Here is a 144,179-nt window from a genome sequence, read left to right on the forward strand (position 1 = left end):
AGGCAGATTGGTGAAGACTAATAACGCTAAGACTGTTTTGATGTATGGAAGTGATGTTACATGGAAAACGTCTGGATATGGCTACTGGATAAAAAATAAATAATATCCACGCAGGATTACAAACTGTCTAACCAGCTTGTGGAGACTATCAGAGGTCACAAAGAGAAAGGAAAAATATATGAAAATAACAACAAGAGATGTGGAAAAACAAGAAGAAAGGACTGGATAGTACTGTGAACATCATAAGGTTAGATTTGTGGACATTAAAACAGCAGTAAGAAGTAAGAGGTTGATTGGATCCCCTTCAGAACTTGAAATATGGGTACCCCCAACAAAAATTTAAAATTCGGCTGTGAAATTTGGAATTTATGTAATTTGGTTTGATTTGATGTGATTGGTCGGTTAATAAAAAATTATTCTTATAAGAAGCTGTGCCTTGGTTTTCAAACATTTCGGAAGTCAAACAAACAGACTTCCGGAATGGATTACGTTTGGATTTTTTGTTTCTGCTATTTATTTTGCATTTTTGTTTTTGAGGCTTTTTCGGTTAATTTGTTTTTGTGACTGTGTAGAACCCAGTTCAGCTACTGATTGATTGTGTGACTGCAGTACATTGTTTATTGCTATCATTTTATGGACCAATGGTCTCGTTAGATAGTGAAATTCATGTTAAATTGCTGTTTTAGGGGTTGTTTTTAAAAGTCTGGAACAGATTAATCCATTTTGCATTACTTTCTATGGGAAGGCGTGCCTTGGTTTTTGAACGCTTTGGTTTTGGAACGGACTTCCGGAACGGATTAAGTTTGAGAACCAAGGCCCCACTGTACGTGCATCTCAAGCAGCTAAAAATGGCACTGAATAGAATATACCTGTGGTTGGAAGTAGCTCATGCTTTGAATGTCATGTTTAGAATTGCCAACTGTGGTGCAATGAGAACAACTCCTCCTTTTTTCCAGCTCCGCTCAGATACCCCATGAAGCAAACGGCATCTGAGTCACCACTTTCAGCTGTACAGATGACGGTGCTTGGAAGCATTGAATCCATATCCCAACTGTTACCCAGTGATGGTTTCTATAGTGATTAAAGACCAGGGAAGAATGCTGGTTTGCTTAAATGTAGTTTTCCAGTGGGATGCAGAGTGGGCAATTGTTCTTTATTACTAAGATGACAGGTCTCACATGAAACAGGAAATTTTTATACAAATCCATGCTCATGTGCGCACTTTGAGGATGTATTTGTCCAAACAAAGCTGTAAGTGTACATGACAGTTTAAAGGCCTTTCCACAGAAGGCCATTGGACTGATCCATATAAAAGATTTCAAAACCACGTACCTAGCGGTGAATTAGGTAATAAATACCCAAAAGCTGCAGTTAACAAGCTCTTTCTGTACAACTAATCATGCAGAAATATGTGGGAAGGTTTTTTTCCCTTTTTTTTAGGCTGCATTAATATTATACTCATTTCCTTAAACCCTTAGCTTACCTTTTGCGTATAATAATTAACTCCAGAGATAATCTGGCTTTTTATTTCTTCTATAGTAACTTTGTGGTACAAGTAGAGAACATTTTAGAGAAAGGAGGGCGGTTGCAAGTATTTTTCTAGAAAGAGCCTTTAGAAGAGGTTAGTGAAAGCTAATTGGGTTGCTGGGAAGAATGCTGAATGGGAAAAGCTATATAATTAAGACTGAGCCTCCAATGGAGATCGCTACCAATAGCTACATGGTGTGGCTGGGTGTGGCTGCTCGAATTGTAAGGTTAGTTTGAAGCTTTCATATTGCAGTGTTGTTATACTGGGGAACATGCTGGGGTTATGATACTTAAATCTATGACAGAGTACTTCTGAACTGGCTCATTAGTAGGACTGTTCTTCACTTGCCATGTCTGCTTTCTGTGGAAACTAAATAACTTGCTTGACTTCCTGAGCTCTTGATGTCAATTATACATTTCCTGCAAAAGTATCAGTAAGTTGATCTAACGGTAACGAGGCTGCTAAGTGTCCCTTAGATTTCTTCTCTTCCCATTAAACTGTACAGCTTGGTTAAAACATTTCTCCTTAAAACGCACCATTTTAAAATAAAAAACATGTAGCCCCGTATTGGAATCCTTGTCATGACAAAGGCCAACGGTAGTTCATCCACTGGAATCCTTAGGAGAGCCAGTGTGGTATAGTGGTTAAGAGTGGTAGTCTTGCAATCTGGGGAACCGGGTTCGCGTCTCCGCTCCTCCACATGCAGCTGCTGGGTGACCTTGGGCTAGTCACACTTCTCTGAAGTCTCTCAGCCTCACTCACCTCACAGAGTGTTTGTTGTGGGAAGGGAAAGGAGAATGTTAGCCGCTTTGAGACTCCTTCGGGTATTGATAAAGCAGGATATCAAATCCAAACTCTTCTTCTCTTCTTAGGAATATGGCTTTCACCTAATTTTGGTGAAACATTAAGTGACCTCTGTTTACCACAAGGCACTCACAATTTCACATTCTTCTAGGCTTGCTGTAACTGAACACAGAGCAGTGCTTATTTTCTGTGGGTTCTCAAGGGTACACAGTACCAGCGCCCTTTATTTCTAGAGGAAAAGCACTGAGACAGAGGTTTTGTGCCATTAAATGGCTGTATGATAGTCAAAGTTCAATTTCATATAGCTTTTCAGACAGCAGGTGCTGCAACAGTCCAACAGTTTGACTTCACCCCCAAAGGCACATTCCACCATTGTCTCCCAAAACAGACAGATGCCAAATAGTGCTGAGCAAGTGTATATTTTTAATACAATTCATTCATTCATTCATTTATACATACATACATACATACATACATACCCTACCCATCTGGCTCTTGAAGATCCGAATCCATGTTAGAAAAAAGGCAAAGCTATTTGCAACAATGAACCTGGCCAAACAATTCAGAAGGAAATCAAAATGTGCGTTCTTAATATTTTCTTGTGGCCAGCATGATTGTCTTCTGAGTAAGCTTAAGATGATAACAGTTGTTGCAGCCGACTTCTGACTTACTTGATCTGGAACAAAACGAAAGTCTCTTTTTGCAATCTCGCTTTGAATCTGCAAATCCATATAACATGGTATGCTTAAAATGACTTGGTGCATGCCAATTAACATATTGCATGTTTTATGAGCTGATCTCCATGTAATTAGGTGATAAGCATGACTCATTATTGCTATCTTTAGTGCCTTGTTTGGAAAATCTCACAAACTCTTTCAAGTCTTTGGGATTACATAACCTATTACATTCTGGCATAATATATATGGTAGCATTTTGCTCTTTAGCCGCCTTTATTATATAAACAAAAGGCCAGACTTATTGCTGCAAAACTTAAAGCTTTCTGTATTATGCCATGGTTGCACTGGAAAAAGAGGGTAGGAAGGGGTTAAGTACGTCTCCTCCCTGTGTACCTTATTCTCTCCTCCTAAAACTGTGAGTCCTTAGAAAAAGTGGCCCTTAGGATCTTGTTACATGTGTTACCCTGCTGGGCCTCATCCCTCAGAGGCAATGGATGCAATTAACTTCAACTTAGTAATTGAGGAGACAACTGCAATTCCAGTGAAAAAACTGGGAAGGATCCTGTGAATTTAACCCTTCCCTCCCAAGCCCCTGGGAAAGAGGAGGGCCACAAGTGGGCAGAGGAGGGTAGACCTCAGACAGGCCGCCGATGAAATTTGAAAGACCAAAGTCTGCCCCTGACAGCAGCCATCAAGAATCATTCTAGATGAAGCCTTCTCTGTTACTTCTCTCCATGATAGGAAACAGTTTCGCTTCCTTAATATCTGTTTATTAAGCTGCTACTACAGGTATAGAAGCAGGGGCAGTTTAAAACAGATGGCAACTGCTCACGTTGTAGCTTTAGAACTACAGAGGAAGCAGAACGTAAGCTTCTCCTTCTCTAGTGTGTACATCTGGTCTCCTTTCCCTTCTTGCTGGTCAAACTAATTGGGAGTCCTGCTGGTTATGGCAAGTTGGAGAGAACCAGGGAACGAATGTATGGGAAAAGGTGTAGTAGCCTCATCATGATGATCTAGCAGCCTTTCTCAACCTGTTGATCCCCAGGTGTTGTTGAACTACAACTCCCATCACCCCTAGCTAGCAAGGCCAGAGCTGAAGGGTGATGGGAATTGTAGTCCAACAACATCTGGGGACCCACAGGTTGAGAACTGCAGTGAGCAGACCAAGGTTGTTGATGGCACCAAAGCATTCTGTATGGTTCAGACAAAAAGGGCTTGTGAGGATCTCACCAAACTTGGTGAGCAGGAATTAAAATGGCATATGCAATTCAACTTAAAGCAGTTGATGTGCATTGGGGGGGAAATAATTATAATAAAACAAAATCCTAACCCCATATGAACTGGCAATGGCTGACCAGGAAAGAGATACTGTACTGGGGTCATGGCAGATAGCTTGCTGTGGATGTTGACCCAGTGTGCAGCAGCTGTGGAAAAGGGCAAATTCCATGTTAGGAATAATTGGTTAAGGGGTTGAAAATAAAACTTGCAAATATCATAATGTCATTATATATGTGTGACTGTTTTTGGAAAACAGTGTTCAGTTCTGGTTTCCGCACTCTGGAAAGCTTGAAAAATGGTGTAATGGAAATTATTAATGGGCTAGAGCAACTCCCCTATTGGGCCTTTTTAGTTTAGGGAGGAAGGAGTAAGAGAGGACATAACAGAGGTGTATAGAATTATGGGGAGCGGGTGGCGCTGTGGTCTAAACCACTGAGCCTCTTGGGCTTGCTGATTGGAAGATTGGTGGTTCAAATCCCCATGACGGGGTGAGCTCCCGTTGTTTTGTCCCAGCTCTTGCCAACCTAGCAGTTCGAAAGCATGCCAGTGCAAGTAGATAAATAGGTACCACTGTGGTGGGAAGGTAAACGGCATTTCCATGCGCTATGGCTTCTTCATGGTGTTCTGTTGCACCAAAAGCAGTTTATTCATGCTGGCCACATGACCCAGAAGGCCATCTGAGAGGCCTATGGTTGGCCACTGTGAGGACAGGATGCTGGACTGATCCAGTGGGGTGGTTCTTATATTCTTAAATAGGAAGCTATTGCTATTGGACAAAAAGAGAAAAGGGGGAAAAACTATTGGCAAGATTCCAGGTTGATCATGTTCATGCATGGCTTCAGATGCACGTTATAAGATGCTAATGGCAAACAAGTTGAAATGCCTCTGGAGATCAGCTGCTGGGAAGCATCAGCAGCGGAGGGCTGTTGCTTTCATGTCCTGCTCATGGGTCTCCTGTAGGCATCTAGCTGTCGTCTTTGGGAAGAAAGCAGGATGCTCGTTTAGATGGACCACACTGGTCTCATTCTGCATGCATTGGACTCAACATTTTGCTTAACAATAAAAGGTCAGTTCCTTTTTCTGAAAGGCTACTTGAAGTCAAGTAGCTTTGTGTTTCTGTATTGTGTAGCTATTTGGGGAAAATTAATAAGGTATGAACAGAGCTGTGATTTACATGGACAAATGAACTGAGTCAGCATCAGAAGAATGGCTTCAACTTTTATCCGAGACAATCCCTCCCTCCCCCACTTCTGATAAACTAATTGTATGAGACAAATGGATCAAGGGCACTCTTTTCCCCATATCAAATCAGTTTCCACTCAAAGGGGTGCAGCATTCTAAAAATACACAAGACCAGTCACATTGGATAAATATCAGAGGCTCAGCAGAAGACTCGCTTAGGCTTTGTTAATAGTCTTGAAACAAGTTGAAATGTTGTGCAATTGTACCAATTAATACTTGCCACACTCCCACCACACCCATGTCAGGTACAGTAAGTCATACTAACAGCATTGCAAGAAATGTAGAATCTATTCACTGAAGGCAACAACACCCCAGTGTGTTCTCTCTCTCTCTCTCTCTCTCTCTCTCTCTCTCCTCAACCTTCCTTTGTCCATGACCAAACTGTGAAAAGAAACTTGAGGAACAGATAGGACTGCTTACATGTCATTAAAGGAGGGCACAGATTTGCATATGTCAATAGATACAAAATTCAAAATAGCAGCAATCTGGCCATCTTGAGGAAGGCTTTGACCAGGGTGTGGCTGTTGAGTGTGCTGTCCTGATGCTCACAGCTTATGGTCAATTTAAAGGTCCACACCCATTTGTTTTTGTTGTTGTTTAGTCGTGTCCAATTCTTCGTGACCCCATGGACCAGAGCACGCCAGGCACTCCTGTCTTCCACTGCCTCCCGCAGTTTGGTCAGACCCTTTTGTCTTACGGTTTGTATATTTCAACTGGACCAAACTGCCGTTCAAATAGAGGGTGGGATTCCTACCCACCCTAGGAAGAGGTTATCAAATGAGAACCAGGGAAAGTCTGCCCCTTTCTCTGGTAATGGGAGAAAGCTTTAATTTTCAGTGCTTCCCAGGATAGTGAACAAGTTGAAAGGGTATCTTTTGGTAGCTAACAAAATGAGCAGAGTGGGGACTGAGAATTAGGTATGTGGGGCAAAAGAGGTATGCACCTTTTGGTTGCCGAGATCATGGTTAAGAAGTATTAGCTCTTCTGAGCTTTAAACACACACAAATGTACTATTGCTTGTTGTTGTCCAAATTTTAGACTAACTAAACATTAGGTTCATAGACTCTTGTGGCTGAATGACAGATTTGCTTCATGCTGTGATGTTGATTTGTCTCCCTCCTCTTCTGACACTTGATTACTTTTTTTCTGATCTGACAAGCAAGCAAGAGGCTTTTTTTGCTTATGGAATGGAATTTCCCCCTTCCCTTCTCCTTGACCACAACAGTTCTAAAGCCAACTAAGCTTCAATATTTGGGGCTGATTTAAAATCTGGTTACCTAAGTGCATGCAATACCAAGCTGCTTTTTATGCATTCGTACAATCTTTTGAAAATGTCAAAATGTTTTCAACATATTATGAGCTCATGTGTGTGCATTTGGGGTGAGATATTTTTGGTAAAAGGCCTGCCTCCTCTGGTCTACTTTCTTCAACGAATCATGAATCCCTTCACATTAACTCTACAACTTTATTGGTGCACTGATTCATGAATGGAAGCCACCATTTTTAGCTTTGGTGTGTAGAATCTCGAGAGATATCTAATACCTTCTGTAAAAGCTAGGACTTAAAGTGTTTAAATTGGCTTGTCACGGCTTTTGGGTATACATTACAACAGAGTTCATTGCAACAGCAGAGACTTAAGGCAAAACTTTGATTCCTTGTCTTCAGATCAACAGTAACATGGCAGTATCCGAATAGGACTAGTAAGAACCGGATTCAACTCCACAGTGATGTTGGATCAGTCACGATCTTGTTGCGATGATAAAATGGGTAGAACCATGTAAGCCACCTTCAGCTTCTGAGATGAAATACGGGGTTATTTTTTTTAAGCGTGCCTTCAGTGCGATCCTATGCACGCCTTCTCAGAAATAAGGCTCACCGAGTTATAAAATGAAAAGCGATGGATGACCTAATAAATAATAATAAACGGAGAGGAGGTGGCAACGAACGTGCAATTTAGCCTCTATGTCAGAGCAAAGAAAAACAACGCGTGCGCCTCTGAAGCTGCTTACCATCTCACACACCCCCGCCCGAAAAAAAACCCTCTTTCGGACCGAGCACGTGGCTCTGGCGCGCAGCCAAGCGTGTGCCTGCTCCCTGGCAACCGTGGGAAAGAGGAAGCGCCATCCGCGCTTTCAACCTCAGAGGCCGAACCCGCCGCAGAGGCGCGAGGAAGCCCCGCCCCCTTCCCGCCAACCCTCCACCGCATCCCCAGCGTTCCAACCCTCCGCCCTCCTCCTCCAATGTCAGCAAGGAGGAGGGAGGGGGCGGGGCTAGCCGCTCGAACGGCTCCTCGCGCCGCCCCTCGAGCTACGCGCGTGACGTCAGAGAGAGAGCGAGGGTTATGTGCTTCTGTGGCTCGCGCCCGCCTCCTCCTCCTCCTTCCCCGCTTGCGCAATAACGCGGCGTCGTTGTCTTTGCCGTGAGGAGGCGGGAGGAGGGGGGGGAGAAGAGTTGGCGGCGGCGGCGGCGCTGGGAGCCCGGCTGGGATGGAGGACCAGCCGCCGCCACCACCACCACCAGAAGCAGGAGCAGCACAGGAGTCGTTGGGGCGTCGCCTCCCGCGGCTCCCACAGCCGGTAAGCGACCCTCCAGCAGCAGCAGCAGCGTCTTCCTTTTCCCGACCCTCCGCTTTTCCTCTCTTGCCGCCTCCTCTCCTCGGCCAGGGCCCAGCTGCGCTCCCCCTTCTCAGCGCCCACCCTCAGGGACGGGGTCGCGGGCGAGGAGGGTCTTAATGCACCCCCCAACCCCCACGGAGGCCGCTTTCTCCTCAGTTGGGGCCGCTTCTCGTGCTCCCCCCCTCCTCCTCCTCCTCCCTAACTGCTGCTGCCCCTTCTCGTTCCCTCAGAACTCTTTGCGGGGGGAGGGGGCTTGTTTGTTCCTCCTCCTCTTCTCTCTCTCTCTCTCTCTCTCTCTCTCTCTCTCTCCCCCCCCCCACTTCCAAAGCAGCCCTTCTCTGAGTGATCCCCGAAATTAATCGCATCCATGGGAGGAGGAAGAGACGGGCAGGGTTGGGGAAAGTCATGGGGGGGGATCAGTAGCCTCAAAGTTAGATCTCGTTCGTGGTGATGTTGGTTGCTGCTTTAAGGTTGTGGGTATACTGTATATGTGTACACGCACACATTGTGTGTGTGTGTGTGTATGCACACACACGCACCCTTGCACGCATGGGTTTTTAGGCAGGGTGCCGTTTTTAATAGTTTCTATTTTAAAGCAGACGTACGCTAAAGCGGTGCATTGTGTTTTAAACGGGCTCTTTTGATTTCCTCCCCTCTCCCACCACCTCTCCCGTGCCTTCAGATTCTGCTTTGCAGCATGCCACCATCGCAAAAGTAAACAGATTTGGGCGGCCAGGGTTGAGATTGCATCTGTGCAGGGGCCGGTTTATTTTTCAGTTGCTGGTCTGGTTTTTCGTTGCTGTTGTTGCTTTAAGTAGAATAGTGTGGGAAAGAGGGCCTCCAACACCATTTGAAGGTGCTTTTTCTCTGTAGCGTTGCCAAGGAGTGGGGTAGTGGTTAACTCAAAAAACTACGATACTGGCACAGCTGTATTCTGGTTTGCTGTGAATTATTAAAGAATTATTAGAATTATGGGACCAGGACCTGGTGTAAGTGTAGTCAGAGCTGTTGGGAGCAGTGACCATAGTGCTATTAAACTAAACATACTTGTAAATGGCCAGCTGCCAAGAAAATTCAACATGATTACTGTTGGAAACACAAGATGAGGGGGTTGGAAAAAAGGAAATTGAAAAGTCAAGGGGGTCATTTCATTCCAAAATGCTTGGAACGTGTTTAAAAATGCAATATTAGATGCTCAACTTGGGTCTGTACTGCAGATCAGGAAAGGTACTGCAAGGACCAAGAAATTGGATAGAGAAATGTTTTGTCCTGTCATAACACTAGAATTTGTGGGCATCCCATGAAGTTGAATGTTGGAAGATTCAGGACAGATAAAATAATGTACTTCATGCAGTGTGTGTAGTTAAACTATGGAACTCGCTCCTGCAGGAGGCAGTGATGTTCACCAACTAATATGACTTTCAAAGGAGTTTAGACAAATTCATGGAGAACAAGGCTATGCTCTGCCTCCGCTATCAGAGGCAGTATGCCTCTGAATACCAGTTGCTGGGAATCTGAGTCCTCCATGTGGGTTTTCGCACTGAGAAAAGGATGCCAGTCTAGCTGGGTCATTGGCCTGATCTTGCAGGTTTTTTATGTGTTCTTAGGAACAGAATTTCACATTGCATCTGAGTGGAAGGAAAGACTGTTTGTATCATGGGATGTATTATGGAACAGTTGCAGATACTGGAAAAACTCGAGTGGGAGGGATTCTTCTACAGTTGTCAGTGTCTTCTGATAGTTTGCTAACCAACAGCCTACACTGTTCCTTGCATTTGTAATCCATTAGGTGTACCATTGATGTGTAAATACGGTACTTAAAACCCTTGTTGATTCCAGTGATCATGCTAGGGGAGAGCAGAAGATCCTCCTCAAGTGCTGCTCCAGAGTAAAGTGACTTCTATTAAATTGGTTACCCTAATTCTTCCTGGTTTGTTGCTCCTTAAGCAAACCTTTCCCTTTTTAAAATAAATGTAATAATATTTCCAAGCAGAATTAGAAGTTTAATAAGTCTCTAGCATGGGAAGCTATTAAAAGAATTGGAACAGAAAATGTTACCATGGGAGACAGCTTTGAAGAAGTGATGTGGCATTCAATGATTTGGATATGGTGTACTGATTTGGTTGCTTTAGAACAGGCATGTCCAACAGGTAGATTGTGATCTACCAGTAGATCACTGGGCATCTGCGGTAGATCACTGGTTGATCATTGGCTCCCCCCAAAGAAGCTGAACAACTGTGGCTCCCCTAAAAAAAGCTCAACATTTTACCTCCTCCCTGAAAAAACTCAACAACTTTGACCTGAACCCAAAAAGGGGGTAGATCACTGCCAGTTTTTAACTGTTAGTAGATCACAGTCTCTTGGGAGTTAGCCACCCCTGCTTTAGAAGGAAATAGTTTGCACTGAGTAAAGCAACCTTGTGTTAGTCTGCATCCACACTAGGACTTTACTGTGTATATGGGTTGTTGCTCTGTGTGTGCACAAAGGTATTTATCTGTGCATGCACAGTTTTATTGTTACTTTTTAAAAATTTGCGTTTTTTATATATACTAGATCAAAGAGAAAAATGATACACCAGGGTATTTAAACAACCCAAAATGTATGGGTGTGGCCTTAACAATGATGAAATTGCTCCCCTCGTCTGTTGTTTGCCATGGGAAGCATAGGAGCCACCTCCTAAGGGGGAGGTGGGCTGGGCCTCCACAAAGTTGATGGGCATTCCCATTCAAATGGTGTGTGTGCACTGCATCATATGTTCAATTATGTGGGGCGGGGTTTAACTGGGCCCCCACAATATTTTATTCAAGTTGGCACCCTTGCTGGGGAGGAAGTTTCTCTTGGTACTAGTATTGTGGAACTTATGATATGTAATTAGTGTCAGGATAAACACAAGGCCTTAATCATTTTAGCTGTTCCTCCTATTTTGTTAATCATACAAAACTGGATGGATTTGGATTGTAAGTAATAGTGCTATATCTTCCCTGTGGCCCTAGTTGATTTTATTATCTTTTGAATGTTTTTAAATAGCTGTTTTTAACAGTCTTTTATTGTTAATCTTAAGGTTTGTTTTTGTTTTTAGTAAACCGATTAAAGGTGTGTGTTTTTTGTTTGTTTTCTACAATCAAGCAGTATATACATTTTGTGAGACTGTGTATGTGTTTCTGTGTGAGACAGCAGACTAATTAATTCAAAAGCTCAATGGTCATGTAACTGGTAATCCTCACCTTCTGCATCAGATTCTGTTTTCACTTGACTAAGCATGCATTTGTGATGTTGATCATTGCACAAGCACTTATTCATGTGCAAGGAAACACTTTAAGACTGACTGTTGTTTGCCACATCTTTATAAGAAACGGGGAATCACCCATACCCAGGTTGTTCTTATGACCTCTGAGTTTTACCTAATTGCATCCATGTGTGAGTAATTGGCCTTGCCCTTCCTCTTCCCTTTAGCCGATGGGGTGGGGGTGGGGGTGGAGCACTGGGAGAAAGGGGCAGTCCAGTTGTGTGAATGGAATGCCACTCAAGTGACATTGGATTTCACCCACTATATTTAAAAACAAAGCTTTAATTTTGGAAATCCCATTACAGCAAGGAAGCAATATTTTTTAATTCTTGTGATCAGATCTCATAGCTTACCAAATGTGCTCTTTGCGGATATCTAAAATAGTAACACTTGACAACTAGGTTAAAGTAGTGCTGTTGCTGCAACTGTTGGTTAAAGAGCCCAGAACACTTGGATAATGAGAGCGTTATATATAAATGCTTTCTTTCCTTGCCTAGGTTTTGCTTTTCTCTGGCAGAACAGAGACTAGGACAGTGAAGGGAAAAAATGGTGTGTAAATTGAATGTAATCTGACAACATTTCTTTCCTCCGAAGGAGTGCCAAAAGCCCTTAATGACACATGGTTGCATCTAAATACAAATAGCTAAAAACAAATAGCTAAAATGTAAGGAACATTGGAGATGAAATTAGTTGAATATGCACATGTGCACTGAAGCATTGCAATTCTGATATTCTGGTGCTTGCATAACTGACCTCACTTGAACTGGGCTAGACATTTCTAAAAGATTTTAAAAAGAACTCTGGCTTTCTGTACATTTAAATTCTTACAACTGCTTTTCTTGCATGGCAGGTGGTGGTGTATTGCCTTTTTAGAGCTTGAGAAGCACAGTAGATAAGTATTTTCTGCAGACAAAAGCATGTTAGGGGTGACTGAGTAATGCCTGATCCTATCACTACTATGGAATTATCAGCAAAAAGTTCATTCACTATGAGAATGAAGTTACAGGGAACAAGGCAGAGGACCTTCTCAGTAGTGGCACCCACCCTGTGGAATGCCCTCCCATCAGATGTCGAGATAAATAACTTTCAGAAGACATCTGAAGACAGACCTGTACAGTATAGGAACATTTTTAATGTTTGATGTTTTATTATGCTTTTATATTTGTTGGGAGCTGCCCAGTGTGGTTGTGCCAACCCAGTCAGATGGACTGGGTACAAATTATAAAAATTATCATCATCATCAATTACTCAGGAGCAGCTGCCACAAAACCCAGTTATTCCCCAACTGTGAACCGAGGTTACTGCAGAGCTATGGTGATTCTTCATGAATAGGGAAGTATTCATTGGAGTCCACAAGTCACCACCAGCCATTTAACCCTGTGATTCCCATATGCCCTCTGACAGTTATAAGATAGATTGTCAAATGTTCTATGTGCAGGGCTCACTTGAGATAGCTGAAAATCACTGAGGCCCACCAGTCACAAAATAGTGGTTCAAGGACAGAGTCAGTCACATAATTTTTCTTTTACATTTTTTACTCCCTACCCCAACAGGCCTTTCAAAAGTATTTTTACCTGTCAATTGTTTTTCTTACTATTCTTTCACACTCAACTTGTTACCTTATCCTTGATTCCTGCTTCTTTTATATTAACTCGCCCCTCCTATAACATCTTTCTTCTTCTCTCCCATTATGTTTACTCCCTGATGATCATGATGAATCAAAATAGCACTGGGTAGGCTGTGGCACTGATGCCAGAAGTACCACTTTTGTATCCATCTTCTGGTCTAAAGATCCAGCAGATAAATTTCCATTTTCTAGAGAGAATCTATAATCTCAGCAGGTAAAATGCCTTTTGGAAAACATATATGTTTGTAAGATGGTAGATTTTGTTCTGAGTTTCCTTTACTGTGCCTTCAGGCCTTAAAATATTGACACTACCTGTTGAGTTTTCTCAGAATAATAGACACTTCAGACCTTCATTTCTTTTACTTTGGTTCTTTTGATGCCTGTTTGTACAACTGCTTCATTGTGGCTGAATGTAGGTGAAATCATCTTTAAATATATGTTTTTTTAATCTATCTGCAATGGCTCTGCAGCTGTAATGGTGATGTCTGCTTATATTTGTGAAGCAACTTATTTTTAACCGTGTCTTCAAATGAAAGATTTATTGCAGCAAGTGTAATATGGTAGGGAAATGAATGTTCTCGCATAAGCTGCATTACTGGATCACCTAACTACAACCCTTAATGAATACTTATTTCAGGTTCTGTATCATTTGGCTGAATGATAGTAGGATCTGTATCTTAAGGCTGAGGGTATCATTTGAAGTTCCTTTGGTAGGTATTTTCTGTCCTACCTTTATTTTAACAGTTAGATGTACTTAGGTTTGAGGGTATGAGATACGTTTAACACCAGAGGTGGGCCTAGTACACTGTGTGTGGATTGGCCCCACCATGCAACAGGCAAAGGAGAATGCGAATAGGCAAATGCACATTTGCATCCTCTTCTGCAGGTGAGTCCAAGGGTCCAAAAATAAACCTGGAGCTACACACAAGTGGTGATAAGATGTGTTATTACTGCTACTACTTACAAAGTAGTAATCATAGAATCATAGAATCATAGAGTTGGAAGAGACCACAAGGGCCATCGAGTCCAACCCCCTGCCAAGCAGGAAACACCATCAGAGCACTCCTGACATATGGTTGTCAAGCCTCTGCTTAAAGACCTGCAAAGTAGGAGACTCCACCACACTCCTTGGCAGCAAATTCCACTGTCGAACAGCTCTTACTGTCAGGAAGTTCTTCCTAATGTTTAGGTGGAATCTTCTTTCTTGTAGTTTGGATCCATTGCTCCGTGTCCGCTTCTCCGGAGCAGCAGAAAACAACCTTTCTCCCTCCTCTATGTGACATCCTTTTATATATTTGACCATGGCTATCATATCACCCCTTAACCTTAATAAGTGTCAGCAGGCGAAGCTTTCCTCATACAGTGGTGCCTCACAAGACAAAATTAATTCGTTCCGCAAGTCTCTTCATCTTGCGGTTTTTTCGTCTTGCGATGCACGGTTTCCCATAGGAATGCATTGAAAATCAATTAATGCGTTCCTAGGGAAACCGCCTTCAGACCAGGTCTGGGGACAGTCTGTCCCCGGACCTCTTCTGAAGGCTGGGGGGGGGACAAGGGCTTTTCTTCCCACCCCCAGCATTTTAAAAAACCCTGGGACAGCGGAGGACTTCTCCGCTGTCCGGGGCGATCTTAAAATGCTGGCGGGCGGCATTTTAAAATCGCCCCGGACAGCGGAGGACTTCTCCACTGTCCGGGGCGATTTAAAAGCCCCTGGGAAGGCAGGCAGGGGGGACAAAGACTTTCGCCCCCTGCCCGCCTTCAGAAGGTGTCCCCGCCCCCCCGCCCCACTTCGGAACAGCTTTCCGAAGTGGGGCGGCTGGGGCAGGCGTCCACGCCCCCCCGCCCCACTTCGGAACAGCTTTCCGAAGTGGGGCGGCTGGGGCAGGCGTCCACGCCCCCCCGCCCCACTTCGGAACAGCTTTCCGAAGTGGGGCTGCTGGGGCAGGCGTCCCCGCCCCCCCGCCCCACTTCGGAACAGCTTTCCGAAGTGGGGCGGCTGGGGCAGGCGTCCCCGCCCCCCCCGCCCCACTTCGGAACAGCTTTCCGAAGTGGGGCGGCTGGGGCAGGCGTCCCCGCCCCCCCCGCCCCACTTCGGAACAGCTTTCCGAAGTGGGGCGGCTGGGGCAGGCGTCCCCGCCCCCCCGCCCCACTTCGGAACAGCTTTCCGAAGTGGGGCGGCTGGGGCAGGCGTCCCCGCCCCCCCGCCCCACTTCGGAACAGCTTTCCGAAGTGGGGCGGCTGGGGCAGGCGTCCTCGCCCCCCCCCGCCCCACTTCGGAACAGCTTTCCGAAGTGGGGCGGCTGGGGCAGGTGTCCCCGCCCCCCCCTCGGAACAGCGTTTTAAAATGCTGGGGGTCGGGAGCGAAGCGCTGCCGACCCCCAGCATTTTAAAACCTCCCCGGGACACGGGGAGATTTTAAAATGCTGGGGGTCGGCAGCTAACGCTTCGCTCCCGACCCCCAGCATTTTAAAACCTCCCCGGGACAGGGGGAGATTTTAAAATGCTGGGGGTCGGCAGCTAACGCTTCGCTCCTGACCCCCAGCATTTAAAAATCTCCCCGGGACAGAGACTTCTCTGCTGTCCCTTGGAGATTTTAAAATGCTGGGGGTCGGCAGCGAACGCTTCGCTCCCGCCCGCCAGCATTTTAAGATCGCCCGGGGCAGGCGGGGGGGAAGGCAGGCGGGGGGAGCAAAGACTTTTGCCCCCCGCCGGCCTTCAGAAGAGGTCCTCTTCTGAAGGCTGGCTGTGGGCGAAAGTCTTTGCTCCCGACCGCCAGCATTTCCCTATGGGCTTTCGTCTTGCGATGCAAGCCCATAGGGAAATTCGTCTTGCGAAGCGCCTCCAAAACAGAAAACCCTTTCGTCTTGCGGGCTTTCCGTCTTGCGAGGCATTCGTCTTGCGGGGTACCACTGTAATTTGATTTCCATAGAAAAAGCTTAACGTAATGAATTTCTGCACTGCTTTAGCACCCTAAACCATGGAAAGAACTCAAGTTTCCGGTTATGTTACTCTAGATCAGGGATGGGGAATCTTTGGCCTTCTAGATACCGCTGAACTACAGCTCCCATCAGCCCCTGCAAGAGAGGCCAGTGGTTAGGGACGACGAGAATTGTAATTTAACAACATCTGGAGGATTGGGCCACATGTGTTCACACCTGCTGAACTTTTGTCAGTTAAACTTAGGCTAGCAATACTGCACTGAGGGCAAGAGCAGACATTGTATTGCTGATCAGTCTCAGCTCTGTCCCCTAAAGGTAGTACAGCAGCAGTGGGCTATTTTTCAGGGCTGATGTAACCCACACTTTCTCAATCATAATGCGTCCCCACTCGCCCTTAGGATATGGATGTGTTAATGATGGGTTTTATTTGTATTTGTATTACCGGGTTAAAATCTCTTTTGCATAAAATCAACCCTGTGTCACAAAAATCATGACGTGCTTTTGGGTGGGCATCCTACTGCCCAGTCACAGCTACACTATAATCCTGGATCTCTCCTGTTAATTTTGGGGGGCAACAATTTCTTTTCTGCCAGTGAAGACAAAAAAAGCAGCTTTCGAGTGAATTGGGCAGTCCCTTAAAATGCACCAGGTCTTCCCTTTTCCATTGTCTTAATCTTAGAGAGAGAGAAAATTCTAGAGTGACACATGCACCAAGGAAGACAAAAAATGCTTCAAAATGAAGCCCTTCCCTGTTGAATGGAGTCATTTTGAAACCATTTTTTAGTTTTTGACGGATTATAATTATCTAAATTTCTCACTAGTATTTGCCAGTTACCTCTCTGTGTTTAGTCATTGACTAAGAACGCTGAAAGTCGGGAGCAGGCTGAACCTTAGAACACAGTTGTTTGGAATGCTTTCTGCCCATTTTGCTTTGTAACTTTTTGTTCTGAAGGTGGCTAGATCTACTTTTAGAAAAACCCAAAACCTCAGAATTTGAACCTCCACACATCACCAGTCTACAACACTGTCCCCAACTAAAATAAGCTACTGGTTGCAGTGAAGAAGAAAGCTTTTATAATGACATTATTTCTAACCCTCTGCCAAATCTGAAAGCACAATGGTGCTGCACAATGTACTTTTGTTTAAGTAAAAAGATTTTAAAAAATGAAGCTATCCATTGTAATGATGAGAGGTGTAAAATCAAGAATCAGAATCTTTATTTGTACAGAGCATTTTCTATGCCATGATATATGGCTGTTTGTTAGGAGAAGTGACGGCCTTGAAATTCTTGTCTGTAGTCTTTTGTATATCTTGCCCATGATGCTTAGTCGTATGAATTAAATACCCAGAAATGTTATTCTCTGCCTTGGTATATTTAGAGATTCTGTAAGTGTGAGATCTGTATTCAGATACATGCAAAGCCAGATAGATGCCTAATAATAATAATAATAATAAGAAGAAGAAGAAGAAGAAGAAGAAGAAGTTATACCCCACCCATCGGGCTGGGTTTCCCCAGCCACTTTGGGCAGCTTACAGCACATAAAAAATTGTAAAACATTAGACATTAAAAGTTTCGTGATAAAGGGTTATGGAATCAATCTGTCAGTCAATCAATCAGAACATACACCAAAGATGTATGAGAGCAGATGCTTAAGAGCAAGCAGTTAACATTAATGTGAAATTACACCATATTTTAAGATGGACATGCAATGTATGCATGTAGAAAACATGGAAAGGGGTCCAAGTCACAGCACTACAGCATCTGCACTGCAGTTTGAATCATGCATGTGGTACCAGTCTACAATTACTATTGAGCATGTAGTGCACAGAAAAGATAATTCTTGGAGCACTACGTGAACTACTTTTGAAAGTTCAGTACAGTGGTACCTCAGGTTACATATGCTTCAGGTTACATACGCTTCAGGTTACAGACTCTGCTAACCCAGAAATAGTACCTCGGGTTAAGAACTTTGCTTCAGGATGAGAACAGAAATTGGGCTCTGGCGGCGCGGCGGCAGCAGCAGGCCCCATTAGCTAAAGTGGTGCTTCAGGTTAAGAACAGTTTCAGGTTAAGTACAGACCTCTGGAACGAATTAAGTACTTAACCCGAGCTCCCACTGTACAGAGCTAACTTGTCCATAGCTAGATAGCAGCACAGATTTGCAAGGTTCAGGCTAAGATTCTTTGGAAGAATGCCACGCCCAGAGTGATTTCTATGAGTTGTTTTACCTTGTTCTACCATATCTTGAAGTATGCTAAGAATGCTGAAATTAATATGTGTGTGCCCCCTGTGACATTTGACAATCCTTACACTATAAATCTCTTGCTTTGACAGATCTCAGTTGGTCTGTTTTCTTATCTGTGCAGGGCTGACTTCTCACTATATAAAAGTAACTTTAGTTGCTGAGCATTGTGTTATAAATAGTTGACTGCAAACTAAAAACATAAAGAGCGGGATTTAGACGATCTTGCTTCTCTTCTCATCCTGCCATGGCAAGAGCTAGTTAGGCCCCGGTGACCAAGATTATTGGGCACATGATACTGGAGAAGGATGATCCCTGATCATTCTGCTGCTCTAAACATGAGTGAAAGCTTGCTTTCAACCACCTGGCAGGCAAAGAGGCAGCAGAAGATGGCACACAGTCTCTTGCTAGCTGTGAGCTGAAGAAGATTGTGTTATCTCCAACCTCAGTTGGGGAGAAGACCCTACGTTTTGGAGAACTGGCAGGTCCTGGTGACAGCAAACCTTTTTACTTGGCACTCATTGTCACCCCAAATTTGTTGACCTGTGGAAACGAGAAGTGCAGGAGGATGTTGAAAGCAATTTATCCCACAGAATCTTAAATACCCTTTTAGAACTTAAACCTCTTAATCTGTCAAGATTTTAAATATGCAAGGTAACTTTTAAAAAGTTGCAACATCTTCCTGAAGAGCAACCACAACAACACGACCTACAGTGGTACCTTGGTTTATGAACTTACTGTATTTTTCCGTCTATAAGATGCTCCCATGTATAAGATGCCCCCTATTTTGGGGGATCTCAGATTTAAGAAAATGGGGGGAGATGGCCCAGAGTATAAAGCACCCCCTAATTTTTGACATTTAGGAAAAAACCCTAATCTTACACATGGAAAAATATGTTAATGCGTTCCTGAAATCCATTCTTAAACCAAGGTGTGCTTTCTCTAAGCAGACCTCCCACCGCTGGTGCCCTGCTTCCGTTTGTAGACCAAGGTAAAGTTCGCAAACCGGAACACTACTTACGGTTTTGTGGAGTTAGTAAACCAAATAGTTTGTAAATAGGACTGTTTGTAAACCGAGGTACCACTGTACTTAAGCAGAGATTGAGCTTTGGTAAAATTGGTTTTGCTGCTTGGATTACGGCCCTAAATTTGAGGCAGATTTCCTTTCTGAAAGGTTAGAAAATACTGCTTTAAGGTGGGTGGTGAATTAAACCACTGCTTACAAAGTTTTTTGTAGGGCTATGCAAAGTGATATGAGATAGCAACATGATAGGAGCTTGGAGACATTTTTTGGGATGACTTGACTACCTAGAAACTGGGAAGATATTCAGCTCATGTTTTAACATGAAGTTGTCACAAACAGTAATGATTGCCATCAGGTCCACTCTAATGACATTTTGAACTTAAAATGTTCAGTAGGCATACTCTTTAGTGTCAAAACCATTTGGAAGCTGCATGGAAGATTAGTGCAGTGATACATCTACTGTTGCCCACTTGACCTTATCAAATATATTTGGAAGTACACGAAGAATATGAACTCAGGATATTTCTTGGCTAACTGACCTGGATACTTGATATTTTGCTTACTCTGCTATGCTGGTGGTTCAAGGGGGAGGTGAAGAACAGCATTTGGATTGTTTCTAAAAATGACTGACCCCCCCCCCCCAAAAAAACCCCTTGATTAATATGTACTTCTGTTACAGAGATTATGTGTTGGTAAGCTTTCCTTCCTCTGCATGGAAGGTAAGAGAATGGTGGAGGAGGGGCAGAACAATCCATCCCTCTTCCATGAGCTTGCTGGTCACCTATAACTATCAGTTCTGTTAAAGCAAGGTAGTTTTGTAAATCTCTGGGTTCTCCCAAGCACACTGAGAACCTCTTACTTTTCAATGTCCCCATCTTTGATCCAGTTCTTTTGGCACTTGCCATCTCCATTTGCTCTTGGATGGAGTAATGCACAGTAAGTTCTGCATTAGAAGGAGTGATGCATCAAATGCATTAAGAATGGAAGGAAGCAAAATTCAGCTGATAATGGTGATGCAATTTGTAAAACACCATCCTAGGTGGTTGGGAGCACCAACTGCCTGGTTGGTGCAGAGACAACCTTATACAGTGGTACCTCGGGTTAAGTACTTTATTCGTTCCAGAGGTCCGTACTTAACCTGAAACTGTTCTTAACTTGAAGCAGCACTTTAGCTAATGGGGCCTCTTCCTGCTGCTGCGCTGTTCTCATCCTGAAGCAAAGTTCTTAACCTGAAGCACTATTTCTGGGTTAGTGGAGTCTGTTACCTGAAGCATATGTAACCTGAAGCGTATGTAACCCGAGATACCACTGTATCAGTGTTTGAGGACGGGACATAGATCGCACTCCCCCTCTGAAGTTCCAATGTTAGGAAGACACTCCCTAGGATTGTCTGATTAGCCAAAGCCTACCTGACCCATTGACATGGTGAGGAGCATTTTTTAAAAAGTCTTCTTTATGCAGCTCTTAACTTCTTATTGGAGCTGTATACATGAGTTATCCTCTAATTTTACTGGTAGGGTTGCTTTAAAGCAGATCTAAACATAAGGATGTGTTATAATAATTTGAAAACTGCTGAAGAACTCTCAAGTTTGGTACAGGTATATAATTCCGGTTCCTTAGCCAACTTATTGTTAATCAGGATTGACACCTAAACCAGATCTGAAACAGTGATAAGCAACTTGCAGTGTATGTACACTTAAACAGCATGTGTGTGTCCTGTATAACTTGAATTGTTTGTCATCTTACCTTAAGAATGCACTTGGTTTAATAAAAAAGATATATTTAAACAATATTTATCATAGCCTGATATAGGGTGCTATATCAGAACTATGAAAAAGGAGTACATACTTTACTGAGAAACTTATTTTGGGGGAAGGCATTTTGTTTTTTACAGTTTCCTTAAACTTCAAAGGGGGACGCGGGTGGCGCTGTGGGTTAAAGCCTCAGCGCCTAGGGCTTGCCGATCGAAAGGTCGGCAGTTCGAATCCCCGCAGCGGGGTGCGCTCCCGCTGCTCAGTCCCAGCGCCTGCCAACCTAGCAGTTCGAAAGCACCCCCGGGTGCAAGTAGATAAATAGGTACCGCTCACCAGCGGGAAGGTAAACGGCGTTCCGTGTGCTGCGCTGGCTCGCCAGATGCAGCTTTGTCACGCTGGCCACGTGACCCGGAAGTGTCTCCGGACAGCGCTGGCCCCCGGCCAATAGATGTGAGATGGGCGCACAAACCCCAGAGTCTGTCAAGACTGGCCCGCTCGGGCAGGGGTACCTTTACCTTTACCTTTACCTAAACTTCAAAGAGTGCTTGCTCCAGTTCTTTAAGTGACATAAAATCTGCTGAGTAAACCTAGATTAATTTTTTTATGTGTGCCAACTGTAATTCTGAATGGAATAAAAGTTTTCTTCAGAAAGCCTGTTGTTAAGATTCCTATACTAGGTACTGGTTATGAAAGGCGGACATCAGATTTATTGATTCTTTCTTTAGCAGTTGCAAGTTCTTGTGACTTCCAAATGCCTTACTGTGATGAAAAAGCCAGGGTCCTGTAGTTGGCATAGTTTCTTTAGCCATCACCTGTTTTGTACTGCTGGATGCAAAAACTGTTGTCTCTCATCTATATACAGTAAAATTAATCAGACCACATTTCTGCTTTTGAGTTGTGGTTGAAATGGTTTGCTAGCTGCCTCATGGCTGCGTATGTCAATGCTATCTTTCTTCCACATCACAGGTAGGAAATTGCTCTAAAATAGAGTATTGATCAACTTTTTTTTATAAGAAGACTGGAGCCAACTGTTCTCAAGGGAACACATGAACAGAACAGCATCACTCTGAAACAAGTAGTTAGCCTGCCTATATGCTATCTTCATGATTTTTATAAACCAATACGTATCTCCTAGGCATCAACTTCATTTGTATGTATCTATATATCTTTTCAGACATAGTTGGGTGGGTGGGTGCGTACGTGCATGCACGCACAGAGGGGGAAAAGAACAAAAAAATGATAAATGAACTTGACCAAGTATTTGAACAATTACTGAAATAAGTGTAGCTTCTAGCTTTTGAATTTTACAATTCTTGCTGACGTTCTGGCTGCCTCTGGCCAGAATACCAAAGTGGCAGCACTTGAGTGACACAACCAGAGGAATCTGTTTTCCAGGAGTTGCATAAGTATGCAGGGTTCCTCTTTTCCCCCTCTCTGCAGGATTCAGTGGCATTAGCCAGTTGGAGGAATGGGGATGGGGATGCAGGTGGGAAAATCATATAGGCAGCTTGCCTGTAATTCTTCTGTGGTAACTTTATTTTGAAAAGTTATAAGGCATTATTCTGCTAATCGCAGCATTAGGATTTTCAAGATCGTTTCAAAGCCACAAGTGTCTTTGACAGTTCTCACAGCAGCCTACATTTCCACTTTGTTTTTTGGGGGAAAGCATTTTACCACCCACAAGCTGTGTTTCACCTACTGGACATCATATTTGGTTACATTTTGAAGAGGCTATGACTAGCTTGGGATAAGGATGTGCGTTGTAGGAAATAGAATACAGAACCGCTCAATATTTCACAGTATCTGTTCCATTTTCTCCTTTCCTATCTTGTCTGTTCCTCTGCACCCCCATTTCTCCTTTTATATATAAAATAAAATATAGACCCAAATCAAAAAAATAGTGATAACATTGGTGAACCATCTTCTTGGCTGGGCTGCTACCCAGGTGTAGTTCACAAACTGCACTATTCTACCTCATATGATATAAATAAATCCAAGCTGCCTATCAGTTGTTTTCTCAGATGTTGTTTAGGGCAGCTGTGTATCTACTGTATGGATGATGATTATGATTTGTATTCCGTGGGACCAACATGGCATAATATGTCAATTGCTTTGTTCATCCTTGTATCCTCCTCTTGGAATAATTTTAACTGCAACAATTAGAATGTCATATTAAGAGCTGGGATTTGGACATTTTAAAATTTAAGCAGTTTAGAAACTTGTCCAGTTGTGAGTAATTCACTACATGGCACAGATAACTAGAATAGGCCAAATTATAAATCTATACTGTATGTGCAGTTTGATGCTTTCCTTTCTACCTTGGTCTCTACTCAAACTGAGGGATAGCTCGCTCAGTAGAATATGAGACTCTTATTCTCAGGGTCGTGGGTTCGAGCCCCACATAGGGTGAAAGATTCCTGCACTGCAACAGGTTGGGCTAGAATGATCCTCATGGTCCCTTCCAACTCTACAGTTCTATGATTCTATCAAAATAAATGTTAAATGCTCACTTTGTTCTGTTGTACTCATATGCCCATTCACCACTTAAGAAGTAGCTTGCTAACTTCTGGTTACTTAACTTTTGGCCACATCTGTGTCTCTCCCCCCTCCCCAACATATCAATTGCATGTGGTGTGTGCCAGTGTTACATTAAGGATCCCACAAATCTGGAAGGAGAATGCACAGTGTACAAGATATAATGAACATTAGTTATTGGTGCAGCTAGTGACAAGACTAAGGGATGCAGGTGGTGCTGTGGGTTAAACCACAGAGCCTAGGACTTGCCAATCAGAAGGTCGGCGGTTTGAATCCCTGCAATGGGGTGAGCTCCCGTTGCTCGGTCTCTGCTCCTGCCCACCTAGCAGTTCGAAAGCACGTCAGAGTGCAAGTAGGTAAATAGATACCGCTCTGGTGGGAAGGTAAACAGTGTTTCCATGCACTGCTCTGGTTCGCCAGAAGTGGCTTAGTCATGCTGGCCACATGACCCGGAAGCTGTACGCCGGCTCCCTCAGCCAACAAAGCGAGATGAACGCCGCAACCCCAGAGGCGGCCACGACTGGACCTAATGGTCAGGGGACCCTTTACCTTTACCTTAGTGACAAGACTAAATTGAAATGCAGCAAGGACATTGGCCTCAACACACCTTTATTTTGATATTTGGTTCTAGTAGGTAAGAGTTTTCCTATGCAGATCATCTGAATGGCAACTTATTCAGTCCACAGTAGTTAATTAAATGTTTATCGTCAACACAAATATGGTAGTGAGCAAAATATGGGAATAAAGCACCAACATGGTATGTGTGCACTGGAAATCAATATCTGCCTGTAAAATCTCCCCCATCTCCCAATATTTATATACATGGAAACATCCACAAGTTTTGATGTTGGAAAGAGTTTGATTCTAAGTTGTTCATTCACGTAAAGGAAAAAGTGATTCCTGCCAATTCTTCCATCTCCAGGCCCCCTACATCATATTCTGCACCATTCCCAAGGGTCTCCTAAACAGGAGCAATCTTTCATTTTCAGGGGGTGTAGGAGCTGCGGAAGATGGGAAATCCTTGTTCCATGTATGTGGACTTCGTTTCATTCATGGGAGGAAAATTAGGATTCAAGCCAAAATGTAAGAATCTGAATTAGAGATCCCTGTGTAAGAGGTGCTTTGCCATATGCTGCTTCAATTACTACTTGCTGATTAAAATTTGTATATGGGATAGTTGTGTGCCTTCCAATTTTTGATGCTTTTATGAAACATTTTTGAAGTTTAACCCTTCAGCTTGATGGGCCTTCTCTGCGATTTGAATTCTCTTTTCCTGCTCTAGTATTTGTTAATGCTAAAAATAATGATTATAGCAGTGTTTCCCAACCTTTTTTGGGCAAAGGCACACTTGTTTCATGAAAAAAATCTCGAGGCACACCACCATTGCAGCCCCGTGATGTCAGCGCGCAGCGTCACGCCGGGAGGGACATGAATTGCTAGCAAATTACATAATCACCTCCTTGAGGGCTGGCTCATCTTCTCCGAAGGCAGAACCCCATTAATTAACAGCACAGACTCACACCATAGCCAAGACGAGGGGGGAAAACCTCAGTCATGCACAGTCATGCACATGTGGGGGCTAAATGAGGACAAAGACCGGGCAGAGAGCAGGGTTCAAATCACCCCACCTGGCCAGGACAATCCCTGGGTGCTCCCTTGGGCCACTCGCCTGACCCACCTCGCAGGGCTGTTGTTGCAAGGATAACACGGGGAGAACCACGCGCGCCCCCGGGAGCTCCTTGGAGGAGAAAGCGGGCGATGAATGCAATGCACGAAATATGAGAGGCGACCAGGTTTTGCAGGTGAGGGGCCCCCGCCAGCCTCCGCTTCCAACACCCGGCGCAACGACGCCGAAGTTTCCCCCCCGGGCTCGGCTCGGGGAGCAGCGCTGCTCCCCCCGGCTCCCCTTTGCCCTCCCGGCTCTCTCTGCCGCCCACTGGGGACCCCCCTCACCTGCCAAGTCCGGAGCGCCGGTGGAAGTTGCATGCATGCATGCAGGGCGCCGTGTTGCCATTGCATTGCACTGCACTCCATGCAACACCTGCACACATGCATTGCCTTGCACGCCCGCCAAGGGGTCTCCCCGCGGTCCGATGCGTCCCCTCCGGCGCGGATGCAGCATTGCAAAAATAAAAAAACCCCCGACGCAGCCCTACCTGGGGGGCAGCCTCCGCCTCCACCGCTCTGCCTCCGCGGGGATCCCCGGGCTCCATCCTGCCGCCCGATCTCCGCGGGGGCGCAGGCAGGCTGCGTGGGGTCTGCGCGGAAGAGCCCCTGCCCGCCCGGCCGCCGCCGCCGCGCTCATTCCATGGCCGGGAGAAGAGCGCTTCAAACAAAACGCCAGGCCACGCTGGGAAACGTAGTTTGCACACCCCGCGCGGGCGCGGAGCCCAAGGGCGAGGGGACTACGGATCCCGGCAGCCCCCGCGCCGGGGACGGAGGGGGAGAGGCCGGGTGCAGGGATGGAGGGACGGGTGGGCGAGCGAGTGAGTGAGTGGCAGCCGCCAAGCCTTGGCCGAGAGCCAGGAACGGCCTCCCCGGAGGAAGAGGAGGGAGGCGCAGAGCGGGAGGGAGGGAGGGAACCCCAGGGGTCATCTAGTGACGGCGCCCCAATCGAAAATTTGACTTTTTTATAAAAAAAAATCTTTCGAATTTTTCAATTTTTCCTGCGGCACACCAGGCAACATCTCGCGGCACACTAGTGTGCCGCGGAACAGTGGTTGGGAAACACTGGATTATAGTGTGGACTCCAATGAAGTGCTCACACAACGGGGCCTGCTTCCTCCCCAGTCTCCCCCCATGTGTCTATAAAATCTGCTCTGAGGGACCCACAGCAACTGATTTAGGTAGGAGAAGGGGAAATCCTACTGCTTTAGAAGCAGTCTTCTCATGTAACTTTGGTGCTTTTTTGTAAAAAACTGAAAATTAAAAAAAATAATTAAAGAATGAAAGGTATCTTATTTATTTTTGGCAGAAAAGCCTTTCAGTGAAGCTTAATCCACTGTTGCAAACCTATCCCTGAATAGCTTTGAGCATGTGGAAAGTTCAGCTTGCAAATATTCAAGAGTTTTCACTGACTGTGGCAAATTCCCAGCAAGTTCTTTGTCTGCAGAGACAGAATAGGGGCATGGCTGTGTAAGCTGAAGTTTAGCAGAATGTGCAGGTGCACAGAAGCCATCACATTTTTCTACTCCTTCTTTGTTGCCTATTAGTAATGCTGAGACCAACCATAACTAGGGGCATATTATTACAGTGTTGGAGTTAAAGTAACCTCAGCAAGTCACATTCCCTTGATGTGTATGTTTCTTTTCTAAGTTTTGTCTAACTTTTTCTCCCCCAAGCTGCTGTTTGACAGAGGAGCCCCACCAGCCAGTCATGTTTAAGGATAAGTGGTGGAGGTAAGTACCTTTTCCTCGCTATATTTAAGTAGTGTCTTGGCATCTGAGTTGCAATAGCTATGTTAAGTCTCACCTGAGAGGATGCTAGAATAGTTCTGTAATGTTTGCAAATACGTATGTCCACTGACTGTATATATGGTGTTTTGCAGCTTGTTTCATCTTCTGCATTAGGTAGCACTTTTGCTGTTTTTTTTCTAAAGCCGGTAGTACATGAGTTCCAGTGAAAGTTGTCCATGTAATAAACTTGGAGACTTGGCCAATGTGGTGTAGTGGTTAAGAGCGGTAGTCACGTAATCTGGGAAACCGGGTTCGTGTCTCCGCTCCTCCACATGCAGCTGCTGGGTGATCTTGGGCCAGTCACACTTCTCTGAAGTCTCTCAGCCCCACTCACCTCACAGAGTGTTTGTTGTGGGGGAGGAAGGGAAAGGAGAATGTTAGCCGCTTTGAGACTCCTGAAGGGGAGTGAAAGGCGGGATATCAAATCCAAACTCTTCTTCTTCTTCTTCTCTTCATAGTAGAATATTTCAAAGCAATTTAGTGAATATACAGAAATATTTTTTATGGAGAATTTCAAGGGTAAGGGGCAAACCAGCAAATGTTTGGGAGCATGAGAAAAGTTCTAACCACACACATAGTTGAAATAAATAGGAAAAAATTGGCTTTAGTTGCCACTTGGTTCATTAACCACAAATTCCGTGCATTTTCTGACAACATGTAGTGACTCTTGAAATATCTGCATAGTGAGACCCCCATAGGCAAAGCATTGAATGACAAGGGCTGTTGGATTAGCTGCAGAATCTATGCAGTCTTCTCTAGGAGGATGGAATTTCACAAAACTCTAATCTGTGGTACTACAGGGAGGTCTTTAGCTACAGTATAACAGTCAGTCACACCATGCATATATGATTACCACCAAGCCAATAAAATATTAATCTAGGTTATCTTTGGCCTATCTGTAGTCCATTCTCATTAGCAAATGTTTATCAGATTAAAACATTTCCCCAGAATCATGGGGGACAAAATCTGCCTGTTTTTTTAAAAAAAGAGATTTTGAGGAGTCTCTTCAGCCTGAAGTAATCTGACTCAGCAGGGTTTTGAACTTTTTTTGTTATTACTAAAAATTCCACCTCTGGCATTCTCCATAGATAATGCAGTTCCCCTGGGTAGTTTGATGGCCAATTCCACAAATTGGAGTGAGCCTGTAAAGTGTTTATGATGTTATACCAAAGGAATCAGTCTGTAATCCCATTCTTTGAATGTTTCAGATGTATGATATAGTTTAACCTTAATGCATATGTGTGATCCACTTTAATTGCAACAAATCTGAGTTTCTGTGCAGTTACTCATCCTATTGTATCCACCTTATAATGGATTGGGGGCTTGCGGGGGTACTAGGCGTGTCTAGCTTGGAGTTGTGAATTTTATAGAAAAAATTCCTTTTAAGAATTGGAGGTCATTTCTATCCAAATAAATGGGATGAAATTCTGTATCTGGAATCATTTTTCTTTCTATGTATCACATGACTGTGGTCACATTCAGATGATCAAATATTGGCTTTATAAGGCAAGATATGTATGAGCTTCAGGCACTCACAGCTGCTTTGCTCCTGCCTTTGGATAAGTAGCGAAACAAGTCAGGAAGCTGCAGCTAACCATGACATCCAGTTGTATCTGATATGAGAACTAGTTGTTCATTAGATTTATATAACAGCCCATCAGTAAATATTCCCATGGTGGCTTTCAACAATTTGGGTCCAGGATACCCCAAGGATCACCCTGAACCCTTATATTCTAGTTACAGGTAGGTAGCTGTGTTGGTCTGCCATAGTCAAAACAAAATAAAAAAATTCCTTCCAGTAGCACCTTAAAGACCACCTAAGTTTGTTATTGGTATGAGCTTTCGTGTGCATGCACTTCAGGTGTATCTGAAGAAGTGTGCATGCATACGAAAGCTGATACCAATAACAAACTTAGGTGGTCTCTAAGGTGCTACTGGAAGGAATTTTTTTATTTTGTTCCTTATATTCTAGCTCAGTCACTGAGATCATCTGCAGAAACTCATTTAGTTGTTCCCTGCGTTGGTGAGGCTTCTTTGGCAACAATGAGAAACCTTCAGTTTCATTGGCCCAGTCCTGTGGAATACCCTATCAATAGAGACATACAGTGGGCACCTTCTGTGCCAACTTTTAAACACATGCTTAAAACTTTTCTATTCCACCAGGCCTATGCAGGCAATTAAGAGTACATCCCCCACAATGGTCTGTTGATGTTGGTTTTTAACTTTTTATGACTTTATTGTGTGGTTTTATGTTTTTATAATGTTGTAAACCACTGTGATATATTTTCATGACACAGTTGTATATAAATGTTTTTATAAATATATAAAAACATCAAACACAATTTACAGTAATAGGTAATATCCAATAATAATACTGCAAACAGCTTCATTGCGCAGAGGCTCCATAGAATAATTTACTGTACAGCCTCAATTTAAAATGCACTGAAAAAAGATAAAGAAGGTGTCAGGCGTGGCTCTCTGGGAAGTCTGTTTCATAGCTGATATGCTACTACTAAAAAACCACATCTCCTTAGTTGCCCTCTGCCTCATTTCATTGGTGGAGGCACCTAGGGAAGGGTTTCTGAAGAGAATTTTAAGGTGCAGGTAGGCATACAAAGGAGGACGTGATCTTTTCAAGTAACCTGCTCTTAGGACTTTGCAGGTTAAAACAGGAACTTTCAATTGGGTCAGGAAATATACTGGAAGCAAATAATGGTTAATGCCAAACAAGCCAGGATGCAAAAACTGACTTCAAACTATGGTTTCATATCCTGACTTGTTTGGATGCCAATACCCATATTTTCCAGTTTGGACGTCCCATTAAATACTTTCTGGTCTGTTTGCTTACTCACCTGAAAGGAGGAATGGTGCTGTTGCATGTGGATTCCTGACACTTGTGCATAACTTCTTATTATGCCATAATTTGTCTTTTGTCCATGGAGACATAAGATTATTGTGATTTAAACTGTTACCACAGAAAAGCATATAAAAGCAGGCCATAAGAACTGCTGCCTTATTCCTAGCTATATACGTCACAGAAATATACTACTACGCATCAATAGGATAGTATATATTTATATAAACTAATGGTGGGAATTAATATTGGAGGCATTTGTTGTATCTTTAAGTTTTCAAATGTGTACGATGCCCCTGCTTATTTTTTGTTGGGTAAAATAGTGGTAGCCCAATTTTCAGTCTATTAACAGAACTTGCAACATGTTACATCACAATGGTAGAATTTGGGGTGGCTTTATTTCCAGTGGGTCACTATATTGTGCAGTGTCTGAGAAGGGTAGCAAAGGTGCTAGAGTTTTTGTACAGACAATATTTGCTTGCTTTTGCAGGATATCTCAATTGGTAGAGCATTAAACTCTTAATCCCAGGGTCATGGGTTCAAGTATTAGGACTGGCAAAACAGACTTCCAAACCGGATCCTAGATGTGTCCTGATCATCATAATGGCTCTTAATATGTTCTGTTGGATGTTTTCTCCAGTCTAAACATCATATATCTCTATCAACTTCTCTCAAAATTCATGCAGGATCTGCCAAGACTGAGCTTCATTTGTATGGTCCATTTTATCATCTTACACAGCTTATGCATGTGATTCGCACTTAATCACAACAAGCGTATTACAAGGCTGTTCAGTTATTGTTAACTTTATTAATGCTCCCTTTCTTAATATTCAAGTTGCTTTGAGTTCACTTGCTTACTTCCTCAGCTACCTGCCTGTAGTGTGACATAATTATAGCTGTTTGCCTTTTCCACTTACCCGAAGCAATATACCTGAAGGAGCAGGTTGTGTTATTTAATATTTTGTTGGAAGCTGCCCAGAGTGGCTGGGGAAACCCAGCCAGATGGGTGGGGTATAAATAATAAATTATTATTATTATTATTATTATTATTATTATTATTATTATTATCTGTTCCTGTGAGTCTGAACAAGACCCACTTTTAATGCTGCTGCCATTCTGCTGCTCACGTCTACAAGAACCAGTCATTTTAGACATTTGAGATTCCTAAGAGAGCCTTTGCTAATGGCCTTTGGTACCTACAAAATATTTTGGCGCTGGCAATGTGGAATCTGGTCCCTGCTTCTGGTCCTTGCCTGAAAGAAGATATTTTGCTTTTTCCCCATTTTTTTTAGTTTGTAATAACATAAAATTTATAACAAATATAGAGCAATGTGTTGAGTTACATTGCCTTTCCTTAATACCATGGTGATAAGCTGCCAAATCCAGCCTCATGTAGCACAACACATATTAAAATTGGGGTATGCTTGTTACGGCTCTGACAAAATCTTCCTTGCCTTCCAGTATACCAGCTCTGCTGGTAGGGAGGTATAGTTTCTATATTTAATATAACATTTGGTTTTGGAATATTTTTTCATAAGCTTTGTGTTCCACCTGCAGTGGAAATGCACTTAATCCCCATGGTAAAAAAAAATGCTTGAAAAGTTTAGGATTGAGAAGAGAGTAAACTAGCTGCATGTTTTTTCAATGTGAATAACCTTAATCTGTGCATGATGTGTAACCCTAGTTTTTTTGTTTTAACAGTAGATAAGCATGAGACCACCGTGGCACAGCTGCATGTGTATTCACTCTTGAAGCAATTGCACACTTTATTGGCTGACAATCTTGGCATTTTTCAGCAAAAACAAATTTTAAGGGCACATAACATCTGTGTCTGACTTGTCAAATAAACTTGCTTGGTGTCATCTGATGGAGCCTTCTGGTAGTGAACAACTCTATGATGATCCTGACCTTGGAGGAAAGTCTCAAGATCCAGAGACCAAAAGGCAGCATGAATCGGAGCAAAAGCTATCCAAAATTACCCACAATGCCTTGGAGAATATTAATGTGATTGGTCAAGGGTTGAAGCATCTTTTCCAGCATCAACGTAGGAGGTCCTCAGTGTCTCCCCATGATATTCAGCAAGCTCAGGTTGATTTGGAGCTTGAAACGGAATTGGAAAATCAAAGCACATGTGCTGAAATTGATGGTGTCTCTACCCACCCCACAGCTCTGAACAGAGTTCTACAACAAATCAGAGTGCCACCTAAAATGAAGAGAGGAACAAGCTTGCATAGCAGACGGGGCAAGGCAGAGCCTCCAAAGGGAAGCCCCCAAATCAACAGGAAGTCTCTCCAGGATATTCATTCAGGCCGGCCCAGATCCTCATCAACTACTGATGCCCCTACTAATATGTCTGTGCTGGAGATGGCCTCTCCTATATGTCTAGCTGGTGAAGAGGTTGCATCAGCAGATCGGGTGAGTTCTGTTTATAGCAAAGTGTATTTTCTTGTTGGATGCTGAAGCATTTCTTTGAAAAAATCTGAGCATTGAATATAGTAGCAAGGGCAATAAGTGTGTGTGTGTGTGTGTGTGTGTGTGTGTGTATTTCCTTGAAAGCCATGTACCTGAGTAAAGAACATAGTATAATGTTCTTTCTGCACTGGTAATAAGAGAAGATGGCTGCAAACCAGCTCTCTAATGCAACAGCTTGTTGGCAATAAAGAACAGTAGATGCTGACTTCCTTTTTTATTTTTGGAAGCTGTTTAGCTTGTGGAAGTAGCAGAATCTCCCAAGTAGACTGCTTTGCATATAATAATTGATTTTTTTCTCCAGTAAGTCCAGCATTGGATTAAATTTAAGATGTAAGGATCTTTATGGCCAAGAGGTAAATGGTAGTATGCAGTTCCAACTGTGCAAGTTGCTGCTGTGTATAGTGTTCTTTATAGTGTGCTTTTTATTGTATTTTATGTTGAAAACTTTTAATAACTTTTTATTGAAAAAAATGTATTGAAGCTTACTGTTTCATTAGATAAACTTGGTTCTGGGTATGAAATATTTTGGTCTGCAGTATAGAAGGTACACAGAAAGATCTATGTGACAGTTCCTTTTTGAGGGAGAGGGCAGGAAGTGGTGGTTCCATATCTTGCTGAAACTGAGGAATGGAACTGCTAGCCCTAAAGTCAGTGCAGTCATATCTGTGTTTCCCAATTAATTCCATTTGGTTTAGTTAATGAGCAGTGCTTCCTGTTCAGATATCTAATGAAAAGTTACAAAAGGATATGGTGGAAACTTGTAACATCGCAGTGGCTATCACAGCAGGAGACATTGCGCAAGTAAAACAGCAGACTGAGTGAGGTGATGAGGCATGGAAGCCTGTGGGATAGGGTGCATTGATATGGGGATCATCAGTACTCTTCAACATAGGTGGAGGAAGCAGAACTTGAAGAAACAGGAAATTAAGCTAATGAATTTAGGAGAGAAGAAGCAAGTGTGTTGCAGTTGGGACAAGGACAGGTTGGAGTGGAACAGACTCTTAAAGCATGGACTCATAGTTACTGATCTGTTGTGTGTATTATATGGAAGTGTACTAATTCCAAGTTAACTTGTGTGTGTGGAGGTTTTCTTTATGCATGTGTAGATGAGATGGAACACATCTCTTCAATAAAAGAAGGTCACTGTGAGACAGTAATTATGAACATCAGCCTTGCTTGGCAAGGTAAAGATACTCTGCTCTGTGTTTTGCACACCTTTTTATCAATCATGAAAGTATGGACATTAGCATTTCCTTGAGTTGCTCTTGTGGAGTGGAGAGGACTGAAACAAAGTCTTATTTTTAAGCATATCTACAACCCAACAGTAGGCACCCCTCCTCACCACTTTTTAGTAGCAAAACAAGACTTTAACTGTTAACATTTTGTAAAGGTGGTTGGTTTTGATTGTGAAGAGAATATAAATAAAAATGCCTGGCCCAGCCAATGAAGGAAACCAGACTTCCCCCACTCCATGCTTATGATGTCAGCCAAATATGCCACCAGGAAACTCTTTCCCCTCCCATTCCCCCTAACAATAAAAAGGGCCCAGTCTTGCCCATGAATAAACCAGGTTCCCTGCCCTCCTTCCCACCAGTCAAACGTGTTTTTGGGATAGTTTGCCACCACTCTCATTGAAATGTGTGTTTGGGTGTGCATGTGTGTGCCTATGATGAATGTAGAAATTAAACAATGAACTCACATAGGTACATTGCTGATTACAAAGACTGGTAGGCTGGCTGGCTAGCCATAGAAAAGAAGAAAGGCTTGTGCTTGTGGCTGCTTTAACCTTGTGCTTGCAAATGGAAGAAAAAGCACCTCAGCCTCAGAAAAGAGCATTCGTTGGGAAGGCTCTTCATAGTTCTTGCCTAATGCTATGAAACAAGAACAGACTGTATCCAAATGTGATACATTATATTGCATATGAATGATAAGGAACATAAGAGATTGGGCTACAGTGTTTTTTTGGGGGGGGGCTTGGGGTTAGGATGGGCAGTGCTCCACTTGTACTAAGTGAAGAACTTCCGTTGATCCCTAACTAAATGAAAACACTTATATAAAAAGGCAAAATAATATGTGACTCAAACATCTCTAGGAAGCTGCATTATTTTATTTTATTTGGGGGGGGGAATCCCTCTCAGCTTCTCTGCCCATGTTTAGCTAGTGGTAATGGGATCACTGTCTTCTATAGCACTGTTACAGTACAGTCATACCTTGGTTCTCGAACGCCTTGTGACTCAAATGTTTTGGTGAGTGTTCCGGTTTGCAAACGTTTTTTGGAAACCGAATGTCCTGACGCAGCTTCCGCGGCTTCCGGTTGAGTACAGGAAGCTCCTACAGCCAATCGGAAGCTGCCCTTTGGTTTTCGAACGTTTTCGAAAGTCGAATGGACTTCTGGAACAAATTCCGTTTGAGAACCAAGGTATGACTGTATATCTAAAGCAGAATATGCTCATAAGGTATCTCATCTAATCTTGTAATTCTTAGTTTTAGTTTTGTCTTCTGGGAAACGAATCAGAGTCTATAGGAAACTTTGTTCCTATGTGTCTTGTTATAATATAACAATATATGAACTGTAGTGGCATCATCAAATTCATGAAGAGCTAGGTGTAGTCTTGTATTGTCCAAGACAGAAGTTGATTCTGTCCTTCCAAAGACGTTATGGCAAACTGGGTAGTAGCAGAGTGTTGAGTGGATTTTGGCCAAGTGAGACATTCCTCACTGTATATTGTGTAAGTAAAGAAATGCTTCATATTAAATTCTGTCCCCCTCCCCAAATGCAGCTCCATAAAACTTAGTGTGCTAACATAGAAAGACTTTTTTCAAAAAATAAATAAATCAAAACCCACACATCAATATGGAACAAAGGTAATTTTGCAAACTTTAGACAGAGCCCATCTTGGTAGCCTTTATAAATAATAATAATAAAAGAATAGAAAAAGACATTTTGCATTCTTTCTTTATTGACAGTGACATAACTATGTCATGCTATCTTAATTCAGCACAGTAAAGAGTTCTAAACAACTGTGGTATAAGATAGAACTGAGCAGTATTCATAGAATCATAGAATTATAAAGTTGGAAGGGACCACAAGGAGCATCTAGTCCAGGCTTCCTCAAACTCGGACCTCCAGTTGTTTTGAGACTACAATTCCCATTATTTCTGACCACTGGTCCTGCTAGCTAGGGATCATGGGAGTTGTAGGCCAAAAACATCTGGAGGGCCGAGTTTGAGGAAACCTGCTAGTCCAACCACCTGCAATACAGGAATCTTTCGCTCAGTGTGGGGCTCAAATCCACAACCCTGAAGTAAGATTATCCTGCTGTACCAACTGAGCTTGAAGTGTTTGAAATTCATTTGAATTTCCGATAAAACTTATTCTTATCAAAAATACATATCAAATTGTAGGTGGCTGTTCTCACACTATCTTTAATGTTTTATGGAAAATATGAGATACTTTCTTTATTGTTCATTGTGTTTTCTGTTTTATGCACTAGCATAGATATGAAACCAGTGTTCATTATTGATGCTCAGTACAGTTATACAGTGGAACCTGAAGACCATGAACTGTTGACTCTGAGCAAACAACACCAGTTCCGGAAAGTTTGATCAGTTACCTTTAAACTAACCTGGATTTGAGACGGATTTCAGCAGATTAACTGCATTCTATTCTAGCAACAGCAAGAGTCCTGTGGCCCTGTAAATTTTACTGATTTGTACTAATTAAAGCTTGATAAGCACCAGAGAGTTAAACTTTTACCCTAATTGTTATAATCCACTTACTCTTGCTTACAAAGCTTTGTGCAGCGGTAAACTGATTTGCAGCACAATCCTGCACAACTACTCAAATGTAAATCCTGTTGAGTTGAATGGGACTTACAACCCAATATATAATATATTTATATTGGGTTGCAGCCATAGGGTGATGCCAAGCTGTAGACATACTTGGAGCAGACCCTTGAAATTAGTGGACTTATTGATCTCTATGTATTCGGAGTATGGTTAATGTTGGCTGTTATCTGTAGCATTTAACGTTTGAAAAGACAGTATGCTAGGTGATCATGAAAATGGCATTTTAAAGAAATAAAGCCAAAGTGACTCATACAAGAAGTGCCAAAGTGACTCATTCAAGAAGTGTAGCACATAATTGGTGCTAGCAGTCTACAGGAAGGAGCTATACTCTCTCTGCTTACCCTTCTGCTGGTTCTACTGGAATGTCATCTTTAGGAAGCTTATATCTGACAACAGCTGATCAAGGCACATTAATGAAAGAGAACTTGCTGTCTCCTTTCCATCGTGTCTGGTGTGGCTGGCTGTTAAACGGTGTAGTGGCAAAGGAAAAAAACATGTGGCAGGTTTTCTGATTGGAACAACGGAAGGGCCTTGATCTGGTGGTGGTTGTCCTACAAGCTCAAGAGTGATTCCTTTGGTAATCTAAAATGATGCATTAGTGCTTATAGCATGTCTGTTCCCTGTATGTGTGTGTAGTATAAATTAATATAAAACTCCCCTATATTCTGGTTTTTGTTTATGTAACACCTAAAATGACACCACCACTAATACTAATACTAATACTAATACTAATACTAATACTAATACTAATAATAATAATAATAATATACCACCCTATACCTGGAAGTTTAAAGGGGCACTGATCACCTCCCTGGCCCAGCCAGCTGTTCCCTTCTTGCTGGTTTTTATCAGCCAAGAAGGACAAGGGTCTAGAGCGCAAGTGGTCACCCTGACTAATCTGAGCACCTTGTCCACATCTTTGAGTCTTACCAACTGAAACTCATCCAACACAACAGGACTAGACTGTGCTCTGGACACCCTATGAGATTCATCTGCTATAACAGCAGAATCATGCAAGCGATTTTATCCTCAAAATGCTTTGCAAACAGCATTTTGCAAGCTACTCTTGGTTCTATCACCTCCTTTGGGTCATCCTGTAAAAGACCTCGTACAACCTGGAAAAGCGTTGCCAGATGCCATAATGAGGATGCAATGGAGGCAGCAAAGTATGCCTTCTTTGCTGCTTTCACAGCCACTAGGTAAGCTCGATAATGAGCCCTTACCGTTGTTCAGTTGCATTCATTCAGATCTTTCCTCCACTTGCGTTCAAGCCATCTCCCAGCTTGTTTCCTCACCCTAAGCTCTGGAGTATACTGGGGGGGGGGGTCAAACGGGCTCCACGAAGTGGGAGAGGGTGCTTACTTACTTTCCCCCCCCCCACCCTTAGTGAGCCCTTCTTAATACTTTTATTTTCTGTTACATACTTCAGTTTACTGTTTACCGGATCCTTGAATAAGCCAGAAGTGTTCTGAGACTTTGACAAGTTCTTGATTGGGAACCATAAGCCCAAACTTTTGTGCTTGATTTCATGGAGCTTGTTGACCTAGATCAGGGGTCAGCAAACTTTTTTAGCAGGGGGCCAGTCCACTGTCCCTCAGAACTTGTGTGGGGCCGAACTATATTTTTTTTTTGGGGGGGGATGAACAAATTCTTATGGCCCACAAATAATCTAGAGATGCATTTTAAATAAAAGCACACATTCTACTCATGTAAAAACACGCTGCTTCCTGGACCATCCGCGGGCCAGATTTAGAAGGCAATTGGGCTGGATCCAGCCCCAGGGCCTTAGTTTGCCTACCCATGACCTAGATGTTGTCTTGTCCAAGTATAATGGATGTATTTGTTGTACAGGTGGTTTTTAAACACACAAATTATAAAATGATGTTCCTCATAGGAGGTGGTGGTCGCTTTAAAAGAGGGACAGTTATATGGAATCCTTTTGTAGAATAAGAATTTTGCAGACCAGTTTCTGGAGATTCTTTCAGTTGTGATGGAAAAAAAGAGAGCTCTAACTTCCAAATTACTTGTATTCTGGTGAGGTTAAACTACAGAAAGCTTGATAAGCAATCTTAATTATTAAAACTTGCATGATGGATTTTCCTAGTTCTTGAAAGGACACGCTGCAGAACAGGCCTGTTTGGTCAATTGAACCCCAAAGCAATGAGGGCGTGCTATTTCTTATCCCTGCTCCTTAGAGGTTTACTAGACTTCCATATTGCCTATAGGCTAGAGAAGAAGCGAAAACTAGAGCATGAGTCTGTGAAAAGTTTAAATGGCCAATCTCTGTTGGTATAGTGATGAATTGAAACACTAATGAAACTAACAGAAAAGTCATGGAAGAAGATTGGGATAGCCAAGGATCAGAGAGTGATGTAAGTTAAGAGAATATTTAAAAATTTCTGTGTTAAAGTGCTTTCTTTCTTTCTTTCTTTCTTTCTTTCTTTCTTTCTTTCTTTCTTTCTCAAGCTTTAAAGGTGTCCATCACAAATTACCTGAGCCTATCTGGTGTTTAGCTCATATTATCTGCTCTTGAGTGGCTACCATGCCCACAAATTCCATACAGTTCTGTAAAAAACAACAACCATAGCACTATCTCTCTCTCTCTCTCTCTCTCTCTCTCTCTCTCTCTCTCTCTCTCTCTCTCTGTGTTTGTGTGTGTGTGTGTGTGTGTCTGTGTGTGTATACGTATGTGTACAATAGATATATGCAGTGCTTTTTTCCTAAAAAAAATGTTTAGGGGTACTCTCATTTTCCTACTCATATTGAAATTGAGGGGCACCTCAATGAGGCCAAACTTAGATTCACAAAATGTTTAGGGGTATGCGTACCCCTGGGTTCCCCTAGAAAAAAAAACACTCCATATATCCCTGTAATAGTGAATGTGGGAGGTACAAAGCTTCAGATTTTTCAAATCAGAAATTGGAGTAGATATTTTGGTTAATAAGAGTTCATTTTATTTAAAATGCCCAAATGAAGTGTTGTTGCCTTGTACAGAGATAGGATTGCATTGTTGTGTGTTGGAACAAGATAAGAAATGTTTAGATGGCAGTAAGTGGGCTAATTGCATATTGATAAGGCAGTCTCAGAACTGCAAGACTGCATTACAAGCTGACATAAATCTCTGTCTTTGCATTGTACAAAGAGACCTTGTCTATACTAGGCACTATTACTGGATCAGTGAATACACCTGACGTAAGAGTATGGGCTGTTAGGAACAACATGCAATAGTTGAGGTGTGTGTGGGTAGACTTTCCATATTCTTTCTTGCCAATAAACAAGAAGACCCACAGTAGGAAATATTTCAGACTCTGAGCTATTTAGCCAGTTAAGAATTCAAGTGTAGCCCCATGGTCAAAAGGTAAATGCCTGCACACATGACAAATGCACACAGATTTATAATGTTCTCTGATGTGCTGGCGAGGCCAAGGTTTTTATTAGTATGCAGTTAGAAACAAAATGTGCATTTGGGAGAAAAATTGTGCAGTTGGAAAGCTGATAATGTGCGGCTGGAAAAGGGGGGGGGGGTTAGACACATTAGGCATATGCATTTATAAAGCACTTAAATTACAAAATCAGGGACACCATGTACCCAAATTATATAAAGGTGGGTTGTGCTCAGTATCCATACTTAAACTGTCCAAACCATATTGAAACACCTCCTTCTTTTTGGCTGGTAGCTCCTTTTCTGTACATTCGTCTCTGGGAAGATTACCGGTATGCTTTGCTGTATTTGTATCCTTGTATTCTTTTTTGTGCCTGCTAAGTTGCTGAACTAAGGCAGATTGATAAACGAATCATCACTGTATTGTAGATGGTAACTACGGACTCCTGTGGAGAAACTGCCACTGATGCAGAGTGTAAGCAAGAAATAAAGCATGTTCAGCCTCTTTTTTCCTCCTCCTCCTCCTCCTCCTTTTTCAAAGTGTGGAGTGACTGATGAGGAATTTGTGCAGTTGGAAAATTGTTTAACAAACAAACAAACTAAACAAACAAAAAACCTAGGCTAGACCTCAACTTCTACCAGAACTTGGCTTCAGAACGAATTTCAGTTGTTAGCTATAGTGTTTGTGGAGGGGGCAGAGAGAGAAGTGGGAGAAGTCATGCAGCTGTGCATATATAACATTTGTTTTCAACACAAACTAAAGCACTTCTGTTTCAGCAAGTATACCCAATCATTTACAATTATTATGTATACTTTTTCTTAAAGTTTGTGACTTATATGTCTATTTTGAAAAATATTTGAAAGCTGTGGCTTTTGTTAAGACAGTATTGGATCAGAGGAACAATGGCTATAAATAGCAAAACAACGGGGAAGCGTGTTTAAAGATATTTCTCACCCCTTGAAACAGCAGTTTCTGCATGGTAAACTGAATATTTTGCTGTGCAGAATTTACTACCGCAACTTGGATGTGAAATATTATTTACTTAAAGCCATGAGGCAGTTGACCTGAATTCCATTTCCTAGCCTCAGAACATTTCTCTTAAGTGACTGCTGTTCTCACAGAAGAAAAATGAATCGGAGAGACTTCTCAAACTTTACCATTTTGCCAATAGAGGGTGCTGTGGACCTTTTGATCTCTGTATTTCAAAAGACTAATGTTATAGCTAATGTAAAATGGTAAAATAACTAAATCATGACTTCCAATAGTTGGTTTGATAACAACTCAAAAATTTTGGGGAGAAGTGATTCTTTGCCAACTCACATAAAGGCAGAATGTAAATATGCCTAAGCATTTCTCTTATGTTATTTGAAAGCTGTAGTCAGTTTTCCATTTTTTGGGAGGTAAGTCATTAAACCAAGCCTGTATATATTACATAGAACATGCCCCACAACACTTTGGGTAAGCCAGATTCAGACTGAAAATATCCACCCAAACATCATATAGATCTGTGTATTTTAAAGAGTACTCATAATATCAACTGCTGCATTGCCTAAAATATCAGTTAGAGCTCTTATATAGTTAATGCATATCCTTGTGAGTAATAATACTTAACTTTTATATAGAACATTTCATGTGTTCAGAGTGCTTCACATAATCAAGTCTTACATTGAGATTAGATAAAAGAGGCTTTTGCTGGAGTAAATGGCAGATCACTTCTTTGAAATGGAGTAACTTCAAGTCCCTGTCAGGGAAAAAGTTGGGATATAAAATAACAATAATAATAACAACTGAGGAAGATTTATTGGGCAACGGAGGCAGTATGTTGATTCTTTCTGCTCTTCTTTCCTCTCTCGGAACACAGGGTAGAAGCATAGTAAGTTAGCCTCTGAAGCTGTTCTCCTGTTCTGGCCAGCTATTGGAAATGCTGTTGAAAGGGAACCAATCCCTTTCCTTCAAAGTTCAAATTGCTCTCTGAAGACTCATTAACATGATCCCTCAGTGTGCAATCTCTGCCCAAAATTATTATTTTCAGTTTTGCTATGGAACTTAGAACCCAGCTTTCATATTCTGTCCACCTGGCAACCTAGCAGTTCGAAAGTGCACCTGTGCAAGTAGATAAGTAGGTACCGCTGTAGCGGGAAGGTAAATGGTGTTTCTGTGTGTTCTGGCTTCCATCACGGTGTTACGTTGTGCCTTTACCTTTTACCCACCTGGAATACTCTTGCAGTATCAACACTGAATGAATTTTCGTTTACAGTAACTCAGTAACTCCTTGGATTTATTAATTTGTGCAACACACATAAATACTTTAACAAGCTTGCAGTATAGCCTGTGATGTCTCACTCAAATCTCAGTCATAGTATGCTAATTTGATTTAGGCTGCAATCGTGTGTGCCCTTAATCCGCTTGCAGTGAATTAATTGGAATCATGTAATGCACCTCCCATAACACGGACTGAGTTCATTTTGCACACTTTATTTGTTGACAGTGGTTACCCTACATTCCTCTTCTTTCAAGATTCTTGTAGTTTTTGACATTTTAGAAGTAGAGCGTTTTCCACTTCTGTAACTTAATTGCTCAGCTTTCTTATTTAATACAGCATTAATTTGTAACATTCAACAAGGACTTATGTTGATTTTTATAGATGATAATAAAATGGACAATTATTATAAACCTAGACAGCATCTTAAAAAGCAGAGATATCACCTTGCCGACAAAGGTCCGTATAGTTAAAACTATGGTTTTCCCAGTAGTGATGTATGGAAGTAAGAGCTGGGCCATAAAGAAGGCTGATCGCCAAAGAATTGATGCTTTTGAATTATGGTGCTGGGGGAGACTCTTGAGAGTCCCAAGGACTGCAAGAAGATCAAACCTATCCATTCTTAAGGAAATCAGCCCCTGAGTGCTCACTGGAAGGACAGATCCTGAAGCTGAGGCTCCAATACTTTGGCCACCTCATGAGAAGAGAAGACTCCCTGGAAAAGACCCTGATGTTGGGAAAGATGGAGGGCACAAGGAGAAGGGGACAACAGAGGATGAGATGGTTGGATGGTGTTCTCAAAGCTACCAGCATGAGTTTGACCAAACTGCGGGAGGCAGTGGAAGACAGGAGTGCCTGGCGTGCTCTGGTCCATGGGGTCACGAAGAGTCAGACACAGCTAAGCGACTTAACAACAACAAAATTTGTATCCCGCCCTTCATCTGTAGATCTCAGGGTGGTTCACAGCCTAAAAATACAAGATAAAAAAAACACAAAAGGCATTATAAAAGCAAGAACAGAAACAAACCAATAACACCACCTGCCACAAACACAGTTAAAAGAGTATATAGGGTGGTCAATCACATTTTTGCCTGGCTCCTAAGGGTGTATAATGAAGGCTCTTGTCAAGCCTCCCTCTGGAGAACATTCCACAGATGGCGAGCCACTGCAGAAAAGGTGGCAGTTGTGTGTTTATCTCCACATTTCAGTTGTCTTAACTGTAGTGTGTGCATCTGTGTGCACTTTGTATTCAGGATGTAGAAAAATTAGACATTCAAGGTCTATATAATACATGTTCACTTCAGACTAGTGATTTAGTAGCATCCTGTGTCCTAAAGATGGCCAATTTGGATTGCCACCTGGACCACGAGTAAGTGTATTGGAAGCTGGCATTCTATCATTCTCTGTGAGACAGGGATTGTTTTCTCATCTGTTTGCCCACCCTCCACTACCTAGGCAGTGTTGGTCTTACCACCAACTTTTGAAGTACTTTTTAAAAAGTCAGCAAACATGTGAGTAGGGTGTTTTGAGCTATAGACTTTGTGTACTTGGACTTCCAGAAAAGCCCTTGACAAAAGCCTTTGCCAGGGTTCCTGAGTCAACTTACTAGTAGTGGGATAAGACAATGAGTCCTTTATGGATTAGTAACTGGTTAAACTATAGTATGCAGAGTCTGAGTAGAAGTCAGTGATTAGTTTTCACAACAGAACGAAGAAGTCAGATTGCCAAGGAATCTCTACTTACGGACATAATCCGTTCCGGAGGTATGTCTGCTGGTTGAAACTGGATGCTAGAAGAGGTGTCTTGTGTGAGTGCGCATTCGGTGGTAGTGTGTTTCTGCGCATGCGCAGATGGCAGAAGCTGCTTCTACACATGCGCGAATTGTGGCAAACCCGGTGTCTACTTCCGGGTTTTTCCACGAACACAACTTGGAACATCCTCAAGACGAGGCGTATGTAAGTCGAGGTTCCACTGTATTTGGGTGGTCACTTTTTAACTTACTTGTTTGCATAAGATACCAAATTTAGGATGATAAAAATAAAAAAATGGCTTATGAAGAGCTCCAAAAGGATTTCTCCAAAACGAGTGAACAGGCAAATACAGTTCAATGTAAGGAAGTGTAAGGTGATGAGCATTGGTGCAAAAAACTTAAATTCACATATATAAAGTAGTACCTCACATTACGTAAACTTCAGGATATGAATGTGGCAAACCAAGAAGTATTTTTTCAGGTTTCGCCGCATGCGCAAAAGCGCTCTACTGTGCCACGCGCATGTGCAGAACAGGCACCTCCGGTAGCAAAAACCTTGGGATCCAAGTGGCACTCCGGAACTGATCCCGTCTGCAAGCGGTGATACTACTGTACACAGATCGGATATAAACTGACAGCAGCTAACCAGGAATTAGATCTTGTCGTCCTGATGGATAGCTTAGTTAAAACATCAACTTAGTGCGTTGTGCTTTGAAAAAGGTGTACGTACAGTCAAACCTTGGTTTTTAAACGTCTTAGGCTGCCAAACGTTTTGAAAACCAAACACTTAAAACCCAGAAGTGAATGGTTCTGTTTTTGAACTCTCCTCGGAAGTCTAACAGCTTCCGAAGCGTGTTTCTCAATTTTCCCCATTGAATTACTGACAGCCCATTGATCCTCGGTTTTCGAACATTTCAGAAGTCGAACAGACGTCCAGAACGGATTATGTTCAAAAACCGAGGTTCCACTGTACTGCATGTTAGGAATCATTAAAAAAGGAACTTTTTCTTGATACAAAACCAAGAGTCATCTAAGATGTAGAGTTGGTGGGAGATTCAGGACAGAAAAAAGGAATGCATACATTGCATAGGTCATTATGGAATTACCAGTCGGTTAAATGACTTTAGAAGGGGTTTCAACAAATTCACAGATTAATGGTATATGTGATTACTTGTCACAATGGCTGTTTCCTTAAGAAACAGAGGCAGCATGACTCTGAATACCAATTGCTGGGGGAAAGCAGTAATAGAGGGTTGTTTTTTCCCTGTAGACTTCCCATAGGACACTGGGGGAAACGGGAATCACCTGAAGTAGATAGGTGTGTGCTCTAATGTAGCAGAGCTTCTCTTATGTATCTGCCACCACAAGAGTGTTGCTGCTGCAAGAGGCAAGCAGTTAGTGACACTCCTAACAGGCCTCTAGACTCAATGCAACTTTTGAGGGAAGAGCAAGGAATTGCAGATGAGGTGGGCTCAGACATCATCCGTGCCACCTCTACTTTCTGACTACTGGCAAATCCTATTGAAAGTTTAACTTTCCGGCAAGGACAGTGGCCCAGACTGTTTCCGGGACCCTTTCCTTAGAGTGTGGCATGGATGGCTCTCCAAACAGGCCCTGCAGGTTAGGGAGGAAGGGTGGCAGAAGATAGTGGGGACAGCAGAAGGCAGCAGCGGCCAACTTGAGACTGTGCAGTGTGTTGCATTGCTTCTGCTTTCCTTTGCAATAGTGTATGAGTGCAACTGTTCTAGGCTTAATTTCTACTCTGTCACCTCATTTTGGGGGTGGGGAGGATCTGAATAACCTGTTTGCAACATGAAGACTATTTGGAAGAACCTTCAGATGGGCTGTCTGTAAATATTGGTTGCATATGTCTTCCTTAGGCTGCTGGTATTATTAGAAGCCTCATTACTGTCTTTATCACTCTCCTTAGGCTTCATGAATGTTGATTGCCTGAGTCATTGAAATCTGTTGTGGGTTTGTTATTCTGCCTAAAGCATGTTTCAAAATAATGCCTTGCTGCATTTCGTTGTCAAGAACTCAAAGAAATGGAGCTAAGAAATGGTGTGCTGATGCTCTGTGAATGCTTTATTTATAAAGTGTGCTCATTTTATACCCAAGAAGACTTTCCGCATCAAAATACTTGGAATCTGTTTCAGGAATAACTGTGAGGGTGTTGTGGTATTAAACCTATGGCAGTCTAGTGAAAGTAGCCTAATGGGTTTTGTAGCATTGTACAGTCATACCTCATGTTACATCCACTTCATGTTATGTTCTTTCAGGTTACGTCCCGCGGCGACCCGGAAGTACCGGAAAGGGTTACTTCTGGGTTTCGCCGCTTGCGCATTAAGTGCAAAATGACGTCACACGCATGCACAGAAGTGGTGAATCACAACCCGCACGTGTGCAGACGCGCCACTGTGGGTTGCGCTCTTCATGTTGTGAATGGGCTTCCGGAACGGATCCCGTTTGCAACCAGAGCTACCACTGTATCAGTCTTTTGGAATCTTCACTTAATTTGAAAGCAGTGCACCCTGGGCCAGATTCAACCCAGTAGTTGTCCTAGTGGAAGCCATTGCAACGTCCTGCTAGCTCATCAGGAGTTCCATCAGCTGTCCATCCCCACACCCTCCTCAAATTTGTTTGGGAGAGTCTGGAAAACCCCCTGAGCAGCTTGCGGTGGTGAAGGGAGATAGTTCCATCTATCCAGAAGAAATGCTTGCACTGATAGAACAATCCCCTTAATGCAATATTGAACTCATCCCACTGCATTTAGGTAGGTGCTTGTCAAATAACACAATTTCCTTGGTCTAGCTCCTCTTCTTCCTTCTCAGGCTGCTGATGAGGGCTTAAATGCCCTATTAAAAAGTATCATTTCTTTATCTGAAGCTTGAACTATTAACCTTTTAAATACTCACTGTGCCTCTCTGTAAACCTGTAATGGTAATGTCTAGCTAACTAGTTTAGAAATATGTAATATAGTGGATCTTGATAATTGAAGTTTAATATGTACCCTGATTTTAGAAGAAGAAAGGCTGAGATCCCTGTTTCTGAAAAGGGTAAATCTGTATTGTAATTGAAAAAGAGCATGGTATCTTAATCTTTTGCCCTAGTCCTCTATCAGATGCATGAACTGGTCATGTGTATGCAGAGATATGTGATTAATAATAATAATAATATGAACCCAGCATTGAAGGAAAGAGCAAGATTTTGCAAGTGAATGAGCAAAAGTAGATAGGAAAACAGAGTGACCACTCTGGTTTTTTGGAAGGGACAGTTTCTGGATTTGTATCTCCATTATGTGGCCTGCTGCCATTGATGAATATCTGATTTGGATATAGGTGATACCTGTAAGCAAGAATAGGCCTACCACTCAGGACCTGGAAGAAAAAGAAATAATACTTCAGAAGGGACTATAGGTTGTTGTCCTGAAAATGTTTTGGCATAAAGTGGTAGGTGACAAATGGAGTTTGTAGTCTTTTTCTGTTAGGATTGATCCTTTAATAGTTGATGCCCATCTGGCCTTCTTGATCCATACTTTGAAGTGCCCCCCCCCCAGTTGATTTCATATTGTGATTCTTCTCCTTCACGTTCCCACTCCTTGTGAATTCATTTCTCATATATTCCCTATATATGTATAGTGTGGGCCTGTTAATTGCTGTACAGTGGTGGTATATAGTAATCCTGAATAAGTAGGATGTGTATGTAATTGGAAGACAGAAGTAAACAAACTTTAGTGTTGGAACAGAACAAAGTTCAAGCCAAGTTATGAGTAACTAGTTCATGCAAGCAGAACCATTGGTCAAGAATTATGGGAGCTGTAGTCCAAAACATCTGAAGGGTACCATGTTGGCTACCCCTGATCCAGTTTATTTACTGTGAAATGAAATAACATTGTTTTCTGTAATGGGCACTGAGGCTAGAAGATGACAGAAGCGTGGGGCTTTGCAGCTAGGTGGCTGATAAGGAACTGGGGCTAGGTTTCCAAAGGCATGTTTTCTTCTTGTTGAGCTAATGATGTTTCAAAGGCTAGCATTATTTGGGTGTTTGCTCAACTAGTGTGCTCACTACAAAATCACCATAATAGATTTTATACAGTGGTGCGTCGCAAGACGAAAATAATCCGTTCCGCGAGTCTCTTCGTCTTGCGGTTTTTTCGTCTTGCGAAGCAAGCCCATTAACTGCTTAGCGGATTAGCGCTATTAGCGGCTTAGCGGATCAGCTGATAAGCGGTTTAGCGGCTTAGCGGATCAGCTGATAAGCGGTTTAGCGGCTTAGCGGATCAGCTGATAAGCGGCTTAGCGGATCAGCTGATAAGCGGCTTAGCGGATCAGCTGATAAGCGGCTTAGCGGATCAGCTGATAAGCAGCTTAGCGGCTTGGGAAAAAGGGGGGGAGGAAAAAAAACCCCCGCAGGAACTCGCAAGACATTTTCGTCTTGCGAAGCAAGCCCATAGGAAATTCGTTTTGCGAAGCACCTCCAAAACGGAAAACCCTTTCGTCTAGCGGGTTTTCCGTCTTGCGAGGCATTCGTCTTGCGGGGCACCACTGTATTCCTAAAGAAGCAAAGTGGCTTTCGGCTTGTAAAGGGTGCCAAAAGGTATTGCTTACTTTCCAGTTTACCCCAACATTTCCATTTTATTTGCAGGGGAGGAGGGGGAACAGGAAAAGGCTTCAGTTTCTGGAAATTTTGCACATCTGGTGATGGCTGGTCTGCATCCTTTCAGTTGTACCTGGATAGCATCTCTTTCTTTGTATGGTGCTTAGTTTTGATGTGATTTTTATATTAAACAAGCAAAAGCAAAATCCTGTCAACCCAAATTAAAATCAAGTGGGTGTTTGGCATATTCCATGCTTTTCATATTTCTAAGGAGACACTTGACGATATTACAGTGATGAAATATCTTTTTACAGTGAGTAAAACTAGAAAAAGCACACATGTTTTTCTTGTCCAGAATACTTGTATGTAATCAGTGGCAACCTGGTCAGTCAGGTCACACTTTTATTACCTGTGGTCAAAGGCCATTGCAAAAATTCAAACAGGCTCAAGGCCCACAACAAATCAATGTTTGCAAATACAAACATTGCAAAGCCAGAATAAAGGATAAAGAACAAGCAATAAAACAAAGGATAAGAAAGCAATAAAATGAATAATCAAATTATAATCAAATTGCTGTATCACCATGATGATTTATAGCTACCCCTGAAAGCACCTTTCCATTCATCCTTTTTAGCAGCCAGTGCAAAAAGACACCTTATAAGTCAAAGTCAGTATCTGACAATAGATAAGACTTATTTGGGGTGATGGTTTTTGAGGGTAATCCCAATAAATCCAAATAAAATAATACCCAGACACTTAAAACATGATTTAAAGTACATAGGACAAAATATGTGGAAGATATTCCATCTCAGTGGTTCAGCAAAGACAGTTCCATTGAACCAGAGGAATCCAATCATATTTGCCATCAGTTGTAGTGGCTGGCATAGTCTGAAAAGAGCTGTAAAGATCCAATACTGACCATCCTCCATAGCTCAGTTTTTATAGGTGTCCACGTTTCAGCCACTGACGTGTATTCACCAGATAGACACATGTCTGCTGGAATGTAGTAGGCTTCCATTGGTGTTCTTTATATTTAGCAGAAAGTACAAGCTGCACTTCCAGCTGGGATCAGCTCCACTTTGGACCTCTAATTAAACAGTGCTGAATGTAAGCCTCACTGCAAAGAAGGAACAGAATGCACATACAATGTCAGGTAAGTAATAGGTGGACATGGCTGGCTTCACCTCTGCCATAAGGCCTGCCTGAGGCAAGAGTCACCAAATAGGGAACTCTGCAATGAACTACCTTCATTCCCTGGTCCTGTCCACAAAGCCTGTAGTAATTTACACCACCAGAAATGCAGACAGAATTACATCCATCCCATGGGAGTTGATGGAAGGGCAGAAAACGAAGATTTACACTGCCGCCATCCCAGTTTGGGCCACACAACCCTTTGTCGAGGAGCAGTTAGAATGCAGCTTAATTTGTACAGTAGATATATGCACTAACCTAAAGGGTGGCGCTGTGGGTAAAACCTCAGTGCCTAGGACTTGCTGATCGTATGGTCGGCAGTTCGAATCCCCGCGGCGGGGTGAGCTCCCGTTGTTCGGTCCCAGCTCCTGCCCACCTAGCAGTTCGAAAGCACTCTTAAGTGCAAGTAGATAAATAGGTACCGCTTTATAGCGGGAAGGTAAACGGCGTTTCCGTGTGCTGCACTGGTGCTGGCTCGCCAGCTGCAGCTTTGTCATGCTGGCCACATGACCCAGAAGTGTCTTCGGACGGCGCCAGCTCACGGCCTCTAGAGCGAGATGAGCACGCAACCCTAGAGTCGGACACGACTGGCCCGTACGGGCAGGGGTAAAAAGGTAAAGGTACCCTACCCGTACCCTACCCGTATGGGCAGGGGCACCTTTACCTAAAGTACATACCATACTTTTCCGTGTATAAGACACCCCCTATTTTGGGGAACTCCAAATTAAGAAAACACCCCTCAGCACTACCCGTGTATAAGACAAGCCCCAATTTTAAACTTAATTTTTTGGTAAAAAAAAACCCCTAGTCTTATACATGGAAAAATACAGTGATTTAGAACTTTAAAATAGTTTAAATGCTCATGTTTGCAACATTCTCATGATATTATAGCTGTCTTTTAAAAAAAGAAGATAAGGTACCGTATTTTTCGCTCTATAACACGCAGATTTTTTCTCCTAAAAAGGAAGGGGAAATGTCTGTGCGTGTTATGCAGCGAATATGTGGTCCCTGGAGCCGAAAAATAAGGCAAAAATCAAACCGCGCTTCAGGGAGAAGGGAGCTCCGTGAGACAGGAAGTTGCTGCTTTCCTGCATTCTGCCTCAGGGTCTTACTGCCCGCCCTCTCTGTTTCGTTGCTGTGTTTGCTCAAACGGAACAAAGAGCAGGGAAAGCCCCTCCCCTCCAGGCAAGTAGAGAGGAAAGCAGAGCGTCGCTCTATCCTGTCCCTGCTCCGGAGGGAACAATGTTTGTGAAGGGAAGAGAGATTACAGGTTCGGCTTAAAATTCTGATTTGACTTCCTGCTTTTTGTTTTTGGAGACACACAGCATTCAAATATGCTTTCTTCCATTTAAAAGGATGAAATCCTTAAACAGTGGCTGGCTTGTGTGGGTGGGTGGGGGGAAACTTTTGCCTTCCTTTCCTCACGTTATAGCCCTCTCCTGCATTCTTAGCCTTCTGTGTTTTTCCTTCCCTCCCCACTTAAAATGTGGTTACAAAGCATGGATCCACATGGATCCTCAGGATCTTTGCATTGGGTCACCCCAAATTCACCATCAGAGCACACAGCATGTCCATGGCTACAGCCTGCCCCCCCAAAATCACACACCCATTGTTGCCTGGGGCTGCAATGGTGCAAAAACGTGGTTACAAAGCATGGATCCACATGGATCCTCAGGATCTTTGCATTGGGTCAGCCAAAATTCACCATCAGAGCACACAGCATGTCCATGGCTACAGCCTGCCCCCCCAAAATCACACACCCATTGTTGCCTGGGGCTGCAATGGTGCAAAAACGTGGTTACAAAGCATGGATCCACATGGATCCTCAGGATCTTTGCATTGGGTCAGCCAAAATTCACCATCAGAGCACATAGCATGTCCATGGCTACAGCCTGTCCCCCCCAAAAAAAATCACTCACCCACTGTTGCCTGGGGCTGCAATGGTGCAAAAACGTGGTTACAAAGCATGGATCCACAGGGATTCTCAGGATTTTTGCATTGGGTCACCCCAAATTCACCATCAGATCACATGTCTGTGGCCACAGCATGAAGCACAAAAATGATACGTCCACTGTTTCATTCAGAATATTTTCCCCCTTGTTTTCCTCCTCTAAAAACGATGTGCGTGTTATGGTCAGGTGCGTGTTATAGAGCGAAAAATACGGTATGCAAGTAAGAGTTCCCAAAGGTAAATCGGGCTGTGGATTGAAGCCTGTAATCCTGTGCAGGAGTAAGCAGCACTGAACACAGTGAGATGTGCCTCCACATAAATATGCATAGACTTGGGTTTCATGGGGGTTCACATGTTAAAAAGGTTGGAAGGGAAAAGTTCTGGAATTTTTTCTTTAGTTCTGCTTTGGATCATGAAATACACAGGGGTAAGATTGCATGTATGATGCAAGCAAGTACAATGTGAAACCTAATTATCAACCATTTGAATTCAGTCCTTTCCCAAGCTATAGTTGAAAAATGTTAAGCATTGTTAAACAGGTTATACTGGACTTACTACTTCTGTGTTGCTTCAAAGGTTAATGCGGAGACAGTTGCTTGTTCCAGCAGCTGTTAACCCCATGCAGTGTTAGGCAAGAGAATCACACCCGAAATAGGTTAGTAGTAAATTGTAATTCAACTTCATATAATAAAGCATAGAATACTTGTGTTCTTGACATTGCTAAATAAATGAATTGAAGTTAAAAATAGGGGTTTGACCTTTGCTCCCCAACTCCCCATGGGATGCTGAGTCCCCCAACTCCATAATCTGTCAGAGGAAAATGGATGAAGGCAGGATTCAGTGGAAAGCAAGGCAGATATTTATTTTTCTGTTGCAACAGAGTTCCCTCCCCTCCTTCCAAGGAGGGAGAGCCCCTGACCAAACGTTTGCAGGAACCTTTAAAGACTTTTGACATTGCCCAACCCCCTTAGTCAAAGACCACCCCAAAATCATCATATATACATCATAGGAGGCAGTCTACAGCAGAAATCCTGTCTGCCAGGATACCTGATAATGGTCACTGATTGCATTACCTGGACAGCCTGGCCATTCTTTCATGATGGTGAATACTTTAGTTCCTGAATCTAGGTCACAGGCTCACCCTATTCATACACAAATACACCCTTAAGACAGGATTTGTAAGCGAAAAGACTATGGGGAAGGATTTCCCCATTTCCCTCCCTTACTGCAGAGGAATATTTGAGGTAATTGAGAGTGTCAAAATGGCTTAAGGATTGCTCTCCTCTACTATTTCAGACACATGGTTTATATATTTAGACATGTGTGTGTTTATGAATATTTATTATATATTTGAGACCTTAGAATTCTTATAACAGTATATAAAGCTGAAGTGATGGCAACTTTATGTGCTGTTTTGTTACTGACCATATAATACTCTGGTAATTTGAGAAAGTGAAGACCTCCGTGCCCAGTGCCAACCTGACCATGATATGGCATGAAGTCCCCACAACAGTGGGTCAAATGGAGAATGTCAAACTTTGTAGACAGCTCTCAATCCCCTTGCTGGTTGTGTGGTACTTGAATGAAAGGGAGGCGAAGTTGCCTCTTTTCAGATACACAAGGCAGAAAAGTACTTTGTGTGACGGACTGGGTCTGATGTTTCCCTTCATGCTAGGCATCTCAAACAAGTGAAAGAACTGATGCTTTCCCAGTCAACTTGTGCAAATTGTGTGTGCCCCTCAGTCCTTCGGTGTGCAGGAGTTTGGAGTTGGTACTTGATATTCCTACATCACACAAAGCTTCCAGAAAGTGAAGAAGCAGTGCAACTTCCTCTTGTGCTCTCTACACCAAGCTCTCCTGTTGTGGATGGAGATGAATGGATGGCAGTCCTTGATGCCTCCAATGGTGATAAAGCTTGAGCCAGACCTGTCTGTGACTCAGCTGATCAGATGCATCATGAATGCAAGAAACTGGTCAATCGACAATGGTGAAGTATAAACCAAGTTATACTTGTATGTACTTGGATTGTATCAAAATCTAACATGGAGTAAGAAGCTATCACCAGTATATCTTTGAAACAACCTTAATGATGAACTCAATTTTTATGCAAGAATGTCAGGAAGGAAAACAAAGTTAGCTTCCATGGCTAATACAGTTTGATGGAAAAGAGTGAATAGATATAGGGTTCTCTTCAGTGTTGCTGTTTTCTAATAAGGCTTGTTGATTCAGCGGGAGTATTTTCTTTCTGATTCCCCCTCTCTTCTATATCCTCCTGTACACTTCAAAATCTGACCCAGAAAGTATGTGGGACCTTTGAACAGCCTGGTAGGTGACACAGGAAGCTTTAGGAGAAAGAGGAAACTTGGGGGGGGGGGAGAAACCCCTTTACTAAAACAAAATCTTCCACAAATGGAAAGACAGCATTGGGGCGGGGGGATGGGACCATAGAAAATGCATGTAGAAATGTTTCCATGTGTTTAACATCAGGGATGTTAAATTACAGTGGTACCTTGGGTTACAGGTGCTTCAGGTTACAGACTTTGCTAACCCAGAAATATTACCTCGGGTTAAGAACTTTGCTTCAGGATAAGAACAGAAACCATGCTGTGGCGGCGCGGCAGCAGCGGGAGGCCCCGTAAGCTAAAGTGGTGCTTCAGGTTAAGAACAGTTTCAGGTTAAGAACGGACCTCCAGAGCGAAATAAGTTCTTAACCTGAGGTACCACTATACTCTGGAAGAGTTAATATTTGATCTTTGGTATACTTTGCAATCAGTATGGTTAGCATGGTCACAATGGCTACACAGTTCAGCCATATTTTAAGATTTGTCCCTGCTGTTTTCATTCTAGATTTCTAGAACATGCAATGTGTTTCAGTTAAATGATTTCAAATTCGTAGACCACATGTAATAAGCTTCCATACCCATTCAGGGGTTCTTAACATAGCTTCTGAGCTACACATATTGGAGGTGGCAGGGAATGAGTTAAGGATGTCATCCTCTCCAGCTTTGAAAACCCTTTATTTGTATTGCATCAGTGCCTAAAGCCTAGACTAGGTTGGGCCCCATTGTGTGATGGCTTATTAAGCAAACACATAGTAAATGACCCTGCTTGAACTAGTGCCACAGAACTATATGTGGGTGCTCTGTGCATGCAAAACCAAAAAGGCTGTAATAATTCTGGATGACGTGCACATGCACATGTGTAGTAGTTGGAAATGTAACTTGCACCTCATTCTGTTGTTCTGTCTGCAGTCTCTGGTCTAGCAGTTTGGCACTTGCAAGTGGTGCGAATGCCACAGTATTCTTGCTTCCTCAAGGGCAGACAGAGTTTTGGGGCACAGACATCAGTCAAAAGTTCCAGTTCTCGAATTCAGTTTTCCAAGTGAGATTTTTGTTAGGTATAATTTGAAGCAACAGAGTGAAAAGATTTAAGCTGGTGGTAAAATATTCTCCTCTTTAAATATTTTCTCTGGCGTGATGCTGTCTGGGCTCTTGTGAGTGCTGCAAGAGACCTCAGTTTCTTGTTAATCATTTGCTGCTTTTTTTAGCCTCTTGAAGCAAAGCAAACACCTCTAATTTGCTTTGGAGTTGAGCAAAGTTGATGTCATTGCTGTAGTATGTGTGGTTGTACCTGATGATCGCTCAGAGAGGTGAGACCTCAGCATGTGAATAAGAGGAAATGTGTAGCCAGTAGTACTAGGCACAGCCCTGCAGCTGCTGAGCCCAGAGTAGTCTTGCTTCCTCTGAGCCATTGTTAACCATCTATCTCCCCACCCCCACCTACCCTCTGAGGCTTGAGCAAGCTAGGCTGCATTTTGCAACAAGGGCAGAAGAGCAGATCTTGCATGTGTTTTTATAAAGCTGACACCCACAAGAGGGAGGCTGCTTAAATCTTAGTGAGGATTGTTTTGGCTGTTTACCCTCTTACCGGTACTTCAGGCACATGCCTGCTAACCGCACCCTGAATTAACTAGAGCAGCGAGTCAGTCCCGTCCAAGGCTCAGGTGGTTCCGCGGCAACATTTAGCTAATGAATCTAGAGAGGGGGGTGGTCCATCTGTCAGGACCCTTCACAGCTGACTCACAGGAAGTGTTAAAAAAGCTTGGCACAAGGGGTGATCAGCTCCAGGATTCTGCCCCTCCTCTCATTCCCCGCTGTCTTTGCCTGCATGTTTCACAAGCTCCTTTTTTTTTGGAAGAACAATGAACTGATTTGAAGTTTTAAGACTGGGAGGGTTCCCCTTGGAGTTCGCCCGTCTAGTAGTCTGCAGGATGTGTTGCTTGACACAGTTTTAGACAGCTGTCAGTCTGTCTTCTTTGCTCTTTGCTTTTCCCTTCCCGTTCCCCTGGTGGATTGCTTTGTCTGGAGAAAAAAGGTGACCATGGTCCAGCGCTTCAGCCTCAGGAGGCAGCTATCAAAGGTAGGTTACTTCTGCCATCAAGATCTGTGGGACTGTCCTCATTATCACATTTCTCTCGTAGAAGAGAAATCTCTGCTTGCACGGAGGAGGTGGGCGGGGGTCTGGTGTATTGAGAGGAAGCAGCTCTGCCTTTTGTTCTTCCCTCTAACAGACACAAAGGTTTTTTAGAGCAAATTGTCCACTGGCAGACAGGGTTTTCCCCCCTCTCTGCAAATCCAGAGCTATGGACTTTGGTGAGCCTGCTGCTCTCTCTTTTGACTTAATATCTAGCATACTTGTGTGATACAGAAGAAACAAGACTCATATTAATATACCACAATATGAGCTCAATGGAAAAAGCAAGGTGGAATGGAACACATGGACTTTCTGCATAGGATAGTATTTGACTGATAACCACCTAGCAAAGCAGAGGGAAGCTGCTGCTGCTGCCTCTTCAAAAGTATTAGTCAGGAAGAACAAAGGAATTGTTCTAAAGAAATTCTGCTGCTTAATATTTTCCATCGCTTTTGTGTGTTAAGATGGCTTTTTGAAAAATGGGTATTTTTCCTAATTTGGACATGTAGATAAGTTTATTCTGTAAACCTATCCTTTAGTTGTTTTCTTTTTTAAAAAAATAGAAAAGGTTAAAAGCTGAATAAAATGAGGGCCTTAAATACCTTTTGTATAAGACAGAATTTAGTTATGAATCAAATACTGTGGACATCATCTGAATTATAGGGTCTTGGGCCTCAAGCTTTATACCCAGTTTGGATTTATTGAAAAAAATGAAACAAACCCTTACTCTGTACCTCTTTCACTAAAATGCCTGTAAAGGCTTTCTTTTTTGTGTTAAATGCAGTGATCAGCAGCTGAATGCTCCATTTAGGTCAAAATGCACTCCCTGCAGACAGTCTATCGGGAAGCTTTAGGGTGTTGCAATGAACTGGCATTCCATATGACCCTTTTCAGAGTTCATCAGCATTTTTGAAATAGCAAAGCGATGAGCATATCAAATATCAATATAAAAATTGGGAGCTGGCAAGTGGAAACAGACCCATTTTTCTCTCTCCCCTTGCATGTGTCCACACACACACAGCCTGACTTTATTTCCCCAGGGCTAAATTATTTACTTGCAAGTAATCCCAGAAAGTATGCTGAGGATCTGAGCATATAGATCATATCAATGCCGAACCTTTCTCCCAAGTGTTGTTACAAAAGGAAATAAGCAGTATCATTGAAATAGTTAAAATTGGTTTATGCCTAGGTCCACTCACTCATCTGAAATAAGCTGTAAAATCTGATGATCATTGTTTGAGCACTATTGGGAATGTGAAGTGGGTGTGTTCAAATAGTTGTATGAAGACTCTACTGTTGTTAAATTAAAAAAAAAATGGCATGCAATGACTTCACATAGTTTCTGTAGCTATGTTCTTCCACAAAACAAACCTATTCTCACTGACTTCTGAATCTTACATTAAGTCAAGGGAGGCCAGTTTGTGGCCTTAAGGTTCTATATAATTTGAGCCCAATATTATGGTTCCCCATACTGTGCAGTCATAAGGGCTAAAAACTTGCTTTTTAAAACAATCTAAACTGCATTTCTCAATGGGTACAGAATACATGCATTTCTGTCATGTATTCTATACCCATTATCACTCTCCATGGATTCCCCCCCCCACAGATTTTGGTGCATAAACAATTTGGGCTTCTATGGGTGGGTGGGGAGTTGCATGCTGTCTGTGGGTTGCTCCTTCTGATTTGTAAGTGGTAGTGTTTGAGGATTCTTCAAATTTGGAATGCATTTCCCCAGTGAATGAATTTCACATGTACACTGAATGTACAGTCTGCAGTTATTGCAAGGTACAAGAGCCTTGTGCCCCTGTTCATATGATACAGTATGGAGTAGATCGTATTGCCTTCCTGAGTCTGTGTCAGGGCAAGACTTTGCTGCTAATAATGCCAATAATGTGGTAATGCAGCAGTTCCAACCTAATGCAAGAGTGCCTGGGAGAACATCTCAGTGCTCAAAGGTTCTCTGATCATAGGAATGTACACAATCAGTTGCACCTAATTATCCCTTATAGCATACCATCAACTATACCAGCGTCAGTAATTTGAGCATAGTTATTAACACTTTCAACAGCAACACTCCTGGTAGCCAAGAAATATTTTGCAGTAGGAAAAATACTATAATGCTACTAATAGGATATGGCTACATGTATGGCCTTTCTAGTGTAGCACTCTTTTTGCCTTACCTCCCATTAGTCTTAAGTTAACAGTTTAATCACAGTTAGTTGCATTATTAAGTTGCATTATGTGAACAGACTGGCAAAATGTGGCTGAAAAAAATATCATCACTACATGAATATAATGTGCATACTGTGTGAATACACCCCATGTGGAAAAGGCATTGGTCACACATTTATATCTGTTGGTACTCTTCAGTTGGTGTTGTAAATTCAATTGCAGTAGAACGCCTGGCAGACAATTACAGAGGTCTATCTGAAATGAAGTATTACTATCCTTTTTAAAAAAATGTAGTTTGTACTACGTTCAGACAATGAACTCAAAAGTTTAACCTCTTATAGATATGATGTCTAGTAACTACATATGAGGAGATACTATGTGTGCCTGAGACTAACATACGTTTTCTTTATACTCTGATGAAGAATACTGCATCACTTGGAAGCCTGCATGCTCTATATTAATTGAGTTATGCAGGATATTGCTTTATATCAGCGTTAATATCCAGGACACTCACAGTATCTAAACTTCAATTATAGTAAATGAGTGTTACTAGGTAGCCAAAATAGTTCTGCAGAGAAAATACATCCTTGTTCCTTTCATCAACAGTGTTAGAGCTTACTACAGTGGTACCTCGGGTTAAGCACTTAATTTGTTCTTGAGGTCCGTTCTTAACCTGAAACTGTTCTTAACCTGAGGTACCACTTTAGCTGATGGGGCCTCCTACTGCTGCCGCGCAGCCGCCGCACGATTTCTGTTCTCATCCTGAAGCAAAGTTCTTAACCTAAGGTACTATTTCTGGGTTAGCGGAATCTGTAACCTGAAGCGTCTGTAACCTGAAGTGTCTGTAACCTGAGGTACCACTGTACTTCCAGTCACAGACAAATTCAGAAAAGTGAAGATGGGAGTAATGAATTTGCAATATGAGTATAAATTAAATTTGCTTAACTTCTGATCAGTGATATCACCCCTCCCCCCCCAATTAGTTCTTACTACTTTTATATCATGAAAACAAGTTGGACTACAGAAGTAATGCTCCAAATTGCTTAACTGTGCTTAAGCTCCCAGTATGTCAGGTATATTCCTTAGTATATTAATACTATTCAGCATTTTTCTAGAAAATAATCAATGATATTTATAACAGATGTAAAAAAATAATAATGAAGTTACTCAAGGGCTACTGAAAGCTGTCCAGAAAAATAATCTCAGACTTTGGGTGAAGGTGGAATGGGTGTCAGTCTGAAGTTTAAAATGGCCTTAGAGAGCTCATGGAAATTGCTTTCATAACTAGAACAGTTCATTTAGCAGAACATCTGACCACCTGTTTTATATAGCAGTTGTAGTGTATTCAATATTAGTTGTCTTAAACATTTCATTGTATGTTGTTTCTGGCATTAGACTCCCCTGCCCTCTTTGCTATGGGAAAAAGTTATATCTCAGCTCAGTGCTTTCCCCTAGCTGGGTGGGGCACAGGAAGGGAGTGGACAAACCCAAGTCCCTCTCCTGATTTTGGCTGGACTAGAATCCTGAGAAGGCATTATCATCTGAATAGCTGAGGGTAAAAATAGTTTATTTCATAACCTGCCTGAACTATATAGGTAAGATACAGTGGTGCCTCGCAAGACGAAATTAATCCGTTCCGCGAGTCTCTTCGTCTTGCGGTTTTTTCGTCTTGCGAAGCGCGGCTTAGCGGCTATTAGTGGCTTAGCAGCTATTAACGGCTTAGTGGCTATTAACGGCTTAGCGGCTTTAAGAAAAAGGAAACAAACTCGCAAGAACTCGCAAGGCGTTTCGTCTTGCGAAGCAAACGCATAGGGAAATTCGTCTTGCGGAACGACTCAGAAAACGGAAAACTCTTTCGTCTTGCGCGTTTTTCGTCTTGCGAGGCATTCGTCTTGCGAGGTACCACTGTAATTTGGAACATCTGAGTGAATATCACAATAGGCAACTCATTTTGGGAAGCAAGGGAACATCAGTCATGCCACAACACAATGGATTTTATTTATTTTTTCTTCTTAATATATGTGTCTTCTTAACAGAAATGTCAGGGAGGTAAGACTCAACAACTCACATAGTTGACACTTCCTTTCCCCTTCCTTCCATTCTGGAAGGAAATTGTACTAAACAGTAAACACTTATGAAACTAAGTATAGGTGTGTCTCCAATTCACATGTTCTCTCTTCCTCCAGTGTAGCCGCAAGGAGGAATTTGGAAACTTTCACTTCTGTTGGATTAACAGTTTGCCATGTCATCCAAACCTGGCAAACTGTGGTTGTTAATATCTAATAGCTGATTGAAACCACTAGCTTCAAACCATGGTTTGAGAAGGTGGCTTGGTTCAGCAAAAAGTACTTGTGGTTACACAAAATTGTGGCAAACTTTGTTGCATCAAACTGTTGGTAGTCTAAAACAGAAGTTGAAGTTTCTGATCATGTCCTTGCAGGTGTGTCAGAGAAGGAAGAGGAAGCACACCAATGCTTAGTCCTTGTAATGCAAACCCTTCCACTTTGTAGGCAAGCGCGTCTTTGGTTACCTTTATGCTAATCCATTGGGAGCATGTAGGGGACCCAGACTGTGTATATGGTGTGTATATGGAATGCTTAGTTGTAGTGCTGATATAATAAACTTTAGGTAGACGCACTGATCTGAAAACAGATTTTTCTGAAAAACCCTTAAAAAACAAAATATTTGATTTGATGTTTGTTCTAAAAGTTTCCTCCCTACTATCTCCTTAAATGGAAATCATATGGGCAAATGAACTAGACATATGAATTCTACCTTGGGAGTTGAGCTAAAAAATAGGCCAGACTGCAGTGTGTGCAGTAACGCAACACCTGTCTCCTTGAAGAAAAAATTGCTGACAAGCATTTACAGTATTGTAATTGTTTTTGCCAGCTTAATGAAATATTAACAAATGAAATGGTAGATGGCTTTCCTAACTAGGGAAGTAGTCACAGCTGTTAGTCTGACAGCTGCTGCCATGTGCAGGTCAGTTGAAACCACCTGCCCATGACATCTGTTCCATGCGGTGAACTGTTTTCCTTGCAAAGTTGCTCATGGTACATGGCTTGCTGCTACAGCATTAAAAACCATGCAGGAGTGACCAAACAGCATGTAATGCCAGTTCCTACTCTGGTATACTTCATAGAGTAGCCTCCCGGTAGCTTTTGTATTTTCTAAAGTATCACTGACTTAAAGAACATAGACCTTTTCTTTGTTAGTGTCAGATGACCAGTCTTTTGGACATGTTTCTTGGCAATGAGTATGTCATGAATGCTAAGCTGATTAGGGAAGCACTTCAATATTTTTCCTGGAAAATCTCCTTCATTCTTTGTCCTTTAAGATATTCTCCTATTACTCTTTTTGTAACATTAGATCACACTTAGTAATTTAAGTTGCTTTGAGTAATGGTGTATAATGACAAATGGATCTTATAATAAGGATGGGTGAGATCATGGTTCATATACACTCCCAAAGTAATCACTTCTATGAGGTATAATAAAATAACATAAGCTAACAGCTTCTAGTTTCTGTAGACAGAATGGTGTGCCCTGGCCTACCAGTTCATCCTCATAAGCTGATTGCCAGTTGTGGGTTTTTATTTGGAGGAGGGAGGGAGTAGAGAGGACTTACTGTAGTACAACACAGAGGCATAACTTTTGGTTCATTTAATTGGAATGAAAGGTGAGTTATCTATAAAAGAGAGCTTTATGAGCTATTCTCCTGAGTGAATACTTGTCCTCAAAAATTTATACGCAGTACTAAGAATATGAATCTAGATTTGGGATGTTCTAGCCATTCTTCTGGGGACAATGAGCTTATTTAGCTCTGTGGGATGCTTTCCTGTAATTCCCCGTAGTAATTGGATTGACCTTTAGCGATACACAGGGGTGCTTCATTTCTGTACTCTTGAGACAGCTGAATTTTTTGAGGTTTATTAGGTGTTTGCTCGAGGCAGTTTCTACAAACAGGCCCAGCAACAAGTACTTTAAAATACATAGTTGTTATGTATTCTTTATTCTCTTAAAGCAGGGTGGCCCAACTTTTATACCAGCCACAAGGTGGGCCACAAGAGTACTTGGACATGGAACCCTTGGGCCGCACTCTGCCTTGTTCCATGGGAGGGGAGGAATGAGGCCAAAATTTTACGCCTCCTCACAGCCCTAGGGCAGTGGGTACCAAGCATTGCCAAGGGCTGCCAAAAGAAGGAAGAAAGTAACAATTCGGCTCTTGCATAAAAGTGGGTCAACTTAGATGCGGAAATCTCAGATACTGTTAAGTGTACTACCAAGATCCAGTGTTTCCCCAAACCAGCCTTCACTAACTGTTCTGGCTGGGAGTGATGGGAGTTGTAATACAAAACATCATTCTGGAGGCATTTGGTTGGCAGAGGTTGTCCTAAACATAGAATCGGCCTCCACAGTCACTTACAGACACACCGTTAATACCACATTCATGGAAGTCAATCTTAATCAGCTCCAAGTGATATCCAAAAGAAAAGAAACATAAACGATAATATATGGTAGATGTCCCTCTGCTGAAGGAAGGCAGAACAGGGAGGGAGGGAAATTTTTGAGAAATTTTCATCTCTTTCCAGACCTTCCAGAGCAGGCTCTCTCTCTTTTTTGCAGGGGTGGGGAAGGGAATGGGATTGCAGGAGTAGAAGAATGATCAAAAATTGTCTCCCTCACTGAAGGTCACCAATTGGATACCACCAGTTTTTCCCTTTGAGCCATCCCTGTATGTGAATTTTAAATTGTAAAAGAAAGCAGAACTAAATCCTTGGAAAGACTAGAAAGTTCACAAATCATGTCTCTTTCCATGGTAATGTATGAAATATATACACAGTGTTATTAATTTGTCTGAGTTATAGGCAGGCAGCAGATGTTAAAGTGCACTCCCTGTCTACCTGGGGTATACGATCTGTTGTTTTTCCTTTCCCACTGGAGGTATATACTATGTAGGATAATAGTAGTATTAAAGACAATGAGGAATAACTTTTACTTGGAAATTGTAGCATATTACGTTCAAACTATGATTAAAAACTATGATCAAGATGCAGGGAGGGGCCAGCTGGCTAGATCACTTCCAGTTCAGCTGTCTCCTTGGACATCTTTCTTGGTTCTGATGTATTTAAGGCCGTTTGTGGGAGAACTGGTGGTTACAGCATAATTCACCCTCATTTTCGGAAAACAGTAGGCTTCATATATCCGGCTCCCAAATTTTCAATTACAGGAATACAATTTGGCATTCTGGGACTTACTTCAGCTATTCTGGATGGTAGACATTGTGTGGCATTTCCTGCTCTGTTCCTTCAGAATAATGAACTTGAGAAATGCCTGTTGGTTGTTTTTTATGTTGTTGTTGTTGTTGTTGTTGTTGTTGTTGTTATTTATTACATTTATATACAACCTTTATCTTTATAGATAGAGCCAGTGTGGTGTAGTGGTTAGGAGCGGTAGATTTGTAATCTGGCGAACCGGGTTTGCGTCTCCGCTCCTCCACATGCAGCTGCTGGGTGACCTTGGGCTAGTCACACTTCTCTGAATTCTCTCAGCCCCACTCACCTCACAGAGTGTTTGTTGTGGGGGAGGAAGGGAAAGGAGAATGTTAGCCGCTTTGAGACTCCTTCAGGTAGTGTTAAAGCGGGATACCAAATCCAAACAACAACTCTTCTTCTTCTTCTTCTTCTTCTTCTTCTTCTTCTTCTTCTTCTTCCAAGGATTTCAAGGTTCATCCTCACAAAAACATTGTGAAGTAGATTAGGCTAAGAGATGGTGTCTGGCCTGAGGTCACTCAGTGAGCTTCATGGCTGAGTGGGGTTTTGAACCCTGCTCTCCCAGGTCCTAGTCCAACACTAACCATTATGCCACACTGGTTCTCTTTTTGTCGGACACCAGGGGCATAAAGGTTCCAGAATGTGTCTGATGCTCTTGTCCTCAACAATTTCTTTTTTAAATAGGAGTGATTTCATCAGTGGTATTCAGTACCTCTTAGTTCAGGAATCTCTTCTGATACTTCCATACAGAGTTTAAGAAAATATTTTTAGCTGGCAGCTTCAAACTTCTAGGCACTTGCGCAGCATGAAGAATCACTGCATATGGAATTTTATTCTGTTGAGATGAGACACAGCTATTTCTTGAATGTCAATTCTAGCTTGTATAGAACTGATCACATAAGACCAATGGGGACCCTGGGGGTCCACGGCCCCATCCTTTGCCTCCTCCCAACTATTTTTCATCATTTTTGCATGATAACATCACAAATTTTATTATCTGTTTTAGCGCTGTGCAAATTTTCAATATAATCGCAAAAATCAGTTTTGAAATCACACCACAATAACAATTTTTACCCAGCAACGTGCAGTGATATATTGTTCAACGTGCATGGGTGTAGACAGGATTTTTGTTAAGGGGGGAACAGGCTTTTGTTAGGAGGGGCAACTTGTCATCCGGAGGAGCCCTGGATGCCTATATAAAACACCCTAGCCTCACACTCGCTTACCTGGGAGTAAGGCCCATTGAACTCAGTGTGGCTTTCTTCTGAGCAGACACTTCATTATTTACTAGATGCAAGTCAGCAGCACCAAATGACCCTGCTCAGCTAGGATGTCACCTCGTGCCTTGCAGAGTCAGGCCCAGGCTGCCAATGGGACTATCACTGGCGGCAGCAACAAGCAGCTCTGGCTTGCCCAGCCATACCCATTGCCACCCCACCACCACATTTTAGTATATTTATCTTACATCTTATTATTTAGGTGGAAATTGCTCAATTTGGTTGTGTACTTTCTGATGTTTGTTTATTGTTTACGACTATTTTTGTTATGTTTGTAATTATGTATTTTTTATGTTGTAAACCTCCTTGAGCAAGGTTTGAACTATGGAAAGGAGGCAAACAATTTTTTTAAGCTATTTGTTTTCGGTAAACCTAGTATTCCTTACCTGGTAGAATGCCATAGGTGTATGTATAGCAAATGGACTTGGTGGTGGTTGTTGTTGTCGTAGTAGCATTTATATCTTTTCAGTTGCATATTAATATCTCTCTTAGTGTCAGATTAATCAGTGGGAGCAACTGATTTATTCTTCAATTTATATTAAATTCAAATTCTTCAATTTATTGAAATGATTGTAGTTGTATGTAAATAGCTTTCATACTTTTAAGTGCAGTAAAGGGAATTGATGGTTGCTCTGAATTGAGGTAACTGCACATTTATTTCCTTGTATTTTTGGATTTAGTGCTCTTTTAATTGTTTCACATTTGGACTGCACACTAATACCTACTTATATACTTCACACTCCCCCTCTCTCCTTGTATCCTAAGAAGTACAGGTTTTTTCCAGTGAAATTTTTCCATTGGCACTTTGTAATGATTTAGTAGGTTGATAATTAACTGAGGTTAATACTTCAGCAAATAGAACCGTTCCTCATCTGCTTTGTCTTTGTAAAATTGATTCAAGTGTAATAAGCACAGTTGCAATCTCTGTGCTTTACATATACTGTGGCATATATACAAAGCTGCCAAAACAGCATTTGTTTCATGAAAAGTAAATATTCTGTTAACTAGAATGACAGTTTTGCATATGGCTTACAAGCATCATCACCATCATCATCATCAAGGAATATTTATAAAGACATTTGAATGACTGTTCTTTAAGGTGCCATTTGAATGATAGCATAAAGAAATGTAGTTTTATCTGTGATGGTTATAGCTTTTTAGGATTGTGTTGTGAACATGAAGTTTGTCTGTTCTTCTCTAAAACTCTTTTGGTGGCAGTTGGATCAGATCTTTCTTTCCAGAAGAGGAAAGTTAGTATAATTGCATTTTGTGCTACTATAAATAGTAGTAAATGTTTACATTATGAAGCTATTATTTCTATACAAAGTGCATATTCAGTCCTTTCCTGGGCTTGTTCATTGTTCAGTATTCTCTGAATTACAAAGAGTAATTGACACAGACAAGGGAGTAGAGGCCACATTGAATTGTTTGAGATTTGATTGTTTGAAATCCAATTCTTCATTTCAGTTCACATACTGGAAAATTTTGACAGTACTTAATTCTACTGCAGGTTTTTTATCTAAATGCAATCAAGACTGGAATTCTCTTTTGTGACAGCTGGTTTTTTTCCTAGCTCATGTTTTTCCATTATCCACCTCTCACCTTATTTCCTGTCTTATGGGTTGTCCGCAAATTGATTTTCTATTTTCCTATAATTAACCCTTGAATAGAAGTTAAGCCCAAGGGTCAGCAACCTTTTTCAGCCATGGGCCGGTCCACCATCCCTCAGACCATGTGGTGGGCCGGACTATTTGGGGGGGCGGGGGGGGGATGAACGAATTCCTATGCCCCACAAATAACCCAGAGATGCATTTTAAATAAAAGGACACATTCTACTCATGTAAAAACACACTGATTCCCAGACTGTCCGCGGGCCAGATTGAGAAGGCAATTGGCAATTGGGCTGCATCTGGCCCACGGGCCTTAGGTTGCCTACCCCTGAGTTAAGCAATCTGAATCTCTTTTGCGTTTGAGCACAAAGGACTTAAACGAAGAAATACCGTGTCATAAACAGTGACAATGTAGCAACTGGGAGCGATTTTGCTTTCTAAAAACATTCCTGTCTGATTACCGTATTTTTCGCACTATAGGACGCACTTTTTCCCCTCCAAAAATGAAGGGGAAATGTGTGTGCGTCCTATGGTGCGAATGCAGGCTTTTGCTGAAGCCTGGAGAGCGAGAGGGGTCCATGCGCACCGACCCCTCTCGCTCTCCAGGCTTCAGGAAGCTATCCCAAGTCTTGCAAGCCCGGCAGGATGTCCCGCGGGCTCGCAAGGCTTGCGGGCAGCAGCCTGCACCCAAAAGCTGGGGACAGCGAGGAGGCGCAGAGCCGCCACCCCGCTATTCCCCGACCTGATCTGGAGGCTGGCGGGGGGAGAAGCAGGCTTGCTTCTCCCCCCCACCATCCCCACAACCTCCAGATCAGGTCGGGGAATAGCGGGATGGCAGCGCTCCGCCATCCCGCTATTCCCCGACCTGATCTGGAGGCTGGGGGAGGGAGAAGCAAGCCTGCTTCTCCCCCCCACCATCCCCACAACCTCCAGATCAGGTCGGGGAATAGCGGGATGGCAGCGCTCCGCCATCCCGCTATTCCCCGACCTGATCTGGAGGCTGGGGGAGGGAGAAGCAAGCCTGCTTCTCCCCCCCACCATCCCCACAACCTCCAGATCAGGTCGGGGAAAAGCGGGATGGCGGCGCTCCGCCATCCCGCTATTCTCCGACCTGATCTGGAGGCTGGGGGAGGGAGAAGCAAGCCTGCTTCTCCCCCCCACCATCCCCACAACCTCCAGATCAGGTCGGGGAATAGCGGGATGGCAGCGCTGCGCCATCCCGCTATTCCCCGACCTGATCTGGAGGCTGGGGGAGGGAGAAGCAAGCCTGCTTCTCCCCCCCCCAGCCCCACAACCTCCAGATCAGGTCGGGGAAAAGCGGGATGGCAGCGCTCCGCCATCCCGCTATTCCCCGACCTGATCTGGAGGCTGGGGGAGGGAGAAGCAAGCCTGCTTCTCCCCCCCACCAGCCCCACAACCTCCAGGCTTCAGGAGAGCCCCACCGCCAGCCCCACAAGCTCGGGGGACAGCGGGAGAGGCACAGCGCGCCTTTGCCGCTGTCCCCTGACTTGTCTAGAAGGCTGGCGGGGGGAGAAGCCTGCTCCTCCCCGTCGCCAGCCCCGCAAACTCGGGAGACAGCGGCAGGGGGCAGCGCGCCATTCCCGCTGTCCCCCGACTTGGTTAGAAGGCTGGCCCAGCCCTGCAAACTCGGGGGACAGCGGGAGAGGCGCAGCGTGCCATCCCGCTGTCTCCCGACATGGTTTGGAGGCTGGCGGAAGGCTTCCTCCTCCCCCAGCCCCGCAAGTTCCCAGAGCGATGCCAAAGCTGCGCGCAGCTTCGGCATGGCTCTGGGTCCCGTTCTGGGGGAGGGGGAAGCTCGGGCTTCCCCGCCCCAGCCCCGCGCCTGGCGGGGGGGGGGATAAATTTTTTTTGCCTTTATTTTCCCCCCCAAATCTAGGTGAAAAATCTCTTTTTCAAAAAATGCTTGATTGCATTTTATTCTACACTTCATGAAACTGATGTATAGTAGGCAGATAATAACTGAAGTCCTGTGTCTGACTGTATCTGCGCAGAAATGCTATGGTCTAAGTTCACTTTATGAAAATTGTCATAGAGGAAATTTAAAAAGTGACAGATACTCAGGGTCCTCATTTAGATCATTAGTGGAAACAAACTGTATGCAAAACATATAGTTAGCTTCTGCTAATGGTCTAAATGAAGACATTGAATATCTGCTGCTCAGATAATGTTCCTTGCAACTTTTTGTCATCAGATTTTCTTTCTGTCCTTGGCCATCTCCCCACAAAACAATGAAAATGTTCCAGCACAGTGATCTTATTGCACAAAATGATTCACTATTTTAAAAATTATGTGTGCTACTCAGATGCTTACCTATATGTTTCTTGAGTGATCCTTTGAGTTTGACTTACGTAAAAAAATTTTTGCAAGGGATCTTGATAACATACACCTCGTGTGTGCTGCTACATGTGCAAAGGTGCAAAGGTGTTGAATGATGTAAGATTTGCTATCTACTCTATTCATAAACATCTACCATTTACTGATATTTGTAATAAGTGTGGTATCCAGACAGATGATATCCACAGAGTCTTGCACTTGTGGATCAACAAATCTTTTAAGATCTCTTGTTCTTTTATGTGCAGTCAGCAAACTCTTTTCACCCAGAATATCCACTACTAACTGCCAGTGCTTTCAAATAATATTACAAATATTGTTGATCACACAATCTTAGATTAGGCTACATGGAGATTAGGCTGCTATTACAGGTTGCTATTGCAACCCAGATTGCTAAATATGTATCCGTACTCTTACTGAAGGCCCATTTCTGTTGTATCCGTGACTCACTGTGGATACCTTCTGGTAGATGGAAATGGAGTGGCCAGATACCAGGCTTTTTCTTCACAACCTCATATTCTGAAAATACACGGATGGTACTTTTATTAGGTGTTTGGAAAGATTGCAGTTTAGAATGTACCGTATTTTTCGCTCTATTGGACGCACCGGACCACAGGACGCACCTAGTTTTTAGAGGGGGAAATCAAGGAAAAAAATATTATTACCCCCCCCAGCCCCAAAGAGCACTTCTCCCAGAGCTTCTCGGGGCTGCGGGGGAAGCCTGGGTTTCAGTGTCTAGGTAGGTACCCCCCTACCTGCCACTCTTCCCCCACCCCACTTAAGCTGAGGGAATTCCTGCCCAGAGAAGCTCCCAGGTGAGGCAACGGTTAAGATCTACCTCTGGTAAATGGCTTTATGTCCTCCCTTTTCTCTTCTTCTTCTTCTATGCTATTTCCTTCTTTTGTGTTTTGTTTAATCTGTTTTTATTGTATCCTAAAATAAAAGCTGCAAAGTTTCCTTTTTTATAATACCCCCCTCCAAACTAAAACGTTAATCTAGATAAAAACACTGATCCAGAGGAGAAGAAGGGGGTGGAGAAAGGACGAAAAAAGAAAAAGAGGTAGAGATAGAGAGATTTTTAAAAAGTTGGCTTCTTTAGCCTTGCGCAGCCTCCCGCGGCTGGAGAGGCGCGCAAGGCTAAAGAGGAAGCCCGGGCAGCGAGCAGGATGGATCGCACTCGCTGCCCTGGCTTTAGCCTTGCGCAGCCTCCCGCGGCTGGAGAGATTGCGCAAGGCTTCTCTAGAGGAGGGAGAAGGGACTGACTGGCCGTGTCATTCCCTTCTCCCTCCTGGGGAAAAGCCCGCAAGAGCCGCACGAAGCTTGTGTGTGGCTCTTGGAGGCTTTTCCTGCCTGCCTCGCCCCCTGCATTCGCTCCATAGGACGCACAGACTTTTCCCCTTACGGAAAAACTGTGTCCTATGGTGCGAAAAATATGGTAATTACATATATCCATGCTGTATGTGGCTTGCTTGGCATAATTTGCAGTGTGCACAATTTTAGGTTACTATATTTTATTTTTCTGGATTGCTTTTTGAAAATTGTCTTACTTTCCAAGCAAAGCCTATTTCTTCTGATACTCAGCACAGATACTTTGTAGCATGCAGCCAGTTTATTCTTTGAAACTATGACTGGTTTTAGTTTTAGAATGTTTCCTTTTAAGCAACTTAATGTGTAAAAGAAATAACCAGAATAGATACTGTGTACTAATTTGCACTCCATAATTTAGTAGCAGTAGCTCCCACCACCCTTCAAACATATCTGAAGACTTAACTATGTACAAGCACTTTTGCAATCTGTATTAACCACCATGGTACAAAAGGAATTATATTCAAAAGGAATGAATTTCTGGTACTTTGAAACAAAATATAGCCTTTAAAAACTGTTTCCCCAAAAATTCAAAACTCCTTGAAACATAATAACATAAAAATCAACAATAATTCTCTAGATGAGGTGGGGGCCAAAATCCTTGCGTTCAGATGGCACATAAATTGAGTAGGACAGGTATGAAAAGGTGGAAAGCCTTTTCAGCTTGAGAGTTATATTCCATCAAGTGCAGCAGCTGTGAAAAAGGCAAATTCCATGTTAGGGGTAATTAGGAAAGGGATTGCAAATAAAACATTGAATATAATAATACCTTTTAAAAAATAATATGGTTGTTACTACACTAGGAATGCTGTATACAGTTCTTGTTGCCGCACCTAAAAAGGATATTGTAGAGCTGGAAGAGAAGGCAAGCAAAATAAGCAAAAAGCTGGAGAAACTCCCCTGTAAGGTAGGGTTGCCATATTTCAAAAAGTAAAAACCAGGACACCCCAAAAATTGTTGACCGGAATTTTTCTATTGACTTGCCTAAGATCCAGGGCAAAGCGTCACATTTCGGGAACCCCCCCCCCAATGTCAATTCTGCCTTTGAAATCTTGGTGATGTCTGGGAAAATCTGGATGCATGTCAGCCCTAATGTAGGGAAAGTTTACAACATCTGAGGCTTTTAAGTTGCTCCCCAGGAGATATCATGCGGAGTTCAACCCCCCTCCCCCGCAAAAAAAAGTGAAGACTTAAACTGGGAAATACATTTGAACAGAATGAACCTTGTTGCATATTAAAGGCTTAAGATTTATTATGATGTAAGTTTTCCTGGACTATAGTCCACTTCGTCCGATGCCACCGGACTCTTAGTTTTATTGCAACAGACAAACACAACCACCCCTTGGAAATTATTTGAGCTTCAGGTCTTCTTTACCCTGAAAGTCCAAGAGGATTGATGGATTCTCATGCATGTCTTCATTTCATAATACCATTTAATCGAATGAGAAAATGTGGTATTATGCAGAGTTAACCATAGTTCTGCTAAAAATACACTCTAAACATTCTCATGCACAGGGATCACACATAGTGTGCCAGTAATGCATCTTTATTGAGACTTGATTACACTTTTGTGGCTGAGTATTAGATATAAATAATTGCTTATGACATCTCTAAGAAGTGGTGTAGCCTCAAGCTATCTCTTAAAGCCCTTCCAAATGGAAGAGAGGAACAAATTATATCACAAGAAAACAAAATATGCACAGACAGAAATCATGCATTAAACATAGGGTGCTGCAATCACAGCTGCTTTCATAGCCTCTTCAAATTACTGTTTTCCTTGTGTGCTGTAGTGGTAGACTAACAGCACAATACAGGTTCAGTAGTACAACTTTTGCAAGTAGCTTTAGTGAGAGCTTATAGTGATGGGCATAGATGAGCAAATGTGCCTACCAATACTGAGAGCCTAAGGGCCATTTCATACAACAGTAGCATTTGTCTTAACTACACCAGCCTTTTCTACATCAGATGTGTAGATTATGAATGGTAGGTACACATTCCAGTACATTTCATTTATCATGTTTATTTCCTGCCTATTCTCCAAGAACTTCCAAGCGAGTGCATGGACCCTCACTCTTTTACCCTCACAACAACTGTTAGGTAGATTAGGCTGAGAGAGAATGTCTGGCTTCTTCTGTTTGTCCTGCTGTATCAGAGGTGGTATTTCCTGCAGCAGACATAACTGTTTAAAGTGTGAAGGAGCTTCAACAGACTTAAGATAATTCCATGGCTGTGCACAGAGGGGCACTAATAGTGTTGGTAGGGCAAATGGCAAAAGTCTCATTGCAAACTGGAACAGCCCTCCAAAATGGGAATCGGTTTTGGACATGGGCCTTCAGAAGACCACATAGTAGATAAACTGTCCCCTACATAATACACATTCCTCCACAATAAATAGATGTGGGCCCCAAGTTGGTCTTATATCCTTTGTGGTGTATTTTAGCTCTGATTAACACAGCACCACATTCCCTCATAATGTGGGAAGACCAATATTTTTATATGAAATAGAATGAATGCACAGACACCAACTTGGTTGGCTTTATAAGAGGATTCAACAATTCCATGGAGGAGAAGGTTATCAATAGCTACTAGCCATGATGCCTGTTTTACCTCCATTGTTGGAGGAAGTGTGCCTCTCATGTGCTGAGAATCACAAATGGGGAGAGTGCTGGTGCTCTCAGTTCCTGCTTTGAGACTTACCACAGGCATTTATCTGGACTCTGTGAGAACTGGACGTTGGGCCTTTGGGCTGCTGCTCCTACATTCTTAACATTTCAAAAAAATTTTTACTCCTCTAAGTATTTTTGAAATGATGACATAGCGAGAAAGAGAGAGATGAAGCTTTGTTTTAAACTAACTCTGGGAAGTGCTGTGTTAACCCAGTGTAGCAATTCATAGCCAACAAGTATGTAAACTTTTCAAAAAGTTCATAAAATGATGTAAGCTTTCTGGAGGGAGAGGTGGCTGTTATTCCCTGGGTATTGCTGTGATGTCATTAATGACAAGTGCCAATGTAACATGCCCGCACAGCATTGCAGAAGCAAAGGATATGCAGCTTGGAGAAAGTCACTTCTTCCTAGGAACAAAACCCCAGGGCTGGGAAAATACAAGATCCCTGCAATTCAATTATAAGCTGGAAGAAATGTTGTTTATATATAATGGGTAGTAATTATTTTGGAAATTTAGTACAGTGGTGCCTCGGGTTACATACGCTTCAGGTTACATACGCTTCAGGTTACAGACTCCGCTAACCCAGAAATAGTGCTTCAGGTTAAGAACTTTGCTTCAGGATGAGAACAGAAAAAGTGCTCCGGTGGCGCGGCAGCAGCAGGAGGCCCCATTAGCTAAAGTGGTGCTTCAGGTTAAGAACAGTTTCAGGTTAAGTACGGACCTCCGGAACGAATTAAGTACTTAACCTGAGGTACCACTGTAAAGTCCTAATTGTCACTACTAAAAGGCAGATCCATTGGCCTCAGTTGAATATTTTTGCCATTAATCTTAGTGTAAAACCTTGGTTGGGGACGCGGGTGGCGCTGTGGGTTAAAGCCTCAGCGCCTAGGGCTTGCCGATCGAAAGGTCGGCGGTTCGAATCCCCGCGGCGGGGTGCGCTCCCGCTGCTCGGTCCCAGCGCCTGCCAACCTAGCAGTTCGAAAGCACCCCCGGGGGCAAGTAGATAAATAGGTACCGCTTACCAGCGGGAAGGTAAACGGCGTTCCGTGTGCGGCTCTGGCTCGCCAGAGCAGCGTTGTCACGCTGGCCACGTGACCCGGAAGTGTCTTCGGACAGCGCTGGCCCCCGGCCAATAGATGTGAGATGGGCGCACAAACCCCAGAGTCTGTCAAGACTGGCCCGTTCGGGCAGGGGTACCTTTACCTTTACCTTTAAAACCTTGGTTGAGTGACATGATATGAATGTCCAGTACTGTATATGTCAACTACATTATTAGTTGCATTGGTGTGTAGAACAGGGATGTTGAGCACTGTGGAAACCAAATACCCACTTTGTTTTGACTGGAAGGCTTGGTAAAGAATGTCTTTCTGCAGTTGAAAATTCAGTTACAAGCTGCACCTGAGATAATCTGTATGCAAAGATTTCTTTGTACTTGCCTTTGAGAACTCATTTTAAGCAAGATACAGTGGTACCTTGGGTTACTGATGCTTCAAGTTACGCGTTTTCGGGTTGCGCACCGCGCCGAACCTGGAAGTACCGGAATGGGTTACTTCCAGGTTTCGGCGCAGAAGCACTAAATCGCGACCCGCATAGACGTGACACTGCGGGTTGTGAACATGCCTCTCGCACGGATCACATTTGCAACCCAAGGTTCCACTGTACTGATTATTTCTTCTGTTATAACATTGGAAATTTAAAACACTATTTTAAAAACAAGAAATTGCCTATGCACAATCATCTTTTGTTGCTTTCATTAGTTGTTCATCCTTCAAGTGGGTTAGTGTCTTTTGGCATATGTCTGAGGTAAATTTTACAACAGAAATCGGAAAGATATATTATTGTAAAGGCATAGCTTCAAATAAGTGTTTTCTCCCTTTGCCCTCACAATTTAAATTGACTTTCTTGTTGCACCAGTCTTCGCACCCACTGCAAGTACAAACGTGTGCTCCTACACACAAGCCACTGTTTGAGCAGAACCAATGAAAGTAACCTCCAAGCCATTTCCATAGAGAAAGCCTCAACAGGATTACAGCTGCCTCTAGTAGAGTGACCACATGAACTATAAATGAGAGCTTCCCATCTGCTTGGAAGCTGGAATCCAGTAGGCATACACATTTATATCTCACTTTTCCTTCAAGGTAGCATATATACTGTATTTTTCGCCCTATAGGGCGCACTTTCCCCCCTCCAAAAATGAAGGGGAAATGTGTGTGCATCCTATGGGGTGAATGCAGGCTTTCGCTGAAGCCTGGAGAGCGAGGGGGGTCGGTGCGCACCGACCCCTCTCGCTCTCCAGGCTTCAGGAAGCTATCCGCTAGCCATGGGAGACCCAGCTCTCCCAGGGCTAGCGGAGAGCTTGCCTGCACCCAGAAGCTTGGGGCGCGCTGAGCTCCGCACGCCCCAAGCTTCGGAATTAGCGCAGCACACCTGGGGGGAAATAATTTTTTCCCCTTTATTTCCCCCCAAAAAAACTAGGTGTGTCCTATGGGGCGAAAAATACTGTAGTTCTCCCCAATCTTATCCTCAAATCAACCCTGTGGAGCAGGTTAGGCTGTGAGAGAATGTTGTGCAAGGTCACCCAGTGAACTTTATGGTGGAGTGAGATTTTCAACCTGAGTCTCCCTCATTCTAGTCCAGCTCTCTGACAACTGCACCACATTTGCCTACTTGGTACCCTTATGACTTCACCCCCAAAGGTGCACTGCTCCATTGTCTCCCAAGACAGATGGATGTCAAACAGCTAGAAGCTGACTCAAACCTCTAACAAGCTCATCCTGCTCCACGTTAGCTTTGGGCTGCTTTGAGAACAGAACAAGATAGTTCTTAATGAGATTGCAGCACAGGTGTGCCCTTTGCACCCATGAAGTATCGTCATTCACTCATATTCACTGCAACTCTGCCAATATCACATATCACTCCTTTCCAATCTGCTGTCTAATTGCCTGAAACAACTTGTGTATGTTCAAACTGCTGTTCTCCTTTTATGCATAATCCACCTCTTGGGAGATGCCATTCTGCTTCTTTCAAAGCCTCCATGGACCTAGATTGCTACTGCTTAGGCTGCTGGCTTGAGTTCTTAAACATGTTTTATGCCTAATTACACTTAAGAGCTCTCTCCCTTGCTTTTCCTTTTCAGTAAGTGATAGGTTTACTCTTGTATATCCTAAGGAGACAAGTTGATTTATATTTTGGTGGCTTGTAAAGAGCCCCTGCTTTCATTTGTTAAGTTGAATTGGCCAGTGAAGCTCTGTCTTTGAAGGGCAGGTCTTTCAGAAGCAGTTGATTTCTTAACTTCTAATGACGTTTCTTTTGGTGGAATACTAATACTGTAAAAGATAAGTAAACTCAAAAAGACTTTTCTTCTATAAATCACAGCCAAAATTTAGAGGGCCATATATGTAACTTGGCAAGTGTGAGATTGTGACTCCGCTCTTCAGAATCTCATATTCAGCACATAATTTGGCATCCTAAGAGTTTTTCCAAAATGTATCTAGACTTTGATTGTGGAGAAAATATTGGAGGTCTGCTAATGTTATATCTTGACAAGTAAGAAGTTAGAGGGAAAGGAAGACAAGGCGTGATTTTCACTAACCAATAAATCAAGTCTTCCATATCCTGTTCAGCTGTTTGTTTCTCTCCACTCCCTGCCTTAGTTTCCGTTCATCTTCTGCCCCACTTAAAACCACCTTCCCATTAATCCCACCATCCTTGATCTATTTATATTAAAAACAATCCAAACAAAGGAACAAAACAAAAACAGTTGCTGAAAAGAGGAGTTCCAAATTAAAGGTTCTTAAGCTCAGAATTTGAAATGGATAGCACACAGCCCCGGTACATATATTTGTATCGTTTTTCTTTCTGTCTTTTTTCAACAAAAGCAACGGCTAAAGCTTTTATGATTTTCAGAGTGGTGATATATGTAACAGTGAGAGAGTGACAAGAGAGTCAAATCCTTCAGGACTAGGGATGTCTGGCAACCTTGCTCTAGAGACTGATCACTGTAGCTATATGTTCTTCTTGAACAATTCAGCTACTTCTGTAGTGCAGAACAAGGATGTGCTATGAAACATTGGCTGGGAATTTTAATACAGCAATGTAGATACAGGCATAATTATGCCAAGAAGAGGACTGGAGGAACAGAAGGAGGCTGTATTTAAAAGCCATGCAGACCAACCCTGAAAAAAGAGAGGTGAGTTGGAGCTGTCTTATTTAAAAATGCCAGGTGTTTTCCTTCCCCCTTCCCCTTCAATCTTCTTTTATGCCTTACTTAAGAGCTAGGGCTCTTTGCTGTGCCATCTTTGCCTGATTCCTACCACTTCTTCCTTTACCCTCTGTCAGGTCACAACTATATAAAGACCAAATATTAATAATAATAATAATCCAAATCCACTGGAATTCCAAACTAGAAACCATATTATTTATAGATGTTCTCCACAAACCCTACATGGACATACCCTCCTATGCTTTGCTGATGAGACAGCGAAGATGAGCAAACATATTTAAACATGAGGACTATGCATGGGTGGGTGAGTGAGTGGGGCAGCTCAACCATCTGGTGTGATGTAGGCAACACAGTCTAGATCAGGCTTCCTCAAACTTGGCCCTCCAGATGTTTTGAGACTACAGTTCCTATCATCCTGCTAGCTAGGGATCATGGGAGTTGTAGGCCAAAAACATCTGGAGGGCCAAGTTTGAGGAAGCCTGGTCTAGATTCAAATGGGCCACAAGCTGAAAATGGAAACTAAAAGTGCAGGCAAGCAGCTGGCTCCAGATGGCACACAAGCCTGCATGTAGCACTAAGTCATGGTTTAGTGTCACAAGGATAAGATAACTTGCCTGTGAGTCCTGGAAAACTTGTTCCCTGCCTTGTAGGCCTTTTCCACCTCACCTGGGGGCATGGGGCCCTAACTGACTCCAGCTACAAATATGTAGCTGAGGCTGCTGAATTGACTCTTGGGCTGGGGTGTTGTTTGGGGGATTTTGGCTGTGGGGGGTGTTGGTGTTGTTAATGCTCTTTTTTTGATCTTTATTATATATATTATTGTGATTTATGTGGAATTTTTTTCAGTTTGGTTGTGTATTTTTAATGTTTTGTTTATTGTTTATGACTAATTTTGTTACGTTATTACATATTTTTTCATGTTGTAATCTACCTTGAGCATGTTTGAACTGTGGAAAGGTAGGAAATTAATAAAATTATGTATGTATAAGATATAATGGCCCTCTCTGCCTCCAGCACAACCATAAAACGGAGATTGGAAGTTTAGACCTCCTGTTTAGATTAACCACAATGTAGTGTGTTGTCCAAACTCTAAATTGTTGTTAGTTTTAAACTGATTAGTGGAAACAAATCAGCTTTGTAAATTATGGTTGATTAGTTTTCCACTTACCAGTTAGTCTTAATTGCAGTTTGGGTTCAGGTGACACAGCAAGCTGTGTGGTTCATCTGAAGTGGAAGTAAAAGCTTCCAAACTCATCTGCAGCCACACTGGAGGGGGAGGGCGTAAGATGTGAGCCTTACCTGCTCTGGATTAAACCCAAGGCTTTCTGTATGCAAAGCATGTGCCCTGTCACTAAGTTTACAGCCCCACCTGTAATCCTATATAATAAAGTGATGTAAATAAATAATATCAAGAATACAACTCTAGTAGGAAACCTCTTTGTGTTTCTACTCTGGGCTTCAGCAGTAGCTATCATAGGCAAATGAGGACTGTTGGAGACTCGGGGGGGGGGGGAGTGTTTCCCTGAGAAAGGAGTTTTAAATTTGTGGTTGTCTCAGCAAAATTTGGGCAGTTGAAGAACTGGGCAGCCAGTTCATTTGCATTTGTTGCCTCTGTTGTCCATGAGAATAAAAGTCCAGTTAATAAATGCTAAATTGCAAAGTGAGCTCATTCCAGAGCTCAGGCACTCAAGCAGAGTCTCCAATATGCTAGCCCAAATTACAGTTTTGGCTCCTATGCCTTTTTAAAAGAGATCCAATATGCAGAATGTAGCAGGAAAGCTCAGCTTCAGACTGTAGTCCCAAGCCTCGCCCGCTAAGGATTGCATCACTTTTCTCTGTGGGACAATTTCTCTTCCAGTATTTTTGTATGTGAGGCAATTGTTAAAGATACAGGAGCTTTGCCTGAAAAGTTGGCAACATTAGTCATATACCTCATAAATGGAATGTGGAAGTGGGTCTGCTGCAGCTGCATGAATATATATTTTAATAAAGCTGTCACTAGAAACTACAAATTCTAATAACTTTTTTTAAATGTGTCAAGTTTGGCCTTTCTAATGTGTATTATTTCTACCTCTCTTACTGTTTCATACCCTGCTGTTTGTTTCAATTCATCTTTCCCTTGGGGGTTGTGCTGCACTTGGGAATAAAGTTAGCTTAACATTTGGCCAGAAAGCTCTAGCTGCAAATGAATATCTTGGCAAATGTGTTTCAAATGACATCTTGTTTTCCAAATTCTGCCTTACGTGAACTATTCATCCTTATTGATATATATATTTCATAAGTTTCTGCTTACGTTTCTTAATTAATATTTGAATAATCATGTAAGTTCTACTCCAGCCATCACTTACTGTCAGTGCAAGATTTCTTACTACTTCTGTTAAATAAATGCCTGCTTAATTTATTTGAGAGGCTGTGGACAGCACAGGTGAATGGGGATGTTTAGTCCCTCCCCACTAACTGCTATACACTGTTGGTGAAAGCAAGAAAATAATGTATGTGCCAGCAGAAAAAAAACTATTGTCCATAAGTTAACATACATTGTTCCCAACTCACTCTCTAGAACAGCAGAAAGGAAGTTCCCTATAGAATATATGTTTTTTATCGAAGAGCAGGAATGATGACTTTACAAACGGCTCAAAATTCACCACAAATTATTTAGTATGTGCTCTGGTGCAAAAACTTTTACTGTAGCTCTGTGCAGCTCTGCTGCAAGCTGTTCCATCCCTCCAGTCTAACAGCCCTAATTAACCAGATGGAATTTTTTAACTAATGGTATAGTAACTTGAGGAGGCTTGTATCTGATACCTTAGTTTGGAGACAAGGCTTTTTGAGAAAGGGTTCCTGCTTCCTCAGTACCTTTTGGTAGTGAAAATGATGTGATAGTCAGATACAGAGTATTAGTTAAAGTTGTGATAGGATCTTCATAAGCAATCAGCTTTAAAAGACTTAAAATAAAATTATTGTGAAGAGGGGTGCAGTGATTAATTTTGAAGGGAATAGGTGTCTGGGTTCATGCTTGGTGTGAACTCTGTCAATCTGTCCTGGAAGGCATCCAGTGTAGGGTAGCTTATTGGTTGAAATACACTTTAGTTTATTATTTCATATCTTCTTCCTTAACATGGAGGCAAAGCCAGAAGTTGAAGGCTGAATTGTGTTAAAGTGTATTTTGTATTTTGTCACACTGCTGCAAAAACAGAGTCTCCAGTAATGATTTGGTTAATACAGATGGCTAGAATTTGTCTACCTGTTCATACCAAATTTAAATTGTGTGTTCTGGCAAACTAGTTGTCATAAATAAAACCAGTGTATAATATGTATCTAACCTATTGCAGGATTAATTCCAATAAATTATTTTTAAAATGTGTGGCCAGTATTTAGCTAGTCATTTGAACTAATTTTAAGGGTTCCCCCCCCCGTCAAACTCAGTCTGTGATGAAGAGCCTGAATAGCTCAATTGTTTAGAGTGTGATGCTGATAATGCCCACGTTTGCTGGTTCGATCCCTGTATTGCAGGGGTGCCCACACCTTTTTCAAAGAGGGCCAGATTTGATGAAGTGAACATGAAGAGGGCCGACCAAAGCTGTTGAGCTTTTTTTTAGGATTGAAGTTGCTGAGTTGTTTTTTTTAGAATTTTATCCCAGGACATATACTGCCATGGGAGCTACATTAGGCCCCCAAAACAGACTTTGAACATGCCTGCTGTATGGGATGACTGCATATTCCTGCATTGCAGGGGGTTGGACTAGATGATACTCAGAGTCTTTTCTACAATTCTATGTTCTTTGTTTCTATGTTTACATTGTCATAAGTGCATTGGATGTATTACAGTTGGCTGAACATTTTTAGATTTGATTGATTTTAATGGGAGACTTGTATGTGCTTTAACTCTGTGAACAGGGAACTGAAAGTTTTACTTTGGTTGGATCATGTGTTCCTGGGTTGTATTTGATCTGTAATAGACAAAGTATTTTTTAGCTGCAGAACAAGAATAAGCATGATAGTATAGAACTTGTACACCTTGCTTATTGCTTGTTGAAAATATTATTTTTATTAAGCCACACCTATTTTAAAGGCTTCTTGCATGATTAATCTTATTTCTTTTGGGAGCCTTAGAGCCTTTTAGTAAGGCCTCTTATGCAAATTCTGAAATGATGTGTGCCTTTTATTCCCATTAGTATTGTTACTGGGTATTGAGCCATATATGTGCACATTACATTAACAAAAGGGACAATAAATTACACTGAGATTTAACAATTACGCAAAGGAGCAATTACATAGGTGGAGGCAGCGAATAGTGGGGGTTGAATGCAACTAAGTTGTTGCACTAGGAGAAGCCAGCACAGTGAGTCCTCTAACAGGAGTCTTCCTGCCCCTCCTGAAATCTGTTTGAGAAGGTTGGGAGAAACCTCAGAACAGCACAGTGTGAGGAGGGGGGGAGATTGTTCCATCTGGCAAGCAGAAATGCTTGCAATGCCTGAATGAGCTCCTTAGTGCAGCATTGAATCCCACCCTTAGACTAGAGCTCCATCTGCTGATGTAGAATTAGTTCTGCTTCACACAACTGAAGGAACCCTTCTTTAACTTGAGAAGGCTGTTTTTAAGGTGCTTTCCTGATTTGTTTGAGTGTGGATGTTTCTAACATTGTTTCAGTATTAGAGTTCAAAATTTAGCAGCTGCACTGAATGAGTGCTTGCATGATATGTGTTACTGTACTTGAATTCAAAACATCTCTTCTAAATTCAGTGGTCTTTTTAAAAAGTCATCTTTTTTAGTTACAGGTAGGTAGCCATGTTGGTCTGTTGTAGTTGAAATAAAATAAAAAAATTCCTTCCAGTAGCACCTTAGAGACCAACTACCGTATTTTTTGCACCATAACACTCACTTTTTTCCTCCTAAAAAGTAAGGGGAAATGTCTGTGCGTGTTATGGAGGGAACGCCAACGGGTGGCATGCCTACGGATTTTCCTCCTCTAAAAACTACATGCGTGTTATGGTCGGGTGCGTGTTATAGAGCGAAAAATACGGTAAGTTTGTTACTGGTATGAGCTTTCGTGTGCATGCACACTTCTTCAGATACACAGAAACAGGAGTTATAGTGAGAGGGTGGGGAGGGGTATTGCTCAGAAGAGTGGTGGGAATGGGTGATTGACTGATCGGTGTGGTAAACCTGTTGATGGCTGCTTTTTTGAACAGTGATAAGGTAGTCCTGATTTCTGGGCTCCAGATGAATCCTTTGTCATTCTGTGAAATCATGATGAAATTGAATGACCAGTTGAGTTGAAAACATAGGTATGTGTGAAAAACATTAGAAATTAGAAATCTTCAAAAGAGAACACTACGAATATAGAGAACAGTACCAAGAATCTGGCTGGCGCTAATTTTATATTCTGGATTGTTGGTATTTATTTCCCTGTGCCTGTTCTGTTGCAACATATTAAATTTTGTAAACTGTGTTAAATGCTTTTTTAAAAAGTGGGAAAAAAGTAAACTAAACACTTGTGCCTTTAAATTTGTTCCTGAAGACTTGGCAGCAAGCATTACTCTTATTTGGGTATGGGATGGAGAAGCAGGTTCATCAATCCTCACCATGGTTTTCTGATCTAACAAGAATAGACACTGGCTAAAAATATTGTTCTAGAAGGAGATGGAAGCTCCTCTGATCTTGAAGTGGTCGAATTTAACAAGCTTGATTCATTGTCACTAGCTGCATAGGCAAAAAAAATCCTTGCAAAAAAGCTCTCATAAACCGAGGTCCTGTGAATTATTATAGTTAATATGAATGTGCAGCTTCCTGGTAGATACATCACAAAATCCATTGCCATCTCAGGAGCAGCAAACCTTGGCATGTTGTGTCGTCTAAACTCCAGGTAGTTTTCTCTAAAAAGACTTTGGCTACCACTCATGGTTTGTTTGCAAGGAAGCAAAACCTTCTGGTTTGTTCCTTGTGGCCCAGGTAAGGCCAAAGCAGACACTTTTGAGCAGCATGCCCCAATGTACTACTCCTTCACACTAAACCTTAGTCAAATGTTAACTATGGTTTGCTGCAGGGGTTACCAGCATGGTACCTGCATGTGTGTCCAGAGAGGCCTTCCATTGTGCCCACAGAGCCACTTCTCCACCACACCCCTCCCACCCATGAAATTAGGCTTGAAAGAAGCAGTCTGTTTTAGCCAATAGACCGGGTTTCAGTATGTGATTAGTAGCAGGGTGGCAGGGGTGCCCATTACAATTTATCCAGTTTGCAGATGTGCCTATGGGCCAAAAGGGCTATGACCCCTGGTTTAACATGATGTGCTAACACAGCCAGTGTGTATGGAGGGTTAATAATAAATGCAACAGTCAAATTATCATGAAAGATCACTCAGGCAAGTTCAAAGGCTCTCTTAAAAAGAAGATAAGGTAGCCTGCTATCGTGAGGCCATCAAAGGACAAGTAAAGTAAGTTTCCCTATGGAGAGAGTTGCATAGTTTTGATGCCACTGCCCCAAATTACCACTTAACATCTTTTAGAAAATGGAGACACAGAAACCCAGAACTCCAAGTGTGGGTGTTGATGGAGGCAGGTATGTTCATATGGGATGGGGGGAGCTGTTTCCAAGTCACCACTATGAAAGCTAAAATGTAATTTGTGGTGTAGCTTTTTTGCCTTCCCTCTGGGTAAAAAAGAAATGTGGTTTTGTTCTTCCTATATCTGTAAGGAAGAAATCATCCTTGCTTTCAGTTCTGTTACAAAAAAAAAGGAACTCCAGCTTTGTTTTTCTCTGTCAGAGGCTGGGAATATTTTTAGTGGGCTTCGTGACACAGCTGAAGATTGTTCATGTGACACACAGAGCAGTTTGCTTGTTAGGAGTCGCCCTCTCTTTCTGGAACATCCACTCAGAGCTCTGCCAACATGCCTAGGGTGCCCCTGCTTCATATTCTATTCATACTGCATTGGCAGGACAGAATTCAGTCTAACAAGGCTAGAGCAACATTCTGCTTAACCTTACTCTCTAGGACAGCATGTTCAAGCTAGGGAGAAGCCTTCGGCTTTACTGCACGTTCTTTTGCTTGTTTCAGAGCCAGCATGGAAACCTCGACATCCTCTTCTGATACAGTATGTTTTGTTACCCTCCCTTCTTTAGTGGTGCTTTTGCTAAAGTTCTAGTGAGAGAAAGCTCAACATGCAGATAGGCATTGAATACATGCAATGAAGCATTCCTTCAAAAGATGCTCCATTCATTTTTGAAATAGCTGCTGTCTGCTATTTTTGTGCATTGTGTCGTAGACTTACACTAAAGTCCTGGTTATCCAGGCTGATCGAGAGCATGAAATATATCAGAAATATATAGCAGGCATAAACCATATTCATCATGTAGAAGGATTGGAAAGTGTGAGGCTTGGATGAATGACTTTAGCCATACCTTTTCTGTTGTGCATTTCTGATTGGTCTGTTTTGGAACTGTAATGAGATGGACTTGAAATGGTTTTATGGTGGTTGTTTTTTGATCCATTTGTGTCATATAAATAGTGCCAGTAATAAACGGTGTGTTTGTGCACATTTTTTTGCTTGCTTTTTATGATGGAAGAATAATTGGGCATCATAAAGCTGCCCTTTTCTATGAAATAAATCATAATACAAAAGGTTCTTGTCCCTTTTCATCCTCATTAGAGCTGTTTGTAGTTATGCAAAGTGATTTCCCCCCCTTAGGGCTTTGAGGTCAGTCTTTGCTTTAGCAACAAACTGAAATTCAATCTGCATGAACATGTTAGAATTTCAGAAGGGTAAAACACAGGTTTGTCATTGAGTAGCATTTATATTTTAGTTAAAACAGAGTTTGCCTCTCTTCTGTCTATCTAGCTCGTGCATTTATTGGTAGTATTAGCAGGCAAATATGGAATGAGGTACTTTGATTATGAAATTGGAATGTTTGGTCCTCACTGCTCTTAATATAGTAAAAGTTGGTTTCCTAATCAGCTTACGTTAGGTCTGTTAATATTTCTTAACACAGCCATTTGAATGAACTTAATAAATCCTCCCACCTCCCACCTCAGAGAGAATTTATTTCCTTTGTCCTATGGTTACTCTTTCCTTGTTGTTTGAGTTTGCAGAAAGTTTTGGTTTATTTGATTATTTTTTGTCAGCATGGCTGAATCACAGTTTGTTTGCTCAGAGGTTATAAAAGTTCAGTGGCTTGTGGCATTGTGCAGCTTTAAGGTCAGCTACCAGTTGTATCAGGAGATGCAAAAAAATGGGGGGAGGGATAGAGGAGTAGTTTCAAATAAGAAATCTATAGGAATGAAAATAAGAGAATGACATTTGTATTTGTTCTCTGTGCTCTTGTTCCCAGAACAGAGCTGCTTTGTTGGGGCTTAAACAGTGAAAATAGAGAGCATTTAAAGTTCCTTTCATTTGCTGTGGAATGAGTGATAGGTAGTTAAAATACAATGCATAATCATTGCAAATTAAAGATGGGTAGTAAGAGATTAAATTGGGAGAAGGTAACTGTAATACAACAAACATCTCCAAAACAGATTAGTCTGATTATTAGTGACTTGCCCAAGACCAGTGAATTTTGTGGTCCTGTGGGATTTTGTCAAAGCCTAACACTCTTATTTATTCATAAGACATCATTGATTCTCTGACATTTGTTTTCTAGCATGATCATAAAGTGATGCCAGTCACTGCCTCTCAGTCACAAGGGTTCTTGTGGGGATTGATGGGGGGGGGGAGGATCAAGTACGTACACCACTTTGAGCTTTTTGGAGGAAAAAGTGTGATATAAATGCAATAAATAAATAATAATAAATAAAACCTGGCAGACAGGAATTTGATTCTCAGTGGCTCCCACTAAGTTCTGTGGAATAAAGTGAGCAGGTTACAATTGGCAAGTCTGTTGGAAGTGGCACAACCTGTTCTTTCATCCTGTCCTGCCAGGAAGCAGTTCAGCTGGTTCAGTGATGTTCTTGAGTATATTGGTTGCATTTCCACCTGTATAAGTGGCTATAACTTCCTCTCCTAAGTATTGTGCTTAGGTGCATTGTTGTGGTTTCTAGAGGCACCTGGTTGGCCACTAGGTAAAGCAGAATGGTGGACCTTTGTCTGATCCAGTGGGACTCCAGTGTTGTGGGAGCAAGGCCTGTTCTTAATGCTTGCAGCCTCCATTGTGAGGAATCTCAAGGGCCAGGTAGTGGTGATGCAATATTGGGTGTGTAGAAACAAAGTACTGTACTGCAGTTGTCTAAATTTCTGGACCTGTGAAGAAAGCACCCACCACACAGGCATGTTGCGCCTCTTTTCCCCTCGTGGTCCCTACAATATACTGGCCACACACTCTGGCATTTTTTTAGAAGTTGATTTTGCCATCAGCCCAATTTATGTAGGGCATATACTTCATCTCTTATATTCATATCTGTCAAATTGTTTTGCTGCTTGTTGCGAATGCCCTGCTTCATGGATACAAACCACCCAAGCTGGCAGTTGGATCTCACGTACTGAAGGGACAGCATCCATCACTGCACTTGAGGATAGGCAGCTAGCTTAGGGGCTCAAGGCAGGCCACTGCTCCATCCTCCAGCACCTCACTGTTGCTTCCTGCCCTCCAGCATACACAGCCTGAGGTAGCTGCCTCATCCCACGTAATGTTAGGGCTGACCCTGAAATCAGTGGTACAGTTGCTTATCCTAACAACACCAAATTCATTATTCATTTCTACAGCTGCAAGTATCTACAAATCTTCTCTCCAGATGAGGTGGTTAGCGACAAGCAGTAGGATTTGTTTAGGGCCTGGCTTTATAATTATAATTATTTATTATTTACTCAGTTTGTATACTGCACTTCACCCAAAAATCACAGTGCAACATGAAGATTGAGCTAAACCCCTGGGTGAACTGGAATCTGAATAGACATATTTCTCTTGCTGAATTATTGCTTTAGCTCATAAATGCTACACATGTAAAGATTTAGGTTACATTTGGTGTTAGTGGAGAGGGATTTATATATTTGCTGTTAGTAAAGTGGGTCATACAGTGTTCTGAAATGACATGCATCCCCCCCCCCCAAATGTATATTGCATATAAAGAATGGCAGTGTTTTTAAGTGCTACTTTTGGTATTTTATAGATTTTTTTTTAAAATTTGGTGTTGCATAAGCATCTGAGTGCTTTCATTTTGGAAGTGGAGAAATGTGGTGTACATCCTTAAAATAAATAACAAGTGCTGTGTACATTAGGGGCTTTCTTTAAATGGATTTTTGCTTTTTCTAGCATCATGTCACTTCCCTCCCCCCCCCTTTTCATTCCAGAGCAAAAACTGTTTTCACAACTAGAAACATCATTTTCGTTAATACTGCAAGTATGAACATCTTTAAAATGTTTCCAGCATGTTTAAAATTACCTATAAATTGATTCGTGTAAAATTTATTTGATCCACACATTTCTAATCATGTAAATATTCATAATATAAATAAGTGTGCATTAACATTTGTGTTTGTGGCAATCTAAGATAAGAAATTGATCTAAAAATTCACAATCCATCTATGAATACAGATTTCACAAATGCAATGTTTTATCTTCATCTAGAGTGCCCTCTGCAGGCTAAACTATAGCCAAACAAGATATGTAAAGCAAGCTTGATTTATTCAGTGTATTGATTGGTAAAGTGTGTTTTGTACCCTTAAAGGGGAAAGGAAGCTTGGGTGGGGGCTATTTTGAGCATTAAAATATCTGATGAGGACAAAAGGATCCACCTCTTTCCTATGCTATTGTTCCAGTTGCAACTTCTCAAGGCTGCTTTTGACTAAATATCTACTTTGGCCAAGTTTATATGCATTGTAATTTGAGCTAATGCATATTTGAACTTCTTAAATGCATATTTTGGATACTATACAAGGGGGAGGTGGAATGCTAGGAGTGCATTCCCCAAATGTGGGGACAATTATAAGCCATTTTAAATGGAGCAAAGAAAGTAGATAGAATTGGGGGGCAAGAATTCCCAGTCCTACAATCCATCACACTAAAATATCTCCTTTGTTTCAGTTCTCTAGCAGGAACAGTACTATTGCATATATTCATTGGACAAAGTCTAGTGTCTGCAATAAACCCTGATATGCATGCAGACTGGGCTAGGAATGTTAGGTTACCAAACTGGAATAAATTAAATATGGATTAAAATATATGTGTTACCCAGTGTGTTCTCTAGCTTTTGCTAGTATACGTGCTGAAACAGACTTTGTTTGAGTGGTTCTGTGGTCAAACAGAGATCCTTCTGATTAGTAGACATCTCTACTGCTATGAGGGTGGCAAACCACATCACACAATTAAACAGCACTGAACCAATGTTTGGTATCATTAAAGACTTCAGGTGCTGGGGAGCAGTTGGAATTTTAAAAAAAAAAATCTCTCAGTTATTAGCTTATTTAAATAAATTTATGTGAAGCTCATCAGAAGTCCTGCCATTAACCTTGCCTCCAATGCGGGTTTACATGCTCTGTAGTATAGTAGGCTAGACTATTCTGTTGTGGCAAGAGTCCTGTTTTCTTAAGTTCTCTTTCAACCTAAGTGATACCAGGGTTTAAGCATCAAGACTCTAGGTGTAAGAGGTCTAGCCTGGGTTGCAAGCCGATTAGCAAATGTAGATGGTAAGTAAGCATTTCACATTCTGAATAAATCAGTATAACTGTGTACTTGATAATGAGGCAAGCTTCCTGTTTGTAGGTAAACTGGTGAGGACTTGAGTGAAGAAACCCAGCTGAACCATTGACAGGGTTCCCTGAACCAGAAATGAAATTCTCCTATGTTAGAAGTCTTTTCTTTCTCTATGTAGTTTCATAGCTGTCAACTCTAGCTGTATAGCTAGAAAAAGTAAATCTGCCAATGATTTACTTGAAAGTAATTCATCCTAATTACTACCTTTTTATATTGTATGCTAATTTTTATTTGTAAAAGATAAGCAAAAATTAATCCACAACTGATCATATTGAATGTATAGTTGTGCAAAACAGGCATGTTTTGTAAATTGGCATAGATGTATTTGCCATTCAGAGGTGAACCTGGGGCTCCATAAATCCCATTTTATCTTGTAATCTTGTGGGAAATTAAGGTTCAGTTTAAATATTGCTTTTGTCGTGTGTGTGTGTGTGTGTGTGTGTGTGTGTGTGTGTGTATTCAACATGCTGTAGAAACTACTGACAGATCTTCTTGGCTAAGGAAATGCACAAACTGTTGCCTTTGTTTCCAGAACATGTGACAGAAGTAGAAGTACTTAACCAAGTGTATATTTTTTATTATGCTAGATGTCTTAACTTGTATTCAGAGTTCATATGATGAACTATGACTAATAAATGAAAAAAAAAAAATGTTGTTAGCATGCATGCTGTGAAGCAGATCTCTATTATCTACACTTTTGAACCCCTGAAGGCAATAAATGTTTAAAGCAGATTAATTACATTAAGGTTATAAAAAATACTTGATTTTCGATAACATGGTATCTCAGCTGAAGAGCCTTGCCTCCCACCAATATCCTTGGTTCTTTTCCTGCTTGGCAGGGGGTTGGACTCGATGGCCCTTGTGGTCTATTCCAACTCTATGATTCTATGATTTTCTCATGTAAACCATGGCACCTAGTCCACACATTCAATGGTCCTGTATCCAAATTTTGGGTTGGGCTCCAGCTTGACGGTAAAATCAGTTTGATTGTAGAATGGACTCCCTTGGAAGGTGGTGGACTCTCCTTCATTGGAGGTTTCTAAGCAGAGGTTGGATGGCCATCTGTCATGGATGAACAATAAGACCATGCAAACATATGGTCTAATATTAAGAAATATGCCCACAAATGTGTGTTTGGCCTAAAGAGAGGTCCCAGGTAAGAAAAGCCTGAAGACTTCCAGGTCTGGCCTGCGAAGTGTATTTCCTGGAACTTTTCACAATGAAAGATTCCAAAGGTATATACATGCCAGTCTATAGTAAAAAGAAAAAAAACAAAAAAAACCAGTGACATTGTAAAGATACCAGACTTAGATAAAAGCTTTCATTGCAATAAATCTGCTGTTCTTTCGGGTGTCTCAAGATTCTGGTATTCTCCCTGGAACTGTAAGAAACCGATTTGGTTAATAAACAACTTGTATCATGCAGGTTGAGTTCATCTCCTGCTCATAGAGAGTGGCAAGCAAAGCAGATAATGTAATTGTCATCTTGATGAAATTTCAAGAAGAGATGTGACTGATCATGATATCTGCTCCTTGTTTGGGGTGTATAGGGTGTTAGGGAAGGAGTAGGGGTAGTTTGTCCACCTTTGGTCCCCACGCTGCACTCAGCTCTCACCTGTGGTGATAAAGTTTAGTATTTTGTTCAGAGTTAGAGATAGGTATGATTGGGTCTTGCAACCACCGATAAAAACTTCGCCACTGCTAATTTTCTAGCATTTGTCTGGTCTTCCAATAGGAACCTCACATAGTGAGCCTCTGAATTTCCCAGGAAAGGTACCAGCAAGGGCAATATCAGTTCAACCCTGGCTTGCTCGTATTTCGCACAGTGCAGCAAAATATGTTTTATAGAATAGATGTCTTGGGCACACGAGCAAAGTCTGTCCTGGTAGGGAACTCCTCTCAACCTGCCATCCAACACTGCAGAAGGAAAGACGTTTAGTCTGGCTTTAGTGAATAACCTTCGATAATTTGGTGCTGTAAAGTTTCTAATGTAAGGTGTTAACTTAAAGACATGCCCATATTGTACTCCTACAGCCAATGGACTACAGACTGCGTGTGATCGAGATCGCAAGTCACTATGTGCATTATCCCATAATCTTTGCTTTAGTGTCTTTAGGGCGCCTTCATGACCCAGGTAAAAAAGATGGGGGGGGGGTGACAGACCAGTAGAGGTGGCTTTTCTAGCCATGGTTTTCTGCCATTTGCTGACAAACTCCTCATTGGTCAAATGTTGATACAAACTCTCCCCTAGATCAAACACTGAAATCCTGAGCCAGTGTTTTAGGGCAGTCCACCATGCTTTAGTTGAGATTGGGCATACACCAGATTCTAACAGAAGTATGGAGTTGGGGACGCAGTTAGGGACCTGTAGCAGAGATCGTAAAATTTTTGCCTGAAAGCCGTCTAGCTTAGGCAGGTCCCCATTGTGCCAGACATTTGCAGCATAAAGGAGTTGCGAAACGGATTTTGCTTTTGCGTTGAAAACCCTCAAGGCTGCTGGAACATACAATTGCTCTTAAATAAAAAGGCAACTCAAATAATTAAGGAGATGGAGCAACTTCCCTATGAGAAAAACCCCCCGCATTTGGGACCTCTTAGTTTAGAAAAAAGTTGCAATGTTTAATGTAGACTGTGACAGTGTATGTAAGCTAAATTTTCCTCAATGATTAGTGTTTTTGCAAAGAAAAAGACTATAAAACATTTCTTATTATTTTATTTTTTTAAATAAAAATGATGTTCCATGCTTTTTAGGTGCCTTATATGGTTTTCATGTGTTGTCGTTTGTTGTTTTTTATTATGGCTAGGGGCCTCAAAAGCTGGAAGTTGCATGGGCCTCTCTGGACCTCTGAGAGGGCCTGGTCCAGTGGCAAATAGTGATGGGTGAACCCCCATCTGCACATGCATTGGAAGGCATTTGGGAGACAGGTGTGTTTTATCTGCCAGTGCAGTAAAATATGGTTACCCTCTATAGGGATATTCTTCTGTCTGATTCTGAATATTACATATAATCTCATCCTTCAATTACATCCCCTTGATCTTAACTTGTCTTTATTATAGACAAATCAGAGGTAGCCAGTGTGTACAGTATGCCTTCAGCCATACTAGCTGGAAAAATGTAATCCAACACCATCTGGAGGGCTACCCCGGGAATCAATGTTTTGCATAAAATGAACTTATAAAAATATTTTAGCTGACTTCTGCGTGTTGTTCACATTTTGAAATTTAGTATCCCCTTTTTCTCTCCTCTTCTGGGTGTTTGTTCGTTGCAACAATATATAAAGAAACAGTCATGCATATCATTCCCCCTACCCGTACTGCTGTTTTCTTCCATTCATAGTGCTTTTCCCCAGTTACATAACAAGCTGCCTTTTGAAGGGCCATGCATTCCACAAATAGTTATACACTTTTATGTATGCACACAAGTGCACTGCATGAAAACTGGCTTATACAGAGAAATCCTTTCATTTGGAGCAACATTCTCTAATATATTGGAAACCAAACTACAATAACTGAATTTAAGGATAATAACTAAGAGGGATTTTTATTTTTTTTACAAATATTCTTTTAGTGACCTGAAGGCTAGATTGTTGGCCATAGGTATGCATGCTATTCCCGGCCCCCTTCCACCATCTAGCTATGGTCTCAATTGAAATAGGTTTTACAAGAGGGGTTCTTGTTTGTTGGCAGCGGGGGCTGTGTTGAAAACAGGCAAAACCAATTCAGCCCAGAACTTATGTTGAGATTAATATGCACTCTTCAATGTATAGAAATATGATCAGTTTTTAGACTGCTAGTGTACTTTCATGTACCACTGAAATATTTGTATTCTTTGTTATAGATAAATGTGGTTTATAAGTACCTGGATAATCATATATATGAATTTGCTGGATAAAGGTTTTGAGTTCCAATATAACAATTTCCACACTCTTCTCTCCCCTGCACCTTACACCCAATTGAGAGGAATAAGCAACAGAATCTGTCCCCATCAAGCTTGAGGAAGCTCTACATGTGACATTAACAGGCACTGAGTTGACTTATTGTCCTGTACGTGAGAAAGAATCCTCAGCTCACCAAATTCATTGATGAATCTATTCTTCCATCTCTGAATTATTCTGCCAGTACTTTGGAATGCAGTATTTTCTTTAGCTGGCCCACACACACGCACACACGCACACACACACACACGATGTTGTACTTGTGTCATGTTCAACCAATCCCAATGCATCCCTGGAGAGAAACCCATAGAAATGTTCACCATGTCTGCTCTGAGAGCGTCTATCAACTTTAAATCTTAGAGTACTTAATTTATCCTGCTAGCATTGTTTTGGCAAGGACATTGCACCGCTCCTTCCTCATTTGTCTAAACTTCTTGGTTCCAAACAGACTTGGAAAGGAGCCTTGGTTAACTGCAGGTGTTATGAGCATCCAACAAGTTTTGAGCTTGCAGGTTTCCAGCTTATCTAAGAGAAGGAGATTGGAAGCTTTTGCTCTAGTTTTTTTTTTTTTTTTAATTATTATTATTAACTGCAGCTTGTTGTTTCATCTAAACCTGATAAACTGGTTGACCTTAATTATTGTAGTGTAGTCTGTGGGTTATGGAGCTGGTTTGTTTCAACAAAACATGGCTAAGAGTAACCAGTTTGTCAGGTTTGGATGAAACAACAAGCTGCAGTTAATCAAAACTGGAAGCCAAAGCTTCCAGTCTCCTCTTTATAGCTTTGCAGGAGTGTGTATGTGAGGGAGCACATGCAAGCCTTAGGTTCCTTATAGCTCCCTCCCATAATGATAAACCATGCTTTATTGTGATGTCTCAATTGTCCCAGTGTGCAGTGTGGACAGTTACAGTATCTCTTTGAGAGTCTTCGTGGGTCACTGTGTATCAGACAATGAATCTCATTAGAACAGGAATGAACTTCTTCCAAGTTGCCGTTGCCTACTATATGAGTTATCCTATAAAATGAGCATGTTGAGTTCCTTCCCAATGTTTTGAGATAAGTCTCTGCTAGGTTAAAGATATCAGGAGCTTGACTACACAGGTGCAAGGTTGGATCTCCTGCTGGAAGGGGCAGAGGGGAGATGTTTTTTGTCTGTTCTCCTGAAAATCTGTCATGTACAATGTAGAAGGTGGTACTGGGGTCCGTAGGGGGGAGAGAGAACAATAGGAAATCTCCTTCCCACCTCTAGATTGGTAAATCTATATCCAGCTCATGTCCAGACTGTTTTACGGCAGCAGTGTTCATAATGGAAAGTTGGTTTTTCTACAGTGGCAATGTCAGATGATCTGGAAAGTTGGAGTCTCTACCCAAGTTACCTTAGTTAGCTTTTTATTTTTAAAAATAATTCATATTCTGTCCTCCCTCAAGGATATCAGGGTGGCTAACAATAAATTCCATAAAAAACCACAAAATCATAAAACTACATTCTACTGATTTCACAACCGAACATCATGCATAGTATTGGAACAGTGTCTTAATCTGGCATCTCTATTGGGAAAGCTCAATCACATATCACAATATGATGAGATGTTTCCAATGAAGGAACAATGAGCAAGTTGTAAAACTCTTAAGTTGCATTTCTGCATTCAATACTTCTCTACCACTTGTACCAACAACAGTGTCCTCTATTTTGCATTCCACTCTTGCCCTTAGTCAGGTGCAAAGATCCAGTTTACCACTGCAGGGGAGCAGGGGTACATTAAATTAGTTGACTGGGTTACGCGGATGAATTTCTCCTGAGATCTCATTGATTAGTTGGGAACAAACATCTTTGATGCCCCTTGAAAGATCTGCATTGATGAGTTGAAAAATATACCCACGTAGTTCCTCACTCTAATTAATGCCAGCCTTGATAAAGTTTGTTATGCTTTGGTTTTTCTGGTGTTTCTGTTTTGCTTTTCCTACGGCAAAGTTGTTATCTGGCTCAAAACCACTCGAAAGCTTTTCCCTCTAACTGTCCTTGTATCCAGGTCCTATACACCTATTTACCCTGGCTCCAAGGCATTGCAGAGCTTGTAAACTTGGGGTGGGAGGAGGAGCCAAAGGCCTGGGTAGCTAGCATAAGTTACTTCCAACACCCAGGGGCAGAGAAGCATATATAAGGAAAGTGAATTGTAATTGACCTGGAGCTGTAATGGGCATAACAGTTGTGTGCTCTGTAGCTTTAAATTTAAGTGACGGTGAGCTTGCATTTTTTTAAATGTTCTCTGCTGAAGGAAAAGCATATACCATGCTTGAGCTCAGTGTAACTATTCATTTGCATCAGTGATAGTGGAGCACACAGGGCTGCTTGTTTTGGCAAATGGTCTGTTTATACAGCAAGTGCCCAGAGCTCTTTCAGTCTCACAGATGTAGGGAGCAGAGTAGTTGGTCTGGGTGACAGTCCTAGCAGTACCTAGCACTGAGCAGGGCGTTGCAGACGGGCCATGCGGCAATGTTTATGTGGTGCTGCTGTACCTGTGTGTGCTGTGAAAATCATTTCAGTGAACCTGGCAAGGTGAGATCCTGCAGAAAAGCATTGCTGCGTCTGATTTGGCTGCTCTGTTTACAACTCCAGTGGCTCATTAATAAGCAATATTCTTAGATATGCTCCTCCCTTGCTGGCTTGGCTTTTTATAATCCTTGAATCATTTTTAACATCTGCAGTTAAGAAGCTTGGAAGCGTAAGAGCTCCCGTCTGAGTGAGTGTTGATCTTGAATATAAATGGCACATTCTTTATGAGGAGTAATATTAGTAAAATTGATGTGTCACATAGCTGCCTAGGTCAGCCACATATTTTGATGCAAATGCTTGCTTTGCTTTTCAGTTGTACAATGTGCATTTCATGGGAAGCCTGGACATATTGCAGAATCATCCTTGGTGTTGGAAAAAGCAGCCTGTATGGGCACATGCCCTTATCATTAAGCCAGTGACCTTCAGAAATAAACTTGCCATCTTTTTAGGTTTTTATAAGCTGCCACATCAAGCATCATATTCCAACATGAATAGAAACAAATGTGGAAAATCCCAGGTTTTCTGTGCATCTGCATTTCAGTAAATGGTGGAAGTATGAGAGGCCCCTGCTTATTAAGTTATTAATACCTCTGTTATCCCTCAAGTTTGGTATGCAGAGGAGAGTAGATACAATGTTTACATTACATTTTGATAGCTTCATGTTAAAAGATAGTTGACCCAAGAAATTCCCTCTTCATTCTTATTCGTATGTGGAACGGGCACTCTAGTAATATGAGCCCAGAGCATTTGGTTACAATAAATACATGGTAGAAATGGCTGCAGAATATTCAAGCAGGAAAAAGCACCATTCCATTGGCTTGGTTTGTTTATATTTTGGGTAGAGAGTGTCTTCTATTAAACAAGATCAATTGTCCTTTCTGTGAACTAGAAAAAGGGAGATGAGGATCTTTACTCTTGAGGATCTGCCAGGAACTTTATTGCTCTCTATAATCCTGGAAAAGAGGTTGCTCTGCCCTATGCAGAGCCCCTGCTTTTATTGGGACCCCTTGTCACCACAAAGTGAATGTGGAGCAGTTAGACTTAGGGGCCAGTGTTTGTGCTCTGAGGTTAAGGCCTTGTGGCAGCAGAAGTAACATTCCTCACAGCAACACTGCACCTGCGGTGGAAACAATCTCTTAACACCTCCCTTAACACCTCACACACATATACTTCTGCTTCTTCCATATTTACTGATTAAGTAAAGTGATAAAGTGCTAGAGAATTAGGTGGATATCACTGTAGGCCCTCCTTTTTTAGTCTTTGCTGTTTGTGGAGATGTCAGTTAGAATCTATTAAATCTGCAGGAAGTTTGTGCCACACATGTGAGTATGTGTGTCTGGTGTCGTAAACTTTGTCATCCTATTAATATTTATTTAGTCACTGTTCGTTTGCAAATTTCATAACATGTTTGAGCTGGCCTACAATAATAACAGGAAATAATCTTAACTTTAAAGGTGAGGTAGTGTCTACTCATTGTCTACTGAAGTGAAAGGATGGGAGCAGGAGGAATGAATCAAATAATTTATTGCTGTATTGTATCAGCTGCATTTTAAAATACTTGCATATTTTTACCAGTCTCTGCCAATAGAAATAAGCATTTAACTGCTGGTATCTTAATATTAATAACCTTGCTAACCCTAGACCAGGTCTTTTGGTGGGAGGCTTAATGCCTGGGTTTAATCAGTGTTAGACTTTAGAACTGGCATGTTAAAACAGGATGACAGATCCTTCTGTCTTCAGATAAGTCTGTATGAACATGTAAGACCCACTTCAAATCCCCTGCAATTAGCATGTGAGAGTTAATGAACCTCTGAAAACTTCCCAAATTGTGTTTCTGGCCCCCCTTTAATCCTAGGCAATCAACCCCTGTAAAAGCTTGTTTGAGGTAATAGCCTGGGAGTAGTGAGCCGTTAGCAGAACAAATCATCAAAGAACTAAGTGTGAGAATGCAGACAGTAGGGCCTCTCTCTGTGTTACAAAAGACCTGATCTTGGGTTAGAACATGTGGGATACAACCATTCTCTGAAAAAGGCAAGGATGCTGCTGTGTCTATGAGAGAGACAGAAACTTCTGGGGGAGGAAGGCTGTGGCCCTTCCACTGTAGGCTTCAGATTATATATGTGTGTAAATAAACCATACATCATAAAGACACCAGAGTCTGTGTCCCCCTGGGTTAAAGTGTGCCTGGTACCTCTGGAATCTCACACCGCTCAAAGATAGGGTGGCATATAACAATATTTTCAGCATTAAGCTGCCCAGATCCACTTCATTAACAGATGACAGAAGTGGTGCTAATAGTCTCTAAGCAACAGATTTAGTAATTCAGAACTGGAGTTCCTTATACAAGCCACACATTCCATGTGCACCATGTTTTGACTCTGGATTCCCAGTGGGTTAGGCCCTTGCACTTGGACTGTGTGATGAATCATGATGAGTCAATGTTCCTTTAATTAGAGCATTCTTAACAGGATTATTACACAGCTAGTTACCCATCTGCCTTGATTTATCTGTGTCTTTTGTATAATTTTTGAACTACATGTTTCTACCAGGGCATGAATCCTATTGCACACCAGTTGCATCTTAAAATGCTTCTTGCGTTTAACAGCAAGCCAGTAAGAGAATTGCTTAAACAAAACATTAAGCTTTGCTAGTGTTTCTCGTTTTGTGTCATATGACCTAGGCTTATAAAATCAGTTATGTTTGGATCACAGACAGCTTTTAGTCTAGCCACCTGTGAAAATTGCTGGAATGAAGAAACTTTGGTATTACTACTATTGCTGCTATTATTATTTCTTCCATCTATATCCCTCTAAAGGTGCCTAGGGCAGTCAACAGCATATCATTAAAGCATTCTAAAATAAGTGACATTCTCAGCCAATGATTTCAGAGTTACCAGTGACAGTATCAAGCATCAGGTGCCTGGGGTAAACAATAATGTTTTGATATTCCTCCTGCAAGCCAATGAAAGATGTATCTCACCAGGGAGGGCTTTCCACAAAGGGAGAACCACCACTGAGAAGGCCCTGTCGTGAGTCAACACTAATGAGTCTGTCGCCAGTAGTGGAACAACCAACAAGGCCTCAACATGCAGGTTCCAAGGTGCATGGACAACTGAGGCCAGACTATCCCAGCTGAGGAAAAGAGGCTTAGCCCTGTGCAAAAGGCTGGTCCAGTCACAAGGGTTATAAGGTTATAGTTAATGGTACAGCTAGGTAATTTGGTGATCCCATTCACATTAATGAGATATGACTGTCCTGAGAGAAAGGAATGCCCTAGAACAGAGGTTTTCAACCTTTTTGAGTCCACAGGTCCCTTGACCAACTACATTCTTCCTCTGGCACCCCTGTGGGGTTCAGGAGCCCAATTATGTTGCCCCTTGCCTGCAGAGCTGGCAGACCCTCACCTTTTCTGGAACACCCTCCTTTGTGGAGTGTTCCCTCAGCCTCCTCTCTTCTCCCATCTCCTTGGGAGTCTTCTGGGCAGCCGCTGCTGCCACTCCTGATCTCTGAGCTGCACCCCCCTGCCCCAAAGAGAGGTGCCTTCTCACACGGTCCCACAGGGGCCTGGAACTTGTCTGTCCATTCCCAGTGTAAACCACATTGAGGTTTTTCCCCTTTAAAATATAAAGTGGTATAGAAATGAAATGAATAATAATTCTAATAGTAATAACAATGGTGATTAGACATTCCATTGTGGCAACTGTAACCTAGGTTTAAGGTGCCATTTGGCGATTAGCTTATATATTTTGAGTTTCTAACACTGATGAGTGTGTGTGTAGAAACTAGCCTACTGTACAGAGTTAGAATTAACATTCAGTGTTGCCCCACTCTTGCCTGTGGCCCTTGAAAGGTTGGCCAGAAGGGAATGTGGCCCTCAGGCTGACAGAGGCTCCTCAACCCTGATGTAAAGCATATAAACTGCCACTGATCTGTTGCTTCCTGCCATTATCCTCTCAGGTCATTATTAACCTATTTTCCTCCAGCTGATCTCAAAATACTGAAAATAAGCCACCAACAGGGAGAGTTAGGGGCATTTTCAGGAGTGTTTGGCGCGCATGCGCACGCACAGACACAGACACACACACTGCTTGGTTCCCCACATAGAGCCTTCCTTGCATTCAAGCAATCTTGACCGATACTTATAGTTCGATCTAAGAGTTCAGTCATTTAAGTTGTGGTTACTATATTCTTCTATGAACCTTAGCATTAATGTGCAGGTGCTGTTTTAAAAATCACTTTTTAACAGCAGTTTTAAATGTTCAGATAAGACTTCTGCTAATAGAAAAGCCAGCTTGCTATCTAGAGTAATCAATACCAAAACAGTGATATGAACTTGCCAGCATGCTGAGTAAACAGTGTTATGTTAAGGATGATGTCAGATGAGAGGAGTTGTCAGCGGAATTATATGTATGCATCGTATCAGGGCACCAATAATTTCCGGTGGAGATACTGAACAATAATCCACATGGTGCAGAATAGCTGTTGGCTAGCTCAGTCAGGCGTCTTTTGAGGACCTGATGCAATCAGTCATAGTTTTTAGTGATTTCTCTCGGTTGCATGTCAAGTTAGGACATTTGCTTTACTGACATGCAGATTTGCAAAGTACACTCAACTCTGTGTACTCATCATGAATCATGTAAGTTCTTATACAGGGCTTGGATTTTGGGTCTCTCTAAACACTGGATAGACAACATGTAGTTAAATTACAATTGTGAAAGTGCAGAATTCATAGAATCATAGAATTGGAAGGGATCCAAAGGGTCATGTGGTTCAACCTCCTGCGATGTAGGAAACACAACTAAATAACCCATGACAGAAAGCCATCCAATTTCTGTTTCATTTCCAGACATACTAATGTATAATAACTGCAGAGCTTTCTTCTAACAAGCAGACTATAAACATGATCACTCAAGGTGGAATGTGCCTCAAAACAGCACTGGGTTATAAGCTATCTGGTGCAGAAAAAATTTGTTTTATTATTTACTTATTTATCAAAAATATGTTTAGGGTGCTTTTCTGGGCAAATAATCATCCTTGCAGTCAACAAAAAGCAACAAAATTTTAAACTACAACTCAGCAGCACTACATATTTTTTGTTTTAACAGAGCCAGAAGAAATGTAATTTACCCATAATTAGGGAAATGGATTTTTTCCTTTAAAGCATCAGTAAAATCTGTCATGCAAGTTTTGGTAATTAAGATTGCTTATCAAGTTTTCCTTAGTCTAACCTCACCAGAATAAAAGCATTTTGGGAATTAGAGCTCTTTTCCCATCACAACTGAAATAATCTTCAGAAACCGGTCTGCAGAATTAATAATAATAATAATAATAATAATAATAATAATAATAATATATATATATGTATATGTATATGTCTCCCATCTCACTGAGTTCCTCCAGCCACTCTCGGTGGCTTCATACAAATTGAAACACAATATGACATCAAACATTAAAAACTTCTCTGAACAGGGCTGCCTTCAGATGTCTTCTAAAAGTCAGATAGTTGTTTATTTCCTTTTCATCAGACGGGAGGGTGTTTCACAAAGCGGGGGCGAGCACCAAGAAGGCCCCTTCGCCTTTTATTCTACAAAAGGATTCCATAAAACTGTCCCTCTTTTAAAGTGACCACTACATCCTATGAGAAACATTCTTTTATAATTTATGTGTTTAAAAACCAGCTATACAACAAATACACCCATTATATATGGATCAGAGAACATCTAGGTCATCTGCAGGATTTCAAAGGGAATCTTCAGGCCTTGGTGAAGGTTGGTTACTCTTGCTGCTGTATGAAGGCATCACCTTACTCCTGCTCTGTCTGGGTACAGGGCAAACTCATCACTGCTCTTCTCTGGGCCCAAATACATATGCTTCTTGTTCTTCCAACACAACAGCACCAAGTATATGGGGCAGAGGGGGCTTCAGCCACTTCAATATTTTGGGGCACAGGGCTCAGCTCCCCACAATATTGAGAGGGTTGCCACCCCCCGCCATCAGTCCCCTTCCCCCCGCCCTGCTGGGTAAGCGCTCAGCAGCCAGGCAAGACTCGCAAGGGTGAACATCACCCTCCGCGTGCCCCATCCCTCACACACTCTGGGTACAGCTAGTAGCTAAACCCATCAAGAAACGCACAGCCAATAATGTTAACAGCTTCCTCTTATCTGCTAGGATTTAAGAAAACTGCTTTGAATAAATGGTGCCTCCAGTCTGCAGTTACTATAATAATAAACTTTTTTTTTTAAAGTGTGCTGCTCAGTTAATCAGGGATGCGTTTTAGTCTGTATTGTTTCTGGCCGGTAATCCAGATTATTATTTTCCCCAAGCCCTGTGAACCATGTTTGGCAGGTTGGTGGAGCCTGTCATTCACCTGATGTCACAATGATGTGAGGTGACCCTATTTTGCCCACGTGAAATCAAACTATGCAGGCAAAGTATCAGTGATCAGCACTAATCAGATGATCATTGGGGCTTTGTAGGTGTGCCTGCAAACTCCCTATTGGCTTGAGCCAGGTCTTTGCATGCCTATTTCTGATGTCAGGTGTAGGGCAGGTGGAGGTGGCCTGGCCAAAATGCCTTGTGAGGCAAAAGGGTGAGGCCTTATGGGCCTAACTAGGCACGTGGGCCAGAGATTCCTTAAACTTGGTTTGCCACTGTTCCATGGTAAGACATGTTCAAAGCTGTGTTCCTCAAGGGCTGCCCTAGAAAATGGTCCAGACAATTCAAGTGATGCAGAATGTAACTGATAAGGCTATGTGTGTACGCCCATCTACAACCTACATTACAGTGTTTACACTGACTGTCAGTTTGTGTCCAAGCCCAATTCAAGGTGCTTATTGACTACTAAAGCCATACATACCTGCATGGTTCAACGACTCCTCCTTCCTCCTTGTGTGATGCGGCTGCCTATTAAGATCTTCAAGCAGGGCTGTCCTCAAAATTCCAGTGACTGGAAGAAGTAGGGCCTCCCCTTTAACAATCACTAAACTCTTTCAACTAGATTTGGAATGTGCATGTCTTTTTTCGGAGTCCTGCTTTAAAAGTCAAAGCTTATCACATGCCAGATAACACCTTTTTGGAGTTCAACAGAGTTAGAATACCTCCATCACCTTCCCTCACTTGTCTCTGAAACCTGCCCTATAGTTGAAATAAGGGTTATTTGAATGAACTTACAATTATCAAAGCTGTAAAATGAAATACAACTGGTAAGTTCAACGTAAATAGTTATTAGCTAGTGGTTAAGAGCCAAGTTTGGCAATGCAACTTACTATATAGCCATACACTATGACATCAACCCAAGGCAGTTACTCCCTGGATAAAGACACAACACTGCTCTTGACCCAGTTTTCTGAAATCCGAAAGCACTTGCTATTTGTATAGATGGGTCAACAGGTGCACATGCATAGAGAAACTTCATTTTCTTGTTTGCCACTCCGTGCACAGTTTCTGAAAAAAACCTGAAACTGTAAGGAGTAGCACATTGTCAGACTAATTATAGTGTCGATTGCTACTTCTCATGAGAAATTTCAAACACACCTTCAGAAATAAGTGATTCAGACAAAAAGCCACTTACGATCATAAGCCCTGCTGGATCACACCAAAGGGCCACCTAGTCCTATATTCTGTAGCCACAGTGGCCAACCAGATGCCGGTGGCAGTGGTTTTTAACCAGTGTGCCGTGGCATTCTGGGGTACCCTAAATCATGGTCAGGGGTGCAGTGGCCAGCACTGACCTCTGTCCCTCTTTCTTTCCCTCCCTCCCTCCCTCTGATGCCCTATTGCGTCTCTTCCTCCCAAAGGCTTGCACAGATGTTTGTGGCAGCAGCTCTGGCTACAAGCTCCACAGGCAAATGGTGCCTCTGGGTCTGGCCGGGGGGGGGGGGCTTCCCAGACCTCTGTGTGGCAGTATGAGGAGGTACCTCTCTTTGGGGCGGGGGGGGGAGCTCAGAGACCAGTGGTGGCAGCTGCGGCTGCCCAGAGGACTCCCAAGGAGAGGGTAGAAGAGAGGAGGCTGAGGAAACACTCCACAAGGGAGGGTGGTCAAAAAGGAGTGAGGGGCTGCCAGCTCTGCAGGCAAGGGGTGACATAACTAGGCTCCTGGGCCTCACAGGGGTACTGAAGAAAGAATGTAGTTGGTCAAAGGAGCCGTGAACCTAAAAAGGTTGAAAACCTTTGGCCTATGGGAACCAGATGCATGCAAGAACATGAACGCAATGGAACATTCCCCACTGAAATTGAGTGGGGTACCACCTCTGATACATGGCCATTGTAGCATGACAGTAGTTATCAAGGACACGACTATCAATGGCTATCTAAAACCCTTTTAAAACCAGCTTTATTCTTTGCATGCACATCAATCTCTGACTTTTGTCTTCTGGGTTTCTGGGGGTTTTCCTGTTGTTATTCTGTCTCTCACAGCTACAGTAAACCTACCATTAAAATTATGGACTGGTCATTTCTTCGTCAGAGGGCAAACGGGCAAATTTAGCAGGGGATCAAATACTTTCCCCCCTCACTGTATGTGTAACTCTTGTAAGTGTGCCTAGTGTCTAGTGTGCCATGCACTCAGTTGAGGAACTGAGATCATTCATTGCTTTTCCTGAGCAATAAAACTGTTTACACTTGGAGAGCTCCACTTTCAGGAAGCAATTCAGTTTTGTCAAAAGGTAGGATTAATATTTAGCCACTAGCTGAGAGTTTCAGTTAAAGGGCTAACTAAGGTTCCTAGTATCACCTGGTCTGAAGTTTTTTAAAAATTGATTTCAGCTTCACAGCCAAAGATTTAACAGAAGAGGGCATTAGAAAGAGTAAAGTCTGATAGCACACACAGAAGCTACATGTAAAATGAAATTTGCTGGCTATGTCAAGTTTGCAAACTGCAAAGAAAACTCAAGGTCCAGGAGCGAGTATTCGTTGCAGTAGGTTTTGTTGGTGTGTGTGTGTGTGTGTGTGTGTGTGTTTGTAGATGAGCCTTGCCCAAGAGAGTGCCTTATTTTGGTACATCTTAATTTAAGCCTTATCTACAGCACTTGAGGGACGCGGGTGGCACTGTGGGTTAAACCACAGAGCCTAGGACTTGCCAATCAGAAGGTCGGCGGTTCGAATCCCCACGTTGGGTTGAGCTCCCGTTGCTCGGTCCCTGCTCCTGCCAACCTCGCAGTTCGAAAGCATGTCAAAAGTGCAAGTAGATAAATAGGTACCGCTCTGGCGGAAAGGTAAATGGCATTTCCATGCACTCCTCTGGTTTGCCAGAAGCGGCTTTAGTCATGCTGGCCACATGACCCGGAAGCTGTACGCCGGCTCCCTCGGCCAATAAAGCGAGATGAGCGCCGCAACCCCAGAGTCGGTCATGACTGGACCTAATGGTCAGGGGTCCCTTTACTTTTTATAGCACTTGGACAGCCTTTATCTATAGTAGGCATAGTGCAGTTTATTTTTCCTACCTACATCACCCCCTGGTGATTGCTGCTAATGGGACATGCAGTCAGTAGTTAAGGGTTGTGACCCCTCAGAGTTGTGGAACATAAATGTGTACATATTTAACTTCCTTCCATTTTTAATGTAGGGGATTACTAATTACTCCCCCCCCCAAAAAAAAAAATCCTATAGTGCTTTCAATGTCTACACCTCTTGAATTTATTTTAATACTGGGTCAAATCACTCTTAAACCATTCTATTCTTAATTTTGTTTAAATAGCTTAACTTGCTCCATTGGCAGAACACACTGTGAAGGTTGGTGTGGTTTAAAGATTGCCCCTTCCTTCTTGGGTGCCTTCCACCTCAGATGACACCTTTTGGCTCCAACTTACCCTTTGCATTGGTTCTCAACTATGTGTGGTAGGTAGGGTGGAATCATGTTTCATCTGCTGGCAAGTCTTTACAGCTTCCTTTGTTTTCTCTGGACTGCTTTTAGAGAGAGAGAGAGAGAGAGAGAGCGCCTGTGTGTTAAGAGTCCACAGCTCACATGATGTCATGCTGTTATTTTTCATGAACTAATGCCTTCCCTGTTTGGGGAGGAGCTGCTGAGTAATTAAATGATTCATTGGTTTCTGTATTAAGCCACCTTCCTTAAGACTTCATTTTACTGCGTGCAGCGAGTGAGTGTAGAATAGCTTTCAGCAGAGCTATTGTAGGCATGTTGCTCCTTTGTTCAAGTCATGCACTGGGAACAGCTATTGCGGCTCAGAAAAGCCAAGGTAGGTTAGAGAAAGGGGGATCCTTTCTTTCCCGTTAAAAAGAAAAAAAATTGTAGTTAAGTTTTTATTAAGGGTTTACTTAATAAGAGTAGTCAATATGTTGAGAAAGTTAAATGCTAATTTCATTTCCATGTGACTTTTCCCATTGTAGACATTTTTGAGGCTTGGCTACATACCAGTATATTTTGTTTGGGAGAGTTTCAGCATCTCTGGCTGCTATGGAATTTTTGTGCTCAGTAAATTGATGTAGATTTCAGACTCGGGTGGGTACATGAGAACGAAGGTGAATCATCCTGGAAGTTTAGATACAGTCATGATATTGATACCTCATAGTGTTGAATGAACCTTACTTTGGATGCTCACCTATTCAGCCATTTGCACAAGCATACTCCTGTTCTGGGGAATGTGGCCCCCACATTCCAACTGTATTTTTTTATTTTTTAAAAAAATTATACGCTGCTTTTCAAACAAAGTTTCACAAAGTGGTTTACAACAGATTGGGATCCGTGCTGGCCCAGGATCGTATGTGGAAAGGAAGCATGAACACACAGTCACACAATAAGAGACTGAATTTACTTAAAAGGTTTATTTGCTATACATACTATTACTGTGCTTGCTATGTATGCTGGAAATATAGAGCTTTTGGAAGTATCACATTACTCTCTCTGTTGTACAGGATAATACCTATGACCCAGCACAGTTAACTCCTTTGCTCTCCACTTTATTGAAGCTAGCGTCTTGACCCTCATCCTTTTAAGTTCTCCAAAAACTGGAGAGGCTTGCTGGTATTCTTCTCACTGATTTAGAGGTTTCACCTGAACATTGAAGAACAATACCTAAAGAAACAAGATAATAATAAAATAAATATATGTTTGCTTCATAGATGAAGCAAAGTGCATTTTGAGTGGAGGCTGCATGGTATTAAAACAGTTTGTAATGTTTACTTTCTTATTCTTTCCCCAGATTGAGCGATTAGATGTAAGCAGTCTAGCACAAACATCCAGTGCAGTGGCCTCCAGCACAGAGTGCAGCATCAACGCAGATTCCATTGATGGAACGCCAGATCCTCAGCGCACTAAAGTGGCCATCACCCACCTTCAACAAAAAATACTGAAGTTGACTGAGCAGATCAAAATAGAGCAAACAGCTCGGGATGACAATGTGGCTGAATACCTAAAACTGGCCAATAATGCGGACAAGCAACAGAGTGCCCGCATCAAGCAGGTATTTGAGAAGAAGAACCAGAAGTCAGCCCAGACAATCCTCCAGTTGCAGAAGAAGCTAGAGCACTACCATCGGAAGCTGCGAGAGATCGAACAGAATGGTATCCCTCGACAGCCCAAAGATGTATTGAGGGATATGCACCAGGGGTTGAAAGATGTGGGTGCAAAGGTCACCGGCTTCAGTGAAGGAGTGGTAGACAGTGTTAAGGGTGGACTTTCCAGTTTCTCCCAAGCAACCCATTCGGCAGCAGGAGCTGTCGTCTCCAAACCCCGGGAGATTGCCTCACTCATTAGGAACAGGTTTGGGAGTGCAGACAATATTGCTAATCTGAAGGACTCCTTGGAAGAAGGTCAAGAAGATGGGACTGGGGGGAAAACTCTAGGTGTTCATAATTTTCAGTCAAGCCCAAAATATGGCAGCGAGGACGATTGCTCCAGTGCCACATCAGGCTCTGTGGGGGCCAACAGCACCACAGGGATCCCTGTGGGAGCACCAAGCTCCAAAACGAACACTCTGGATATGCAGAGCTCAGGGTTTGATGCAATACTGCATGAGATTCAAGAGATCAGAGAGATGCAAGGACGGCTGGAGGAATCTTTTGAGAACCTTAAGGTTCACTATCAGAGGGATTATTCCTTGATAATGCAGGCTCTGCAGGAAGAAAGATACCGGTGAGAATTTCAGTCTAACTTTTCACTGATACTACTGATGTTAAAGCACACCTAGATGCATGCATTCATTCAGCACTAATAGTCTCACAGGTATCAGGCAGCACCCGTAATATATATACACAATTGTCCCCTTCTACATGTGCAGGTTTCTTCTTCCAGACCTTCACCTCTTTCAGCTTGCTACTTTTCACAGCACACGCATTCTGAGTCCCAGTTTTAGAAACCAAAGTAGCCCTGTGCTACAGTTCCCTGCCCATCTCAAAATCCTCATCCTGTTGGATGAGGGATTTTTTGAGCCCAACCTTTTCCGATGATCTACATAGAGGGAGAGGGTGGAAGACAGAGGGTTCTAGGAGCAAGAATGTTCTATGGCTGTGAAAAAAAATTAAAGGCTAAAGCTAGGACTTTACTCTGGAAGCTGTGAGCCAGTGCAGTAGTTGTAATACTGGTCTTGTAGTCACCCAACACTTAACAAAATGCACTTTGCAGGCTTCAGTACTATGCTTCTCTAAAGGTTTGTGATACCTTCAGGGCCACCAAATCTTGGAGAATACTTCACCCTGTCAATTATTATGATATTGGTAGTTGCTGTTCTTTTGTTGCCTCCAAAAAGTTGTACCTTGAGTTACATATTAAAAAAAAAAGTCAGATATTTGGATTTGTTGGTCCATGATTCCATATTGAAATTGGGAGGGCCCTAATTATACAATATTATGCTGATAGTATTTGTTCAGCCTTAGAGCAAGCATGAGCGGGCCGTGTTTTATTATTGAATAAAATAACTTACTGTATCATTTGGCATATGGGTCTTAGGATACGATATACCTTTAGGCAGCACTAATTGGTTTTGACTGCTTTTTTGCCATTTGCAGACATTGAAGCACAGAGTGTATTTTTTTTTATTTATTCCCTTTGTTGTATTTGTAACTTTGAGGTTATATCTGCTTCATTGGGTTTAAAGATAGTGTTAAAATATCATTATCCTTAAGCAATCAAGATAGAGATGTTTAACTGATTGCAAAATAACAACATTATCCCAAGAGTTCTTCCTCATCACCCTTCTGTATCACATGAAACTAGCTTTTAGACATCTTGGTATACACTCATTAGGCCATTGTTACCTGTTCCCAGAAGTGGCTCATAGGATCTCAAGTCTTTCCTAATCCTGCTACTTAAGGTGATCTTAACTAGTAATGCTACTAATTAAAGCCACAGTTTCCTGCATGCAATCTGTGTTCTCTTCCACTAGCTGTGGCCCTTTCCCAGATGTTTTTTTTCAGATGTTCCTATGACTAGACTCTTTTTCCCCCTAGGGTGAGGGAATGTATTCATGATTTTTAAACACACACATTGCATTTGGTTGTTGTAACGTACATCTACACCAAATTTCTCAAACTGGTTTAAGCACCATAGCCCACAACCTTGAGAATTGTAATTTTCTAATGCTGTAAGATCTCCAACCCCTCTCTGCTATTCTTTATGTTTTTATGTGTTAAACTAGTTCAGTTTATAGTTGATATCTGTAGCATTAAGCTGCAAGGAGGGGAAAAAGCACCCTTGTTGTCAAATATATACTATCTCCTATGCGCCATAAAATGGTAAGAAGGGCCTAGGCTTAGTGGTAGAGCACCTCTTTTACATGCAGAAAGTCCCAGCTTCAGCCCCCAGCATCTCGGGATATGACTGGGAGAGACCCCAGTCTGACCCACTGCCAGTCAATACTGAGCTAGATAGTCTGATTCCGTATAAGGCAACTTCCTATGTCAGTCACACGTCTGAGTTCTGTGTGTGTGTGTATAGCCCCTCTGTCAGGAAGATTCTATAGCTAGACAGAGTTTTGGCAGATGCCTGGCTGCCATCCTCTGTTTATAAAGGAAAAGTTGCTTATATAAATAGTTATGTTTCCTAACAGAAAGGAGGTTAATTGCGCTCCTTTACTATAAAGCTAAAATCTTGCTGTCTTCCCTTTCCCCTCAGTAGTGTGGAAGTTCCCTTTCTGGCAGCTTTTGTAGCTGTTACTGCCATTAAAGCATTGAAGATAAAACAAAGAGCATTGCGTCAAAAGCTTTATTCGTAAACTCTTGTTGCCTTTTTTACTGTGTAAGGTTCCTTGCTGAGGGATTAGTAAAATCCACTTTAAGACACCCAAAAGATGGGGCTCTCCCTTGGCCTTGGTGAAGTGATAACTGATGCCAAGAAAGCATATGGTAGTTTGCTGAAGGCCGTAGGTAGAATCGGTATGGGAGTTCAAGGCAGGCATTTCTCCGTTCTTGTGTTTAAAAATGACCCCAGTATGAAAGTCAGGGGGTTACACCAAAGGGTTCCGTTTCCTGTACAAAATTTTATTTCTCTAATGCAGTGGTAGCTAGTGTGGTAGCCTTCATAGATGGTTCAACCTTAGTTTCCTGTCCGTTGGTCATGCTAGCTGGGGCTGATGGGAATTAGAGTCCTGTGATCGTTAGGGGACACCGTGTTAGCGATTCCCGCTCTAATTAGAGTAGTTGGCGTTGCATGTAGTTTGTTTATCAATCCCTGTTTGTCTGCAGCCTGCCTTCTTGCTGATGGTGTTGTAGTTGCCTTTGTTCGCTGAGACTTGGTGCTGCTAGAGCTGTCTCATCTGCTGATTCCCCCCTCCCATTCCACCCGGCCAGCATTTTTTGATGACAATATGATTTCCGCAAGTCACTTCTGCCCTGTGCTGTAGTGTCAGAAGTTATTAGAAGCCTTGGCAGAAGCTGTGCCTCCTGTCCATTGGGCAGTTGATGTGGCCTCATAGTCCAGACTGATTAGCCACTCCTTTTACTTCCCTCTTTGGTAATCCAGCTCTATCTGCATGTCTGCTCTTTTTGCAATCGATCCTTTATCAGTGAGACCAAACTCCAAAATAGCCTGTTGCTTAATAGCTTTGAGAATATAGCTGATGTTTACTTGATAATACAGGACTTTATGTGCTGTCATCAGTTTCTACTGAGTCTCTCTTGTTACAATTTATGCCTGAAGCTTTCTTTACAGAGCGAAAAATGACTTTAGATAGCTTAGATGCACTCCATTCACTCACAGACTGCCAGTCTTCATGGGATCATCTTAGAAGTTCAATTAGTGTGTTGTGCTGCATTTGTCTTTCAGTTTTTACAAGTTTAATCCCTTTGATCTCCATTCTGTTGCTGTTTAATTCTAGTCTACCAAGATAGCCTTGAGACCAGTCATTTAGTGCTTTGCTGGCTTGTGATATGCAGAACTTTGTTTTGGAGACTTCTCTTATAGTCTCAATTTGAAATCATGATGTAAAATGTGATGCATATTATGTGGAGCTTTAGAACAGTGGGTACTTATGCTAACCACAAAATATACAGGCACATCCTGTACCACACAGACGATTTTTATTTTGTATACAAAGGTGTGCATTTGCTACGTCAAAACAGAAGATGTCTAGCTCCGTCAGTAAGAGCATGAGACTCTTAATCTCTGGGTCATGGATTCGAGCCCCAAGTTAGGCAAAATGATTCCTGTTTTACAGGGGGTTGGACTAGATGACCCTCATGGTCCCTGCCAACTCCACATTCTACGATTCAAGTAAAATGCTGGGTTTGAGACCTCTTACTGCAAGATCAAGACAATCAGCTTTTAAAAATTGTTATGGCATATTCCAATCAATTTACGTCTTGGGTGTCCTCTAGATGTTAAAGCGGTGGTGCAGGAGCTTCCCATAGCAGTGCTGTGACATCTAAAGGGAGCACTGGATGTCTCGTCATTAAAGAGAAAATTGGGCACCCCTTCAGAGGCAGCAAGTCTTCTTTGCACTGCAGCAAATTAAAATCACCCCCAACTATTAGATCATAGGCAAATGTCTACGTATGCTGCGGAACCGAGGCAGTAAGCACCCAGAGTACTGCAAAAATGTCAGTTAAAATTCAGAATGTTAAGGGAGTTGCAGCACAAGCATTACCTACTCAGCAGGAAGCCCCATTGAGCTCAAAAGAACATAAATGTGTGTGGGATTGCAGCTCTGAATAACATCACAGTGCTCTGCCCATATACCTTCAGTTCATTTAATGAATTGATATTGCCCTTCAACGGGTATATCCAAGGCAGTAAAAAAAAATACGTTATAAAACAATCAATACAAGAGAAGGATTAAAGTATCTCATCAAATTCAAAGCATGGGAAAATAAAATGGGCTGTACCTGGCACCAAAAATACATTAATGCAGCCCCCAGGCAAGCCTCTTGGGAAGAAAATACCCTGAGTGAGGCACCACAAATAAAGGAATGTTTTGATAGCATGGTAACATGTTACATATTTGGCATTATTCTTTGCCCTCTGATACAAGGCCTTGGAGAGAGCCAAAAATTGCAGGAATTTTTTTTTAATGTTATATTGGCATTTATAACTGATCCCCTTGGTACTCGGACTGCAGTGTTTCCAAAAACACAATAATCTCACAATATAGGACACAATAAACCCAAAATATCACTATATATTAGTAAGCTTCAGTGCCTGCATCCTCTGAGGGTGCTGTAGGGTCATTGAGGGTTTCTACTCAAGGTAGAGGCTTGCTGCCTTTACAGAAAAATACTGACAGGTTGGACTAACCCCTGCCTTTTCTGCAAATACCTCCCTAAACCTCCCTAATGAAGATTGTACATGTGTCCATTCCTCTGCTGTTGAAGAATATCACTGGTAGGAGAAGGTAACAACATGGTTTAATTGGCAAAAGGCAGGCAAACATGGCTAGTTTCTGTCCAGTGAACAGAAGACATTTCTGGGCAGGAAAAGGGTAAGGAAGCTTTGCCACATCCAGAGATTACAAGGTTCTCTTACACACTATGGTGGGAAAATGGACTCTGTGCCAAATTTTGTTTTTTAGTGTCAGTTTGTCTGAGCCAGATTTTCCTTCTACCCTTTATAATCACTCGCTCTGTGAAAGCACCTGCGGTGCAGAGATGTTGAGCAAAATCATCCTTCCTTTGTCCTGAAGCTATCACCCAGAGGTGGGAGGAAATACTTGGCTTGGAAAGAGTGTTTTCTTTGGAATGCTTCCCCCAAGCCAAATTCTGCCCCTGGACCCTCTGAATGTTTCAAGGATGTTGAGCAGAATCAACCTTTCTCCACTGCCAAGGCAATGTGGCAAAGTGTTCCCTTGTAAGCCAGTGGTTTGCATACGTTCTCCAGTGAAAACTGCATATAAACCTACTCAATCTTTTGGGATCCACTTGTCAACTAATGCTACCTTTTAAGTACTAACTATTCCCTCCCCCAACCCCCTTTATAATTGCAAATATAAGAATATCACACCAGTTGCTAACTCTAGACATGTATTTTCCCCTCCATTTTAGTATACATACCTAGGCAGCTTATACAGTGGTACCTCTGGTTACATGTGCTTCAGGTTACAGACTCTTCTAACCCAGAAATATTACCTCGCGTTAAGAACTTTGCTTCAGGATGAGAACAGAAATTGTGCAGCGGCGGCAGCAGGAGGCCCCATTAGCTAAAGTGGTCTTCAGGTTAAGAACAGTTTCAGGTTAAGAACGGACCTCCAGAACGAATTAAGTACTTAACCCGAGGAACCACTGTATTTGCATAGAGGGGAGGCAGCAAGTGAGGCTGTCTCTTAAAGGGGCTGCGTAACAGCCCTAGAAATAAGAAAAGGCCCTTGTCATGCGAACATGTTTGGACAGCTCTGTGGCACTTCCTACAATTTGAGATGCCCTTATTTGAGTTCATTATACTGGGTGCCTTTAAATTTATGCTTAGAAGGCTATAGAAAGCCCACTGATATGTGCTGTAACATTGGTGTGAAGTGATTCCTGGCCCAGAAACCAACCATAATGTTTTGTACTAGCTGCTGCAGCAGCCTCAAAACAGTCACGAAGGGCAGACTTCTCTAGAATCTGATTAGAGTTTAAGAATGTTAAATAGCCCTGTCAGAGCAAGAATACAGTTGATGAGGCAACCCAGGGTTCCTTTTGAACATATATTATTATAGTTGTGCAAGGTTACCTAGTTATATTTTTCCCATGTGTCATTATGCTCACGTGCAGCATGTGAACAGCAGAAAATTTAAAGCCTGATGTGAAACTACACAAAGAAAACCAAAACCCTTGAATTCTGGGATACACTTTCCTATATTTAATTTGTTTTGAAATCTAAACCCTGCTTTTCTTTGTAAGTTTAAAGCTGCATTTTTAAAAGTCCATAAAACATGCAGAATCTACAGGACTTTCAAATGAGGTAGATTTAGCTGCTTATCAGTGAAAATCTCAGTTTTACTGTCTTAGAGCACCTTAAGACCTACACGGGTGTGGGAATATGTATTGAGTTTCCTGCCATCACATTGAATCCACCAGTCTTTGGCAATATGGCGCCCTGAGTGAGGCCAAAATTTCGCATCCCCTCAGCTCAGTGCCCTGTTTGGGGGAACAGCCCACACCACCCTAAATCCAGCACTGCCACCAACTCTGGTTTTCAAAATGGTTGGTCATCTCTTTGAGCCTGAGTTTGCAAAGAAATGCAAAGTAGATACTTTTAAAATATGTTTGACGGCCATATTTCTCTGTTCTAGATGTGAACGGCTAGAAGAGCAGCTGAATGACCTGACTGAGCTCCACCAGAATGAGATCCTTAATTTAAAGCAGGAATTGGCCAGCATGGAGGAAAAAATAGCTTATCAGTCTTATGAACGTGCCAGAGACATCCAGGTTGGTGAAAGCAGATTGAAAATGGTCAACTGATTATATTTTTCTTAACTATTGAGCTGGTTCAGTTTCCGCTTTAATTTCCATGAATAGTGGAATCAGATTTTGTGCCCTGTATTCTGAATTACATTTATCTCATTGTTTTTACTGCAGGAGTCTTTGTTAACAGGAGCCAGTTAACCATCTACAGTACTCTCAAAAGTTCAAATGAGAGTTTGCCTCCATATTTGAGGGAAGCTATAATAAAGCTTTTCCATGTATGTTTGGGCCAAAATGCTGCACTGTGAAGCATAAGAGTTTTTTTATAGTATTTTCCCCAGTTAGCTGATGGCAGGATGTGTCTGTCACTAATTTGAATCCTATCTGTACAAATGTTGAATTAAAAACAGTAGCTGGCTTTGTATATCCTCTCAGGCCTTTCAGGAAGCAACCTATTCCATTCTTCTTTCCCAAATAAGGATGTGTTTTGAGGGGGAAGTTTTTGGTCTGGGTATGTCAAGTATTTGAAATTCAGAAGTCTGAAAAGTTGAACTTGGAGAGTTGCAGCTGCAAAATAAACACCAAGAACAAGTACCCAAGTACAAGTGCCTGACCACAGTGAAATACTTTCTTACTTGTTTCACATTCACCCAAGTTATAAAGCCAAAGTAATCCCTTACAGGGTTGTTGTTATTATTCCAGCTGGGGGAAACAGTGTTCAAAATTCTGCCACATAAACTGTCCAGGTGTGTAGTAGTAGTAGTAGTAGTAATAATAATAATAATAATAATAATTTATACCCCACCTATCTGGCTGGGTTTCCCCAGCCACTCTGGAAATACAATAATCTATTAAACATTAAAAGCTTCCCTAAACAGGGCTGTCTTCAGATGTCTTCTAAAAGTCTGGTAGTTGTTTTTCTCTTTGACATCTGGTGGGAGGGCGTTCCACAGGACAGGTGCCACTACCGAGAAGGCCCTCTGTCTGTGTAGGTTTAGGGTGTTGATATTAAATTAGAGAGGTTCGTTCAACCCCTTCTGGTTCAATGGTAATTATAATAGTAATAAAAATGGTAATAATCATCATCATCATAAACAATTTTCACCAGCTGTACTGTTGCTACTTCAGCATAAATTAAACATCAGTGTCTGGAGCACTTATAAACTGCCACCATTGTTGGTGAGGGGTGTGAGACACAAGTATTCATGCTGGGATGTGTGGGGTGGTGTTCAGGCAGGTAGCTGAAATTGAGCTGGGAACTAGCATTAGTCTACCTTTCCTGAAGAGCTGTGTCTCTTCATTCAATCCCAAAGTTGCACTGTTTATAACAGTGGCCTGTGATATGAAAGCATGAAATGGAAAACACGTAGGATCCACTGTCATCTACTGTTGCTGAGGCTGAATCTATCATGCCACCAAGGCTTGTGAAAGTACTGTTGTAAATGCAATAATCAACTTGCATTGTGGTTGGAGCTGCTTGTTTGCATTGCGAATTGCCTGTATGCACTATGCAGCAGGAAGGGAATTTTTGCTACAGGACATGAATCCAACAAGTGTTACTCATATCCTGTGCCGTGTGAGTAAGGCTGCAGGAATGCCTGAGGTACTGAGCTCCCAAACTTTATTTAGACTCAGGATATGCAAAACCAGTTCTTCATCCGTGTCCTTGGCACCTGATCCCACTGTCAGCAGACTGGCGTGATTCCAACCAAATGTGTCCAGGAACCCACTGCAGTTTTTGACCCGTTTGAGTAGGAAGCAATACAGAACAAGGCCAGCCTCTCTCCCTTCCCCATTTTTGGATGAAACTAACATGTATATGCATGAGATAAGGTGTTGTACAGTTACTGATCCATTCTCTTACTCTCAACAGGAGGCACTGGAGGCATGTCAAACCAGAATCTCAAAGATGGAACTGCAGCAGCAACAGCAGCAAGTTGTCCAGTTGGAAGGTCTTGAAAATGCCACTGCCAGAAACCTCCTGGGCAAACTAATTAACATCCTCTTGGCTGTCATGGCCGTTCTGTTGGTCTTTGTCTCCACCGTGGCCAACTGTGTTGTCCCCCTCATGAAAACTCGCAGCAGGACGTTCAGCACTTTATTTATAGTGGTCTTCGTTGCCTTTTTGTGGAAGCACTGGGACGCCATCACTGGCTACTTGGAACGGTTCTTTTCTCCCCCTAGATGATGTCGAGAAGAGCTGGCTGTTGCCCTACCCACTCCGGTTTGCTCTGGCAAGTGAGCATGGCAAAGCTTAATCAGCCACTCCTTCCTCTGCTGAAGTTTTAAAGTGTCAGAGTGTGAATTTGTTTACAGTTAAAATAACATTTTCTCTCTATGAGACACATTGGCAATAGTATTTTTTAGATTTTATTCAAGAGCTCTTTTTGGCAAAAAAAAATTCCTGGATACTTTTTATGTAGCATGGTTCTCTTTGGATGCAAATCTTTAAGTTTCCTTAAATGTACAAAAATAAAACACCAATTTGGAGCACACCAATGGGCAATTTAAATTATGGCGAACTACTGTACTAAACCTGTTGGGGGAGAGGAGAAGACAGTTACATAAAGCGTAATAAAGATTAATCTAGTGCACAGTGACACCGTGACGATCCCATACTGCTACTGTGAAACCTGACCACATTCCATGTCCGAATGTATAGCTTCAGGGTGGCTTTCTCTAATGGAAGACCAGTGCAATGCATGGAAGTCCCTGGATCCGTTGCTGGGTTGGCCTCTTCTGCTAACCACCCTCTTTCTGCAAGGCCTATTAAACTTTTTGGCTAGCTATATGAAGTGGACAAGTTATGCCAGACATAGTTACTGCACAGTTGTACTACAGTATTTTGAAGTAGCCCTTTAAATACTTTAAGCAAATGCCCTTGGTCGCACTTTTACGGTTTTTTAATATATGTATAGTCACAGATTTAAAAATCCGAATGGCATACTTGAAGAGTGTAATACTCAAACTCTCAGTGCTTCCTTATTGTTTCTAATAGGATTTTTTATTATTCTTATTGGGGGTTGTTTTTGAACTTAGTGGTGGGCAGGGTCATCATCTCTCTCTCTTTTTGTTTTCCTTTAAAATAAAGAAGTGACGTTCTGAAATGAGGAAATGTGTGAATAAGTGTGAGCTGTCTTATCCTGAAACAGTTTTGGAGAAGGCAGAAAACAGCTTCGAGTGCATCTTGAGTGCAGACCTATTCAGGTGTGATTTGTATTCTCCCTAACTTGCCGACGCGGCATCACAAAGAGAGCTCTCTCTCCTCCTCTTAGTCTCCACATAGTGTCTTTTTCTTTTAAAGGTGTGGCGGGCAGGTCTGTTACATATAGAGAACTGAATACTTTTCAGAGAGCAAAGAAATCCTTGTCTGACGTAAGGAGAGATGAAAACTAACTTTTGAAACGGCCAAGTGAGTGAGCTGAAGTTCTGCTCTGAAAATAAAATTCGTACTTGGAAGATGTAATCTCACAGATAGTCCATAGGTTTTATATTTTCAATTTAGATTCTTGCATACCAAAGCTAGGCTTGTGGCCGAATAGCCTACATCCAGTCAGCTTCAGGTCTGTTCTGAAAGTTGCCCTATATCTTTAAGGGAAGGGTAAACACTTAAGGAAACATCAGAGCAAAAGGCCAATCCCTTAGATATTCCCAGATTTAATTTACTGTTCAAATAAACCCCTGATAATGGAAACCAAAGTTATCCTGTTAGCAAGCTGGCAGTGTTCACTGTTGGTGGGGTTTTTTGTGTTTAGAGCCCTTCTGTGCATCTTGTTCTCATGTAGTATGTGATGGAGAGAGTCTCCTTCCCTCTATAAATAATAACATTTTGTACCGCTTTACTGACTGATGGTTGTACATTACCAAGAAATTGGGGGGGGGAGTGTAACTGCCAATGGCTTGTGCTGGTTCATTCTCCACCCACATTTATATTGACTGTCAAGATGATGCCCCAGAGAGAGAGAGAGAATGTTGTCCTGGGCAAAACATGCAGTTAGGGGAGAAGTGTCATAAGAAATGACCGCTTGTTCCTCTGCTTTCCTTTTTGGAAACATATGAACTGGTCCTGGGACTGGAACAAGACTGTGACGTGTTTCTTTCAGGAGCCTTTTTCTTTTTTACACTGGCCAATAGGGTTTATATCTCTGGAATTCAGATTCATTCTTAATTCTGGCTCACTGTCTTCATTGTGAAACAAGTTCGTTGTTTTTTAAAAGTCTGTTTTACATTGTTGGAATTCAATAATTTATTGTAACTTACCCTTGGTCAGTATTGCATCTTAAGAAATTAACAATGCCCAAGTGACCTAAAATAATGTGGAATAGGAAGCCCAGGAACTCTTGCTGTTAGGGCTTTACCCTCTAGAACTGCGTAACCATTTCCCTTGCTTTCCTGAATGGGACTTGATTTCTGATTGCTATCTTCCAGCAGCGAGAAACCTTCCCTCTGCCCTAGTCATGCTTCAAGAGATTCAGCATATCACTTTTCAGATTCACGGCTCTTTATATACTCAGGTTCCTCAATCTAATAACATTATGCCTCATTGTCACTGAGCAAATATCTGCTTGTCCTTCTAAGGAATTGCCAGTTTCAACAGACTCAAGCCAAAAAATAAATAAACAAACATTCCTGTTTCCCTAGACTTGCAGATACAGAGTGAATTTGTTAGTATTCCCATTCCCATTTATCCTGATCTGCCATGATGAGAATCTCTCTTAAGTTTATGCACACTTTACTTGATATAGCATCCGACTCTCCACCCTTTCTCAATTTTCACGGTATTTCATTAAAAAAAATACTAAAGGAAGCAACAAGGGCAGGCTTTGGTCTGCATTCTGAAGTGCTTGAAATGAGCCTCTTCCAGGAACTCGTATCCTGGCATCTCCTTCAGATTTTTGATGGTACTCTGAATTCACTGTAGATTTGTTTAGCCCAGGATACAAACCAATACAAAGTGGATGATGAATGAGCACTTTGTTACTCATTACTCATTAAAGTCTAAAAGGAGGGGGTGGCGCTTAATCCCATCCCCTGTAAAAATGCATTTATGGTTTCTGAATTCTGAGTGTACCATAAACAAATTGTCCTGTTTACCAGAAGGAAAATGATTGATAGACCCCCTGATCTCCAGGATCGTTCTGTGAAGGTCTTTTGGCTTACAGTTATAAGTGATTCTCAATACCATCATATTTCTGAAAGACTGCCAAAAGTGCTTTGTGTTGTTGAGTCCTATCTGTCAACTCTCCTAACCTGACTCCTGTCTTGTCATTTTGCCATTTTTATTTTTATTTTATTTTATTTTGGTTAGCAGATCATACATTTTCTCCCTACTGTTGGTCTGAAGGGCTGTGGCTGCATCAAATTGTTTAAGAGATGTTAATTATTTCAGAAATGTGAACTAGCTTTAAAACTCCCATCCCATTTGCAAGTGCTGTGTTCTTTTTCTTGAAGGTGAAGCATTCCTGGATGACTTGTTTAAAGGCAGTGTCTGCCAGTGAATGTGTGTGTGTGTGTGTGTGTGTGTGTGTGTGTGTGTGTAACATTACTCTTACTATTGCTTTTTTTACTGCTGTGGACCTCCTTGAGTTATGGAATTATTTTTCCATATAATTTCTTATTTGGAAAGGGTGAAGTGTTTAATATATTAATCACATATCAGCTGATCACAAAAAGGAATAAATGTAGCAGACTGCCTTGAAGGAAAGATAAGTGATATTTTAACATACTTACCATGCTTCATGAAACATTTTTGGTCCTACTCAAGAGTAGATCCACTGAAATTCATGGGCATAAATTAACCATGCCTGTAAATTTCTGTGGCTCTGCTCTGATTACAACATGGTTGGAAAGAACCCTATTTGCCTTTTCTTTTTTTTTCTTTTTTACTAAAGTGAAAAGTTAACCATGTTTTGATTTTCTTTCATACCTCCCACCATTGCATATGATGCCTCATATGTTCTGAGTGTATCCTCAAGTGATAACATTGTGTTCACAGTGATTACTTTATTAGTTTATTCCAACTTTGTGGACACCTAAAAACCTGGTGTCGTTGAGGAGGTCTGTAGGTTTGTGCATTGGCCAGCTGGGTCATGATCTTTCTTCTACAGGGGGTGGGGGTAGGACTTGTAAGAAATGAAAGCTGCAAGCAGTAGAAACCAAGAAGCCAGCTCCTGACGGAGGGAGGGAGGCGGGTGTTTTGCCCTTGCTGGATTGCTTGCCAGTTTCTAAGAGAATTCTGAATGTGGCTAAAAGAGGTCTGTGTGTCTGTATTGTGTATGCCAGGTGGTACCGTGCATCAGTAGGCAACTGACATAGCTGTAAGTGTGGTTTTTTAAGAAGTATAAAACTAAAAACTCACTTGCACAGGAGGAAGAGTTACAGAAATGACACTTGTGAACGTAACACTGTAGTTTATAGGTATTTTAAGCTGCTAATTGTTGAGAGGGATTGACATTTGTCTTGTCTGATCGTCACAGGCTTGTCTGTGGCTTACACTGTATATAAAATTAAATAAAGACCTCAGATATTAAGTGCTGTGTGACTTCAGTGTTTCTAAAGGTTGTCTTGGGAGGCGTTGGGCAGGGAACCAATGCAATGGTGTGACGATATTCGAGCTATCAACCGCTGTTTTGGTCCTGTGAGGGAAAGGAATATCCAACCCGGAAATGGGGGAGGGAGCTGAAGTAGCATGCCGAAAAGTTGATTTTTGTCAAAGTTTGTGTGGCCTTTTCCTTCGGCCATGTGCTTACGTTATCAAGTCCTTTGACCGCATACAAAGCTGCTGTATAGCGAGTCAAAATTGGTCCATCTAGTTCAGTACTGTCTGCTCTGACTGACAGAGGCTCTCCAAAGTCTTAAGCCGTGGTCTTTTTCCCAGCCCAGCTGCCGAAAAACCTGTCAATGGAGATGCCGGAAATTCGAGCTGAGAACTACTGTATACAAAACAATGTGTTCTGTGCTGCCCCAGCAGCAGGTTTCAAACTTTCCACCTTCCAGGAACCCTAACCACACCCATCTGTCTTCCAATAAACTTCTTCACATCGTATTCCAAGTGATTTTTTTTTAAGCTGCACTCTCCGCTCACATGAAGCCCTGTTGATGGCCATCTGCTATGCTATGCATACCCAAAATTCCTGTGGCCACACAAATGCTCCAGAGCACAGTTGGGAAACACACACACACACACACACGGACTGATAAAGGATAAGTGGTACAAAGTTCCAGTGTGATTGTCTTCACACAGCCCTTTCCAACACTGACTCTGCAATAGACCTTGGAGGGCTGGGTAGGCAATGAAGCAATCACATGATCACGACTTGGAGAGAAGGAACTCAAAGCTGCATTCGTTCAGCTCTGACTTGGTGCCTTAAGATGGTTGGGGGAATCCTAAGATGGTGATCAGCTGCATCTCTGGGGTTCACAACAAGTCTCCTTGCCCACAGAGGAGCTTCAAGAGGACCGTGGGTTAACTCAGGCAACCCGATGTCAGCCTACACTATCTCTCAGGGTACTTTTAAGGCTGAAATCTACTTGGAAGAAGGAAAGGATGTACATGTCACAGGGGGATTTTATCTAGGGAAGACTTGCCAATACAGTGGCTGCTACCGTCTATGTTTATCACACAAGATCTGTGCAACTCTGGCTGATCTGACAGCCTTTTCCATCCTAGATTTGGCATACTTCAGGACCTGCCACATTTGTCATCTTTCCTCTGGCAAGGTAGATAGACCGTTTCTCTTTCTCTCCATCCTGGCTGTAGCTAAGAGAAAAGAGACATGTGAGATGGAACCTCACAGTTAAGAGTTGCTCTCAAGTGACAAGAAGTGCTAATTTAGGATTCAAAATCAAATTATGATTGGTTATAATAGGAATTTCAGAGAAAGCATGTTTTGGCAAAATGATTACATCAGGACACAGCCTCACTACATATGGATCAGGTATCCCAGAACATTGCACCCTCTCCAACAACTTGGGAAAAGCTTACGATTCATATGGGGAAACTGCAGCGGGGTCTACTGCCACTTAAACATAATTTTCAAAGTATTTTCTTGCTCTTGTATCCTCTTGGATAACTAAGTGATGGTGGGAACAGTGGCAGAGCAGGGTGCCACTTCTCACTTTGCCTCAAGCTGGGACCCCTGGTAAGCCAGATAGGACTCAGTTTCACAGGCTATCTCATTTCATTTAGAGGGACGCGGGTGGCGCTGTGGGTTAAATCACAGAGCCTAGGGCTTGTTGATCAGAAGGTCGGTGGTTCGAATCCCCGCAACGGGGTGAGCTCACGTTGTTCGGTCCCAGCTCCTGCCCACCTAGCAGTTCAAAAGCATGTTAAGTGCAAGTCGATAAATGGGTACCGCTCCGGCAGGAAGGTAAACGGCGTTTCCATGCGCTGCTCTGGTTTGCCAGAAGCCTTAGTCATGCTGGCCACATGACCCAGAAGCCGTACGCCGGCTCCCTTGGCCAATAAAGCGAGATGAGCGCCGCAAGCCCAGAGTCGTCCATGACTGGACCTAATGGTCAGGGGTACCTTTACCTTTACCTTTATACACCACTTAAGTTATAAAAAAAACCTGGAAGATATTTACAAAATGTGCCTGGCTGGATGTTTGAGCCCTGTGGGGTGAGTGTAAAATCCGTTTTTATTTTTAAAAATAAAACATAATGCCCATTATATTCTGAAAAACAGGTCTTAATCTATGTGAAATAAAAATCTACATTTTGAAATTTTAAAATTGTGACAAAATGTAAAGGTGTTTGAGGAATTGTGTTGCCCTTCTCTAGGCTTGGCCCATGATGTGTGTGTGTGCGCACACACACATATACATATATAAGCATTATATGCATCTTAAAACACTGGGAAGTTACAGCTCTTAAAGAGCATCTTCCCAGACAAGCCTTCTGGGTAGGAACTCTTATTTTTATTCGTCTTACTCTTCTGCACTCTTAACTGTTGGTCTGGCACACCACCTAGTGGCGGACTGATCTATTTTGCTGTGATCTTATTTCAGCAGTTCCTTCTGTTTACAGAAATGAACTTAGTAGCAAATATTTACACAGAGGTTTGAGACTCTGGCGTGGGACCAAAATGGCCTTTGTTTCCTGGATGATGGATAACCTTCTCTGGGAGACAGACAGAAGTGTGTGGTCCATTGGTTCTACTGGATCTCTCATTGGCTTTTGATACCATCCAGTTATGAAGCTTCTGGGTGAGGTCAGCAAAGTTTGGACCCATTGTGTTGAAAATCACGGGAAGTCATGCCCAAGTCACATTTCAGTCCACCAACTTGATTCAAAATGGCAGCCAGCATTTGAACATTGACAAAAACTGCCACGCTCCACATCAGGAAGTGAGGACAAATGGACAAAACATTTCCCAAAATACACGGGGGGGGGGATACTTGTTGAGAGTTAAGATCCCTCAGGTGCTGCCTATGTCCCTGCTGTGAATGCTTCCTCCTCCATTCCTCAAAATTGGTGGGTGGTGCCCATTGGGACTTAAGGCAGGAGGCTAACAGTAGGTGGAGCCATAGATTACAGACAAGAGTCAACTAATTCTAGTTTGTCCCCATCATCTTCCCTGTTGAATTCTACAAGGACAACACTGAGACAAAGGAAGAGGAAGCTGACAGAGGATGCCATCCCTGGACTGGGTGTAAGGAAGGCAGGCAGAGGCTGGCTGGGAGCAAGCAGAATGGTGGGGCAATGCTCCATTCATCCTAATAGACCACCCTCCACTGTTAATAATTAAAGATTTCTTTACCGTTGTCTGAGTTAAATAACTTCCTTCATTTTTGTTCAGATATAAAAGCAGTAGAACCTCAGAGTGTGATGCACTGAGTGAAAAGAGACAGAGAATTAGGTGCGTGAGAGTTACTGAAGTACATCAACAAAATTATCTTGAGGAATGGCAGTAGTAAAAAGGTATGTGTTTAAGGCAGAGCTTTCCAAAATTTTCAAGTTGTTGACACACTTTTTGGACATGCATCATTTCGTGACAATGTAATCCAGTTTTACTAGCAAACCAAAAGTTAAACTAACTCGTTCCAGCCCCAGGAGGAGCGTGGGGCGTGTTCGCACGACACACTTGCACACTGCAGCTGGCACACTAATGTGTCACGACACACAGTTTGGAAAGCTCTGGTTTAAGGGCACCTTATATGCCAGAGCTGAAGGGTCAAATGCATGTAAATTGGAAGAGAGTCCTCAAGTGTGAATCACCACTAAGAAGGCCTCGTCTTGTGTAATCACCAAATCATTGACAGGCACGCAAGCAGGATTTCAGATGCAGATCTTAAGAGTATGGGCAGGGCCATGCAATGTAGGTGGGTCTTATGGTAATCTGGTAGTATAACATTTAGAGTCTTAAAGTTTAATACTGGCACTTTGAATTAGACCTGGAAATACACTGGTAGCCAATGCAGTTGGTGGGCAGGGGGAAGTAGAGTCACATGTTCAGACTTTCTGGCCCCCATTAGCATCCTGGCAGTTGCATTTTGCACCAGCTCAAATTTCCGAGACAGCTTCAGAGGCAGCTCCTTTAAAAGCCCCCAGGCTATGCCCTCTCCCGGAGAGCAGAGCTGTGTGTATTTCACAGTATATACTGCCTCCTGAATGCAGGTGGTGCTGTGGGTTAAACCACAGAGCCTAGGACTTGCCAATCAGAAGGTCAGCGGTTCAAATCCCCCCAACTGGGTGAGCTCCCGTTGCTCGGTCCCTGCTCCTGCCAACCTAGCAGTTCGAAAGCACGTCAAAGTGCAAGTAGATAAATAGGTACCGCTCCGGGGGGAAGGTAAACTGTTTCCGTGCGCTGCTCTGGTTCACCAGAAGCAGCTTAGCCATGCTGGCCACATGACCCGGAAGCTGTACGCCAGCTCCCTCGGCCGATAAAGCGAGGTGAGCGCCGCAACCCCAGAGTCGGTCACGACTGGACCTAATGGTCAGGGGTCCCTTTACCTTTACCTTTACTGCCTCCTAATCTAGCCTTCTACCTCAGGCGTAGCACAGGGGATGATATCCCATCACCAGCATTGTATTAAGCTTCAAAGACCAGTGCTTCCGTATGTGGATCGTGGAGAGATGCCTTCTTCTCTTCTACCTCAGGCAGCAAAAGATCTTGGGCCTGCTCTGAGAGCACATATCCCACAAGTGTCCTAGGAAAAAAACATTTTTTATTGTGAGAGAATGGTGGTCATTTTGGTTACTGTGATCTTGCACAATTTTGCAGTGAGATGCACTTCCCAGCGCTTGGGGGGGGGGGGACGACACAAATTCAGGGCAACTAAAATGGCCATCGTGCTCTCGTGATTTAAAAAAAACCAGGAAGGTGGCACCTGGATTTGGGCTTCAAAGAGTTGGAGGTTAGGAGATCAAGGCCCTCTAGTTGAAGCAGAATCTCTATAAGATGTTTGCTGAATTGTAATGTAACAGTTTTTGATAAACTTGTGTTCCAGGGGAGAGTGGAGCATTTGTGGCAGCCATAGGCTCAAGCCTGAGGCTCTGGGTGCTGCTATGAGCATGTGCCACAACATCTGCTGGTGGCAGGAAAGTTCCCAATGCCCCTGGGTGCTGTAATCCAAGCCTTGGTCTTAAGGGTAATGGCTGCCAAGTGCTATCTGCGCTGACCCCATTCTGGTAAATTTGGGAAGGGTTGGAATTCATTGTGAGCCTAATCCCAAGATTCAAACTGAGGGTGGGGTGTTGTTCATATCTGTAAAATTTGGTGTCCTTCTGACCCAACTTCTTGTCCAGCTGCAAGGATCAACACTGTCTTTTTGCTCTTACTTGGGTCACTTCCTGTTTCCTCCTCCAGCCTCGATAGGCTGGTTAAGGAAGATGAGTGTCCATGGGCATCTTTTCTCTTTGTCCATCAGAAATGATGAAAACCACCTGCCTGAGGAGGCCTCCCAGTGGCTTTTAGGACTAGGTGGACTTTGCAAAGTCATTATTATTGCTTTTAACTATGATCTCATTATATTTTGGCCTGTGTTTTAGTTCTTGTATTGTATCTGCAAACCTTTATCAGACTTCAACTTTGCAATCAATCCCAGTTTGCCTATCAAGAAAATCCCGTTTTAGTGCTCTGTGCAGCCTGATCCTCCTTGTCTGTTGCTGTTCAAATGTGGGCTTTGGCTGACACCTAGTGGTAGTGAAAACCCATTGTCCCAGTATCTCAGAATCAGCAGCAAATGTCTTTTCATACTACACCAGTGTGATAAGAGAGACTCAGTTGGTAGAGTAAGGTTACCAGACGTCCCAATTTCCTGGGGATAGTCCCCGGATTTACAAATCAGTCCCCATACAAAATCCATTGAAGCTGAAAAGTGTCCCCGGATTCATTGAAAAAATCTGGTAACCTTATGGTAGAGGACCTGGGACTCTTAATGCCAGGGTCATGGTTTGAGATCTGCATTTCAGGGGGTTGGACTAGATGATCCTTGTGGTCCCTTCCAACTCTGCCAGTCTATGATTCCATAAGGAGTTCATAACTTTGACACATTTCCCCTTTCTCCTGAAACTACATGCCACCTCTGCAACATGCCACTCCCCACAGCTGCTGATGAGGCAGGAAAACCTTTTGCAGAGTATCTCCCCAAGAAACGGATCAGGAGTGAGGAGTGAATCAGCAGGTTTCAGTTTTGCTCAAGTTCTCATTCTTTCCATCCGAAATTCAGTTCTCCAAAATGTTGAAGGAATTTGCGCACACACAGAGGGGAGAGGGAGGAAGAAACCCACGTGGAAATTCATCAGATTTTCATTTGCTGCCCCCTGACAATCATTCACTGTCAGCCCAATCTGCTTCACAGGGCTGCAAGGTTAACTGGGCAGGGGGAGAACTGCGTAGGCCATCTTGAATTCCTTGGAACAAAGGTGGAATAAAATGTAAAGAAAATAAACAAGCTGGATGAGCAATGACCCAAAAGAAGTATACTTAATGCTATGGTTGCCCTGGGAATGCAAAGCCGAAGGAGAGCATCCTCTGGCCTCTTAGAATCATAGAATCATAGAGTTGGAAGAGACCACAAGGGCCATCGAGTCCAACCCCCTGCCAAGCAGGAAACACCATCAGAGCACTCCTGACATATGGTTGTCAAGCCTCTGCTTAAAGACCTCCAAAGAAGGAGACTCCACCACACTCCTTGGCAGCAAATTCCACTGTCGAACAGCTCTTACTGTCAGGAAGCTCTAGTTGGCTAGAGCAAGTGCTGGGCACCTTCAGCTCCAGCAGCAAGGCCAATGACCAAAGGTGATGGCGGTTGTGATTTAGTAACATCTGGAGAGCCAAAGTTTCCCAACACCTGGGCTGGAGGTCTCAGGGTTGCTGAGTGTTTGCACTCCCTGTCTCTCAACCAAGATGATACAAGCAAGGGAAACTCCCCTGTCTCAAGCAGAGGAGTATCTGTGAGGAGCTGCTGGTTCCTCTTCTGGACTCGGAGCAGTGGCTCTATTTTGCTCCAACGTCCTTGGACTCCAGAACTGGAAGGAAGAGCATTTGAACACCTCCCAATGTCATCCAGAGGACCAAGGCCTGTTGTGTGGGTTGGGGATTGTTGCTTCATTGCATTATTGAAATCTGTTGTAAGCAGCTTTGAGGATCAAAAAAGTGGGATATACAGTGGTACCTCGGGTTACATACACTTCAGGTTACAGACTCCGCTAACCTAGAAATAGTACCTCGGGTTAAGAACCTTGCTTCAGGATGAGAACAGAAATCGTGCTCTGGCGGTGCGGCAGCAGCAGGAGGCCCCATTAGCTAAAGTGGTGCTTCAGGTTAAGAACAGTTTCAGGTTAAGAATGGACCTCTGGAACGAATTAAGTACTTAACCTGAGGTACCACTGTAGATCTTCTTTTTTAAAAGCATACTAAACAGCAATGCAAAATATGTTGCTGGTTCAAAAGGCATACACGGACTTCTCTTAGGAAAGAGCTCCATCGCCCACCTTAGTCAGCAGTTAAAACCAAACCCACAAGCAATCATTTACATGTTTTTAATAATCCTTTTCATAGTTTAGAACTCATCTGAAGACAATGGGCAGATCCTTCTTCCACTGTGTGTGTGTGTATATTCAGTCAAGTCAGTTTCCACCACTTCCTTCCCATTGAGTCATAGTTATTCTTGTCCCAAGGACCAGCTTTTCATCTCTTTTTTTCATGGGCCGAAGGTGTTTGTGCAGAGTGAGGTGCTTCCTGCCCTGGCCCCTGGGAAAGCCAGCGGTCTCGGTACATGTAATCTATGTTGCTTGAAAACAGAGGCCAGAGTTCTTAACATCCTGTACGGACTAACATATTTTTAACATGGGGTTGTTTAGAAGGGAATCATGTAGGAAGTACAAAAACAGAAGGAGGGTGGTCTAATTGTAGTCAGGCCCCTGCAGAGCTGGTCTGAGGCCCAGGGTGGGAGTCTTGTTAGAATAAAGTTTTAAGCTCAAAAAGCAAACAGCCAGTTCAGTTACATAAGAAGGCAAGAGAGTTCAGATAAACCAGTTTATTGCAACATCTCCAACACAGTATATTTTACATAGCTGTTTATACATTAGAAGCTCAAAAGTTAGTTATCACTAAGCAATCCTACCTGACTACCCGCCTACTGTGTAACCTTTAGTCACAGAGGAGCTCATTTTGTCAATAAAAGATTGAATAGCTCAGGATTAGAAACAGAAGCACATAGGGGATGTCTGGGATAGATACAATATGTATGTTAATGTACATGAATTCAGCTTTCAGTGGACATTTCCCTGGGTTCACCCTGGCATAATATATTAACATAAACTCCAGCTCAGTCTGAAATTTCTTTTTTCTAGCTTTCTGTTCAGCAAAAAACCTCTATAATGGAACTGTGGTCAACAAGATCCAGGATGGAAGTTTGATGCTGAGAACAAGAAGATCATTAAAGTGCTCATCACCCATGGCTGACGGAAGTGAGCTCTTGACGACAGCCAACTTGCTGAAACTTCGTTCACATGATGCTACGCTTGCTGGAATAGATAGAAAGATCCAGAGAGCCACACATAACTGTGGCATGATGGCTTCCAGGGGTTTTTTTTTTTGGGGGGGGGGGTGTCCCATTTCAGTGTCCCAACCCAGAAAAAAACACAGAAAAAAACCCCCAAAGTTCCAAAACCTTTGACGTTCTATTCTGCTCCGATCTATTCAGTCATCGTGCAATTCTCGTCTTTGCTTGCAAAACTAATGCTACACACCTCATTCTTACCCAAGCCCTGCTGAGGCAAGGTAACTCTGGCAGCAGGCACATGGCACCCTCAGACTCACAGTCCATGTGATGCGCTACGTGAGGCAACATTGTGGGATGTGAAACACATAGCAGTCAAGTACAACATTCCTAGAATGGACATGCTAGAAGATGCTTTGTATCAGCCAGGAGAAAACTTCTTGTTTCCTCCTGAGCTGGGACAAACTTCCTCTGCATGTGACTAGAGTGTGTGAGTGTGGCCTAATCTGGGGAAGAGGAGCACAACATCTTCTTTTGCTCCTCTCTTCTCCATTTTGTTTTTCTCTATGTGTGTGCCTGCCTGTAGTCACTTGGGACTAACTCCCTAATGGGATAGTTCCACATGTATATATACTTTTGTAACCTAAGTCTGACTTCAGGGATCTAACTGTGAACTGAATGAATGTGAGTAAACTACTTTTATATTCACTTTAATAAGATTGCCATGTATATTCTTTTTAAGAGGGACAAGAAAAGATCTTACCAGGAATCTTATATAGAGAGGTTCAGACGAACCTGCAACAAGCAAACCATTGTGCATTTAAAGGGGAATGTTTAAACTCTGCTGAGACATAGATCTTGCTAACGCAAGTTAGGAAGGACATCATTAAACAATATATCCTCTCCTGCCTCCCTGAACATTCCCACAAACATGGCTAGTACACTGTGTACCATTGAAGGGTTGCAGTACATAAGGAGAGGCACGGGCATTTTTCCCATTAAGTCCCCCGTTGGCTGAGAGGCACAGGGAGTTCTTGCCATGACAGTTGTAAGTCCGGCATGCTGCTGGTGGGCAACTGAGCCCTCTGAGGCCTGTGGCAAGTGTATCCGGCTTCCACCGCCCCACCTCCCCACATGGGCCTGGTTGCAGTCATATCATTTTCCTTTACTTCCATTGACTGATGGTACAACCCAACCCGTACCTAAGAACTAAATTCTGAATTCAGTACATTTTGCTGCAAATGGCATCACCCACCAACCACCACTTCTCAAAGGGTGGGGTCAAAATTTCCCAGTCAAACCCGAAGCCAGCTAAGTTACTCAAGCACCAAAGGCAGAAAATTCCACAAGGGCCTCTCCCATGCCCTGGTAGTAGAAATACAAATGTGACTCACCTGGCTCTGCTTCACCAAGTTACAGTGAAGTTACAGCCAAGTTACAGGGAACCAGGCAGAGGGCCTTCTCGGTAGTGGCACCCGCCCTGTGGAACGCCCTCCCACCAGATGTCAAAGAGAAAAACAACTACCAGACTTTTAGAAGACATCTGAAGGCAGCCCTGTTTAGGGAAGGTTTTAAAGTTTCATAGATTATTATATTTTAATATTCTGTTGGCGTATTAAAATAAAATAATGGGTGGGGTATAAATATTATTATTATTATTATTATTACCATATTTTCTTCTCTGAATAGTGGTCATACTCCTAGGATGTAAGTGAGAGGGTCTTTCTCAGCTTTTCTCCAGGAGCTGCTTTTCACTATAGATGCTGAGGATTGAACCCGAGACCTTGTGCAAACAGCGCATGGAGCTATGTGTCATCCCCCTCTCTGTGCTTTTAGCAGTTAAAATCTCTGTGTTAATGGAGCTCCATTCTCATGCATTACACCGATGGTTCAGGTAAACGACTCCTGTGAGAGGAAACAGGAGCCGGTCATTTGTTGCTACACCTTGCCACCGAGTGGTATGAAATATTTTCAGAAGGAAAGCAAAAGTCATACTGAAGAGATGTGAATCTTTAGACGTTATATCTTCCGAACAGACCAACTAAGTGAACTCTGTTTTGGGATTTGGGACTCCACTGTGACCTAACTACAACCTACAGCACAGTTGTGGAAAATAATGTTGAAGTTAGAACTGTGGTGTTCACATCTTGAAGCATTTATATATTAATGAATAATATAGAGTATATGTAAAAATAAAATAAAAATGCATGGGGACCCTCATGAGCAATGCAGTGTGAACAAGCATTCGTCTGACCTTTTCCCTAGACATTAGACCACCCACACTTGGTACTTGTAAACCGGCCGGCTGCTAATTTGGTGGGTGTGTTTTTATTTTGTGTTTTCCAAGTTCTGTCTGGGTATGTGAATCCCAATGCTGTTAAATGCAGGTGGCCTGCTTATTGCTACCAAATGTCTTACATCGTGTCTTTTCATTATCACACAACCTGTTTTCTTTGTATTGCCCCACTGGGGCCGCTTGTGCAGGTGGAAATGTAGCTCCCTCCGATTCTGGAGAAAAGAAGCCAGAGAAAAGAGAACTGAGTTGCTAAAGGCCTGCTTTCTTTCTTGATTTTGGTGAGACTTTTCGTGGCTTTGCATTAATTTCCATCTGCTGGACAGGCCCACACCCCTGAATTTCTGCAGCATGAGGATTTGGGCTTGACATTGTAACATCGTCAAGAATTAAATTCACATACGTATGAAATTATTTTGATTTCTTTACCTGGATTTTCGTAGCCCTAATCCAAAGCAGTGTGCTAAAAACCAAATACGCTCTGATATATCCCAAACCAACAATAAATCAGCATATCCCTATTTCAAAGCAACAGTTGATAGCATTAAAGCCAATGCATAATAAAATAGAAACAGAGGCATCAATCATTGGCTGTGATGATTAGCATATGCTAATGAAACACAGCTTTTCTTGATCCTCTGGGAAGAGGTAATAATCTAGCCTTTGGCTCCAAAAGCTGAGCTTCCTACCACCAGGCTCTGCTCTGTGCTTCTCCTCCTTTAAACCGAGAGATGGAAAGCTCTGCGCTATCTTGAATAATTTTGGCGGACCAGCTTAGCCCAGACACTTCCCCATGGACTGCAGGGTTAACCGCAAATCTTAGAAGAAACCCAGCCTCCTTGCTTCACAAAGCAAATTTCCATTACATTCTCCTGACACTTGCAAACTCTTTATCTTGGAGGAAACAACTGGGTGAGGGCGGTGAGGAAGTCGGGGGCCAGGCAGCACCCCCTTCCTCCCCTGCCTGGGTGGTGTGAATGGCTGATAACAATGGGGAGGGTGATAAGGGTCTTTCTGGGGCTGGTGAGATAGCAGAGGGGCAGCAGGAAGACTGCTTGGTTTTGTGCTAAAGGGCCTCAGCCACAAGACCTCAAAGGAAATGATGCTAATCCAAGTGCCAGGGCTCAGGGTCACCGCTGAAGAACTTCAGCTTGTTGCTTCTTGGGAATTAGGGACACGGACAGGACTTGAGTATACCACGTAGTCCAAATGCTCTCTTCGTCAGGTTGGGAAGAAGAATTCATAATATAAGGATGACAGACGGAGGGTTATGGTATTCCACTTTGGTTTAGAAGTCAGCTTTCATTCTTGACTGGAAGACATGCTTCTGTTAAGACAGGGACCACGAGGTGTTGCATTCCTGCGTTTGTTCTGGTTTTTCATTTGTGTGAATAGTTGTGAGGTGCAGCGTTATTGTCACCTTATCTGTGCCAGAGGCTGTGTGGTGGTGGTTCCGAAGGACGTGTCATGATCCCCCATTCTCTCTGAGCAAGGAAATGTGTCGTGCACACAAACAGGAAATATCTTCTTGAGTTCAGGCCGTTTTGCTTCATAGAAATAAGGTTTAAGAATCTGTGTAGCAGTGAATGCGCTGGAGTCAAGTTTAACGACCACAGCTTGCATTTCGACAAAGCAAAAAAAGTCTAGACTTGGTGGTAGTAGAGGAGAGCGGGGTTTGGAGATGAATTACTCTGCACTGAAGGCCCGAATGCTAGAAATATGCTTTTCAGTTGTGACATTTGTCTGCCTCACAGAGACTGTGACTCCTTTGTCACATATGTGTCATTGTCACTACTCCGAAGCTCCGAAGAGTTGAAAGGGACCATGAGAGTCATCTAATCCAGCCTTCTGCAATACGGCAATCTTTAATCGAATGTGGGGCTTGAACCCACAACCCAGAGAATAAGATTCTCAATCTCTACCGTCTGAGCTATTCAGGCATTTATTTGTTTCTTTCCAGGTCAATCCAAAACGTTCAGTTACTGTCAAACCCCAAACGTTGCAGATGGGAGAAGTAGGAAAGGTTTGGTTGGCAAATGTTGCTGATTTATATTCTGATTGCCCCATCTGAGATTTCTAGCTGTAGCTTTTGGAGGACTGAACAAATGCCAGATCCTAACCTCTGCTAACACAGTGCATACAAATGTATAGCACTACTAGGTCAAGAGCAGAGGGAGACAGTGGTAGCAAAGGGGGAATGTGCAAAAGATCTTTATTTTGCACATGTGCACTTGGAATGTACATGAAAGTGGGAGCCCCTTTCAGTCAAGCACAGGAACACCTGTGCATCCCTAATATTAGATGCTCTCAGGCAGGACATGAAGGCCATGTGTTTGCTCCACATTTTTAGTGAACCGACCTGATTCCTGGACTAAGACACAGATTTAGCATAAGGATCCTTTGGATTTCACAGTCCTCTGAATTTTGTTACACATTTCTCGCTTTAAAAATGCACCAAAAGGTAAAAAAAAAAAAAGAATCACAGATTAATGCCAAAAATGGAGAGAGCAGATTTATGAATGAGCACGTGCAACAGAGACATGGACTGGTAAACGAATGGATCTCTCCCTAAGCCATGTTCTGACCTCAGAATCTGATGTCCAGAGATATCCTGCCTCTTGAATGGTTCCATTTAGCTCTCATGACTCACAACGGCTAACAACAGGCATTTCCTCGTTCCTAATTCAACTACACAGCCTTCGCTCCTCAAACTGTTCTCTTGCCACTAGATCATGCTTCCTCTTTCAAATAAATACATATGATTTATAGATAGTGAAATGTCACCATCCCAAAGTCTGCTTCTCTCTCTCTCTCTCTTTTTTTTTGAACCAAACAGAAGGCCGTCTCTTCTGCAAGTCTGTCTTTTCATCATATTTCTGTTAACACTCCTATTGCTTGGCATGAACATTTTAAAGGCATGCCCGTCTCGTACGCCCTGCCATCTTCTCTTCCTTATTTGTGTGTGCTGTTTGCGCTCTCTGGTGCTTGTTTGTGTGCGGCTGAGCGGCTGAATCATGGTGAAGTCCCACAATACACAGATTCAGTCGCAAGTTTCCCACAGGCATCTGGTTGTGAAAACAGGACGCTGAACTAGATGGACCATTGGCCTCATCCTGCGGGGCTCTTCTTATATTCTTAATAGTATTACCATACCCTTACTTTTCCCTGTGTGAACTACCAGGCATTGTACTTGTTTATTTTATGTTATTGTACTGTATTTTATTACTGTAATTGTGACCCTCGGCTGCCTTGGGAATGCTGGTATCCAAGAGCAGGATAAAGATCTGTTGAGTAAATGGGTAAGTAAATAAACCTTTCTGCTTTATCGGCCACAATGCCAGAGGAAGTAATGTGCATGAGCTTGCAGACTTTTTCCTCTGTTTCTATCCGGGCACACCCGAGCAAATCCAAATTCCCCGGCAGAGCCATTCCTCCTTGTTTATAACATGCTCTTCCTCTGGATGCAGGAGCTGTGAGACTAAAGATTACATTTCTAGCCTTGACCCATTAGTTATCCAAACATCTTGTTTCCACAGGTCCTGCCATCTTCGCACTTCTCCAAACATGTCTGGAAACTCTGCTTCCTGTTGATTGGCTGGGCAGGGATGTGCCCCACAGCATGTGGGAGCAAAAAAACCAACATCCCTAGGCCATTTCCACCCAGCCACCAGAACTCAAGGAGGTTTTCCAGTGCAGTAGTGTAGCAAGCTGATGTCTGGTCTGGGAGTGGAAGAGAGATGGGGCAGGAAGTACATTATTTCCCACACACCCTCAGAAGTGGCGGTTATTGTGAAACTAGGCCACACAATGGGTGTTCCGAAAAATATGCTGGAAACACTAATGGGCAAAGAAGACCTGAGTGTGGCACCTAATAAAGGTACATCTTACACTATACATTAGAAAGTTATAAAACGGGTTGCCTTAATTCTGAGACAGGGCCAGCCCAGGGCATTTTGCTGCCTGAGGCAGAAGAGCAAACGATACCCAGCCACCACAACTGAGTCACAGTGCATCCTATCTGAAGCAGACCAAATTACAGTGGTGCCTCGCAAGACGAAATTAATTCGTTCCGCAAGTTTTTTCTTCTTGCGAGTTTTTCGTCTTGCGAAGCACAGTTTCCCATAGGAATGCATTGAAAATCAATCAATGCGTTCCTATGGAGACTGTCTTGCTTCAAAAGAGGGGACAGAGCGGCGCTTCCCCTCTGTCCCCGGACCTCTTTTGAAGCAAGGGGCGGCAGGGAGAAGCGATCTTCTCCCCGCAGCCCCAGGTCCGGGGACAGCGGGGAAGACGCGCTGCGCTTCCCGCTGTCCCCAGAGCTTGCGGGGCAAGCTTCGTTTTGCGAAGTAAGCCCATAGGGAAATTCGTCTTGCGAGGCAACTCGAAAACGAAAAAACCTTTCGTTTTGCAAGTTTTTCGTCTCGCGAGGCGTTCGTCTTGCGGGGCATCACTGTATTTGGGCATCTGAGGCAGAAAATCCCCAAGTGTCTTTTCAGGGCAGTTAAAATGCAACAACGAAAAATGAAAAAACCTAACCACCTGCTGCCCTTTGACAACACCCTCAGACAGCTGCCTGAGGTGGCCGCCTGACTCTGTCTAAAGAGAGCACTTGATACCCTAAGGGGCAACACGTGTTGGTGTAATGGTGCTCAGCACTTTTCCCACCATCCCTGAAACCACATGCTTCTTTTTTGTCAGGTATTTCCTTGTCCTTCCTCTTCCCCCAAACTACCCATCTGCTAAAACTAATGATCACATTTTCTAATGGGTGTGGGAGTATTTGTTGACTGCAGCACATAAAAGTTTGCGTGTGCAGCAAGTTTGTGGGTGTCCGCTTAGGAAGTATACACAATAAAAAGGAAGCGGCAGGACATACATTTATTTCCTTCAGGTACTTTGGACCTGTGTCGTTAGTTCTTCCCAAAATGCCCTGTCCCATGCTGTCTTTTTCTCACTGCATAGTTGTCAGCACAGCACAGAGCAAAGTGTATTGTGGCTGTTGCCTATAAACTTCTCCATACGTTTTCTACATGACTGTAGCTCAGGGGTAGAGCATGTACTTTGCATGCCAAAGATCCCCAGTGCTATTGCAGGTGCCAGTGCTTGTCTGAAACACTGGAGAGCTGCTGCCAGTCAGTGCACAGAATCCTAGAATTGCAGAGTCGGAAAGGACTCTGAGGATCATCTAGTCCAGCCTTTCTCAACCTGTGGGTCCCCAGATGTTGTTGAACTACAACTCCCATCACCCCCAGCTAGCAAGGCCAGAGCTCAGGGATGATGGGAGCTGTAGTCCAACAACATCTGGGGACCCACAGGTTGAGTCCAACCCCCTGCAATGCAGGAATATGCAACTGTCCTATACAGGGATTGAACCTGCAACCTTATCATTACCAGCACCATGCTCTAACCAAGTGAGCTATCCATCTTATACAAAATGTATTGACCACGGAGGGTCTCAAACCCCCAATCTTCTGATCCTAATTCCTTATCCATTAGGCCACACAGTCCCAAGAATAGCTGACATGGTGTCATCTGGATACTGTTAGACCCCTGCCAGCATGCCCAATGATCAGGGGTGATGGGAGTTGTGGGCCGACAACAATGCTGAGCTGCCGTGATCAAGGGTCTGACAGCTTCCTAGAACAGCTAAAGGTCCACAGGTACCCCACATATATTGCTCCCCACATTCTTGTTTTGCAGAAGTTCCACTTGCAGCTGCTGGTGGATCATCTTTGTTTGTTTATTATGGTGCTAACAGAGTTTTTGACTCCAAATCTGGTGCCCTTCCCAAATATTTATTCATTTACGTTTCTCTTTACAGCTCAGCTTGGAGTTCTGACTCTCCTCAGCTATAAGCCTGCCAAGAGCTGAATGCAGCCCCTTTGGGCTCTCCCATCTCTGATCCCAAAGAGCTCTTGGAGGCAGTCAGCTTTTCCGCCCCACATTCTTTCTTATATTCTGCAAAGCCTGGCCTGCAGGCTTTGGTGGAGAGGCCATTTTACACTCTTATGCCTTCCTGATAAGCCTATCCGTGAAATGCATTGTTTGCGTATGGTAGAATCCATATCTCTGCCTAAGCCGTTCCACGTTTTGGAAGCTCGACGTTCTTCCCCAAGGGTAAAAGGAATATAAACTACATAATAAGCAAGAGGCAGGTGACTAAATTGTTTTTAAATGCTGAGTGTGTTTGTGGTAAGAGGGTTCCACAGGAAATCTGAAGTTCCTGAGCTAAGGAGGTGAACAGACCATTCTCAAAGCTCTGTGCTCCTCTAGTCCACGGGCTTGCTAACAAGACAGTAAAATATAAATTGTAGCTGGGCTATGTAGAAATAATAACCTACAGAGCTTGTGTTCCTGAACTCCCCGCTCCCTTTCTTTAGCCCTTTGTAATCTCTAAATGTGGTTTGAAGCTCAACATCAAAAAAACGAAGATCATGGCCAGTGGTCCCATCACCTCCTGGCAAATAGAAGGGGAAGAAATGGAGGCAGTGAGAGATTTTACTTTCTTGGGCTCCATGATCACTGCAGATTAAAAGACGCCTGCTTCTTGGGAGAAAAGCAATGACAAACCTAGACAGCATCTTAAAAAGCAGAGACATCACCTTGCCAACAAAGGTCCGTATAGTTAAAACTATGGTTTTCCCAGTAGTGATGTATGGAAGTGAGAGCTGGACCATAAAGAAGGCTGATCGCCGAAGAATTGATGCTTTTGAATTATGATGCTGGAGGAGACTCTTGAGAGTCCCATGGACTGCAAGAAGATCAGACCTATCCATTCTTAAGGAAATGAGCCCTGAGTCCTCACTGGAAAGACAGATCATGAAGCTGAGGCTCCAATACTTTGGCCACCTCATGATGTTGGGAAAGATTGAGGGCACAAGGAGAAGGGGACTACAGAGGACGAGGTGGTTGGACAGTGTTCTCGAAGCTACCAGCATAAGTTTGACCAAACTGCAGGAGGAAGGGGAGGACAGGAGTGCCTGGCATGCTCTGGTCCATGGGGTCACGAAGAGTCGGACACGATTAAACGACTAAACAACAACAACAATATCTACGCCATGTTGTTCCAGCAAAGTGATTGAATTGTGCTCTGTCCTCTTAAGCAGAGCCCAGCCTCCAGGCTCTCGCTAGACGAAAACATGTGCAAGGCTAACTTCGGAGCCTGCCAAGGAGCTGCATACAACCTTGTAAATAAATCAAGTTGCAAACACCTGTGTGGAGTCTGAATTCAACAGTCAAGGCTCAACACACACACCTGCAGCGTGAATTATTTTTTTGCCTGCTATCCATGCAAATGAAATTATCCACTGTGCTTAGCCACTGATTTATCATTTCCAGGGCTAGATGTAGTGGCATCACTGAAAGAACAGTTGGGGCACTATGTTTCGTGCACTTTCACTATGAAAGTTGCCTCTAAACCATTCCCAGTATCTCAGCCTAGCTAAGATCGCCATGCAGAAGCAAGCTGTCACTCATTCATCGCTTGTTGGATTAGGAGCCATGGATTTAAATCAAACGCACATTGAAAATGTGCCTTTTGAATATGGGCATTGTCATCCTGTATTGCATTGCATGGCCTTCTGTGGGTTGCATGAGGGCGTGAGCATCGACATTCTCGCGCATCTAGTTACATGTAAATTAATCATGACTTGAGCAGGATCAGCTCGTAGCTTTTCTTGCCTGCTTTATAAAATAGGGCATAATTAGCAGAAATATGATCAAAGGGCAGGCTCTCAGAAGAGGCTGGGTTTTATTTTATTTTTTGTCTTGTTCAAGAAAGAAAAAGACTTGGGGCTGATGACCTTTCCTAGCATATAAACCATATGCATCTGTATCAAAGAGGGATTGTGGTCTAGTGGCGAAGGAACAGTTTGGGGGCTTAGATCCTGTAAATAAATTATACAGAAGGAGGTGTATATTTCTAGCTAAATAGACACATGCAAAGGTAGTATCCTTCTGAATGCCAGATCCTTTGAAGTACAGAAAACAGAGGGTGGCTGTCACCTTTGTGTCTTGCCTGAGAGCTTCCAGTGAGGGATTCCAGTGTCCCCATACCTGCCATAAAGGTACGCAGTCCAGGCCTTTGGGCATGCATTCCATGCACAGGCAAAAGATTGCGCTTTTGCCCATCCCCTCCCCACAATTGCTGGCCCTGCCTTCCCCTGCCCCAAGCAAATTTGGTGGTCTGTTGTGAGGGGGGTGGGCTGAGAGAGAGATAAGAAGCTGTGGTGAGAGCTTGCAATGCAGGCCAAACAGAGCCCGCCCATGGCAATGCTACTTTAGGACCGCTTGATGTGGATCAACTTATGAGAAATTGCAAAATGTATGCAAAAGGGGGGGGGGCATCCAAGACATAAAATTTCACAATAAATCCATTGGTTTCTGTTGTTATTATTATTTTTACCACAGTGGTTTTTATTTCCATATTGAAAAGAAGGGGAGGGGGGGTTGGAATGCAAACTGAACCAGAAAACTGAACTGCATATTCTGCCCTTGAATGTAGCTTCTCCCTCCCAAAAAAATAGGTTGTGTGAGGGGTGTTTGTAAGGGTAGGAGCAACAAGCACACTCCGGGCTTGTCCACGCCTGAGTTTAGTGGGTAACTGAAAGGGTTTGCATTCCCATTTAAGTAGTATTGCCTGCATAAACAACTCCTATCATGATGGTTCTCCCCTGTAAATCCAGATTTTTCTCATCCGGGGATAATCCAATAAATTTTAAAATGCCACTCCAAACCTTCATCATCAGGGCGGTATAAAAATTTAATAAATAGTAATAAAAGAATAATAATGAGGAGGTCAAATCTGAACGGGGGGAAACACGGATTCCAATTGAGATCCAGCTCCAATGTGAACATGCCTTTGAATTCTTCAGCAGGTTTTCCTGACCATCAGCACCGAAATGTATTTTTCAGCTGCTGTCGCTGGCTTCTGAAAAATGAGCCTTTCCCCACTTTTAAGTTCTCAACTATTAGAAGCATTGCCACAGCCATAAGCACTTCAAAAGCGGTGCTGCTACCATTCGCTGCAATTTTCCCCAGGAAAAAACAACCCCGCTCCCCTCTTGAAGTTTGGCTGTTAGACACAGTCTCCTTCCTGCACATGTCCTTCTCATGGCCGGGAGGGCATTTCAAAGGGGCACAGGGGATGTTTTCTCTTAGCCCTTCTGGCCCTTATTTCCCCCCCTCAAACCATTTCGCCACGTACGGCTGAAAAGCAGCCGGGAACCTCTGGCCCTCTTGGACTTGTGCCGTTTGCGAACATGATTAATGAGGGAGACGAGAGCACAAAGGAGCTGGCTGCTCTTAGGATGACTGTACAGGCTAGCTAATTGGGTTTCCCAGGTGCATCACCACCGCATGCAGGGGCCCTTGAAACGCGCTCGTGCCATACGTGAAAGCACCCTTCATCTGCAATGAAAGGTGGCTGCAGTTGCTGCCATTGATAGGACAGCCATGACCACAATATATTCCTATCCAGAAAGAAAGAAAGAAAGAAAGAAAGAGAGAGAGAGAGAGAGAGAGAGAGAGAGAGAGAGAGAGAAAAGCCCCCAAGGGAACCAATATTAGAGATTAGAAAGGGGGGTGGTTTCTAATATCTCTATTCACTTCAGAGCTAATTTCCCCCTCCTGATACAGATCCCCTTTCACTGCTGTGACCTAAGGACTTTCATCACTGGAAAAGCTCCTCACACACACCATAATTCTGACAACAAAAGAAAGTTCTCTGATTTGACTTGACTTGGCTCGGCTCAGCTCTGTAACCTCATCATGAGATTACAACTCTGATGGGGGCGGGGGCAAGGGGGTGGGGGAGAGAATCAAGAATAATACCCGAAACAAGAGTCCCATTGATAAAGCCTGAGTAATGCTCAGCTCCTGCTAGTCAGACCCTTTGGGCTGGAAGCTGAAGCCATCTTATCTCTAAGGAGACAGTGTGTTTCTGTGATAGTAGATGAAAGCTGGCCCAGCCATTGAGGAGCTCGTGGAATCCAAAAGGAACGCTGGGCTCAATCCACCAAGCAATGCTGCTCCACTGTTTCCAAGCCCTGATGAAACTGAGGGAGAGGCATTTTCTGGGATTATCTACTTACTTGGCACATAAAAGGCAAGCAGGGAGGCCTCGGAGGGATGTCTATATGGACACCATCCATTCACTCTGCTGGACAAAGTCTCTCATTTTCACAAGCAGAAGCGAAGAGGGCATGTCTTGGGCCAGTGTGACTCCCTGGGTGCATGCACAATCACTTTCCATTGGCTACGTTGCAGGAAAAACCTCTGAATCTGAATCGCAGAACTGAACGATCTCTACTTTCTGGACACGGCATGAGATCTGGAACAATGTCAGCGCTGCCAAATCCCAGCCTCATCACTCCTGCATTATAAGGCAAAAAGTACCATAAAATCTTAGCTCTTTTGTTCATTTTTTTTTGGGGGGGGGAGTTTTATTACTGGCAATAATAGCTCAAGCAGCTCGAGCAGTAGGTAAGGACATGACCTAATTCTCACAAATGTACAGAAAAGGAGGGGTAAAACCTTTCTAACTTGACTTCCATCTATTCTCTGGTACGATTTTCCATCTGCGGTACTGTGCTTCTCCTTGCAGTCGTGCATGCAGGTACATGCATCATAGCATCATAGAACTGTAGGGCTGGAAGGATCCACGAGGGTCATCTAGTCCAAACCCACTGCATTGCAGGAATCTTTTGACCAACGTTGGGGCTTGAACTCATGACCTTGAGATTAAGAGGCATGGTGACTTTGAACACCAGTTGCTGGGAAAGGCACGTGGGCAGAGTGCTGTTGTGCTCAGGTTCTGCTTATGGAATTCCTATGGACATCTGGTTGGCCAGTGTGAGAACAGGATACTGGGCTAGATGGGCCATTGACCTGACCCTGCAGGGCTGCTCTTATCTTCTTCTCAGAGCACTAGGTAGGTTGAATTTGGCATGGTGTGTGTGGAGACTTGGCATGAGGCTGCCATTTGCAGCAGCTGCTGCATGTTCAACACATGGTGCACTTCCCCAACCCAAACCTTGTTAATCCTGAGGATTTAGATAAAAGCGAGGAACTCTCATATATGGTTCCATTTAGAGGCGACTAGGGATGTGGATTTGAATGTGGGTAATGCAGGTTCAGGATGCGGGTGGTTAAACCACAGAGCCTAAGGCTTGCTGATCAGAAGGTCGGCGGTTCGAATCCCCACGACGGGGTGAGCTCCCGTTGCTCAGTCCCTCCTCCTGCCAACCTAGCAGTTCGAAAGCACTTTAAAGTGCAAGTAGATAAATAGGTACCACTCCGGTGGGAAGGTAAACGGCATTTCCTTGCACTGCTCTGGTTCACCAGAAGTGGCTTAGTCATGCTGGCCACATGACCCGGAAGCTGTACGCCGGCTCCCTCGGCCAGTAAAGCGAGATGAGCGCTGCAACCCCAGAGTCGTCCGCGACTGGACCTAATGGTCAGGGGTCCCTTTACCTTTACCTTTCAACGCAGGTTCAAATCCTTGGCTATGAAGCTAATCGGGTCACTATCTCTCTCCCTAATCTTCCTCACAAGGTCGCTGTAATGTCAAGACAGCATTGTGGAGGAAGAACAAACACAAAACATCTCAAAAGCAGCACTGCCAGCTCTGTTGCCGCAATGCCCACTGTTTTTCTAAAGAAGAAACACCTGGCAAAGTTGCTCCATATCATATTTTTTTATTTTTAAAACAGGCTGTCGTGCTTCCTTCGCTTTAATTAATCTCACGGAAGGTGTCCACGATGAATTGCTGGTCTCCTGCGCAGAGCTTCAATTTACAAATAACAGGTGCCTTACAAATAAGTGCAAATTAGGAGGGTTATTCATCTTTCACTTTGAGTTATAGGCAAAGGAGAAAATTCATCAATTCAGCATTCTTAAGCTGGATGGCCCCCTTCCTTCTTGTATTCTCTCTCAGTCCGCATAACTTTGTGCAACGTCGCCTCTGACAGAGAATGCTTTAAATCCTAAATTAGAACCGAAACAAATGAGTAGAAGCATTGCATGATGTATCTGGTGCTGGGCTAGACCACTGCAGGTGGGGGAGGCAGAATGCTGCCCCCACACCCAGCACACGCGCACATTTGAACAAAACTCCTTACGCATACAAAACTTGCATGTCCAGGAAAAGGCTACCCTAGATTTGCCTTCAAGAACTCATCTTCTATATGTAGCAATGCAAGCTCCTGGTTTTGTGGGGAGAGCCAGCTTGGGCAAGATGCTCTCAGTGGGCTTTCTCCTTGCAACCTTCCATATTCTCCACCTGCCAGTCCCCACTGCTTCCTAGTGAAAAGGGGGCAGAGTAGCGAACCAGAGGCAGCAGCAACTGTGGTTATTGCTTCCTGTTCACTCCCATTGCTTGCTGGCACTCTCCCTCTGTGCCGGATGTAGAATCATAGAATCATAGAATCATAGAGTTGGAAGAGACCACAAGGGCCATCGAGTCCAACCCCCTGCCAAGCAGGAAACACCATCAGAGCACTCCTGACATATGGTTGTCAAGCCTCTGCTTAAAGACCTCCAAAGTAGGAGACTCCACCACACTCCTTGGCAGCAAATTCCACTGTCGAACAGCTCTTACTGTCAGGAAGTTCTTCCTAATGTTTAGGTGGAATCTTCTTTCTTGTAGTTTGGATCCATTACTCCGTGTCAGAGTGTCCCAGCAAGTGACAGTAGTAACAAGAGGAACAAGGGCAGGATTGGGAGACTCTGGTCAGAATATTAAAAACACAATAAAACATCAAACATTAAAAACTTCCCCAAACAGGGGCTGCCTTTAGATGTCTTCTAAAAGTCAGGTGCAGTGGTACCTTGGTTTAAGAACAGCTTAGTTTATGAACAACTTGGATTAAGAACTCTACAAACCCGGAAGAAGGTGTTTTGGTTTGGGAACTTTGCCTTGGAAGCAGAACATGTTCCGCTTCCTGTTGAGTGTGTTCCATTTGTAAATTGAGTCCCCCGCTGCTATGGGAAAGCACGCCTTGGTTTAAGAACACTTTGGTTTAAGAACGGACTTCCGGAACGGATTAAGTTCATAAACCAAGGTACCACTATAGTTGTTTATTTCCTTGAGATCTGATGGGAGCGCGTTCCACAAGGCGGGCGCCGCTACAGAGAAGGCCCTTGACCAGTATCCAGCGATGCTGACTCCTGATGGCAGGCACTGATATTTAGAAAGTATTTAATATGGGGTCCCTGGTCTTGATCCCCTGATGGTATAGCTCATCAATAGATGTATCACTTGTTCATTTCCTCAAGACT

General features: G+C 42.7%; 1 protein-coding gene across 7 annotated transcripts; it reads left to right on the plus strand.

Annotated features, from left to right (window-relative positions):
• The first annotated feature begins 7,893 nt into the window (after positions 1-7,893).
• TMCC1 (transmembrane and coiled-coil domain family 1) lies at positions 7,894-120,190 on the plus strand. Of its 7 annotated transcripts, none has more exons than XM_082209776.1 (6): positions 7,894-8,105; positions 26,894-26,950; positions 31,563-32,276; positions 106,052-106,983; positions 113,549-113,684; positions 115,534-120,190. In XM_082209776.1, the coding sequence occupies exons 3-6, from the start codon at positions 31,728-31,730 to the stop codon at positions 115,846-115,848; spliced, it is 1,932 nt and encodes a 643-aa protein (XP_082065902.1). In that variant the 5' UTR covers positions 7,894-8,105; positions 26,894-26,950; positions 31,563-31,727; the 3' UTR covers positions 115,849-120,190. The 7 variants fall into 7 exon arrangements, with proteins under 7 accessions (XP_082065902.1, XP_082065903.1, XP_082065906.1 ...); XM_082209777.1 differs by having other exon boundaries at positions 7,902-8,105; positions 32,029-32,276; XM_082209780.1 differs by lacking the exons at positions 7,894-8,105; positions 26,894-26,950; positions 31,563-32,276 and adding an exon at positions 38,225-38,554.
• The last annotated feature ends 23,989 nt before the right edge of the window (positions 120,191-144,179 follow it).

Source organism: Podarcis vaucheri (genome assembly GCF_965113315.1).
Source record: "Podarcis vaucheri genome assembly, chromosome: 2".
Classification (NCBI taxonomy): domain Eukaryota; kingdom Metazoa; phylum Chordata; class Lepidosauria; order Squamata; family Lacertidae; genus Podarcis; species Podarcis vaucheri.

What these genes read in the sequence shown, in the direction of transcription:
- TMCC1 (XM_082209776.1), top strand. Translation starts at nt 31,728, where the DNA reads ATGGAGCCTTCTGGTAGTGAACAACTCTATGATGATCCTGACCTTGGA. An exon ending in CTGCAGGAAGAAAGATACCG is followed by an intron (nt 106,984 to 113,548) that starts GTGAGAATTTCA and finishes TCTCTGTTCTAG; the next exon opens with ATGTGAACGGCTAGAAGAGC. An exon ending in AACGTGCCAGAGACATCCAG is followed by an intron (nt 113,685 to 115,533) that starts GTTGGTGAAAGC and finishes TACTCTCAACAG; the next exon opens with GAGGCACTGGAGGCATGTCA.